General features: G+C 47.1%; 6 protein-coding genes across 15 annotated transcripts in view; 3 read left to right on the top strand and 3 right to left on the bottom strand.

The window, feature by feature from the left end:
- Pnpla1 (patatin like domain 1, omega-hydroxyceramide transacylase) overlaps positions 1–14982 on the top strand; it is an 18897-nt gene extending 3915 nt beyond the window's left edge. Inside the window, exons 2-8 of the mRNA XM_090355319.1 lie at positions 5928–6160; positions 7430–7495; positions 7793–8002; positions 9026–9086; positions 11941–12513; positions 14264–14351; positions 14853–14982. Of these exons, the coding sequence (XP_090211445.1) occupies positions 5928–6160; positions 7430–7495; positions 7793–8002; positions 9026–9086; positions 11941–12513; positions 14264–14351; positions 14853–14982 (1361 nt within the window). The remainder of the gene's footprint in view (positions 1–5927; positions 6161–7429; positions 7496–7792; positions 8003–9025; positions 9087–11940; positions 12514–14263; positions 14352–14852) is intronic.
- Positions 14983–22128: 7146 nt separating this feature from the next.
- On the bottom strand, positions 22129–36743 carry Bnip5 (BCL2 interacting protein 5). The gene is made up of 11 exons (XM_090355222.1): positions 36143–36743; positions 35025–35144; positions 31581–31642; positions 31124–31364; positions 30420–30551; positions 28601–28662; positions 28154–28394; positions 27311–27442; positions 26544–26608; positions 24779–25039; positions 22129–22517 (listed from the first exon to the last, which is right to left on the bottom strand). Exons 1-11 carry the CDS (start codon positions 36741–36743, stop codon positions 22479–22481), a joined length of 1956 nt encoding a protein of 651 aa, XP_090211348.1. The 3' UTR covers positions 22129–22478.
- A 12306-nt stretch (positions 36744–49049) lies between these two features.
- Pxt1 (peroxisomal testis enriched protein 1) lies at positions 49050–54438 on the bottom strand. Its single transcript, XM_090355791.1, has 3 exons — positions 54261–54438; positions 50504–50634; positions 49050–49158 (listed from the first exon to the last, which is right to left on the bottom strand). The coding sequence occupies exons 1-3, from the start codon at positions 54427–54429 to the stop codon at positions 49054–49056; spliced, it is 405 nt and encodes a 134-aa protein (XP_090211917.1). The 5' UTR covers positions 54430–54438; the 3' UTR covers positions 49050–49053.
- Positions 54439–56217: 1779 nt separating this feature from the next.
- On the top strand, positions 56218–70283 carry Kctd20 (potassium channel tetramerization domain containing 20). Of its 6 annotated transcripts, none has more exons than XM_090355780.1 (9): positions 56241–56313; positions 56739–56922; positions 61773–61956; positions 64505–64754; positions 65203–65305; positions 65577–65697; positions 67270–67467; positions 67918–68028; positions 69051–70283. In XM_090355780.1, exons 3-9 carry the CDS (start codon positions 61797–61799, stop codon positions 69341–69343), a joined length of 1236 nt encoding a protein of 411 aa, XP_090211906.1. In that variant the 5' UTR covers positions 56241–56313; positions 56739–56922; positions 61773–61796; the 3' UTR covers positions 69344–70283. The 6 variants fall into 6 exon arrangements, with proteins under 6 accessions (XP_090211910.1, XP_090211906.1, XP_090211907.1 ...); XM_090355779.1 differs by lacking the exon at positions 56241–56313 and adding an exon at positions 56555–56609; XM_090355784.1 differs by lacking the exon at positions 56739–56922 and having other exon boundaries at positions 56218–56313.
- A 3216-nt stretch (positions 70284–73499) lies between these two features.
- Positions 73500–111340, bottom strand: Stk38 (serine/threonine kinase 38). 5 transcript variants are annotated; one of them, XM_090355788.1, is made up of 14 exons: positions 111323–111340; positions 106328–106463; positions 99622–99673; positions 96768–96890; positions 95670–95753; positions 91783–91906; positions 88387–88541; positions 86294–86396; positions 85013–85074; positions 79492–79609; positions 78012–78135; positions 77522–77617; positions 75347–75441; positions 73500–74939 (listed from the first exon to the last, which is right to left on the bottom strand). In XM_090355788.1, the coding sequence occupies exons 2-14, from the start codon at positions 106456–106458 to the stop codon at positions 74809–74811; spliced, it is 1398 nt and encodes a 465-aa protein (XP_090211914.1). In that variant the 5' UTR covers positions 106459–106463; positions 111323–111340; the 3' UTR covers positions 73500–74808. The 5 variants fall into 5 exon arrangements, with proteins under 5 accessions (XP_090211914.1, XP_090211911.1, XP_090211913.1 ...); XM_090355785.1 differs by lacking the exon at positions 111323–111340 and adding an exon at positions 110881–111120; XM_090355787.1 differs by lacking the exon at positions 111323–111340 and adding an exon at positions 110881–111120 and having other exon boundaries at positions 106328–106460.
- A 15257-nt stretch (positions 111341–126597) lies between these two features.
- Srsf3 (serine and arginine rich splicing factor 3) lies at positions 126598–135862 on the top strand. Its single transcript, XM_090355778.1, has 6 exons — positions 126598–126735; positions 129147–129354; positions 132046–132180; positions 134318–134356; positions 134581–134667; positions 135042–135862. The coding sequence occupies exons 2-6, from the start codon at positions 129149–129151 to the stop codon at positions 135067–135069; spliced, it is 495 nt and encodes a 164-aa protein (XP_090211904.1). The 5' UTR covers positions 126598–126735; positions 129147–129148; the 3' UTR covers positions 135070–135862.
- Positions 135863–140086: the final 4224 nt, after the last annotated feature.

The raw sequence follows: 140086 nt of genomic DNA, 5'->3' as shown, positions 1-140086 counted from the left end.
TTTTCCCTCTCATCTTCACCCACAAGTTGTATAGTTCATTTGCAACAATTAGTAAGTACCATTTGATAGAAGTATTTCTGAGGGTCTTAGAGTTTCCATTGCTAGGAGGAGTGGGTTCTGTTTCCTTTAGATCTATCTATTTTTAAACAAAATTCTTAAACACATGGCTCATGTCTGACCCCCCACCCCATGGCCTGGGGTGTGCCCTGTCCTTCTACTCCCAGCTTGGCAGCTTCTGTCCTGAGGCTGCTCACTTTCGGTGGCAGGTTAGATGGCAGCAGGCCCACCTTCTGATGTGTGTGCCTACTCCTGCAATGGGGAGGACATGTGTCAAAGCACCTAACATGGGGCCTAGTTCTCATCAGAGATGCAGTCAACGTTCATTGATTCATCCATTCCCCTGAGGGGAGGTTGTCTCCATAATAATCTCCAATTTAGGCAGGAGTAAGCACAATACATTGGCACAATACAAATCTTTTTCTTAGCTCAGAATGGATATTTGCTAGACTTGAAACTCCATCTCTACTTAAAGTACTACTTGGCCTCTTTCTCTATATAGAGTCCATGGCAAGTCCTCCTTCCCTCTCTTTCTTCTTGTTGTCTTCCCTCCTTCCCCTTGTTCCCTCCTCTTTTTCCCTTCCTCCTCATCTCCTCTCCTCCCATCCTTCCTTTTTCCCTTCCTCTCTCCCTTTTTATCCTTCCCTCTTCCCTTCCCTCTTTCCCTCCCTCCTTTCCTCTTTGCAGAGATACAAAGATACATAGCCAGATTCAATTCTACTTTGGCTCCAAGGAACTTACTATCTATTGAAACTCAGAGGCAGCCACCCCATAGTTCTAATGCCAGAAAGTTCCAATGTGGCATTAGGACATTAAAGGCATAAGGTGAGCCAACACCTCAGTCATGAAAGGCCTCATGGAAGGCGGAGTGGAGGGCAAACAGGTCTGGCAGGATCCTTGGCTTCTGACTGAGAAAGCCACATCATGGCGACGCTGGCTGAACACCTCCAGGTGGCGAATAGTGCAGGGCAACTAACACTGGGCTTCAGACAGGCAGTTTTTGGCTGAGCAGAGGCATCTCTGCTGGGAGAGTCACGCCTGGGGACAGGGAGAAGCTGTCCTTGGGGAAGCCCTGGAGGGCTGCTGCTGAGTGTCTGCATGGAGCACGGGGGCTGGGTGACCTGCAAACCCAGTGTCTTTGGACCATGGACTGAAACTCACAGGAAGCAAAGATCTCTTCCTAGCCAGGCAGCCAGTGCTCACACTTGTAATCCTAGTTTCTCTGGAGGCTGAGATCATAGGAGGGTGGTTTGAAGCCAGCCCAGGAAGAATAATTTGTGAGATTTATCTCCGATTAATCACCAAAACCCCACAAGTAGAGCTGTGGCTCAAGTGGTAGAGTAACTAGCCTTGAGTAACAAAGCCAAGGGATAACACTGGAAACCAAAACTAAAACCCTGGGTTCAAGCCCCAATACTGACAATAGAAAAAAAAAAATGTTTCTCTTGTGGTCCTGTGAGGAGGGGCCTGGCTCCTCCCTCCTCTAGCTCATCCCTGTGCCCAGCTCATGTTCCCCCACCAAAAAACAGGCTCTTTGGCTGTTTTTCTTGTACTTCTCTGTACCTTTGCTGAGTTTCCCCTTTCCCAGAGGTGCCACCCCACCCCATTCCTCTCCATCCTCAAGGCTTAACCTTATCCTTGGGATCTCCTGCAACAAAATGGAATCCACTTAGGAAAGCATCCTAGTCAAGAAGCCCACCCACTGGCTTCTGAGAACAAACCCCACACTTTTCTCATGCTTGACTTGCCTCCTACCTGGTGGTCTTCAGGTGGTATCTAGTAGGGGGAGTATAGGGGGCTCAGATCAGAGCCTACCCCAGCATCCACGCTGTCTCTCCTTCCCTTCCTTCTGTTTCCACTTGGAAGAGTGGCCTCCCTTTTGCTCACTGGCCAGTGGAGGAGACGTAGGCCTTTTCCTCTCATGGTCTTATCCTTAAACATGCTTCAGAGGCACTCGAAGTCACACTCCCAGGGGACTCTCAGCCCAGGCTCAGGGGACTGACTCCAATAAACAGTTTCCTTTCTTTAATTCCCTCCTAACCTCATTAAGCAGGTACTATCATTGTAATAGCTTTACAAATGAGAAAACAGGGATTTGGAAAGACTAAATGTTTCTCCAGATTTATACAACAGAACCCAACTGGGGTTTGTCTAAATTTTCTGGGCTCTGCCTCCACTCAAATCATGGCCTCAGAACTGACATTGCAGATAACACAGCGGCTTTCTCACCAAACACTGCAGGCCAGGAAGTCATCTGAACACTGGCCAAAGAAGTGAGATCAAACAGCTTGACAAATTCCTATCTTAATATAAAAATGGGACAGAAATGAAGTCATTGCCTGGCGGTTGTACCATGTACAACCATGTTAGCTCACTAAAGGAGCAGGTATTATACATATTTCAGTATTTTCAATATTTTCCTTAAACAATCCTTTGTGCTTTCATGTTAAGGCGTGATGACTAGAGGCTCTAGAAAAGCTCTGAACGTGCTAGTTACACAACAGAAGCACCCAACTGGAAAGCGTGTGTGTGTGTGTGTGTGTGTGTGTGTGTGTGTGTGTGTGTGTGTGTGTAAATAAGTGTATGTGCATACCAGTACTGAAGTTGAACTCAGGACCTTATGCTCTTCCTTGCCTTTTTTTACTCAAGGCTAGAGCACTACCACTTGAACCACATCTCTACTTCTGGCTTCTGCTGATTAATTAGAGATAAAAGTGTCTTGGACGGGCCGGGAGTTTGGCCTAGTGGTAGAGTGCTTGCCTAGCATGCACAAAGACCCGGGTTTGACTCCTTGGTACCACATACATAGAAAAATCCAGAAGTGGTGCTGAGGCTCAAGTGGTAGAGTTCTAGCCTTGAGAAAAATCCAAGGACAGTGCTCAGACCCCAAGCTTAAGCCCAGGACTGGCAAAAAAAAAAAGTGTCTTGGATTTATCTACTTGGGTGGGCATCCAACCACAATCCTCCGATCTCGGCCTCCGGTGTAGCTAGGTATGTGGCTGGACAGGGCTTTTTATCTAGAGCATTAGAGAGAGCAGACTTTCAGGGTGTGGTCTGGGGGGCTTTTTTCCAAAGGTGGTGTGGATCAACTCTAAAGGGTCCAGGACCTACTTGGCTTTAACTCAGAATTGCCATGTGTTCCATTGTTTATATATTAGCTTTCCATTTCAGATTTTTTTTTTGCCAGTTCTGGGCTTGAGCTCAGGGCCTGAGCACTGTCCTTGGACTTTCAAGGTTAGAGCTCTACCACTTGAGCCTAGCACCACTTCTGGCTTTTTTCTAGGTATGTGGTACCGAGGAATCGAACCCAGGTATTCGTGCATGCTAGGCAAGCACTCTACCACTAGGCCAAACTCCCGGCCCGTGACACTAGCTTTAAGCCTGCTTTTAATCCTGTGCAGGGTGTGGAAATCAGTTAATGCATAAGCCAGGGTTGTGTTGGCTGTCACTGTGAGGATAAACAGATGACAGTTGGAAAGACTGGGCAAACCACTAATGTTACAATAATTAATAATCATAATAATTCAGGTGGAGATTCTGACCTGCCATTGAGGACCAGGCAGGAGTAGCAGACTTCCAGACTATGCTTGCATGGATCCTGAGAATTGTCAGAGCTTTCCTGGGAATGCTCTTCTCAACAGAGCCTCCCCAGGGCTGCCGGGGCTTCCCGGTACACTCTACAGGGGCTGCCTGCCTGCAGGGGAAGGCGGCAGGCAGGTGCCTCCAGTGATTGGTTGAGCTAGAAGTTGTTGCTAGGTTACCAGTCCATGGAGACTGGGGCCTCACAGCCCCATCCTCCCCTGCCGATCTAGCTTGCACTGCAGATATAATTTAGGCACTCCGGATCCCAGTGGCCTGGCTTGTCAGCCAAGTGTCCATCTTTTCTACGATTTCTCACTTCGTAGGAGGCTAGATGGTGGTGGGGGAGGGAAGCTTCTGTTTTTAACCCCTTCGTGTCACCTTACAGAGCTATGCCTCTTTCTGGGCCTCAGTGTCCTTGGACTTCTGGAGTTCATTTATTTATTCATTATTTATACTTGCATTTATGTATATTAAGTGTCTACTTGTGATCCAGCACTATATTGAATATTAGAAGTTAACAGGCAGAGAAAATGTTTGTCCTAGTAAAGGGAGTGAACACTACACATTGAACCAAATAATATGCATCAAATTTATCCTCTTCCTCCCCTCCAATGACCTCTCTCTCTCTCTCTCTCTCTCTCTCTCTCTCTCTCTCTCTCTCTCTCTCTCTCTCTCTCCTTTCCTCCCTCCCTCCCTCCCTCCCTCCCTCCCTCCCTCCCTCCCTCTCTCTCTCTGTCTCACGTCTTGGGGCTTGAACTCAGGGCCTGGGCCTTGTCCTTGAGCCTCTGTGCACAAGAACAGTGCTCTACCGCTTGAGCCACAGCTCCACTTCTGGCTTTTCTGGGTAGTTTATTGGCGATAAGAGTCTCATGGACTTTTCTTCCTGGGCTAGTTTCAAACTGAGATCCTCAGAACTCAGCCTCCTGAGTTGCTAGGATTACAGGTGTGAACCACTGGCACCCAGCTCCTTCAATGATTTTTCTAGCTCCCTTTCTCCCCACTAACTCACAGTCTCCCCCCAAGTTGGCAGGTGATAGGATGTGCTTCTACCAACTGATTCATGGGTACTCTCAGTCCTTGCCTTTACTTTGTTTTGTTTTGCAATCGTAGTAGATCCCACACGGTGTTAGGGTAGACTCAGGCTACCACTGCTCCTGAAAGCCATCACCAAAACTTCCTATAGGCCAGTTTGTGTATGTGTGTGTGTGGGGGGCTGCTTATTGGTCCCAGGGTTTGAACTCAGGGACTGGGCCCTGTCGCTGAGCTTTTCTGTGCTCAAGGCTAGCACTCTACCTCTTGAGCCACACTGCCACTTCAAGCTTTTTGGTGGTTACTTGGAGATAGTAGTTTCATAGGCTTTCCTGCCTGTACTGCTTTGAACATTACTCAAGCGGAGAAAGGGGCGGGGCTATGGCTCAAGCAGTAGAGTGCTTGCTTATTAAGTTCAAGACTCTGAGTTCCAACCCTAGACCACTCGTGCTACCTCCCCTCTCCCAGGGGGAAAAAACAGCTTACTCTGTCTATATACTGGGCAAAATCATTGGACCCTGGTTAACTTATTTTATCTGAGCCTCAATTTCCTGATCTGTAAAATGGTAGAATCCCCATTTCAGCATCTTGTTGTCAGATGAAACATGATGGAACTTCTTGCTTAGCTCTTAACCCCAACTTCACTGGTGGAGTCCTGGATACCAGGCAAAGGCCCCATGCATCACCCAGTAAAGACTCACACTGGTGGCTCACGCCTCTAATCCTTGCTATTCAGGAGGCTGAGATCTGAGGATCGTGGCTCAAAGCCAGTTTGGATAGGAAAGTCTGTGAGACTCTTATCTCCAATTAATTTCAGAAAAAAAAAAAAGCCAGAAGTAGTAGTGTGGTAGAGTGCTAGACTGGAACTGAAGAAGCACAGGGACAATACTTAGGCCCTGAGTTCAAACCCTACGACTAGAAAAACAACAACAACAACAGCAACAAGAAAACCACTGCATCTGTGTCTTCCCAGCCATCTCATCTAGGACCCCAAGAATGTGGTCTGAGGTGGGGTTCCCTGCAGCAGTAGGGAGTTAGGAACAGGGGGATCCAGTGTCCCTTCAGCCTCTGTTTGATTGTTTGGAGCAGGATTCTCATGCTCAGCTCTGCCCTGGCATAGCTGGGGATCTGTGGAGACCAAGCCTCCTTCCATGCTGGGCTTTGCTGGTGGCACAGTGGCAGCAGATGCTACGTGAAAACTGTGCTGCTCTCCCGATCCAGCACTGAGGCCACCCCGATCCTCTCTGCTCCTCCCGCAGACGAGTACCTCAGAGTCCTGAACGTGGGTCTGGCTGAGGTGAAGAAGTCCTTCCTGGGCCCTTTGTCCCCATCCTGCAAGATGGTCCAGACCATGCGACGGTTTCTGTACCAGGCGCTGCCCGAGGACTCCTACAAGGTCACCACCGGGAAGCTTCACGTGGGCCTCACCCGCCTGGAGGACGGAGAAAGCGTGGTGGTCTCGGAGTTCAGGTCCAAGGAAGAGCTCATTGAGGCAAGGGGTCCTAGCCACAGCCCCCGTGGGCCCTGCCTGCCCCACCCTCCTCCTCTTTTCTGCTTCTCTAGCCCCTCCAGCATCTCTCCGTGCCAGGCTTAGTGCTAGATGGGATAGCACAGACAGACCCCAAACCACCCAGCCTGGGCACAGTAGCCCCAGCCCCAGGCCTGCTTCTGCCCCTCTTCCGCCCAGCCTCTGGCCTAATGCCTGAGCTCCCAAGATCCCCACGGAGGAGTCGGGGCATGGGTGCCATGGCTCCCACAGGGCTTGCCAACCCAGGTCATAGTGTGTGCCTTCTTGAATTACGATGTGTGCGAGAAGAGTCAGAGAGAGGGCCCCGCTCGCCCTTCCCCTGTCCTCCACTGGCCCTAGATAGAAGATGGAATCACCCCCACTCACCCCCCCCCCGTGCCGTGCTAAGCTCACTGGTGTGAGTCACACACAAAGCTGGTGAAGCTGGGTAGCCATCCCTCATGTCCACCCTTCTCCCTTCCTGAGACCTCAGCTCCAGCCCTGGCACTTTCCCTTAGCTTTTTTGATCAAGTCTAATGCTCTACCACCTGAGCCACACCTCCACTTCCAGCTTTTTGCTGGTTAGTTGAAGATAAGAGTCGCATAGACTCTCCTGCCCAGGCTAGCTTCAAATTTGGATCCTTAGATCTCAGCCTCCTGAGTAGCTAGGATTACAGGTGTGAGCCCCCAATACCTGCCTCACAGCGGTGTCTTTGATACCCCATCCTCACATCTACCAGTCACACTGGCCATACACATTGTACCCAAAGCAGCAGACCTGGGCCTTGTACCTGCTAGACCGCCTTCTGGGGTCTCCCTCCTACTCCCCTTCCTGCTTCTCCAAACTCCTCCCCCTAACCCTCCCTTCCTTCACTGCCTCCTGCCCTGCACTTCTCTTTTGGGGCCACCATGCCCAGAGGGGCCTTCCTGGAGGCCTGTCATCTGTGTACTGTCCCCTGCTACCCCTCCTCATCCTTGAGTGTTCCCAGAGGTGCTTATGTCACCCCCTGATCCTAGGGCCTGGCCCAGGACAGACACAGATTCTGGTTTGTGGACTGCTGGTATCAGCAGTGGACCTGGGGCCACTCAGTCCTCCTCAAGCTGCCTGCAGTTGACATTGAGGCTCTGCCCACCAGGCCAGTGCCTCCCCATTGGGCCTAAAGAAGCTGAGAAGGAGAGGAAAGCAGCCTGCAGGGGAGCTCTCCCATCCCAGCCCCAGGGCCTACGCCATCTCTAGCCCCATTTTCTCCCCAGGCTCTGTACTGCAGCTGCTTTGTTCCTGTCTACTGTGGCCTTATACCCCCCACGTACCGTGGAGTGGTAAGTGTTGGGCTGGGACCCAGAAGCACTTGGGGGAATCCCTGGGCCAACATTAGGGGGATGGTCTCTTGCTTTATGCAGAGTGGGGGACCCCAAAGAACCCTGTGAACCCCATCCCAACACAACTAAGATGGCTGGGAGTCCACTTAGGACTCACTCAGTGACCTTAGTCACTCATCCGCAAGATCCTCCGTCTGTCCGTCCTAAAGCCTCTCCTGACCTGCTGTCCCTTGGAGCCAGAGCCTCTGTGTAGGGGATCCAGATCCCAGATAAGTGTTTCTCCCTTGGCTCCCCCAGAGGTACATCGATGGGGGCTTCACGAGTATGCAACCCTGCTCCTTCTGGACAGACTCCATCACCATCTCCACCTTCAGCGGGCAGCAGGACATCTGTCCCCGGGACTGCCCCGCCATCTTCCATGACTTCCGCCTGTGCAATTTCTCCTTCCAGTTCTCCCTGGAGAACATCACCCGAATGACGCATGCATTGTTCCCCCCAGACCTGGTGGTAAGAGGTCGGGGGGGGGGAGAAAGGGCAGAGCGCAGGGGCGCTGAGAGCCACCAAGGGCCACGCAGGCTCCATCTGTGCCTCCTCCCCTCAACCCGTCTTGGGTCACTTCCTCTTGGATGGACTCCTGGCCTTGCTGCTATCTTCTTATGTCTAGGGATGAGCACCTGTCCTCTCCCAGCCTCAGTTTCCCCATGTGTAACAGGATAAAGTGAGAACAGTTGTGGGAATGTCACCAGACACGTCCTTGCTGAGAGTCAGTGAGCCAAAGCACCTGCTTTATGCTGTGCAGACCCTTTGTTGTTGCTAGTCCTGGGGCTTGAACTCAGGGCCTGAGCACTGTCCTTGGGTTTTCCTCAAGGTTAGTGCTCTGCCCTATGAGTCACATCACCACTTTCAGCTTTCTCTATGTATGTGGTACCAAGGAATCAAACCTGGGTCTTTGTGAATGCTAGACAAGCACTCTACCACTAGGCCAAACTCCTGGCCCCCAAACCCTGTGTGTGTGTGTGTGTGTGTGTGTGTGTGTGTGTGTGTGTGCCAGTCCTGGGACTTGAACTCAGCCTGGGCACTGTCCAGCACTCTACCACTTGAGCCACAGTACCACTTCTGGCTTTTTCTGTGTATGTGGTACCAAGGAACTGAACCTTTGTGCATGCTAGACAAGCACTCTACCACTCTACCATCAAGCCACACTGCTGGGCCAAACCTTTTTTTTTTTTTTTTTTTTTTTCAGAAGAATGGGAAGGGAAGAGAAGGGAAGGGCAGGGCAGGGCCTGCAATGGAGGCTAGGCAGAAAAGCCCAGGATATTTCTGTAAGCCGTTCCAGTCATACAGCTAGTAAGTGATGGCAGTGGGACTTGAACTCACACTCAGACTCGGCTCTTGGAGGACCCCACTGGCAAGGCATCCCCAGGTTTCAGCAAGGAGTGAGGAATGGGATGCTGGACAGGTTAATGGAGTACGGAGAATGGCTGCAATGGGAAGGGCCAGCAGCCTTGCTTATTGTCTGGTGTCTCTCAGATCTTACAGGAGTACTACTACCGGGGCTACGATGATACTGTCCTGTACCTGAGGAGGCTCAGTAAGTACCCTGTGGACCACAAGGGAGAGGCAGCTGAAAAGCGGGTTAAGGACAGGAAGTAGAGGGCAGCCGCCCACATGGGGTGGCTGGAGAAATGGAAATGGGGAGCAAGTCTCAACAGACTGTATCTCCCCACAGAAAGCAGGCTTTGGGTTAATTCATGAGACTATGATTAGGGCATTTATAGACACATATTTATGAATTAAAAATAAAACTGTGGGACTGGAGTGTAGGAAAAGCACTTGCCTAGCAAATGAAATGTCCTGGGTTTGATCCCCCGTACCCCCACCCCCCAAAAAGGCAAAATAAATAGAAAAACTGTGTTCAGGTAAAATATAGCTCAAATTCTCCAGCAGAATTTTATATTTTACTTCACCTCTTCCCATTTATCCTTTTTGTAATAAAGCCATATTGTTCAAGTAGAATTAGATGTGAATTGTTTATTCTTGTGCAGGACTTTGAGTGACATGTCAATCAACAGGTCAGACTGGAGAGATTGTCCAGTGCTGATTTGGGAAGGTGGCCCCTTAGCTGGTTTTCCTCTAGGCTTTATATCCTGGTAGGTGGATAGAAGGGTGGTTCTAAGGTGCATATTGAACACTCCAGGGTGGCCATGCAAATGTTTTTGTTAAAGGAAACAATGTTCCTTAGAACATGGCTTCAGATAAAGAGAACTTGGTCTCCAAAATTTTTCACTCTAATACCACACGATCTCTTGTGCTGGTCTTTTGGCATTTTTATAATAGTTCCTCACTGTTGTGTAAAAAAATTTATCATGCCTTTGAGTTTCCAAATATCCCTTTCTATAAATGATGCCATGGTGACCTCTATGTGTATGTAGCTTTAAAAACTGCCATGGGGGAGGGGTGAGATTAAGGATGGAATGAGATTTTCTTCCTAAAATATGTTCTACTTTTGCTTTCTTGTCCCCCCCCACCCTGCTTTTTACAACTCCCTTTATCCTGCCTCTTGACTTTCTCCTGGATCCTTTCTTTCATCAAATAGCCCAGAGGGGAAAGATTGCAGAGAACGGCAGAGTAGGGTGAGCTAAGGGAAACAAGTAATCTGTATGCCCTCCCCCAATCCCAAAGCTGTGTGATCTTAGGAAGGTCATTTGCTCTCTCGGAATCTTGGTTTCATAATCTGGTGTTTTTGTTTTTTAAGTATATCATGGCTCCTAGCAGAACCCAGGGAGCCTTGCTCATTTGGTCAATCTCCTGGGCCTCAGTTTGGAGCCCTCCTGAAGCCCACCTTGGAGTTTCACTGTGAGGGTGACAGAAGGCAAACCGGGACAGCCAGGCACCTATTCAGACCCAGCATCCACCTGTCCTCAGGACATCCTGGCCCTGTCCCACAGCCTCCTTTCCATCATAGGTACCCAGGGGACAGCTGTGAAAACCCAGCCCAAATGTCCAAACTGCGGATAGGCTGATGGGCATGGGGCGCATGGAACCCCAGCATGGGAGGAACTGGCCAGGGCCTTAGAGAGTCCTCCCCTCTCTCCTCTGTGGCTGCGTGCTGAGCCTCAAATTTCAGAGCAGACTCATCCCCTTTCCCCCCAACAAAGGCCCAGCCCAGCCATCTCCACAGCCATCTCCCTCCTTTGGGAATGTTTTCCCTCATCCTCTAGAATCAAGTCTTGAGGTTGGGTGGGGTACATGACAAGATGGGCCCTCCGAAGTCCTCTGGGAGCCCTGTGCCCTCCCCACCCTTCTGCCCGCCCACAGAGGGGGGTGGGCAATTTCACAAGAGTGACTGGCAGCCTTAAACCCTGGGATGACGCAGGTGCTGGAATCTCAGGCGTCCACCTCAAGCCATTGGCAGCTGCTGGGGAAGGTGGGTGTTACAATGGCCCGAAGCTGTCCAAAGGCCGACTGGCCAACCCGAGCAGACCCAGCTCCAATTGCAGTCTCCGCATCCTGCATCCCCATCCCGAGTGCGTGTGCACACGGGCGGCGCATCCCCTCCCTCCATGCCCTCTCCCAAACCATGGAGCCGGTCCCAGCCCCAGAACAGGAGCTCCTGACCCTGGGAGCACGCTTGCTCCCAGTCCCCACCTCAGGATCTGAGAGCAGCCTGACTGCTGCTTCAGCCTGGGGATCATCTCCAGCAGGAAGCTGCACCCCGAAACGTGTCACTCGAGCCTCCTCCCTCAATCAGGTTCTGGCACCCTTGGCCTCCTCCCTCCCCAGGGCTCAAATCCACCACGCAACTGCTGCACCCAGGCCAGCTGCTCTGCGAACTCACCCCCTGCAGCAGCACTGCCCGAGGGAAAGGCACTGCTGGCTGGCACACCTGACCCCCACATCTTGCCACACATGTGGACGTGGGCGGGTGAGGCTGAGGCTCAGGGACACAGTGTCCGAAGTACCCACTTGGCACCAGGCATTCTCCCTCCTCCTTCCCTTTCACAATCTGATAAGTCTCTGTCTCTCTGTCTCTCTCTCTCTCTCTCTCTCTCTCTCTCTCTCTCTCTCTCTCTCTCTCTCTCTCTCTCTCTCACACACACACACACACACACACCCCTATTGAATCATCACTGAAATCAAGGCAGAAGTGGAGCTATGGCACAAGTGGTAGAGGACTAGCTTGAACAAAAGAAGCTCAAGGGCAGTGCCCAGAGTCCAGAGTCTGGAGTTCAAGCCCAAGGACTGGCAAATAGAAAGAAAGGAGAAAAAAGAAAGGAAGAAAAAGAAAAAAGGAAGGAAAAGAGAGGGAAGGAAGGAAGGAAGGAAGGAAGGAAGGAAGGAAGGAAGGAAGGAAGAAAGGAAGGAAGGAAGGAAGAGGGGCCACTTTTTGCAAGTGCCAAGGTTTGGTTATCATCACGTGTGACGTAGGCTGTTGCTTTTTCTAGATGCTGCTTACCTCAACTCTCCCTCCAAGAGAGTGCTCTTCCCCCGGGTGGAGGTGTACTGCCAGATAGAACTTGCCCTTGACCACAAGTGTCCTGAACACAATCAACCAAGCCCACAAGCACAGCAGGCCAGCCTGGGAGGATGCTCACAGCTTCCCACACAGGAGACCCCCAGTGGGGATGGAGACGCTGACCACTTACCTGGGTTCCCACCTGGGGAGATACCCACATCCACGTGTGAGCAGCCCACAGGATCACTGGCTTCACGCCCTGTCTTTTCATCCAAGCAGCCACCCCCGTCACCCCTGGCCTCATGTGACGTGCCACCTGCATCGCCCTCAGCACTGCACTTGCCACCCGCCCCCCCACCTGAGCTGTCACCTGCGTCACCTCCACAGCAGATACAGCCACCTGGACTTCTGCCCCAACCCCCACCCTCCCAAGGGTCCACGTCAGCCAGGCTGCCCCTGGGGCCCTCAGCTGTGAGGTCACCTCAACCAACACCCCAAGATTCTCCTTCAGCGTCACCAAACCAGCCACGTGTGGAGAAGGTGTGCCCAGAACAATGCCAAGGTACAGACCCTCTTGACTTGGTTTTATTACATTTGCTATCCTCTGAGAGTGGATGGTGGCCTTGGCCATTGGCTCTAGGGGCTCCGCTGAGTGAGTCCGGGCCACCATCAGGGGGCAGTGTAATAACCCCTGGTTCCTAGACATGGGGACAGCAGAAAGGCGTGGAGAGACACTGGGGATTGGATCCCTTTTCTACTCATTCATTTGCATTGCATTTCCAAGTGCATACAGATTGTCACCAAATACAGATACTTGAGAAGCACCAATGTAGCTACTGATGCTGGAAACACAAGAAAGCAGGTCCAGATGGGCACTGTTGGCTCATGTCTATAATCCTAGCTAGTCAGAAGACTGAGAGCTGAGGATTGCGGGTCAGCACTTCTGGTTTCAGCCTAGGCAGGAAAGTTTGTGAGACTGTCTCCAACTCACCATCAGAAAACAGGAAGTGGAGTTGTGGCTCAAAGTGGTAGAGCACTAGCCTTGAGGGAAAGAGCTCAGGACAACACCTAGGCTCCGAGTTCAAGCCCTCTCTCTCTCTCTCTCTCTCTCTCTCTCTCTCTCTCTCTCTCTCACACACACACACACACACACACACACACACACACACACACACACCACCACCACCACCAACAACAACAACAGACAAGAACATCCCCACACTTTGGACAGCAACCACACTCCCAGGAGACACTGAACAATATTGGGAGATATTTGTAGTTGCTATCTGGTGGGTGGAGGCCAGTGGGGCCGCTAAACTCTCCTGCCATGCACAGGCTCGTCCTCATGACATAGAGTGCGCTGTCTTTTCAGGACAGTGACTCTGGTTAAAGAACCCATATAGTCTACCAGGGAGACCCACCAGCAACATCTCTGGGCACCCATGGGAACTGGGCAGAGGAGACCCTTCTGGGAGTCAATGATGCCAATTGTTATTGATGGCTAGGGTGGTATTGGAGAAAGGGGGCATTGTGAAAAGTTCCAGAAAAATCCATAAGCAAAGAGATGCTTAAGCCCCACAGCAAATAGAATCAGGACAGCCAAGGACATCCAAGAAGTTTCTGATGGAAGAATTTAAGGTAAAAGAATCTAAATACATTTTATAGCACTTGCATTTACATATGCTAACTAATTCATAGCTAGTTATTATATTGCATAATCATATAATTAGGCGTTGATTATGTAACATAATAATTAGTCGTCATATGTACACATCCTATGCTTGTTAAAAGATGCAAAGACCTTGCTTCCCACTGGACAACAATGGCTTGTGCTTATAATCCTGGGACTCAGCAGCCTGAGATCCAGAGTTTTACATTTCGAAGCCGATCTGAATAGACAAATCTACTAGCCTCCATCTCTAATTAACCAGCAAAATGCTAAGCTGGAGGTGTAGCTCAAGAGGAAATGCATCAAGCAAGCAAGCAGATCAAGTAGGAGTCTCTGAGTTTCAGCCTTCGTACTGCCAAGAGGGAGAGAGGGAGACAGACAGAGGCAGAGACAGAAGGGCAGAGAGAGGACAATGGCTATAAAGCTATGGATATTCTCTGTTCTGAAAGGAAAGAAGCAGTGTTTCCTGCAGCCTCAGGTGGGAGCTGGGCCTCTGCAGAGCATGTTTCTGGAAGGTTCCCCCAATTTATGCTCACAGAAGTCAGCTCCGCTCTGGGCTTAACCCTGAGAAGCTGCCCCAGGCTTCTTTACAGCCATTACGAGTACCTCCCCCCATCTTCCTGGACCTTCCTTCTGGCTGCAGGGTCTCCAGCTTCTTCACATCCAAAATGTCAGGGTGCCACCCCGCCTCCAGCCCTGAGGAAGGATACAGGCAGCAAGCTTCACGCCAGGTAAGCTTCTCCCTCTCTCCCTCCCTCCTTCCCTCCTTCCACACATAATTTCACCTATGACATTTTTTTTGCCAGTCCTGGGGCTTGAACTCAGGGCCTGAGCACTGTCCTTGGGCTTTCTCAAGGATAGCGCTCTACCACAGCACCACTTCTGGCTTTTCTATGTATGTGGTGCTGAGGAATCGAACCTGGATCACCAAGCATGCTAGTCAAGCACTCTACCACTAGGCCAAACTCCCAGCCCCTTATGACATATTGTTTTTGGTCAGAGTTGGTGTACATTTAATCATTTTGACCTTAGACCATTGGATTTAACACCATTCTGTGCTGTGCTCACATGACTTAAACCCGCCCTGCATTCACATGGCTGTGACCCGGCTGGGCCTGGCGCTCCTGGGGTGGGTGTCCCCTGAGAGTCAGTGGGGGGCTCGCTGGTGCGCAGGCCTGGGTGCCTGGCCTGGGGCTCATGCGCCCCCCACAAACCATGGTCTCTGTGTCCAGGCCGAGCGCTGCCGCAGACGCCAACTGGGTGAAGAAAGTGTTCCAGAAGAGCAAGCAGAAGACCAGCGGCTCCCAGAAATGCTTCCCCCGCCACCCCCGGGCCCCCAAACCAGCCAGCAAAGCGCAGTGAGCATGATTCCCTGGGCCTAAGTCCCCCAGGGGGAGCCGGGACCTGCCTGTCCTCTGGAACAGTCCAAGAAGTATGGGAGAGTGGGGAGGTGGGGGAAAGGCACCAGGCCTTGGTGACAGCCCCTGCTCTGCCAGCCTCACCAGGGGCATTTCCTCAGGACACACAGTGGCTCTGATCTGCCAGGGGCGGGGGTACCACCGAGAATGTCGTACGATTACTACAGAAGAGCAGCCTTGGTTCATGCCTGCAATTCTAACTTTTCAAGAGACAGAACTAGAAGGGTGGTGGTTGAAGCCAGCCCCGGCAGGAGCTCCTCTTATTTCCAATAAACCACTCAGGAAAAGGTGGAAATGGTGCTGTGCCTCAAGTGACAGAGCACTAGCCTTGAGCAAAAGAAGGTCAGAACCAGCGCCCCAGCCCCCACTTCAGGCCCTGGGACTGGCAAAAAAATAAGTAACAGCAGATTTTTGGTTTTTTTTTTAATTTTTAAACGTTCCTCTATCTTTTGCCTGGACTAGCTCAGATATGAGCCTCCTACCTGGTCTCCGGAGTAGCAGGGACCACAGGGGTGAACTTCCATGCCCAGCCCATTATCTCTACTGCAGCTCAACATCTGTGCCTTAAAGAAACATGATCCATTTGTTTGTTGTTATAAACCTGATTGTCTGCAGGATAAGTAACTGTATTGCTTTCTCTGGTCTTTAAAACAGCCTACACCACGGCACAGGGTGTATTCTTCAGGGAGAAGCACAAAGGCCATATAAAGTAGTGTTATTGACATGAACTCCAAGAAATGGAAACAAGAGGGTTTTTTTTTCTTCTTCTTCCTTGCTCTTTTTGTCTTGTTTGTTCATTGGGAAGGTAAGAGAGGTGCACAGAAATGAAAGGACAAGGGATGAAGAAAAGTAGCAATAGTACTCCCTAGATACTATGTTGAAAATGAATGAAATTATGGATGGAGATGGGAGGGAAAACCAGGGAGAGAGGGGAAAGGTGACTTTGTCCAAATCACCTTTATAATAACAACTTGAAAAGTTTAAATACTTTTTTTTAATTTTAGAAAATAAACAAGAAAGGCTGGGAATGTGGCTTATTGATAAAGGGCTTGCCTAGCCTTCAGGGTTCAATTCCCGAGTACCACATAAACAGAAAAAGCCAGAAGTGGCACTTCTGTGGCTCAAGTAGTAGAGTGCCAGCCTAGAGCTAGCTCAGGTACAATGCCAAGGCCAAGTTCAAGCCCCATGACAATAACAAGAATAATAAAAGTAAAAGGAGGGCAATAATAAAATAGACACCGTTAAAAAAAAGCATACATTCATTGTAAAAAAAAAAAACAAAACTCCAAGTTTAGAAATAGAAAGTAAAAAAACACCAGAAACCCCTCCAGCTAGATGTTAATATTTTGGCAAACACTGAAGTTTTTTATTTTTCTGCTATTTTTCCTGTCCTGGGCCCAGGCCCTATCATGTGTTTTTTGGGCCAAAGGACAGCACTTAGGCCCAGAGTTCAAGCCCCAGGACTGGCCAAAAAAAAAAATATATATATATATATATGTGTGTGTGTGTGTGTGTGTGTGTGTGTGTGTGTGTGTGTGTGTGTGTGAAAGCTGGAAGTAGAACTGTGGTTCAAGTGATTAAGTACTAGTCTTTTTTTTTTTTTTTTTTTTGGCCAGTCCTGGGGCATGAACTCAGGGCCTGGGCACTGTTTTGGAGTTTTCTCAAGGCTACAGCTCTACCACATGAGCCAAAGCACCACTTCTGGCTTTTTCTGTGTACATTGCATTGAGGAACGAACCCAGGTCTTTGTGCATGCTAGGCAAGCACTCTATCACCAGGCCACACTCCTGGCCCCTACTTCCAACTTTTTTTTTTTTTTTAATTCTTTCTTTTTTATTTATTTATTTATTTTATTTATTTTGCCAGTCCTGGGCTTGAGCTCAGGGCCTGAGCACTGTCCTTGGACTTTCTCAAGGCTAGAGCTCTACCACTTGAGCCTCAGCACCACTTCCAGCTTTTTTCTATGTATGTGGTACCGAGGAATTGAACCCGGGTCTTCATGCATGCTAGGCAAGCACTTTAACCACTAGGCCAAACTCCCGGCCCCATACTTCCAACTTTTTGTGGTTCACTAAATATAAGAGTATCATGGAATTTCCTAGCCAGGCTGGTTTTAAACCATGGTCCTCAGATCTCAGCCTCCTGAATAGCTACGATTGTAGGCATGAGTCCATAAATTTTTCCAATTCAGTGTTTCTAACCTTCTGCTCAATGTCTTCATGACCACAGCAGGCACACTTCTGGTTGTATCTTTCTAGAATGGTCTTTCTAGAAGCCTGTGCTTCTTTTTTCTTTTTTCTTTTTCTTTCTTTCTTTGTGTGTGTGTGTGTGTGTGTGTGTGTGTGTGTGTGTGTGTGTGTGTGTGTGTGTGTGATGGAGCATGAACTCTGGGCCTGGGTATTGTCCATGAGCTCTTCAGCTCAAGGCTACCACCCTACCTTTGACTCAGCCCCACTTCCCATTTTCTAGAGGTTAATTGGAGATAAGAGTCTCAGGTCCTTTTGTGCCCGGGCTGGCTTTGAACCTTGATCCTCAGATCTCAGCCTCCTGAGTAGCTAGGATTACAGGCATAAGCCACCGTGTCCAGCCGGAGAGTTTCTATGCATGTTGTAACACCGTCCCCCACTCCCACCAAGGAATGAAGGAGACCCCAGAACACCGCCTCTCGTTGCCACACAGTCTGAAACTGAACAAATTCTACAGAAACAAAACTCCCCGGTCACTCTTTGTTTGTCTCTCGTACCCAGGTCAGCTCCCCGGCCCTGTGACTGCCCGCTCCTCTCTACTTCTGAGACGGTCTGGGTCACCTACAGGCCGCATCCCTGCCGGATCCAGGAATACAGCTGCCGGGAGGTGGAATCCTCAGGGTTCCCTGAGGCCAGCCTGTTGTGACCCTGGGTCTGCCATCAGGCTTCACTGCTACCCCCACTTCCTCCTCCCTGGTGACAGTCATGGCCACGGCAGGCCCTTATGGACCAAGAAAACAGGTGGAAAATGGGTATTGTGATCTCTTAGAACTAGGCTCATGACTGCCCTGCACAGTAGCCCATGGAGGCTTTCTTAGGTGTCTCAATGGCCTGGCCCTTTCTCCCTACTATATTCATTTTTCTTCGATAGTGGAGATGGAAGTCAGGCCTCATGTTTTAGGCAAGAGCTGGCTTTGCCTAAGACCCCCTCTCAGACCTTGATCCTCCTTCCTCTGCCTTCCAAGTAGCTGGGACTGCAGCCTTGTACTTCCACCTGGGGTAGCACCATACACTGAAGTTCCGTAAACCAAATAATCGTTCGGATCCCCTTTTATCACTTCCCGGAATAGAATTCCATTTTCCAAAGAGCAAAGGACCCTGGAATAATAAAGTGATTCCCCTCCATCTAGCTTTTGATTCAAACTCAGATTTCCAATTTCCTTAAGTCTGATAGGCAATTATGGGGTCTTCATCTTGTTCAGGGATGTCCAGAGGGCAAGGACAGAAGGGAATTAAGGGAGCCCTAGATGGGGGAAGGGTGGGAAAACGTGGCCATGTCCTTCTCCTAGGAAACTGTGGCCCTAGAGAAAAGCCTGGAATGGCAGTGGGAGAGAAGCTGAGGGCAACCAGCCCAGCCTCGATTCTCCACCCTCGGCTCTCCTCCGTGGAGTGTGCAGAGGCCTGCTTCCCCTAGTTCAGTGTCTCCTTGGTGGAACAGCTTTGACCTCTCTGCTGTCCCCCCTGCCCTTCCGCTACCCTGCTCGGGACAGACAGATGGACAGATGGACATTCCTGCAGGCAGCCTGGGCCAGGGGCTCCCAACTCCACTCAGGATCCAGTCCTCAGGGAGATCCAGGGTCCAGAAGGACAGAACCATGTTTCCTGTCATGTCTGGAGACCAGGTGTTTTTATTTGGTTGCTAATTCTCCAAGTGGGCTAAAGCACCCTCAGATTCCCTGGGCCCCACTACACCCGAGACTCCCCATGACTCTCTGATGGCGGGGGCCTGGGCATGCTATGAGGAGGCACTGGAGCCTGGCTGTGCTGAACTTCTCAAGTCTTGATGTAGAGACTGGGAGACCCTATAGCCCAACCCTAGCACTCCTGGGGGGGGGGGCTCTGCCTGGTGTCCCCTGAGAAAGACAACTTTACCCCCAGTGTGTCTACCCTACATCACTCCAGAGAGGGGACTGCCCTAGTCAGATCCAGCATGGAAGCCCAGCCACTGGGCACCTAGCTGGCCCAGATGCCCACAGGCTCCAGACACATTTGCTTAACAAATCCCAAAACAGCCAGAACCGCAGGTGGTGGACAGCTGGGAGCGTGGACCCAGGTGTGTCCACGGGTACAAACCCATATGGGTCACGGGAGCCTGCATTTCACAGTCTTTTCAGGGAACAACCAAAAACAAAGTGCTTCTGAGAGGCTTGAGACCACACAAGGGCCTGAGTTCTCTAGCCCAGGTCCACACAGGGCCTGGGGAAGGCTGGCCCCCAAGCTGCTGTCTGCGCCAGCGAGGCACAGCCTGGATGCTCCTAGAAGCATCCTGTGGCCCCTGACCCACAGGGAAAGTAGATTTGGCATTACCCAGGACTCTGGAAGACGTCCTCCCTGCGCATGCAGTGAGAATGAACTTAGCAAAGTTCAGCGGCTTCCCTCGGCCCACGTTCTAGCGTGCACGCCTCCCAGGATCCATAAATCCTACTGCAAATTCCCCTGCACTTCTGTTCATTTCCCTGTTCTGATGTAACTAAGACCTTGTTTTTTAATTAGCCCTAGGGTTGTCAGATAAAACATAAGACATCTTGTTAATTGCTGATTGCAGATAAACACTGAACGATTATTTTGGTAGAAGTATGTCCCTCATATTTACAATAATTTCTCTGAAATTTACATTCAGCTGGGAAAGCTTTCATTTTATTTGGTCTCCCAAATTTGTTCCTTGCCCTCCTCCCCCGTTCTCTCTTTATTAGGGCTTGAACTCATGGCCTGTTGTTTGCTTGGCTTGGTTTGTTTTGCTGGAGCTCTACCAAATCTTGAAGCATGTCTTCAATCCAGAGTGTCTTCTTTACTTGGGGCTTGAACTCATAGCCTGGGTGCTGTCATTCCGTTTTGTGCTCAGGCTGTGCCCTACCACTTTGAGCCACAACTCCACTTCTGGTTTTCTGCTGGTTAACTGGAGATAAGAGTCTCATGGACTTGCTCTGCCCAGGCTATCTTTGAACCATGATTTTCAGATCTCAGCCTCTTGAGGATTACAGGTGGGAGCGTCTGGCACCAGACTTTGCCATCTTTTAATACTGTCTCAAGATCTCCCATGCACTCAGTGCTCCCCAAAAGTGTCGACGGGGTAAGATGAGGGGCTTCCTCTATGCAGCATCTGCCAGTGCCCTACCCCTACATTCCTTGTGCCCCTGGGACCCATTGGGTCTGAGCACCTGAGTGCAGAAACCATGTTTTTCATACCCGGTATCTAGCAGGTTGTCAATTGGTTAAACAGGCAACACTAATGGGGCTGGAACACCAAAAATAGGAGGTGGAAGAACCTGGTTCTGTCTATAGCTGGCTCTGTGACTATGAACAGGGCAGACACCCCTACATCCCCCTCTCCAAGCCTCAGTTTCCCCCTCTGTGAGCTGAAGTGGTAATGCTGACTCCTTCTCTCCTGGTAGCGTGTAATCAAGTCAGGGCATGGAAATGTGGTTTGAAGAGTTTATTCAAAGCTGGACAAGGAAGCCTCTGATGCCTTTCCACAGAGACCACACTTTTCTGTACCCAAAGTGTGGTAATTTTATCCTGGTGCACCAGAATGTAGGAATGAGAAGTCACAGTGGATCGGAGCAATAATCCCAGATACTTGGGGAATAGACAAGTCTCTGCCCAAGCAAAAGCTGAGACTGTATCTCAACACACAAGCCAAGTATGGTGGTTGACAGCTGTCATTCCAGTTACTGGGGAGGTTCTAGTAGGAGAATCTTCATGTGAGGTTAGGCAAAAATGCAAGACCCGTGTTGGAAGTTTGGCCTAGTGATAGAGTGCTTGCCTAGCATGCAGAAAGACCTGGGTTCGATTCCTAGCAAGACCCTAGCTGGCTCAAGTGGCAGAGCATTTGTCTAACAAATGCATGACTCTAAGTTTAAACCCAGAGAAATCTGGATTTTCCCCTGACATACCAGGAATTGCTATGACTCCTTAACAGTCACAGAATTGTAGACGTTAGATCTGGAGGACAAATCTCTTCTCTCTCAGAGCATCACCTTCCTGGGGGTGGCAGAACTAAGATCCAGGCCTCCTGACACCTAGCTTGGGACCCTCAACAAGTTGTCACCTGCAGAACAGACATGTGGGAAAGGTGGTGAGAAATCCCCAGGCAGAGACAGAAAAGCAGCAGGTGAGGAAGACAGGCATGTCTCACCTCCATTGGAATAAACCACACCACGGCTCTCTGTATGTTGATTTCTTTATTTGCTTAAATAACAGTACAAAAAAAAATGAGACTCAGATGCCAGCATCAGAAACTCATCCTAAATACTCTCGCAACCTAAGAAGTGTCACTACAAATAAAAACTACGTACAAAAGACTCTGGCCCTGTCCATGCTGCATTCCCCGAATGCTACTAGAAATAGATCCGTAGACAGCTCACGGCCCCAGCTTCTCAGAAGTAGCAAGAAAAACCTCATGACCTTCAGACTCTGGGACGCTGAACTTCCTGAACCTCAAGTGTGGGCCCAGCCCCCACTAGGTGCCCAGAGTGCCACATCCACAAGAATTAGTCATCCGCCCTGTCGGCTACACAGGGCTGGAAGCAGATGGATGGGAGGTAAATCGCCCATCTGACTCAAGCTCTGGAAGTGACTGAGTCAGGTGCTCACACCCGCAGTCCCAGCTACTCAGGAGGCTGAGATCTGAAGGTCGCAGTTCAGCCTGAACAGAAAAAAATCCAATTAAATAAACCAGCAGAAAAGAAGTCAAAAGTGGAGATGTGGCTCAAGAGGTAGCATGAGAGCTTTGAGCAAAACAGCCAAGCAAAAGCTCAAGGGCCAGAAATGCCAGTGCGTGTGCGTGGGCACAAAGACACACACACACGCACACACACACATTACTTCCACAATGAAGTCTCATTTTGAGCAAATGGCTGGTAAAATGTCAGGAGTGTTTTGTGGGACAGCTGAGTGGCAGGTCTGTGCAGGCAGGGTGGCACACAAACTGTGCCCAGGTAGACGGGTCCCCGGCCACCACCCACAGCTGCCTCCCTAGCATGGAGGCATAGGTCCAGCTTATAAAAAGTGACAAGTCTGTCCAGCTTGTAGATGTGTGGCTTCAGCCTCAATGCGGGCCTCGGTGCTGTCCAATCCATCCCCAGGCCTGTTTGGGAAGCACAGGGCTGGGATGTCACGGGATCTCGTGCAGGCTCCTGGTCAAAGCTGCCAATCACTGCCTCATTCAAGGGAACTTGAACACAAGACACAGCTTTCAGTCTGGACTTGGAAAGCTCTCCAGATTGGTAATATTCTGGGAAGAGAAGGATGAGACAAGGATGAGCCCACTGATTTGTGCCACCCGCTCCACCAAAAAGCAAGTTGTTCACCGCCCATCAACGCCCCAGCACCAGCTACAGGTCCTCCATCCTTCCTCAGGTCTTGCTGGTCAAAGCCAGCACCCACTGAGGCTTGACTTAGGCCTGGACACCGATTCCTTAGTTTTGTTTTGTTTTTGCTCAAAGCTGGTGCTCTACCACTGGAGCCACAGCTCCTCTTCAAGCTTTCAGTGGTTAATAGGAAAGAAGAGTCTCACAGATGTCCTTGAAACTGCCATTCTCGGATCTTAGACTCCTGAGTAGTTAGGATTACAGGCTCAGGCTCATACTATCTTTTGCAAAGATCTCGGATCACTCCTTAAGTGATTACTTGCACCACAGGACAAACAAGGTTCATGTCCCCAAGCTTTGGAAAAGGACAGGTTAAGAAAAGAGCACTAAGGTCCTGTATAATTCCCAACAGCCAGATATGCCAGGGTTAAGCAAAGTGCAGTCAGCCAGCTCTCTGGAGATGTCTCCAGAAGCTTCCAGAAGTCATTCCTGAAGAGCGAGGCAGAAGTGTTCTAAGAGATGAGGACATGGCAGGAAGGCCTAGTCCTAGGGCAGCTCCTACAGGCAGAAATTCTGCAGCTATTTCCCAACACCAACAGCCAGAACATCCGTTTTTAAGCTTGTTTTTAGTCACACTAAAGATCTAGGCTGGACATAAAGTATGTTATCTTAAGTGGATTTTGAGAAAGAATGGGGGAGGCTGGTTCACCACAGTCCCCCTAAAAACAAGAAACTCAGAATAAAAAAAAAATCAGTCAGGTGCTGTGGCTGAAATCTATGTTAGGTATTAGGGAGGCAGAGTTCTAAAGATCACACACTTCAATGCCAGTCCAGGGCAAAAGAAAAAGAAAAAGTTTTCAAGACTGCATCTTGACTAGTGACACTTGTGGCAGTCTCCGTCCATGGCGGAAGCACAATGGCTGGGCCCAGTGCCCTTCCAGAAACTCATAAAAGCTAATAGGAGGATCACTGTCCAGGCTAGCCTGGACATAACGGTGAGACCCTACCTCACAAATCATGAAATGTGCCAGGGGCGGTGGCTATGATCCTAGCTACTCAGGAGGCTGAGATCTGAGGGTCGTGGTTCAACGCCAGCCTGGGTACTAAAGTCCATGAGACTCTTATCCCCAATTAATCACTAGAAAACCAGCAATGGTGCTGGGGCTCCAGGACAGGGTGGTAGCCTTGAGCTGAAGAGCTCAGGGACAGCACCCAGGCCTAGAGTTCAAGTCCCATGATGGACAAAAAAAATCATGAAACACAAAAAGGGGTTGGTGGAGTGGCTTGAGTGGTACAGCACCCATGTAGCAATATGAATCTAAGTTCAAAGCCCAAAACCACTACATAAATAATTTTTTAAAAAATCCTCAGTGGGGTGGAGGCGGAGGGAGGGAAATGGGGACCAAGACAAGTGAAAGGGTATCAATGTATGTGAATTAATGCACCTTCTATCTGGCAAATATCATGTAACCCTTCTATTAATTATAATAAAAAAATACGAAAAAAAATCCTCAGTAGCAAGCTTTATTCTAGTGAGAACTTCTCAACAACCCAGTAGTACAGAGACTCCTCCTTTCAGCCATCCCGCCCCTTGTGAAGGACAGTCCTCCTACATTTATCCTTTACATTTTATGACAGTGTAGAGTTGGGAGGGAAGAGGCTGGGAACATGGCTTAGTGGTAGAGTCCTTGCCTGGCATCATAAAGCCCTTGGTTCAATTCTTCAGGACCACATAAACAGAAAAGGCCTAAAGTGGCACTGTGGCTCAAGTGGTAGAATGCTAGCCCTGGGCAAAAGAGGCTCAGACCCTGAATTCAAGCCCCAGGACTGGTTAAAAAAAAAACAAAAACAAAAACAAAAAAAAAACGGGAGGGAAGTTAAGCTGCTGAGCCCTTGAACTTTCTTGAGTGAAATGTGTGTTCGCCTAGTCAGTGTCCATACAGACATCAGAGTGTGCAGATGAACCTAAGACTGGAGACCAGAGCTGAAGAAAGAACATGCTGGAGCATAGAGGAGACTCAGTACAATGTCGCCGCCGTTTAGAACTGTCCCCGAAGGCCTCAGGGAAGAGGTGGTGGCATTTGTACCTAACCCTGGCAGTTCAGATTGAGCAGAGGGTGGGAAAATATGCCCCCGGCCTGTGGCCCCTCCTCTGGGTGAGGTTGCCCTTCCCTGTCCTTCTCACCTGCGAGGCCTTCCTGGCCGGGAACTGGGCGTAGCTCTGTCCACTGCAGTGGCCCCTGGAGCCCATGAGGCTGCAGATGGAGCGGCTCTGGTGACTGGCCAGCTGATTCATCAAGTCAAAAGCAAAGGGGGAGGACACGGCCAGGCTGCTGACCCCCGCTGCGGAGCGGCCTTGCTGGCTCTGCAGGGTAGCCACTAGCTTCCTGAGGGAGGTGTCTGAGAACTCGTGGAAAAAGCTCTTAAAGCTGGGGTGGCGCCGGATCTGGAAGCAGGAATGTAGGCAGGTCATTCCCCCCGCCCTGCCCTGTACAGCCAGGAGGGCAGCTTGAGACCAGGGACGGAGCGCCCTACCTGCCACCGCCCAGAACCCAGGGTGCCAAGCCCAGCTCTGAGCGTCTGAGAGGAAGAACAGGACTACACATGGCTCACGATTCTAGAGTGAGTGCTCTGAGGGCCAACAAAATGCAGGTGAAATCCCCTCCCCAGGACTGTGGCAAGAGTGCTCAGCCTCAGGCTCCTCCACCCCAGCCCCCTGCCCAGGCAGACCCAGAGACAGGAACTTGATACAAGTGGTTGATGGTGAGCCATCCCAGAAACATGGAACTGAGGACCAGATGGGAAAACAGCCACCTAGGTGACTCCTGAGGCTTGGATGCCGCCGGGGGAGGGGCTGGGGTCCTCAGCACAGACACTGGGGTCTCCCATCAGAAACTGGTGGAGGCTGCTATTAAGTAAGTGCTGATTTTGCTTGGTTAATTTTGCTATGGTTTCTGAAGCAAAAGATGTAGATTCTGGTGACTGGGGGTGGAATGGGGGTGAAGAGATGTACTGATACCCCCTCTTCCCATAGGACCTGTCCTGTGTATGTCTGTCTAGGGAGACTGGCTTTTGTTTGTTTTTGTTTCTAGGAGCAGAGGACATCCACACACTGAAAGAACTAGAACCTAGCTGGGTGCCCATGGCCCATGCCTGTAATCCTAGTTACTCAGGAGGCTGAGAGCTGAGGATTGAGGTTCAAAGCCAGCCCGGGCACAAAAGACTGTGAAACTCTTATGTCCAATTAACCACCAGAAAACTGGAAGTGGTGCTGTGGCTCAAGTGGTAGAGCATTAGCCTTGAGCTGAAGAACTCAGGGATAGCAACCAAGCCCAGAGTTCAAGCCCCACAGCTTGACAAAAAAAAAAAAAAACCAACTAGAACATGGCATGGTCATGCATTCCTGTAATCCTAGCTACTTTGGAGGCAGTTGTAGGAGGATTAGTCAGGCAAGAGCTGGAAATCCCTATCTGGGGAAAAAAAAATAAGACTAAAGCAAAAGAGCTGGGGCTTGGGTTCAAGGGATAGACTATCTGCCCGGCAAATGTGAGGCCCTGAGGTCAAAGTGCAGTAGTGGCCAACAAAACAACTAGAGACCCAGCTGCTGACCACAGGCTCTAAGGGACTGGAGCTCCAGGCAATGGGGTCCAGGCAGCTTCCAGGCACTGGGATGTGAGCTGAGCTACAAATGAAGGATTCCAACAGTTCAAAGGCCTCAGCTGGTGGAGAAGCTTCACAAGCACTGAGCTAGTTTCAACTCTTGCCTTATCTCTGGCATGCCTGGCTTTTGTTGCATAAGCATAAGTTTGAGCGAGTAGGTAATTATGCTTCATTTTGCAAAAGAGGTCCCACAGGTTAAGGGGCAAAGAGGTGGGGACCTGGACTTAATCCTGGCGTGGGAGGGGGTAAATGAGACCTGGGTGGGCCCCGGAGGACTGAGCGGAGCTCACCTGCTTCCCGAGCTCGCCGTCCACCTCCTGGAGAAGTGCCACCAGCTTGCAGATGAGCAGCTCCTCTGAGGAAAGGAAGAGAGATAAGAAGCAGCACACAGGGTGATATCAGCCCCCCTTAACAGAATGTCCCAACAGCGCATGCGCCAATCACAACCCAGCAGAGTGGGAGAGAGCGTTATTTGGGATGACTGTAATAGTCGGGTCCACATTGGGCATCTGATGAGACACAGAGGCCTCCCTGGGTCAACAATGGAGGCTTGGACCCAGAGCAGTTAGCCAGAAGGCAAGGGGGACACAAGTCACAGCCACAGGTACCAGCACAGGTGAGGGGCCCGCCTGTGTGCAATGGGCATTGCCAGGTGTGGGCAGTTTGAAATTACACCATTGGGTTCTACAGATGCTACAAACTGGGGCTTCCGCCCCCTGTCCCAAGCCAGTTTGCTAACAGGCCACTGATGATGAGGGCAGATCAAGCTAGGATTTTACAGGACTGTTCCAGCAAACCAGTATGGGAGTCCAGGCAAGCTCTTACAGAATGCCCAGGTGTCCTCTGCCGGAGCGAAGCTCTCTGCTCCAGCTCTGCCTGGCAGTCTCAGTCTAATGGGGAAGCTCATGCCCCTGCGCTGCCTGCCCCCCTCCTCACTCCCAGAGTATCTGCAGTTGCCTTTCAACTTCCTCTAGGGCTGCTGGCTCCTTAGCCTGTGGCATCATGCAGAAGAAAGGCACCAGGAAGAAGTGCCAGGGAAGGGAAGGAGGGTACTAACTAGGATCCCATGTGCCCTCCAGCTGAGGTCCCTGGTCCGGCATGCGGCGTCTGGCCTGGGAGGGGGCTTCGGATACCCTAGGTGGTCTGGCTTCTGTGGCCCAGGTATCTGGAAACTGCAGGCCTTCTGCATCTGTGAACAAGAGAACTGATTGTTCTAGATCTGATTCTGGAGCTCCTAGCCCTGCCCCTCCTCAGAAGGGTAACAGAGCTCTTCACCCTCCGCCTCCTCCCACTGTGGTGTGGAGCAGTTAGAAAGCAAAAGACCAAGGGAGCCACTTCCCTGTGGCTGCATTGGAGAGGTTGGGCCAAGTCACTGGTCTGAGCGTCAGAGGCCCTGGCCATCCCAGGTCTGGGCCTCACAGGCTGTGTATGGGGAAATAATTCCTGTGACAGTGACATACAGCAGGCACTACATAAATGTCAGGATCATCAACTACCGCCACCACACGTCCTCACTCCTCAGTGCTGGAAAGCAACAGTGGCTCTTCTCCCACCCTGTCCAGAGCAGCAAGCCAGAGGTGACTTGAGGCGGCCTTGGCAGGGTGCCAGTAGCTCACACCTACAATCCTAACTACTCAGGAAGCTGAAATCTGAGGAGCGAGGTTTGGTTCAAAGCCAGCCCAAGAGGGAAAAGTCTATGAGATTCTTATTTCCAATGAACCACCAACAAACCAGAGCTGTGGTTCAAGTGCTAGAGCACCAGCCTTGAACAGAAAAGATCAAGGACAGTGCACAGGCTCTGAGTTTAGGCCTCAGTACTGGGAAAACATAAATAACTAAAACCAAGGTGACCGGAGAGGGAGCCTGTGTTACCATGGCAACCGGGAGCCAGCCTGCTCACCTGTGCTACTGGAGATGGAGGGCCGGTGGCCCCCAACACACACAGGCAGGAAGCTAGGCTTCTTGGGCCGCCGGGCCTCAGGGCTGGCTGTATCAGCTTCACCCCCTCTCTTGGGCTCCTTGGACCCATGCTTTTTATGAGAAAAGACTCTGCGGAGGCTGGACTTCTTCTCTTGGGTCTTCTTCCTGCTGACTGGGGCCAGGTTTTCTACAGCCAACTCTGCCTCTAGGACTTGAGGTTGCTGGAGGGGAGAAGAGAGAAACTGAGTCAAGATCTCTGACTTTGAGGAAGCGGCAGGTGGGCTAGAAGGCAGAACCTGGCAGGAGTTGGCCTTGGGCCTGGGAATGGGTGTGGTTTGAGAGGAATGGGGGCTTGGGAAAGAGGGGGGCTGGGATACTGTGGGGGCCCCAAGAGAGGGACAGGGTCCCCTGGGAATGCCTTCCTCACCTGCTCTCCCTCCAGCTCCTCGGCATCTTGCAGCAGGGCAAGGATCTTCTGCACGAATTCTCCTACGAAAGATCACAGTGTGAGCCAGACGCCCACTGGTGGCACATGCCGGTAATGCCAGCTACTGAGATCTGAAGATCCCAGTTCAAAGCGGCCCCAGCTGGAAAAGTCTGTGAGCCTCTCATCTCCAGCTAACCACAAAATAAAAGCTAGAAGTAGAGCACTAGCCTTGAGCAAAAATGTTCAGGGATAGTGCCCAGATCCTGAGTTCAAGCTCTAGGACTGGCACATGCATGCACACATGCACACTCACACACACACACACACACACACACACACACAGATCACATTGTTTAGGGAAGTTGTATGGCCAGGTGGCTCACCTGATCATAACTTCACCCACTCCCCTCCTCTTCTATGTAGTCTGAGGGCACAGTTAGCTTTGGGGGTTCACTGTTTATCCTCTCACCAATGTCCCCCACCCCCAATAAGGGGCTGATCTTCTCCCTCTGAATCAGCCTCATCTCTGTAGAATAGCAACTGTCCCAATTTCCCTGAGGGGCACATTTTCTAATTTAAAAGCAAGGAAGTGTAGTCTAGTCACCTAGCATGCACGATTCCTCAGTACCACATACTCAGAAAAAGATGGAAGTAGGGGCTGGGAGTTTGGCCTAGTGGTTAAAGTGCTTGCCTAGCATGCACAAAGACCCAGGTTTGATTCCTCAGTACCACATACATGGAAAAAAACCGGAAGTGGTGCTGAGGCTCAAGTGGTAGAGCTCTAGCCTTGAGAAAGTCCAAGGACAGTGCTCAGGCCCTGAGCCCAAGCCCAGGACTGGAAAAAAAAAAGAAAGAAAAGAAAAGAAAAGAAAAAGCTGGTAGTAGCGCTGTGGCTCAAACAGCAGGGCACTAGCCTTAAACAAAAAGTGTCCAAGGACAGTAGTTCAAGACCCAGGACTGGAAAAAAAAAAAAAAAGGAAGAAAGCAGGGCCAGAAGCGTGGCCTAGCAGTATAGTGCTTGCCTAGCATGCACAAAGCCCTGGGTTCCAGTCCTTGGTACGACATACACAGAAAAAGCTGGAAGTGGTACTGTGACTTAAGGGTAAAGTGCTAGCCCCGAGAAAGCCCAAGGACAATGCCCAGGCTCTGAGTTCAAGCCCACGACTAGGGGAAAAAAGGGCAAATCTGGGGCAAAAGCAGAGATTTTAGAAAGGATTTTTCAGATGTGCAAAACTGTGATTCGAAGTCTATACCTGGCTCTGTCAACAATACTAATAGTGGCATCCGTTCCATTTGTGGACCTTCTCTCCTCTTCCCACAAGTCCCTCCCCAGCACCTCTATTTCTGCTTCCTGCTGCGCCCCCCACCCCCAAGAAGAACAGCAAAAGGTGCTGACCTACAACTTGGTTAGTTCATGTTAAGCCAGCCTCTCTGCCCTACTGCCTGGAAGGCCTTAGTTGTTTTAGTACCTCCAACAGCCCTAGGAAGAGGGGGTTATGAGGGCCCCCAACTTGCAGATGAGGAAACTGAGGCCAGTCCAGTGACAAAATGATTTGCCTGTGTTCATACAAGCTCAGACTAAACACCCAAGCCCTACAGAGCACCTGTCTCCTGAGCCCTCACCACAGGCAACGTCCCCACCCCCCCACTACACCATTAGGTAGGTCTGCCTCACTGGGGCTCAGACAGGGGAGGCCATCCCCACTCCACCCCGAGCTGCCTTCAGCTCCCAGAGAGGGGTCTGGACATGCCATCTCTCCCTGACTCTCCTTACAGAAGAGAAGACAAGGCAGAGGACCCAGAAAGGCGGGGTACTGACTGGACTCGGAGGCTCTGTCCAGCGACGGCTCCTCCCCAGCTCCCAGGTGCTTGCCTTGGCAGGGAAGGTCAGAGGAGCTTGGGCTCTCAACAGCCACACTCAGGGCCTCGCAGACTTCAGGTGCCTCTGAGTCTGGGGAGCAGAATGGAAGGGTGGGAGTGTTAGGTGGGCCCAGTGGCTTGCACAGACCTCACAGTGGACACTAGGACTGTGTGCCCCCCACGGAAGGGGTCTGCCCACTGCTGAGCTGCTGTCAGCAGCCTGGCCTGGCTTCCCCATAGCTTCTTTCCTCTCTCCTCGGCTCTCTCCTCTCCCCAGGACCCCCATCCATCCACCATGTTGGCTTGAGCCACAGGATGACTAGCAGATGCCATCTTCACACCGTGGGCACCATCACCTTGTTCACAGCCTTCCCGAACACTCTACCCTCTGAAGTGGAGGCTGCAGACAGGAGGATGGCTGGAGAGCTCAGCGCAATCCCAGTCAAGAGCGCAGGTGATAGTGCGTGTGGCATGAGTGACACGGGTGACAGCACATGTGGCTGTGACATGCTGGTATTCCTTGACCCTCCCCAGGGTTGGGATTGGCCTCTGGGAGGGAGCTGGGCCTAACTGGGGTTCTCATGCTTGGCTCTGAGCTATCTGGGGGTTGCCATGGCAACAAGGGGGGGCAACCTCCAGCTGGAGCCCACTCTGTGCACTCACCAGGGCTGCTGGAGGAAGAGGGGTGGTGGCCCCCAATACACAGGGGCAGGAAGGTGGGCCTTCTGGGGGGCCGGGCTTCAGGGTGAACGGCATCAGCAGTGCCCATTCTCTTTGGTACCTCAGAGCCAGGCTTCTTAAGAGAAAAGGATTTCTTGACGCTGGCCTTTTTATCTTGAGGTTTCTTCCTGAGGGCCGGTGCTGGGTTTTGTGGAGCCAGCCCTTGCTGAGGGACTTGTGCTTGCTGTGGGGAGAAGAGAGAAACTGAGTCAGGCCTCTCTTGAGGCAAGGGAAGGAGTGGCCCAGGTGAGTGGAACCCCAAGTCCTGAGACTAGGAGGAAGCTGGGGAGGGGACTGTGAGGGGGGAGCCGGGATTGGAAGGACAGGGGGGTCCAACAAGGAGAGACCCCTGGACTGCCAGTGGGGGAGGGGAGGGACTTCCCCGCCCCTTGCTCCTCACCTCATCATACTGGTCTCCCACTTCCTTGAGAAACTCCACAATCCTCCAGATGACTGCGTCTTCTGTAAGAGAGCACCATGTCTGTCACCCCTAAACATGCAGAGAGCCCGGCGTCACCCCTAAATTCACAGGGCTCCCGCCTTCATCTCTAAACACACAGCACACCGGCCGTCACCCCTAAACATATACAGTACTCTTGCCTGCCACTCCTACACACACAGCATTTTCTAACCCTGTCCCCAACCTCTCTCTCAGACCAACCTGAGTAATTAACGTATACGTGTGTGTGTGTGTGTGTGTGTGTGTGTGTGTGTGTGTACGTGCACCAATCCTGGGGCTTGAACTTAGAGCCTGAGCACAGTCTCTCAGCTTTTTCATTCAAGTCTACTTGCACTTCTGGCTTTTGGGTGGTTAATTGGAGATGAGAGGAGTCTAATGGACTTTCTACCCAGGCTGGCTTTGAACCATGATGCTTACATTTCAGCCTCCTGAACAGCTAGGACTACAGGTATGAGCCACCAGTGCCTGACCCAATCAGGGCCTTCCATATCAAATGAGAGCCCCAAACACCTCAGGGCCATAGCGGGAGACTAACCCCATCTCAGAGAGGGTAGTAAGATGGCCAGAGGATTCAGAGCCAAAGCATGACTCTGGATGTAAGCGTCTGCTCAATGTGTGGACATCCACTTGGGCTTCAGGGAGCAGCGGGGCTTCGGGTGGCCTCTCAACCCTCTTGGGCCTTCCTTCCTTCCCCTGTGAAATGCAGGCCCTCTCTTCCCTTCCCAGGCTGCAGGACCATGGGGTGAGAGAAGGAGCTTGGAAACCCTGAGAGCTAATGCTGCTTCCAACCTGCAGAATTCCAGGGAGAAGACATGGAGGAGTCCTGGCTCCACTGAGGAGGACGGGGAAGACTGTCAGCAGCCTGCAACACAGCTGCCACACTGACGCCTCCATCACAAACAACAGGAACGGTTTCTCTATACCCAGTCAACCTTATTCAAGGGCACTGTGCCCCGCCCGTCTGCTAGCTGTTAGCTAGATGCAAATATGACTCCTTGGCCCCGCCTGGCTGCTGCTTCTCACCGACCCCCCATCCCCCGCCTGGCAAACCCTGTTTAAAACGTGTTCTTGACGCCATCGCAGGTGAGTAAACAATTAGCTGTAAAGTCTCAATAATCTACCAAAACACCTAACTAAATGCCTTTCTATTACATGCGTACTTCCCTTCTCGCCTAGCTTTTAAAGTCTGGCCATCCTTCTTAAGGGAATTGGAAGAATGGAGAATTATTATTATTAATTTATTAGGTGTAACAGTGGTGCTATGGCTGTGTAGGAAGCTGTGCTTAGGGTCATGCGTTTAAGAGTTTAGAAAGGAAGCATCACTTCATCCTAAAATGGTTCTGCAACAAAACTAAACGTGTGGGCCGGGAGTTTGGCCTAGTGGTTAAAGTGCTTGCCTAGCATGAGCGAAGACCCGGGTTCGATTCCTTGGTACCACATACATACAAAAAAGCTGGAAGTGGTGCTGAGGCTCAAGTGGTAGAGCTCTAGCCTTGAGAAAGTCCAAGGACAGTGCTCAGGCCCTGAGCTCAAGCCCAGGACTGGAAAAAAAACAACAACAAAAAAAACTAAACGTGTGAAGAAACTGGCAGTTACATATTGGGTGTAATTAGCCAGTTCTGGTGGTTCAAGCCTGTAATCTGACTTAGTCAGGAGGCTGAGAGCTGAGGAATGTGACTCAAAGCCAGCCCATGTAGTTTATGAGATGTATGTCTCCAATTAACCAGAAGTGAAGGTATGATCCAAGTAGCAGAGCACCAACTTTAGGTCAAAAAGCAAAGTCAAAGCCAGGCGCGGTGGCTCTCACCTGTAATCCTTGTTACTCAGGAGGCTGAGAGCTGAGGATCAAATTTAAAAGCCAACCGAGGCACAGGCACAAAAGGACCTGAGATTCTTATCTCCAATTAACCTCTAGAAAATGGGAAGTGGGGCTTGGCTCAAGGGTAGGGTGGTAGCCTTGAGCTGAAGAGCTCAGGGAAAGCATCCAGGCCAAGTTCAAGCCCCATGACCCACAAAAAAAAAAATAGCTAAGTCAAACTGGGTACAGTGGCTCAGGCCTGTAATCCTAGCTACTCAGGAGGCTGAGATCTGAGGATCATGGTTCAAAGCCAACCCAGGCAGAAAAGTCCCCATGAGACTCTTATCTACAATTAACCATTCAAAAACTAAAAGTGGCACTGTGGCTCAAACTATAGAGTGCTAGCCTTGATCATAAAGAAGCTCAGGGACAGCGTCTAGGCCCTGAGTTCAAGCCTTACAACTGACAAATAAATAATGAATAAATAAATAAATAGCAAGCTAAGCCAGAGCACAAGTCCCTAAGTTCAAGCCTATATAAGCACACAGAAGCACACACATATACACGTGCGTGCACACACACACACACACACACACACACACAAATTGTGTGTTTTCTATCCTTTCCTGTCTTCTCTATATATTTTTCTTTTTCTATTTTGCTGAATGAATTCAGGGCCTCTTTTATGCTAGCCAAACTCTTTTCCACTGAGTTCACACTCACATTTACTCTTTACTCATGTGTATGTATGAACACACACACATACATACATATACATATGTATACTAAGTCTTGAACTCAGGGCCTCTTGTTTGCTCACAGTTGGTATTCTGCCTTTTGAGCTTTTTGCTGGTTATTTGAAGAGGGAGACTCTCAGGTTGGCTTTGAACTCTGGTCCTCTAGAGTTTATATGTATATTTGCCAGTCCTGGGGCTTGAACTCAGGGCCTGAGCACTGTCCTTGGGCCTCCACCCCTTGAGCTGGCTTTTTTTTTTCTATGTATGTGGTACCGAGGAATCGAATCCAGGTCTTCGTGCATACTAGGCAAGCACTCTACCACTAGGTCAAATTCTCGACCCCTATATATTTATTTATTTATTTATTTATTTATTTGTTTGTTTGTTTGTTTGTTTGTTTTGCCAGTCCTGGGCTTGACCTCAGGGCCTGAGCACTGTCCTTGGACTTTCTCAAGGCTAGAGCTCTACCACTGGAGCCTCAGCACCACTTCCAGCTTTTTTCTATGTATGTGGTACCGAGGAATTGAACCTGGGTCTTCATGCATGCTAGGCAAGCACTTTAACCACTAGGCCAAACTCCCAGCCCTATATATTTATTTTTTAACAAAATAAATCTTGAAAGCCTAAAACCAAAATCCCATTACCACAAACACCTAAGACCAGGAACATTTGCCAGCACAGTCTCGGGTTCCCATCTGTGGCCAGGAGCCAAGAAACAGGTATGAAGGCGCAGTCCCTGGGTTCTCAGAACCACCCTCCATGCTCTCAGAGATGGCACTGTGCAAGCACTCTCATTTGGTGACAGCCACATGGTGGCAGACAGAAAGGAGCCTGAGGATTGGGACTCACGGTCAGGCTTTTTGGGTTCTTCCTCCGGCAGGGGGCCTGCGGCACAGGGAGAAATGTCCAGGGGCTCAGCACTGCATCCTTCAGCAGGCAGGGGCTGGCAGCCACCAGACTCTTGAGCACCTGGAACACAGCAGGTTGCTGTCAGTGGTTCTCCTGCGACTTTGTCACCCATGAGAAAACAGCAGCAAACCCACAACTCAACAGGCCTGCTGCCACGCTCCCCACACCCAGCCAACCATCACACACATGCCAAGATTTCCATTGCAAAGGTGCTGCTAGAGTCAGGCACCCCATTACCTGGATCTTCCTGGACTCTCGTCCTGTCCTGCACCCTGTCTAACCACAGTGAATTTTCGGGGGGGAGGGCTGTCCATTATGGAGTTTGAACTCAGGGCCTAAGCATTGTCCCTCAGTTCTTTCACTCAAGGCTAGCATTCTACCACTTTGAGCCACAGCTCCACTTTCAGGTTTCTGATGATTAATTGAAGATAAGAGTCTCATAGACTTTTCCTTCCCAGCCTGACTTTGAACCATGAGACTCAGATCTCAGCCTCCCGAGTAGCTAGGATGACAGGTGTGAGCCACCAGCGCCTGGCACCACAGTGGATTCTAAGCCTCCAGGAAAGAAGGCTTTTAATCTGAGACCCCAAAGATGGCCTGAGAAGGACCTCAGAGCCAAAGGCTACAGGGGACAGTCACTTGCACAAACCCATACTGCAGGTTTAGGCCCGAAGCAGCCAAGTCTAGAACCAAGTCTAGGACTAGCATTTCAGCAGCCATTTATGGGCTCACCAGAGGGACGGAAGGGCTTCCTCCTCTCACCCCTTCCCCACCAGTCCTCACCAGGCCCCTCAGATTTAATGGCATGTGACAATGCAAATGTTGGGCCCAGCTACCCCTTGCCACAGTCCCTGTTTTATCTCCATGCATGGATTTAAAAAAAATAATAATAATTAATAATAATAAAATGGAGGTTCCCAGAGGAAAGTCCCCAGCCCTAGACCACACAGGCCAGGGACAGCGGAGTCTGGAATGGCTTGATCTCCAGTGCTCTGCCACAGCTGAGGGGCTGTTGCCTTGGGCAGTGGGATCTATTAGGAACAGTTCAGTCTGCTCACCCCTGCAAGCCAGGCCTGGGTCAGCAGCCCCCACAGGTACCCAAGCCTCTTGGCCTCTGGCCTTCTGGTTTGGGGCCTCGAGGGTTTCTTCAGTATCATGTTTCCTGTGCTTCTTGCGGTTGGCTTTCTTGTCAGGGGCTTTCTTTCTGAGGGCTGGATCCTCTGCAGCCTCTAGGGGCTCAGTGGGCTCCTCCTTCCATTTTGACTTCCTAGTGCTCTTTTCTTTGGGTTCCTCAGGGCCTGTCTTGAGGGGGAAGAAGTTCAGAACCATCTTCAGCCACCCCTGCTGGGCCCGCCGCTGGGACTTGTCCTTCTTGGCATCTTCTGGAGACCCTTGCTCCCTGGGGATGAACTGTGGGTTCCCATCCAGAGCCGGGGCTGCAGCTTCAGTGCCTTGAGCCTCTGTAGACGGAGCCGGGCTCTGAGAACATCCGGCCACATCGCTGGCCACTCGGCGAAGCACCCTCTGGCTGGGAGTGGTGCGCAGGGAAAGGCACTGGCAGGTCCTGGCCTCCGAGTCCCTCCGGGGGGCCTGTGACCTGTCCAGAGACCCAGCTCGCCTAGCTGCCAGGGACTTCCTCGGACCCCTCCGGTTCTCCATTGGGCTATAACCAAAACAGACAGCTCCCTTAGGAAGGCTGGGGGGGGGGGGGAACAAGCCTGGCTCACTACCACGACCTGGATTCACCCCCGCTCTTGTGTGAATAACTGTTGCCTCCCAGGACACCTGCCCCAGGCTACCACGGTGCCTCAACAGCCCCAAAGAAACTGAGTGTCATCATCCCCATTTTCCACGGGAGAAACTGAGGTGGTCCTCATGGCTGGTTGGAGGTGGGGGAACAGAGGACAACCATAGCTTCCTAGAGAAATTAAGTCTAGGGCCGGGAGTTTGGCCTAGTGGTAGAGTGCTTGCCTAGCATGCACGGAGACCCCGGCTCGATTCCTTGGTACCACATACATAGAAAAGCTGGCAGTGGTGCTGTGGCTCAGGTGGTAGAGCACTGATCCTGAGCAATGCCCAAGGACAGTGCTCAGGTCCTGAGTTCAAGCCTCAGGACTGGCAAAAAAAAAAGAAAAGAAAAGAAATTAAGTCTAGCCCTCACCTTCATTTAATCCACTGAAATGACCTTAACTTTTATTTTTAATGTTTTGGGCCAATCCTGAGGCTTGAACTCAGGGGCTGGGCACGGTCCCTGGGCTTCTTCTCTCCAAGGCTAGCACTTTACCACTTGAGCCACAGCACCACTTCTGGCTTTTTTGAGTAGTTTATTGAAGATAAGACTGACAGCTTTTCCTAGCTGGGCTGCCTTCAAACCACAACCCTCAGATCTCACAACCTGAGTAGCTAGATGACAGGCATGAGCCACGGGCGCCTGGCTAAGACTTTCTCTTTCTCCTTCCTCTTCCCCTAGTTGTGTGTGCAGGGTCACACTCACATACAGCCTTCACCATGGGGGAATTCCGCCGGGGCAGATCAGTAACTAGGAGAACATACTGGGCCCGCCTTCCTGGCATGGAAACCTCCTGCTCATCAGCATGTCTATCACCTTCAAAGGCCATATCTGAGCGAAGTCCAAAGAAGGCCAGAGCCTGCCAGGTGACAATCCCAGGACTTCTATGACCTAACAGACCCGTGACGCATTTAACAACAAAAACAAAGCAAGGCCAACCTGGAGCAGGAAGTTCACCTATTTTTTCCAAACACATGGCTATGTTTGATGAATTTTCTAAACACTGACCTCATCTCTGTTGGGTTTCTACAGGGCTATGAGCAACATACAGCTTCTGAGAAAGAGGAGCTGTGCCCTCCTCCACCCTGTCTAACCCGCACAGGGCATTGGGCCTCAATCCACCTGCCACCCACCCCTGAAGCAGCTCCGAGGACAGTGTGTGTAGCACACGCGTGTAAACCCAGTACACACCTACAGACACACAACACACTCAAGAAAAAAAATCCAGTATTTTCTGGGTCTAGCCTGCTGTTTGCAATCTGCCCTGGTTACCTTGAAGCCCCACCAGGGAGGACTCCCCAATACCACCCCGCCTGGCCAGAGAAACCCCAGTGTTTGTGGGACAGAAACAGCACACACAGAGGTGAACCAACCAGCTACTTCATGCTGACAGAGAGCCACCCCCGACTGTGACCTGTTGGGTCATGGGCCCACAGTTACCCTGTGGGGGACGCCTGCACCCTTAGAAAAGGTTGAGGCCGCAGGGTGGGCCTCACAGACCTGTGCTGGAAGCCAGTTGGGGAGGAGGAGAGGGTCAGGGTCACCACCACCATTAGTTCTGCTCATGAGTCCCCCGAAGGGGCTAACCATAAGGCCCAAGCACAGTGCCCCTGCCCTGGAACCCCTAGGATGACAGAACCCCATTGTAGCACCCCCACTTGAAGGGGCTCCCAGGGAGCCCTCCCCCCCAGGCTTGTCCCAGTCGGCACCTGCTGTCCCTGTGCTAGTGATCATTCTCAACATCCTCTTTGGGTTTTTTTTTGGGGGGGGGGTCTTACAGAGGCTCCTGTAGTCCCTCCTGGTGGCAGGAGAGCCGCCATGTTGGATAAGCCATAGCCTGTATGGGGACCTTCAGGGAAGAACGCTGCTCAAGTGTGGGGACCACACTTGAGAGAAGGCCCCTCGCCCCACGTGCCCTCTCTGCTCTGCCTATCCACCGGATTGCCCAGGCCTGTGGGTGCACCTCCAGGGTGCCCACCTGGACACCCTGCCTGGCTGCCACCCAGCTGGTCATCGTTCACTTCATGATGCGTGTGGATGGACAAGACCTGCGCCAGGACTCAGCATCGGGGCCCCCTCTGCCTCGGGTGTCAGGACCTCTGAGCAGCCTAATGGCTCATAGGGAGTGTGGGCCACCCCTCAGCCCCCAGGAAAGCAGTGAGGCCTGGTCAGCAGCAGGCTGCACCTCCGTGCTCCCAGAGGGCGGGAAATTGCCATTGTTTTCTATTTGGTTGAAGGGATTGTAGATTGGCTAGCTTTGTTTTGTGAGGCAGTCTATGTACCCTAAGCTAGCCTTGAACTCTGGATCCTCCTGCTTCAGCTCCCCCAGTGCTGGCATTACAAGCGTGTGTCACCCTACCCGGTGATCTTTTCAGGATCATTTGACACCCCGAAGAAGGAACTGCCCACTGGTGAGGCACTGTGGAGCAGGCCGTGGGGATGTGACCCCCAACATTTGAGAACCCTAAACATGATCACTGCTCACTTCCCCCCTAACCAAGAGCTGTGTCTCCCCACTGTGTTCTCCATCCAAGACCAGGTTCTATCTTTTATGAAGTCTATTTCTCAACCTAGCCAATGGAACCATGAGAGGGGCTCCCGGAGATGAAATTTCCTTGCTTAAGATGGCAGCTAATAATAACAGGATCGGGACTTAGGGTCAGACCCTAAGTCCTCCCTTCAGGCCTGGTGGTCGTCGCCTCCCCTAATGCTCCAGCCCTGGAAGGAGAGGGGAGGGAGGATCACACCAACCTTGGCCCACGGAAGTCGCTCCTGTCCCAGTTCACCTTGACTCTGATCCCCAGATCACGGTATGCTCGCTGCAGGCCGGAAGCGGGAGCTTGTGAGGGTCTTGTGCCCCCTTCCTGGAAGAGGTGCTCCTAGCCCTGCTGGCAGGTGTGCTCACGCCTTGGGCGTTTATAGCATATCTGCCAGGCCTGAGCTCACCAGCAGCCAATCCAGAGCATCAAAGGCCAGGCACCTGCTCAGCTGTCACCGCCCCTCCTAGGGCAGCTCCCCACTGCTGCTCCAAGGACTCCAGGGAGGGGGAGGGAAGAGTTTCAGCCAGCAACTTCCTTATTGAACTCAGATCCCAAGGAGAAAGCAATGCTCAGAAAACAAGAGTGTGGACTTGAAAACAAGCCTTTAGGAGAAACATGGGGTGAGGGGGAAGGGCGGTCTTAGCACCCCTCCCTCTGCTCCTTCTGGTGACCCCTGAGTTGGAAGATAGAATGGAAGGTCATTGATGGAATACATGTTTCTGGACCTGTAAAAAAAAAAGGTAAATTTGGAAGCTGTTTCCAGATCTTCCTGTTCCTAAGCAGAACCACAGTGAATCTTGAGAGAAAAGCTCTTAGAGGTCTTATAAAGCCAGATTTTTAAGCAGGGCACCAGAGGCTCACATTTGTAATCCTAGCTACTCAGGAGGCTGAGACCTGAGGATTGTAGGTTGAAGCTAACTGGTTCAGGAAAGGCTGTGAGACTCTTATCTCCAATTAACCATCAAAAACTAGAGGTGGAAGGAAGTGGGGCTGTGGCTCAAGGGATAGGGTGGCAGCCTTGAGCTGAAGAGCTCAGGGACAGCGCCCAGACCCAGAGTTCAAGACCCATGACTGACCAAAAAACAAACAAATGGCTCAAATGGTAGAGCACTAACCAGCCTTGAGCAAAAGAGCTCAGGGACAGCGCCCAGACTCCTGAGTTCAAGCTCCATGACTGGCAAAACAATTTTTTAACTAAACAAAATAAGATTTAAAAAAAATAGAAGGGCTAAGTGCAGCATTTTACACTTATACTCCCAGCAAAGCAGAGGGCAGGAGGATTATGCTATGAACTCAGTCCTGAAAACAATAAAGCTGGGCCTGATGATGCATGTCTTCTATTCCATCTAAGCTGAGGCATAGATAAGAGGATCGCTGTCGAAGACCAACCCCCAGGAAAAATGATGAGATGCTATTGGAAGGGGCTAGATTTGTAATTCAAATGGTAAAGTGTCGACTTAGCAAGTACAAGGCACCAAGTTCAAAACCCAGGAAAGAAGGGAGTGGGGGGAGAAGGAAAAAGGAAGGAATGGAGGGAGGGAAAAAAGGGAGGGAAGAGTACCACATTTCTAATGTCTTCCTGCTGTGTACTCCTGATGCCTGGCTCTGGAGGAGGCCTCCATAAAGGTCCGATTTTTCATTATTGCTAGCAGACTTAATAATGCTTCTTTTATTCTTTTTTTTTTTTTTTGCCAGTCCTGGGCTTGGGCTTAGGGCCTGAGCACTGTCCCTGGATTTTCTCAAGGCTAGAGCTCTACCACTTGAGCCACAGCACCACTTCTGGCTTTTTTCTATGTATGTGGTACCAAGGAATCGAACCCAGGTCTTCGTGCATGCTAGGCAAGCACTTTAACCACTAGGCCAAACTCCCGGCCATGCTTCTTTTGTTCTGCCAACAAACAGGTTTGGGATCCAGCTACATGCCAGACATGTCTCACTGTTGAATTTTGAGAATTTATTAATCTAAAAAGGTGATCCAGACTTTAAACAATGGTTAAATCCTATTCCCTGGCTTTCATTTATTTAGTGAACAGGGACTGTCTTAAGCACGTCCTCCAGGCCCACGAGCTCTGGGCTGGGGCAGGGGCAGCTGGCAGCACACTTGGCTCATCCCTGGTGCAGTCCACACAAAGACATAGAAAATCCCAGAGCAGGTGGAGGGGGATGGGGTCCTGTACAGGCGCCAGGCTGCACCGTGACCAGCCATACCTTGTTCTAGTCTCACAGCAGAGGCCATATTGGGGCTGATACATCTGTACCTCTGTTGTTAGGGCTCCAGAGGGGGAGACTCAGCTGTGTCCTGGAGGTCTTTCCAAGACATCTTGGGCCCTGGACTGAAAAGCAGACTGTGGTGGCTTGCTGACCTGGAGGCCAAGGCTGGGCAGAAAAGTCTATGAGACTTTATCTTCAAATAACCATCAAAAAGCCAGAAATGAAGTGATTCAAGTGGTAGAGGCTTGAGAAAAATAGATAAGGGACAAGGTGGCTCACACCTGTAATCCTAGCTACTCAGGAAGCTGAGATCTGAGGATCAAGGTTCAAAGCTAGCCTAAGCACAAAAGAACCTCTCAGGTTCTTATCTCCAATTAATCACTAGAAAATGGGAAGTGAGGCCTGGCTTAAGAGTAGAGAGGCAGCCTTGAGCTGAAGAGCTCAGGGACAGCGCCCTGGACAAGTTCAAGCTCCAGTACTAGCATAAAAATAAAGAAAAAAGACCAAGAACCCCTTGTTTTAAAAGTATGAAGAACTTCAGGATAGTCAGGAAATGCCATAAATGAAGAGCAAAGATGCTTCCAAGTTCTAGTCCTGGGCATCAGGCCAGGAAGGGGACTCTGCCGGGGACATTCCAGCCATGTGCTGGGGGCGGGGTGGAAGGGGAGAGAGAAGGAGGGAGAGAGGCTGAGAGAGCATATTTTGTTTTATTAAGTATAGTTTATTAAGTATAATATGCTGGGGCCTAAGGTGGCCTTGGCAACAGATGAAGTAGGCTAATGATTAAAGACTGCTCTCACCAGCAGTTCCAAGGAACAAAGCTAAGAAGACATTTCCCAGGGGAAATCCTGTCTCAATCCTGCTTCCCAGAAATCCGTCCCCATCCTGACAAAGGGCTTTACATTTAGAAATGGGCAATGTCTTCAGAGTCAAGAACAAATCAGTCCACACTTTCCGTCCAGAGCCACACCCTTTATCTAGAATCCACCGGTTCAGGGTCCAGCCCAGCCTCCCAGCTTCCTAGAAATAATTCGTCCTCTCTCTCCTCCAGGAGCTGGACCTAAAGGACTGTGATCTCACTCTTGTTCAAGGCCTTGTCAGAAGCCAGGACTACAGCCCTGTCTTGAAGATCATTTCTGAATATCTTTTTGGTTGCTGCATAAAGAGAATTTAGATAATCTGTCCGAAGTGTTTAATGAGTCTCGATTGCAGTCTTGGTTCCCTTTCCTCCTGGTTGGGCCTATCCCTCCAGTGGTCTCCTGTGGCTACCAGAATCTTCTGTCTCCAGTTGTGGGTCCTGATTGTACAGGCATGGATGGAAAAGCCTGGCTTTGACTCTGGGCAGAGCAACTCTGCTACTCACCACCAGAGGGCGTGCTGATCTTGTAATAACAACCACCATTTCTTCTTTTGTCTTTTTTTTCTTGGGGGGGAAGAGGGGTGAGGGTAGGGTGGAGGTCATGAGGCTTGAATTCTGGCCTGGGCTCTGTCCTTGAGCTCTTCAGCTCAAGGCTACCACCCTACCCTTGAGCTGCAGCCCCACTTCCTGTTTTCTAGAGGTTAATTGGAAATAAGAGTCTCTAGGCTTTCTATTGCCTGAGCTGGCTTTGAACCTTGATTCTCAGATTTCAGCCTCCTGAGTAGCTAGGATTACAGGCATGGGCCACTGCACCTGTAATCCTTTGCAAAATGCTCACCTTACATCTGACCCTGGGCTAAGAGCTACTACATATATTATTTATCTTCATAAGCCTTTAGGATTCTGTTTATAAAGTATAGATGGCTACGTAACAGATCAGGAAATTGAGGCTCGAAAAGATGTAAAATATTGAAGTCATGTCAGCCAGGTATGGTGGCACATGCCTGTAATACTAGCACTTAGAAGGCTGAGGCATGAGGGGGATGAGTCGGAGACCAGCCTGGACTATATAATGGAAACACACCAAATCCATACCAGTCAATTACCCAGGACACTTCTGAACCTCAGTTTTACCAACCGTACAAGAGAATAAACGCTATTGTATCAGGCACTTCGAAACTGCTCTTGCTAAAAAGCAAAACCTTCTCTGGTGAGGCCCATGCAGTAACTACAAGCAAGTGATTCAATGACGAAGTGCTTGTGTAAAAACAAGCGCTACCTCACCCACCCACCCTCTGCAAGGCTGAAGGAGACGTCAGCCATTCCTGAGAGCCTCGCGCACATCCCCACGTTGAGACCATTCCTCCAGAGGAAGTGGTCCCATGCAAACTAGATGGGCCCCTCAGGCAGCAAGGACTTCTGTAGGCCACCTTGCAGAACTGAAAAAGTGTTCAACCTACCCAGAGACGGACCAAGACTTCTCCCAAGACCTCCACTCCTGCTCTGATTCTTCCTTTAGCTAAACCTAAAGCTCAGGGCAGGATTCCCAAGGACAGATGTAGGGGTCAGGAAATGCTTTTGTCTATTCTTCCCACATTTGAGTAAATCTCTGTGCCCTTTACCACTACCATTCTTTGTGTACATGCGCATGCATGCGTGTGCGCATGTGTGTGTATGTGCACGTGCACGTGCACGCATACACACACGTACACATGCACACGTGTGCTGGAACCCGGACTTGGGGACTGGCACTGAATTCCTTTGCTCAGGCACTCATAGCACTCTACCAGTGAGCCACAGCTCCACTTCTGGTTCATTGGGAAGAGACTCATGGGCTTTTCCTGCCCAGGCTGGCTTTGAACCTCAATTCTCAGATCTTAGCCTTTTGAGGAGCTAGAATTACCAGTGTGACCTACCACCACCCCGCAGTACTGGTCTTATTTTTATTCTGTGTGGGTCGTGGGGCTTTAACTCAGGGCCCGGACCTTTTCCCTGAGTGTTTTTGTTCAAGACTAGTGCTCTACTACTTGAACCACAGCAAGTGACTTTTCAGTAGTTTGTTGGATATAAGAGTCTAACAAATATTTCTGACTGGGTTGGCTTTGAACTGAACTCTTGAGTAGCTAGGATTTTAGGCATGAGCTGCTGGCGACTGGCTGCTACTGGTCTTTTTATGTCCAAGTCTGTTGGGATTCCCAGATCTGGGAGAAACACTAGAGGCAATAGCGACCACACGTGGGGACACAGGATCTTCAGGAGGACATTCTTGAGGGACCAGGCATTCACACAGAGGTCATGAGAGCTGATGATCTGCACAGAGGACAGAGAACCTTTGTGCATGGAGAAATCCAGTGTTCACAGATGGGGATATACAGCCTTCATACGTACGGGCATAGAAGGTTCATACATGGCAATCTACACCTTCACACATGATCCTGGTGGGTTGGATTTGCTCACATCCAGCCCCACTTCTGTCAAGGACGCCTTTCTCTGCCTCAGAGGCTGGAGAGTCTATTTCCCAGACTCCTTTGCAGCTAAAGTTTCAGATCTGACCCAAGGTTTGTGACTAAGCAAGGGCAGGAAGAAGTGGAATGTTTGCACACACTGCTGGCTGCTATTCATGTTGAGGCTTCTGTGGCTCCGTGCTGTCTGCATCACAGCCAGGGTGAGGTGTCCCAGCTCCCTCCTGAGGCCCCACCTGGAAGTCCCTCTGTCAACCCCCAACTAAAATTGCCTGGAACATTTTCTATTTCCTGAAGCTGAGCCAACTCACAAACATACTTTATCTCCACAGAGCCACAGAGATAAGAGAAAGGAAAGCTCAGATACCAGACATGCCTGATCCTCCTGCGTCATGCTTGGTATGGTTTTCTGAGCATTTGAATCACAGGCCTGGACTTTATAAACAATCTGGAAAGAACCAAAGGAATGAAGGAAAAATCACTCTTATTCTACAGAATCAGTTAAAGAGGGCAAGAAACATGAATGACACCATGAATGACACCAGGCAGGCACTCCAATGCAGAATTACCAGCTCATGGCACCCTGTCAGGATCTCACCTCGCCTCCCTGCTCCTCTGCCATCTGCTCTGGGCAAAGAACACAGCCACACACACATCATCCAGTATAGGGGTAAATTCATGGTCAGTTTCTGCTGGAGAAATTCCAGAGAGGGGGCTGGGAATGTGGCTTAGTGGTAGAGTGCTTGCCTAGCCTACATGAAACTCTGAGTTTGATTCCTCAGTACCACAGATAAAGCTGGTAGTGCTGTGGCTCAACTGGTAGAGTGTTAACCTTCAGCAAAAGAAGCTCAGGGAACTCAGACCCTGAGTTCAAACCCCAGGACAATGAAAGTGATCAAGCAGAGCTGACAGGGTCCCTTGATGCTCTCCCATCAGAGGAAGCAGGTATGGATCAGGAGCCTGCAGATGGCTCACTTGGTGCTAAGAAAGAGGCTTCGCGCCCCCTGCTGGACCTGGTCTTAAACTTCAGGCCTCTCCTTGGTGAGAATTCCAGGCCTGACTTTCCAGAATCTCAGCTCTCCCCACCTTCTCCCAACCACTCAAAGATCAAGAGACCCAAGGCTCCCAGGTTTTAGACCTCACCCCTCCAAAAGGAAGTGAGAAAGGGGTCAGAAAGTACGATGATTAAGGCTGGGAGTTTGGCCTAGTGGTAGAGTGCTTGCCTAGCATGCACGAAGACCCAGATTCAATTCCTTGGTACCACGTACATAGAAAAAGCCAGAAGTGGTGCTGTGGCCCAAGTAGTAGCACTCTAGCCTTGAGAAAGCCTGAAGACAGTGCTCAGGACCTGAGTTCAAGCCCCAGGACTGGCAAATAAAATAAATAAAGTTGGGCATGGTGGCTTGTACCTGTAATCCTAGCTACTCAGGTGGCAGAAATCTGAGGATTGTGGTTTAAACCCAGCCCACGCACTAAAGTCCATGAAACTCATCTCCAATTAATCACCAGAAAACCAGAAGTGGCTCTGTGGCTCAAGGGGTAGGATGGTAGCTTTGAGCTGAAGAGCTCAGGGACAATGCCCAAGCTCAGAGTTCAAATCCCATGACCGACAAAAAAATAAATATTTAAATAAATAGAAACCATGAGGATTCTCAGAAGAGACACTCCCCACTGTAGAATTTAATATATGAAATTGTGATTAAAACATTTTTTTAAAGCAGCAGATTCTGGTTTCAGAACACCCCACTTCAAACCTCTTCATCTGCTAGGCACAGCTGGCTCATGCCTGCAATCCTAGCTACTCAGGAGGCTGAGATCTAGAGTCATGGTTTGAAGCCAGCCTGGGCAAGAAAGTCTGTGAAACTCTTATCTCCAATAAACTGCTCAGAAAAAGACAGAAGTGGCACTGTGGCTCACATGATAAAGCAGACTCTGAGTTTAAGCCACAGGACTGGCAAAAAAAGAGAGAGAGAGAGAGAGAGAGAGAGAGAGAGAGAGAGAGAGAGAGAGAGAGAGAGAGAGAGAGAGAGAGAGAGAGAAAACACAAAATATGAACTCTTCCTTTCTTTTAACAAAGCATGGATTCTTAAAGTGGGGGGGCCAAGGGAGGAAGCAAAGAAAGGCTGGGGGTGGTTTCAAACAAATGTTCCAAAAAGGCCCAGATGGAAAAGGCTTGGTTGGCTCTGCTGGCAGGCAGCAGAAAGTTTAAGGGGTGGAACCTGAGACAGAAGAGATCAGGGAAGATGAGACAGCCCCAGTACCAGTGCCTGTGAATGCATGCATGCTTGCACACATGCACGCACGCGCGCACACACACACACACACACACACACATGCACACATGCACATGCATGGCCTAGGTTGGTGTCAGAGGTTGGAGAGGACAGGTGTTGAGAAGGGGGTTTACCAGTGACAAGTATGTATACTTTCTCACAGAAAATATAAAATGGTTGCTTCTATACTAAATGTGTTTGGCATTCCCTATACCATTTGCATAACATTTGCATTGTAGCAGGAAATGTAAATATACAGGGTTGTGTGCATGGGTTTATGCAAATGCCACTTATTTTACATGAGCATTGAACACACCCACAGTTTCCTATCCACAGGGGGTCCTCTTAGATACCAAGGGATAAGAGCCCAGTTGCACTGTAAGCCAGAGGTGGTGGCTCATACCTGTAACCCTAGCTACTCAGGAGGCAGAGACCAGGTAGACTGAGGTTCCAGGCAGCTTGGGGAATAGATCCTGATAGCCCTCCCCACCCCACGCCCATCTCAATGTGTGGTGGTGCTGTCAATCTATCATCCCAAACGCACAGGAAGGATACACAGGATCAAGGTCTAGGCCAGCCCTGGCAAAAGCGCCAAGACCCTACTGCAATAACTAAAGCACTAAAGGGGCCAAGGGTGGGGCTCAAGTGGCAGAGAATCTGTCAAGCAAGTATGAAGACTTCTGAATCCCAGTACTACCACCTAAAAGTTTCACTGTAAATTTTTTTTGCCAGTCCTGGGGCTTGAACTTAGGGCCTGGGCACTGTCCTTGGGCTTTCTCAAGGCTAGTGTTCTACCACTTGAGCCACAGCACCATTTCCAGCTTTTCCTGTGTATGTAGTACTGAGGAATCGAACCCCAGGGCTTTGTGTATGCTAGGCATGCACTCTACCACTAGGCCACACTCCCAGCCCCTGTAAATCTTCTTATAGTGTTATAATTTTTGAACTATGTGAATGAATACCAATTCACAGATTTTCTTTCATGTAAAGCATGTGTCAAGGTTTGTTCCTTGCCAGCTAGCCATGACTACATGACAGGCCTAACAAAAAAGATAGGAAAAGTTTCCTAAGTAGGAAAAGGAAGTGTAATGTTGACAAATTCAGGAGTCAGCGTAAGTAGGCTAAGTGCAATTCCCCCCCTCACAAAAGAAATATCCACAAGTGTTTCATGCTCAGCAACACAACAGTATTTTATCTTTTAAATGAGTTTTTCAAATAACATGTTTCCTATGGAAAACTCAAGATGCACACAAGAACTTGGAATAACAGTAAACTTTCTTAATTCTTACAATTCCTTTCACAGGGTAGGGGAGTGACAGGAGTCAGTTTAAAAAAATAATAAATGAACAGGAAACGCTGAAGGTGAAGGAGAGGCAGAAAAACACACCCAGAAAGGGCTTGGGACAGCCAACAGGGGGTGTCCACAGGCCTTGTGTTGGACTGGAACATTACATGGGGGCCCCTCTGATTTTCTAGGGAGGGGAGGAGCAAGGACACGTGTAGGAAGACGGCCCTGGCCCTGCAGATTTGGGCACAGGTAACAAGCGTGGGCCTGCGGAGAGGCCCAGAAGAAAGCTCCTGGTTCTAGAACATAGTGTGATTCCAGGAAGGAAAGACTCCAGGTTCCTGCCACAGATGATTTTTGTGGGCCCAAGGCCTCCCATGTCTGGATTATTCTCCACATCTCTCAGCTACTTGCTCTGGACAAACAACCCATGAGTCTGTAGTTCAACAAAGCCGCACAGATGACCAGGAGGGGAAGAGAAGGAGGGGAGCTGTGTTCCTCACTTCTGGGCGTGGGTCTCACAATGCAGGAGGAAAACAGAACTTTCCTTTTATAGCAAATGGTTGTTCCAGAAAAAGCGGAGCATCACCTGAACCCTTCTATAGACAAGTAAGACCACATGAGCCAGTGCCTCTCCACCTTCCCGCTGAAGATCCTGTTGGAAAAAGAGAGGTTGGCTGGGTGCTGGTAGCTCACACCTGTAATTCTAGTTGCTAAGGAGGGTAAGATCTGTGGACTACTGTTTGGAGCCAGACCAGACTCCCCCCCCAAAAAAAATCGGAGACTTTTTTTTTTTGCCAGTCCTGGGCTTGAGCTCAGGGCCTGAGCACTGTCCTTGGACTTTCTCAAGGCTAGAACTCTACCACTTGAGCCTCAGCACCACTTCCGGCTTTTTCTATATATGTGGTACGGAGGAATCGAACCCCGGTCTTCGTGCATGCTAGGGAAGCACTTTAACCACTAGGCCAAACTCCCGGCCCCAAAAATCGGAGACTTTTATCTCCAACTAACTTTAAAAAATGGAGAAATTCAGAATTACAAATGTAACATACTAACAAAGGAGTCAATCCAGGCTGCAGGGAAGCAATTTAAGAAAGGGAGGCTATGGGGCCGGGAGTTTGGCCTAGTGGTAGAGTGCTTGCCTAGTATGCACGAAGACCCAGGTTTGATTCCTCGGTACCACATATGTAGAAAAAAGCCAGAAATGGTGCTGAGGCTCAAATGGTAGAGCTCTAACCTTGAGAAAGTCCAAGGACAGTGCTCAGGCCCTGAGCTTAATCCCAGAACTGGCAAAAAAAAAAGGGGGGCCGGGAGTTTGGCCTAGTGGTAGAGTGCTTGCCTAGCATGCACGAAGACCCGGGTTCAATTCCTTGGAACTACATACTTAGGAAAAAAAAAAAGCCGGAAGTGGTGCTGAGGCTCAAGTGGTAGAGCTCTAGCCTTGAGAAAAATCCAAGGACAGTGCTCAGGTCCTGAGCTTAAGCCCAGGACTGGCAAAAAAAAAAGAAAGGGAGGCCAGGCCCCTAGGCACTGATGGTTCTTGCAGGGCTGAGAAGCGCCTTTTCTCTGCTTCTTGTGGTTTCCCAGAACACTTCTCCATCATTTCATGGGTGTAAGCAAGTCCGCCTTGGTCCGAGATCACAGGGAGGGAACAGGAGGAATGGAGGCAGAACCGCAGATGCACAGCAGCCCTGGTGGCTGCCAGCAGGGCTCTTCTGCAGGTGTCTCCACCATGACTTCTGGGCCACGGGTCACTTCTCTCAGCCTTTCACTACTGACGCCACACACAGCCTCTTGGCTGTTTTCCCAATATGCTGACCCTCCCCAGGTTGTCTGCTGCCCCTGCCCAACTCTTGGTTTTCCTCACTCACCTTCTTGGTGAGTCCTTCCCTAAGCGCCTCCACGGACAGAAGCCCCTGATAGCCTCCCCTTCCTCTGATTCTTTCTCCCAGTTCACCGCAGTGAACTCTGCACTTCCGCGGAGGAACCAGAAGTCTCACCTCTCGGACCATCCTGTGGTGGATGCTGTCCCCAATGTGCCTCAGCTGCATGGCAAACTTCCGGATCGTTTCCTCCTGGGAACTGTTCTGGCCTGGGCTGTTTTCCTTGGGCTGAGACAGTGGATTGTGATCTGCAGTGATTAAAAAAAAAAAAAAAGATTTCTTTAGGGCGGGAGGTGGGGAGTACAGTGGTAGACAGGTAATCCCTGGCTTTTGGGAGGTAGAGATAGGAGGATTGGAGTCCAAGGCCAGTCCAGGGAAAAGCAAAAAACCCAACCTGAAAAATAAACTATGGCTCCAGTGGTACAGCAGGAGGCCTAGAATTCAAACCCCAGTGTCACCAAAACAGTACACTAATGTATGCAAGTTGTTCTAAACAAACTGAAACGTTTCCAGTAATTAAATCAAAGTGTTGTGTGCTTTAATTTTTCAACTTAAATTTTCAAATCAATTTTTTCAAATTAAAATGAAAGAGAATGCAAAACTCAGTTCCTCAGTACCAATGGCCACCTTTCAAGGACTTGGTATGTGGGTAGCAGTTGGTTCATTGAACATGCTCAACCAGATATTTGCAGTTTTTCCAAAATCGATTTTCCAAATAAATATTTTTATCTACGGTCCTTGAATGAGGCCTCCAAACTTTGTTTCTAGCAATTACTGAGTGTTCTGAAGCCACACCGTGTGCAAACTTTGTGGTGGGTGTTTTAGAGAACTGACTCTAAAGAATAATGCCAAAGAATCTCCAATCTAGCTTCTTAGGAGACTGAGATCTGAGGATTGAGGTTCAAAGCTAGCCAAGACAGACAAATCTAAGAGACTCTTATTTCCAATTAATTGCAAAAATGCCAACGTAGAGGGGTCGCTCAAGTGGTAGAACACCAGACTAAGGCATCAGCAAGAGTACAAGGTCCTCACCTCAGGTCAAGCCCTTGAGTCAAGTAGAACAACAATAAAAAGAATTCCTAGTGCTTCAGAGACATTAAGAAAGAAATCAATTTGAGCTAAACTACACGCAATAGCTTTTAAATTAAGCAAATTTCATATGGGACCTGTTTCAGTACAAATGCAGCTGATCCTAGCTACTAAGGAAACTGAAATCTGAAGATCACAGTTCAAAGGCAGCTGGAGCACAAAAGGCCGTGAGACTTATCTCCAATTAACCACCACCAGAAAACTGGAAGTGGCACAGTGGCTCAAATGGTAAAGCTGAAGGAACTCAGGGACAATCTCCAGGCCCAGAGTTCAAGCCCCACGAAAGATGACAATAAATAAATAAAATCTGTATACAGTTAGGTAGGGGAACAATCCAAGAAGATGATTATCTGAATTGAGACCAAAAGGACGAGATGATGGCTCAGAATTAGCCAGATGATAGGTGGGCTAGGGGACAGTCTATGGGAGCAGTAAACAGACATGGTGGAAGGGCCAAGGTCACAAACCCATCCATTTTGCCTGAACCTAGGGGAAACCCTGAGAAATGGGTGGCTTAAGTGGTGAAATAAATTATCTTGTGATCAAAACTACAACCCTAGCTCCAATCTTTTTTCCATTTTCTATGTTTTCTTCAAACCAGGACCCTCCGTAAAAAAAAAAATGCATTCATGAGATCCTCACCTCAAACCATTTTAAAATAACCATTTTGAAATAACATCCTAATGTTAGGTTAGCACCTTCCCAGGGTTATGTGCCAACCTTAGGGGAAAAAAATAAGAATTCAAAACCAAAAACAAAACAAAAATAAATACATTTAGGGCTGGAGGCCTGATTCCATAGTAGAGCACAGGGCCATGAGTTCAAGTCCCAGTACTGGCCCAAAAGAGTTAAACAGGAAATGTGTCTTTTGAGAGTTGTTAGGATAGGTATTATGGGGGGTAGGCAGGGTAAACCCCCAGGCCCCTTCCGAGGGGGAAACTGCGCTTCGTGCCCCGTCCTTAGTCCCGGCTTCCTTTCCGTCTCACTCCCCGCGTCCCCCAAGACTTGCCAATTGCCCTGGCTTCCTGCAATCCTCTGCGGCCGTCCCCAGGCCCCTGCCCATCTGCCCGGCTCTTCTTGGAAAAAGTCGTTTTACATTCCCGTACAGAAATGTGTGGGGACTGCTCTGTCCTGCCGGACACCTGTTTGTATGTGCACATTTTACCCAAAGTAGCAAAGGTTAATCTCAGCGCCGGCCGTCGAGTGGCTCGCGATCGCCGGCGACCCAGACTCCGTCAGGGCCACTCAGCCAGAAGGTGAACCTCAATAATCGGCCTGCTGAGGGCACGCCCTTAAGGGCTTTCGGAAGGTTTCCCGCCGGAGATCCGCCTGCGTCCTCCGAGCGACTCTCGGCACCTTGGCGAGGTGCGAGACCGGCTCCCCGAGCCTCCAACCCAGGCCGTTGGGGGGAATCTAGGGCGCGCGCAGGCGATGGGGGCGTGGCGGCCCCGTGGGCCGCAGTGGCCAATAGGAGGCTCGCTCGGCCGAGTGGGTGGGCGTGGCGGTCACGTGGCGAGCAGATGACCAATGGGAGGTTTGCGCGCGGATCGGCGCCTCCAGCGGCCGGGTGCTGTGGGCCGTGCCCCGTGCACGCTGGCGCGGCATCCGCGCGGTCCGCGGTCCGGGCCGGGTGTTACTCCGGACTGAGTTGCGCTGTCTTTGAGGCTCTGGACCCCATCTGTGCATACAGCTCCTGATTGCCTTCTAATGTCCCCCTGAAACGCGCGCACCCTGCAAGCCCTCCGGACTACAATTCCAGCGCGAGTGCAGTTGGTGTAAGATGCACGCGTGGAGACTCGCAGGCACGAGACCGGCCGGCGGGGTGGCTTGTTGGCTGTTACTCTGTAACGACAGGGAGCAGCTCAGCCGATTCTTCGCCCTGCCTCTGCTCTCCCCGTGAAAGGCGAGCATTTTAGGTAAACGGAAGACGACCGGCGGCCTCGCCAGCAGGCTCGGGACTGGGTCGCATTGCCACAGATGGGACTTCCAATCGGCGAGGTGGCTCACGCCTGTCATCCTAGCTCAGCTGAGAGCTGAGCACCGCGGTTCAAAGTCAGCCCGGGCAGGAAAAGCCATGACACTTATCTCCAGAAAAACAACAACAAAAAGTGGGGCTGTGGCTCCAAGCGGTAGAGCTCAGGGACAGCGCCCAGGCCCCCACTGCGTCCAGAGAGGGAGGGAGCCAGCTGGGACGAAAGGCGCACACGACTGAGGATCTACCTCGTGAGCCACGCTTCCGCTGCCTTCTTTTTGCTGGTTAACTGCCTGCCCCCAACTGGCTTCGAACAGAGAACCTCGAATCTCATTCTCCTGAGTAGCTAGGAATATAGACTCTTCTGGCCACGTTCTTTTTAGGATAGGGTCTTTCCTCCTGTACAGGCACCTACTTTTTTAGGGTTCTTATCACAGCTGGGATCACAGGCATGTGCCACTATGTACAGCTTCCCTTCTAAAGCCACCTGGCATCAGGATTCTCCCCATCTCAGCTCCCAGGTGACGTGGGGTGACAGGTGCACCACACTGCACCCAGCTGTGGATTGAGAAGGCTCTCTGGAATTTTCTGCTAGGGCTAGTCTGGTATGGCTGTCCATGCCTATCAGCTTCTATTCTACAATTACTGACCAGTTACTACTACTGGTTGGCCAGTTTTAAATTCATCACTAATGACAAGTGATAGATTTATCACTAATTGTCAGATAATATACTTAATGCCTATTTTTTTGCCATCAATACCAAAAAAAAATACATGCTATGTAAAATAGGCTATTTGATGCTAATATCTTACCTGAGTTCCTGGACATGGCTGCGTGTGGCTGAGAGCTGACAAGTTGAGTCATGTAAGCCTTCTGAAAACTATATTTCACCCACAGTGATTTGCAACAATTTGTTACTTTGAGAGGCAGATTCAAAACATCTTTAGGTTCGTAAACAGTGTCATTGTGTTTTTCCTTCATGTGTTTTCCCTGTTGGAAAAAAAATATTTTTAAGAAAATGTCCCCAGTGTATCTATAAATGTTTGGTAGAGTCAGACAAAAAGAGTGACACTTTTTGACACCAATGGGGGGTGGGAGGGGTCCTTTCCCTGCAGCAGGAGGCAGAGGTTAAGCATTGTTAAGACACTGTTAAATATGGTTAAATCACTGCTGATGTTAAAGATAAGCAGTTGGTGTAAATACCTCTTTTAATATTTATTTTTCCTTTAAACAAGCTGGCAGGGCTATGGTAATTTGACTCCCTAAGTGACAGCTATTAGACCCTCCCCTGAAACTCTAAATTCCTGAGTGAAGGACTGTCAGGCAATCAGCCAGACTGTCCCCATGCCAGCCCAGCTGCTTTAAACACCTAACTAAACACCTTAAGGGATCATGGGGCGTGGCCTAGCAGTAGAGTGCTTGACTAGCATCCATGAAGCTCTGGGTTCGATTTCTGGGTACCACATACACAGAAAAAAGCCAAAAGTGGCGCTGTGGCTCAAGTGGTAGAGTGCCAGCCTTGAAAAAGTTCAAGGACAGTGCTCAGGCCCTGAGTTCAAGCCCCAGGATTGGAAAAACAAAACACCTTGAGGAAGCCACCCAGTGGCTTGCTTGCTCAGGTTCTGAAAAGTACTGCTAAAAGTATTTCAAACAGATTACAAAAGGTTCTGTGTCAGTGTAAGTAAGCTTCAGTGATCTCTATGACCCTGAAGCCATTCCTATCCAGTCCCAAAGGAAAGCACTTCCCCTGGAGGCACATCAAAAGGCCCCAGTCTGGTGCAGACAGTTCTTCATTTGCATGAAGGACTGCTTTAATTGGTGCAAATTCAGTCTTTTATTTGTTGGTACTGGGATTTCAAATTAGGGCTTTCTGCTTCCTATTTGCTTGAGAGACGGTGCAGTGATGGGAACAGACTCAGAGTTTAAAGGTCTCCTGTGATTGGTGCAAACACAATCCCTCTTTGCCACAACCCCTTTCAGACATTCCTCAGATCTCAGACTCCTGAATAGCTAGGACCACTGGCTAGTTCTTGGCTAGGAACTAGCTTTTAGGTTTAATCCCCACCCTTCTTGCTACCTGGGGCTTGAACTCAGGGTCTGGGCACTGTCCCTGGCCTTTTGCTCAAAGCTAGCACTCTACTACTTGAGCCACAGCACCAATTCAGCTTTTCCGCCTAATTGGTACTGAGGAATGGAACCCACGGCTTCATGCATGTTTCAGGCAAGCTCTGTATCACTAAGCCACATTCCCAGCCCCCCTCTTTATAGGATACGGACAGATTTTTTTTTTTACTTGAAGTATTTTACATATAAACCAACCGGTTTTTCAATAATTTGCTTCCAGTGGATTTGAAATTTGTAGCAGATAGTTTCATGAAACTTAAAATTTGAGAAAAGTTTTTTTTTTAATTCCTTTTGGTCCCAACGCAATCTGAGAAGGGAGGTGGGGACTCTACATGTTCCAGGAAACCCCAGCTGCCCTGGGCCTGCGCGAGCTTCTTCACAATTCCGTCGGATTTTCCATCTCAGCGCCTCAATAATTGAACGAAGGCTCCCGCAGTGCGGAAACCTAGCCACCAAGGCCCGCAAGGGAGGAGGCGGGGCCTGCGGAGGCGTCCTGGGAGGGGCGGAGCCTGCGTTCACCCCGGCCGGCGAGGGGCGGGGCCCGCGGACGCCTGGGCGGGAGGCGGCGGGGCGGGAGGCGGCGGGGCGGGGTCTCCCGGGCGGCCTTCCCGGCGTGCCCCGCGCGGACGGGGGCGGAGGGGGGGACGTGCAGCGGCGGGTGACTCAGCCGCGTGGCTGGGCGGGGGGAGCGCGCCGCTGCGGCTCGGCGGGGTCCGGGCGGATTCCGGCCGGAGGGCGACGGTGAGTGGCGGGCGCGGGCGCGGCCGCGCCGGGCTTGGGTCGGGGCGGCTCCCCGCGGGCGGGAGGCCGGCGGCGCGCGTCGGGAGCGGCGGAGCTGGTCGGGCTCGCGCCCGGCCCGGGCCCCGCACCCCGCGGAGGCTCCGAGGACCGCCTTCCGCGGCGCTTCCCGGTAATAAAAACTTGTCGGCAGTCGTTCAGCGGAGTGGTCGATGGCGTCGGTTCCTGCGGTGGCGAGGCACCGCTTCTGTCCCCCGAACCCTGACTTGGCTGTAAGATTCCGGTGAACAGCCCGCGGGGTAAGCAGGGTTTTGATCCAAGGACTCGCTCAGCCAGCTTGTGACCCAGCACTTTTCCGGGCTCTTCTCCCCTTTGGCTGTAGCTGTCACCTGGGAACTGAGTCCGGGTCTTGTCTTCGTGGTCCTCAGAACACCTCGGGATAACTATCCATCTTGAGGGCGAATCCTGGGCCAGACGGGACCTCCACCCAGAACCACAAAAGGCCACAGCGCCGCGGCCCTGCCTTCTCGGGCACCAGGCAGCTCCTCACGGAAGCAGCGGGACCCCAGCAGGGGTCCTAGGGGATAGGTGACCGCGGGCCCTGCCTTGTAGGTGAGGGACTCACCGGACTGACCTGGGCTGGGAATTTTTTCAGCCTGCCCCGTTTCCTTGTCTTCATTGGCTTGCTCCTTTTCCCCCACCCTTTCCCTGAGCAGACAGGAGCCAAGAAGCTCTAAGGAGCTCTGACTCCCAGAAGATGGTGTTAAGACAAATAGTGCTTTCTTGAACTCTTGACATCAGGAAGGAAATGATTTTCATATATATCCTGTTATTGCAGAAACATGCCCTTGCATAGGATTGAGCTCTCCTTCCTCTCTTGGAGCTGTTTGCAGGGTCATCAGTGCCCAAGCAATACCATTAGGCCAGGTCTCCGGAGTCCCGACTTGCTCAGTCTTTCTCCTCTGTAGGTGCCCGGCAGCCAGTGCCTTTGAAGCCCACGGCCTTGAACACCCAGGTTCTTGGTATGTACTCATACCAACAACACCAGGCCAGCTGGACATCAATTTGGCCATCCTATTTTGGACATGCCTATTTTATGCAAAACACTGTAGCAGATTGCTTATCAGCTACAGCAGATAGGGCCCCGAGTCATAGTACTCTCATCACAGAATTGAGAGCTGGATAACTTGACTTCTGTTTTTTTAGTGCTCCTGCATACAGACAATGTTGAGAGTGAAGTTAGGTCCTGGTCATTGGCATCTTTTTTTGATGTCTGGTTTTTCTTACAAGTCAGTCTTTTTCTGTTGAGTCCCAAAATACTGTGGGTTTCCTTCTATCCCTCCAAGCTTCCTGAGTTTTATGTTTTCCACCCCTTGGCTAATTGGAATGGAATGTTTAGAGCCAAGCATTGTGGCTCTACCCTGGTTGAGTTGATATTTTACTGGAAATTGAAATGCCAAGCCGGGATCCAGGGGCTCACACCCGTAATCCTAACAACTCAGGAGGCTGAGATCTGAGAATTACAGTTTGAAGCCAGCCTGGGCAGGAAAGTGTATTTACAATGAACCACCAAAAAGCCAGAAGTGGAGTTGTAGGTCACACACACACACACACAGTGTTAGGAAAGTTGTTCGAATACTGAGTGATTCAAGTTGGGTGACTCAGGGCATGGAACGGAATGTGAGGCCGCTTAGAGTAGAAGGAACCCTGTTACAAATGTATCTAGTGCAGTGCTCTCATCTTTCAGATAAGGAACCTGAGAGATGAGATGGCAGAATGAGGACTCCTGGCCTCTAGTCTGCTGTTCCTTCCCACTAAATTGTCCCAAGAAAAATACTTCCGAAATGAAAGAAGGCCAGAGATGTTAAAAGGAAGTAAAGATGGAGAGACTTCCATAGGCGAAAAAAGGCCAGTGTTACCTTACCTGGAGAGTGAAAGAGAATAACTTGCAATCTAACTCTGATCACCAAAGAGGGATTGAAGGAGGTCTTGAAGCCTGAGAGATAGTAAAAGGATAAACAAGCCATGGAGGTCTTGTAAATCCTAAGAGAGATTATGAACTTGGAACTTTGTTTTTGTTTAAAAGACAGACAAATCTCAAAGATTTCATTTCTAGAGATTGTGTGCTTGAGCTGTTGTCCTGACCCAAATTATTGGGTATCTGATAGAAATAAGACTGAGATAACTTCTAATATGGTTTAATATACTCTTCTTAACGCTATGGGAAATGAGATTATTGTAGAGATCATTAATACAGTAGAAAGGACATTTGATGAAAGGAGAGCTTGTCTTCTGCCTGGAATCCCCACATTAGACATAGTTAGGGGGTTCTGTGTAGTCACAAAGTAGTAGAACAAGAGTAAGTGAGGGCTTAGTGTACATCAGATATCAGACACTATGCTAAATGATTTTATGTCGCTGTCCCATTTCATTACTTCCATTTTAACACAGAGATCAAGTCTACTCGAAGATAAACTAAGGAAACAGCCGAGCCTATGTTGAAATTTAAGCACACCTGACTACAAAGCCATTATTTGTGTGTGTAGATATGTGCTCGGGTGTGTGCATGCCTGTGCCTCCTGGGGCTTGAACTCGCCTGAGTGCTATCCTTGAGGTTTTGTTGGTTTTTGTTTTTTTGCCAGTCCTGGGCTGGGCCTGAACACTGTCCTTGGACTTTTTTTTCAAGGCTAGAGCTCTACCACTTCTTCCACTTGAGCCTCAGCACCACTTCCAGCTTTTTTCTATGTATGTGGTACTGAAGAATCGAACCTGGGTCTTTGTTCATGCTAGGCGAGCACTCTACCATTAGGCCAAACTCCCAGCCCCGGTCTTGTCCTTGAGCTTTTTTATTTAAGGCTAAAGCTCTAGCACTGCCCACAGCTCCACTTTGGTGGTTAACTGGATGAGTCTTAAGGACTTTTTTTTTTTGTCTCAGGTAGCTTCTAATTATGATCCTTAAATCTTAGCCTCCTGAATAGCCAGGATTATAAGCATGAGATGCCAGGGCCAAGAGTAGATACTTGTGACTTCTTTGTGTGTGTGTGTGTGTGTGTGTGTGTGTGTTTCCCTCCTTAGATGCTTGCCTTCAACCCCTTCTTTGTTTTGTGTCTTTTTGATGCCAGTACTGGGGCTAGAACTCAGACCTAAGTAGCCTTTTCACTGAGGAGTAGTGTTCTCTCACTTGAGCTACAGGTCCACTTCTAACTTTCTGATGGTAAACTGGAGATAAAGAGTCTCATGGACTTTTCTGCCCAGAGTAGCTTTGAACCCCAGTCCTTAGATCTTTGACTCCTGAGTAGCTAGGATTATAGGTGTAGCCACTAGCGCTCCCACCCATGAGTTTTAATGTTGAGTTAATTTCATGTTAGGTCCATAGGGCTGTTCCAACAAATTTTAAGTTGTTAGGAAATGCTGGTGCTTTAGTTCTTTTTTTATTGTTGCCAGTCCTGGGGCTTAAACTCGAGGCCTGGGCATTGTCTCTGGGTTTCCACTTTTGACTTTTTTTTCTTCTATTTTTGTGGTGCTGAGGAACCAAACCCAGGGCTTTATGGATGCTAGGCAAACACTCTACCACTAAACCATATTCCTAGCCCACTTATTAATTCTTAAATACTACAATGGATTTGAATAGTTATGTAGATCCAGATCATCTTTCCAATGTTTTAAAATCATCCTTTTTTTAAAAAAAATATCAGGGCTTTCTAGTAATTAGATATTAAATAAACATCCCTTGATTACCAAAACAGGGATTCTTACAGCAGTTTTGTCAGCCGTTAGGATGCGTGAGAAGGTCGAGGTCAGGAACATGGGATCTACCCTGGTCCTGTTACTTTGTTCCATGGAGAGATGTGGGGACAAGAATGAAATTTGCATTTCATTTGCTATATAAATGTAGTCCCATTACTAACATTACAGAGGAAAGTTACCGTGAATTATTGTGATTACCAGAAGTTCATCTTGCTTAGAGTAACCAGTAGTGAGTTACAGCTTTGCATATCCCAGCTCTGTCTCAGTCTGTTGTGAAGGAACGTCAGCTTTAATTTTTGCATCTTTATTATGGTATTACTGTGCCTGGCTGCCAAAATGAATGAGCACCATTTGTGCCTGCCCGGGGAAGTGTGGCTATCTCGTTCTGGCAGGTAGAAGTTAGGGGCACGGGCAGGTGTGGTTTCCCTGCTACCACACTGGGTGCCTCCCTTTATGAACTTATTTCCTCAGTCACCTGCACGCCTGATGCATCTGCTAAGCATATTTCTTCATCTAGATTGAAAAATGTCAGACTCCCTCATTTGAAAATACATTGTTTTCCATTTCAGCCTCTAAATTTTTTCTCAAACTGTCACAAGAAGTATTTTAACATTCCAGTGATTTCAACATTTTCCAGAGGCATTCATTCCCTGTATTTAAAGATACATTTTCCTTTTTCCACATTCTAAAAGTATGCTCAACAACGTGACACTTAAAAAATATAATCGGGCGGGGTTTGGGGGCTGGGAGTTTGGCCTAGTAGTAGAGTGCTTGCCTAGCATGCACAAATACCTGGGTTCGATTCCTCAGTACCACATACACAGGAAAAACGCTGGGAATGGTGCTGAGGCTCAAGTGGTAGAGCTCTAGCCTTGAGAAAGTCCACGGACAATGCTCAGGCCCTGAGCTCAAGCTCAGGACTGGCAAAAAAAAATAAATAAATAATAATAATATATATATATAATATATAATCCTATATATAATATATATATAATCCTACAATTAAGGAGGAACAATATTTCCCATTTCACGGGACCATATCTGCAGACAGCTGCAAAGCATGGGGTCTACCACCAGAAACCATGTGGAGATGTGTAGTACAAGCCCAGTGGGTCCAGCAAAGCAGCCTGCAGCCAGCTGAACGTTCTGCCTGGTTTGGGAAGACCTTGTATGTAGCATTCATCCTGTGAGCCTTGCATCGGGGTTGGGGCTCCTTGGGGAAAGATGATGTGGTCCACCTGATAGCCAGTACTAGAAGGGGCAAAGGAGAGATGAGGGAACAGTACAGTCAAGGCTTGCTTTGTTCCCTAGTGCTGGGGACTCAACCCGGGACCTTGAACTTGCTAGACAGGTACCCCGCCTTTGAGCCACACCCCTAGCTCCCCCTTTTGCTTGTCTTTTCTCTCATATTTTTGGTGCTTGTTGCAAGGCTGATTTTTTGGAAACAGGTTTTTTTTTAAGCAACTGGACTCTGCCGCCCTTTGTGTTTAGGTGTGTAAACATACTCCATTATTATCTGCAGTCACTGTGTAGGTCACATGCAAATCATGATTTACAGAGCCTCAAGCTTCCCTACTCCTCCCTCTCAGCATAGTCACTGCAGGGTTCCCATGCTGCCTTCTCCTGAGAATGAGAACTCGCCACCCTCTGGTGTGGCCTTTGCTTGGTGGTGGACTGTTGGGGAGTTCTAAATCCTGTGCCTTCCTGTCTTTCAGGGCTGTGCAAGCCAGCGGTTGAGGATGAGCGCTCACCAGGGCAGTAATGGAGACAGGTTAGCGGGGCTGGAGTCCGCCTGCCCAGTGGACGACACCCTAACTACAGCTCAGGAGAAACCAACAGCCAGCCTGGCCCCCGCCAGTCTTCACCACCTTGCCTATCCCCTGGGCCCCCGGAATGATGGTCAGTGACTAGCTTTTTTTTCACTTAGGGTGTTTAACTCTTGAAGATCAAGTCTGCCTAGAAGGCATCAGCATTAGTTATTATTGTTATTATTGTTGTTTTATTATAAAGGTGATGTACAAAGGAGTTGTGGTTATATAATTTAGGTAAAGAGTACATTTCTTTTTGAACAACATTGCCACTTGGCACCATTTTTGGGGGGGGGGGTGTGTGTGTCGGTATGTTGATTGTGGGGTTTGAACTTTGGGCCTGGGCCCTGTCCCTGAGCTCTTCAGCTTAAGGCTACCACCCTACTCCTTGAGTCACAGCGCTGGTAGTTAATTAAAGGTAAGAGTCTCATGGACTTTAGTGCCCGGGCTGGCTGTGAACTGTGATTCTCAGATCTCAGCCTCTTGAGTAGCTAGGATTACAGGTGTGAGCCACTGTGTCCTGCTAGGCACCATTGTTCTTTTTTGTGTGTGTGGGTCATGGGGCTTGAACTTGGCTTGGGCACTGTCCCTGAGCTCTTCAGCTCAAGGCTACTACCCTACCTTTGAGCCAAGCCCCACTTCCCATTTTCTAGAGGTTAATTGGAGATAAGAGTCTCAGGTCCTTTTGTGCTGGGGCTAGCTTTGAACCTGGATCCTTAGATCTCAGCCTCCCTGAGTAGCTAGGATTACAAGCGTGAGCCACTGTGCCAGCAATGTCCTTAATCTAAATATATTGCCAGTGGGTTAGCTCAAATGTCACTGTACTGTCAAGCTGACCACAGAAAACTTCACTTCCTCAACTGGTCTGGCACCCTTTGCTTGGCAATTATGGTGTAAGACAGCAGCCCCAGATTTGCAGTCAGGGGGCTGACTCCATTCCAGCCCTGCTGCTTACCACAGCCGTGGAGGAGATCTTAGTTTCAGCACTGGTGGCATGGCTCAAGCAGTACAGTACTAGCCCTGAGTGTAAGTGCTGAGAGGTGAGGCCCGGAGGTCAAGCTGGGTACCAGCACATACATAAAGAAAAGATCTAAGTTCTGCTGCCTGTGCATGTGCATGCACATGCACGTGCTTAAACTCAGGCTGCTCTCCCTTAGCTTTTTTGCTTAAGACTTATACTTCACCACTTGAGTTACACCTCCACTTCCAGCTTTTAGGAGATAAGAGTTGCATGGGCTTGCTGTTCTGGCTGGCTTTGAATCACTATCCTCAGCTCTCAGCCTCCCGAGTAACTAGGATTATAGGACTAAGCCACTGGTCCTTAGCTGAGTCCACTTTTTCCTGCTGTAGAAGGCAGAGTTATTAGCCTTCCTTCCTGGCAAGGTTGGTAGACTGACTCAGTGGTGTAAAAGCTTCTGGTAAAATGTCGTGCTCCTTTTAACACGATTATTAATTAACCTTAACTTTCACAAAGTTAATACATGAATCACAGGAAGCAGGAGAATGCAGAAGTTGTGAGCAACACCATCCAGAATCACAAGGTTTGGTTGCACACTAAACCCTGTGTGCTTCTATGCAACACTGCATGGTGTGTGATTATTCCTGTGTAAAACACATCGGGCTTTTCACACATTCTCAGTAGTCACCAACACAGATTCTATAAGCTATGCAAGGATCCAATAGCCACAAATATACTACATAAAACTCAGTCTCTCTAGGGGAAAAAAAAATCTGATATTGCCTTTTTTAGGGATAAAAATGTCCTATAAAACAAAAGAGGGCAACACACCGCTATGATGAAGACACATCGCCTTAGTGCTCAGCTGAAAATGAGACAAAGCAAAAGAGGACACGATGACAGCATTGTGAAGGGAAATTGTTTTCAGATGACTTGAGCATTCCCTTTGTACAACCAAAAGACGGACAGACACCAGCAGCTATTGTACATGTGTGCATGCACAGGCACACCTGCATGGTTTACACCTGCACTCGTCTCATACATATGTCTCCTCTGGCACTAAACTAATGAACAAGTCCTGACACTCATTTCCAACATGTATCTTTTCTGTCGGTTACAGCCAACAGTTACAAGTTCGTTTATAATGATTTTACGTGGTGCGATAGATCTGGGGTGGCAACTGTGGCCAGATGGGGTGCTGCCTGATTTGCCAAGTCAGATTTGATGTGTTCCCAGTTCTTGTCCTGCACTGACAGCAAACTGCAAAGTCTACAGCACTCACCTGGCCGGGAGCAGTCCTGTTCACCACTCCGTTGATGTTGAAGTCAAGCATTCAAAGGAATTGCACTAGTAGCTCAGGCAGCTGCTCCATCTTTAACAAAGCACTTCTAAGGTTCCCGGCCAGCCCGAGTCTTGGAGGGCAGTGACCTTGGAACTTGGAGGGACTGGCAGGGAACTGCTGGGTCTCCCTATAATCCCTATAGTGTGGCATTTCTGCTCGTTTTCATCCCATGGAAGCATAGAGGCTGGCTGAGTCTCTAGTTGGGGTTAGTTTCCAGTGGCTTGCTGTGGCAGCAGATTTTGTCTGTGGTGAGCCCCTGGACATCTGGACTTGGTGCCTTTCATGTATGTTGAAGAAGACATGCTCCGAGTCACATGGCGTGCTTGTGTGATCTTGCAGACCTTGCCCTTGACTTCACCCTGCAGTCCTCGAGCCTCCCGTTTGCCCACGTGATGCCTGAGGACATCAAAGGCTCCTGCTTCCCAGGTGGGAGCAAGCGGAGCCACGAGCCCTTCGCTGCTGTGGACAGGCTTGGCACCGGTAACTCTTATGCCCAGGCACCAGAGAAGGTGACCCTTTTGGTGGATGGCACCCGTTTTGTGGTGAACCCGCAGATTTTCACTGCTCATCCGGACACCATGCTTGGAAGGTAACAGCGGGCACTTGCTTCCAAGTTTGCTGTTACAAACACAAATCCTGGCTGCTCAGCTTGCATGGCTGTGACGTGAAAGCATGGGACGGGGTCTCCTCTCTCTGTCCCTGACTTGGGAGCTTAGTAAGAGTGAGAGCAGCTGCTGCTGAGATCCAGATGCTAAGTGGCGGTGCCGCCTGCCACCTTTTGTGCTGTGCCTGAAAGGCCATTGGGGATGGCACAGGGTACCTCTGGGGGCATGAACAGACAGGGCAGGGTAGGAAGGGGGGGCACAGGCTACCCCTCGGTTACCTGGGCACCAGTGTTGGAGGAGTGCAGGGAAGGCCAGCAGAGAGCAGCCTTCCCTGAGATGTGGCGGTTCCTGCACTGCTCAGGCCTCCAGCTGTGGGCTGGGGTAAAAAGGGCAAAGCGACATGAGTACAGTCTGCTGCCTGGTGTCTTTCAGGATGTTTGGACCAGGAAGAGAATATAACTTCACGCGGCCCAACGAGAAGGGCGAGTACGAGATTGCAGACGGGATCAGCGCCACTGTGTTCCGCACGGTGTTGGTGTGTACAGCTTTACCTCTTTTCCTGCGCATGTGCGGTGACCTGTGTGCCCTTCAAAATTCCACCAGCGGCGTTACTGACTCTGGTGTCTAGATCCCTTTTATTTCTGTCCTTGCCACGTGAGCTCAGTCAGTCGTCAGGTTCTTATCTGGGGGTGATTATGATTGCAGGCAGTAACTCATCACTTGAGCAGATCCGGAATGAGCTGGCTGAAGATGCTGTGTCCATTGTGTTCTTGGCTGAATTAGCATTTTTCCCAATCTATTTGCAGGATTACTATAAAACTGGCATTATCAACTGTCCAGATGGCATCTCTATCCCAGACCTCAGAGACACGTGCGACTATCTGTGCATTAACTTTGACTTCAACACCATCCGGTGTCAGGATCTCAGTAAGTAGGGAGCAGCTGCTTCTCCCAGGGGCACCCCAAGACTGCGGTCACTTATCACGAGCAGCACTGAAAGTCTACTTCCTCTGCCTAGTTGGAATAATTTTAAAACTTATTGTAAAAGTATCAGCACATGTGCCACAGGCTTTTTTGTTTGTTTTTGGTTTTTTGCCAGTCCTGGGGCTTGTACTCAGGGCTTGAGCATCGTCCCTCAGTGTCACAACCTGTGACGACCTGGGGATAATATAATAACAGACATCAGACTGTGGAATTGAGGTTTGGGGCACCAGGGCTCTGAAGTCTTCCTCCAGCTTTAGGTGTCCTGAGTCCATTTTACAAGGTATTTATTACAAAGGGTATCAGGGTGTCCGTGCAGAAAAACTCAGGTCACAGTAACCTTGGAAGTCACAAACGTCAATCATGTGGTATACTCAAGTGATAACCTTTTTTAAGAAGCAGGTACAAGCAGCAGGCGACTTACAGTTAACAAAGATTTCGGGCTGTCCCTAAGTTCCCAGTGAGTTTGGTGTGGAATTAGCCTACACCTGGATTGGCATCTGAGATCCTTCAAGCCAGGAATGACTGAGCATTTCAGGAGACTCTCAGTGTTCTGAGAGTTCAGGGAGGAGGCATTCCATCCGCCTGATCCTTCCAGGTCTCACAGCTTGGCTTCTGAAGACTCACACCTGAGCTGCTTTTGCTGAAGGCTGGCACCCTACCACTTGAGCCACAGCACCACTTTCAGCTGTTTCTGTTTGTGTGGTACTGAGGGCCTTGTTCATGCTAGGCCATCTCATATATTGCCAGACTGCCTTTGAACTCCTGAATCTCCTGCTTAAGTTCCTAAATGGTAGGATTATAGGCATTTGCCACCATGTCCAGCTCCTTACTATTATTTTTCTCAATGTTATTAACTTAGTGCTTTAAAAGATGTGGAATCGCTCAAACCTATAACATAATAAGTGCCAATGCCTTATGCTTATAATCCTAGCTACTGAGGCTGAGATCCGAGGGTCAAGGTTCAAAGCCAGCCTGGGCTGACAAATCTTAGCAGCCCTAAAAAAATAAAAACCTGAAACAGCTTAGCCCTGAGAGATCGGTGCAGGCATCGTGTAGCAAGGGAGACAGGCTGCCATGCAAAGCTCGAATCACTAAATCCAGTGTGAGAACGCAAACTGTCCATGACACTGCGCTGTGCCCCTGCCCTGACCTGGGCTGCCAGGCTCACTGCATTTCCCTGCAGTGCACACGGAGGCCTGTCGACATGGACGTCTCCACGGGGTGTAGTACACACCTAGAGAAAGCCCTGGAATCTCCAGGACATGTCATGGTGATGCTGTAAAGTGGCACCTCTCCTGTGGAGTTGATGTTTATGGTCTGACACTGAGTGTGTAAAAAAACCTCAGCTGATGATTAGACTTGATGAAGCCAGAATGTGGCAGGACAAGAACCCAGGTCAGCTTCCGGTGACCTCAAGCAGGTCAGACCCTCCCTGCCTGGGTGCGCATCGCTGCTGCCGGCCGCAAGCCTGTCTTGCCACACCCTGACACACGCGCTCGGCTGCGTTCTCCCCAGGTGCTCTGCTGCACGAGCTGTCCAACGACGGGGCCCACAAGCAGTTTGACCACTACCTCGAGGAGCTGATTGTGCCCATCATGGTGGGCTGTGCCAAGAAAGGGGAGCGGGAGTGCCACATCGTGGTGCTCACTGACGAGGACTCTGTGGACTGGGACGAAGACCATCCCCCTCCCATGGGAGAAGAGTATTCTCAAAGTAAGACACAGATGCTGATAGCAAAAGAAAACCACTGCCCAGAGTGGCAGTGAGATCGTAGAACAAACACAGATGCCTAGTGTGTGACAAGCTTATAAATGCCTGTCTACTATTTCCTCAGTTTTTTGGTTTTGGGGTTTTGTTTTGCCAGTCCTGGGCTTGAACTCAGGGCCTGTGCACTGTCCTTGGACTTTCTCAAGGCCTAGAGCTCTACTTCTTGAGCCACAGCAGTACTTCTGGCTTTTTCTATGTATGTGGTACCGAGGAATTGAACCCGGGTCTTCGTGCACGGTAGGCAAGCACTCTACCACTAGGCCAAACTCCAACCCCTTCACATTTAATCTATGATCCACACAGATTCTTTTGCTGTCAGTGGTTAATATACCTTTGATCTCCTTTTACAGTTTCCTCTGTGACTAACCCCAGGTTCTGTCTTTGGTTTTGTTTCAGTTCTTTATAGCTCCAAGCTCTACAGGTTCTTCAAGTATATTGAGAATCGAGATGTTGCTAAAACAGTATTAAAAGAACGGGGCCTGAAAAACATTCGCATTGGGATTGAAGGTAAAAGGGGAAAACCTCCCAGTGTGTCCACAGGTGGCACGCTTGGGCAAGGACAGATACAGCCACAAAATCCCAGCTTCCAGAGAGCTATAGGCACACAAGAAAACTACCACTCTGCTCCCGGTGAAGTGTCCCTATCCTTGGGTTTTCTTTCCTCTTCTTTCCATCTCACTTTTTTGAAATGCTTTACAGAAGCTGAAATGAATGGTACATGACAGGCACTGGAACAGGTCAGGTTGCAGAGCACCGGCTTCTGTCCTCAGCACCAGGTGGGAGGATGGCGCCGCCAGAAGCTGCAGGAAATTTCTGTGGTCTGCAAGAGTTCTGAAAAAGGCAGCTCGGACTCAAATTCTCAATGATTCTATTTGAGGACTAGTGAGATCTCTGCCTTAAGTGCTTTGTGCAGTGTCCCATGAGTACTTGACTCCCGTGGGTCTCTGGCCACTGTACTCTGCTGCTTGCACACACCTGTGCACACAATTCCTCACACCCTGTTAGAGGAAATACTTGAGATTAGCCTCCCTTCTCAGAGAACAGTGCCCTTTCCAGAGCAGCCTGTCAGACACCAGGGAGCTTGGCCCCTGCCTGCCTGCCTGCCTGCCTGCCAGTGGTGCCAGCCCAGGTAGCTGCTCCAGTTAGGAATTCTCCCATTTCTACAAGACAGCCTTTGAGTATTTGGGAAGCCTTCCCCTTCTTCACACAAACATTCCTTTACACAGACTGTTTCCTGTTCTGCCCTCTGGACAAGATTAAGTGAATGGAGTAGCCATGTCATGGCAGCATTGTTCTAAAGTAAAGGCTTTTGAGATTCCCATTCCATCAAAAGGGAGAGTTGGCCTTATTTCCCTTAGATCAGTTCCTCCTTAGGACCAAGTTCCACCAACCTGGAGCAGAGTCCCTTTCCACAACAGTCACCTCCCACACGGCTCCCTGCTGTCCTTGGATTTGGGAGAGGGAGAAAACATCGATGCCAGAGCAAGCTCTTGCTGGAATGCTGAGGACGGCCGTTTCCTCTCCTCCAGGTTACCCTACCTGTAAAGAGAAAATTAAGAGACGCCCTGGGGGCCGGTCTGAAGTTATCTACAATTACGTGCAGCGTCCCTTCATCCAGATGTCGTGGGAAAAGGAAGAAGGGAAGAGTCGCCATGTGGATTTCCAGTGTGTCCGGAGCAAATCCCTCACTAACTTGGTAGTTGCTGGAGAGGGAGTCCTAGAGGACCAGGAGCGATTAATGCACCACCCACCCCAGGTGGATGAACTTGACCGGCTAAACGCTCCCCTTGCTCAGATGGCTTCTAACGACGCTCAGGATTAGGACCCATGGGGTCCCGTGGCCACCAGAGCTCCAGGCTGAGTTACCTGGCCAGGATTCCCCATCCTCCCCGTGGTCCTCTCGCCCTGAGTCCTTCCCCAGTGGCCAACACGTGTCCTGTTCAGTAAGTCTGTGCCTCCCGCAGGGGATAAAGCAGCTTGCTGGTAACTGGGCTGCCAGCTTTACAGCAGTCCTGGTGACTTGGAAATTTGGGGTTTGGTGCTGTTCACTGAGTGTCTGTGGAACTCACAAGCAGAAAAGAAGTCTCTCATTGCCTCACATTTAGCAAAGCCATCCTAGTCCTTTAGACTCTGTATGTTTTGTTTTGTTTAATATCAGGCAAATCACTTTGTAGCAAAGGGACCAAACTTAAAGGGAGACAACGGCTGTCTTCAAAAGGCAGCACTAGGGGAGCTGCTGCTCTCAGCAGGTGGAGGAAAGGCCCTTTGTGCGCCTCCACGCCTAGGAAGAGCCAGGCACTCAAGGTCAGAATGTCCACCTGATGGTTCATTTGGAAGGAAACTTGAAACTCAAGTGGAAGAGCCTCTCCTCTCCTCCCAGGCCATGTGGTCCTTTTTCTTTTCCCCCCCTTTTTAAATTTTTAGCTTTTTTTTTCTTTTCTTTTTTGCAGAGCTGAGGACCAAACTCAGGGCCTTGTACTTGCTAGCAAGTGCTCTTCCACTGAGCTGAGTCCCAACCCCAAGCCGTTTGGGTTCTCTTGGCTGGGACTCAGGTGTGACTCGGAGTTCCTCACCCCCAGGACAGTGCCTGCCTCAGGCATGGCCCAGAAACCTAAGAAACTGGCTTAAAGTTTTTGAGATGAGGACAGAAACCTCAAAGGTGCTCGAATCTTAAGAAGATTAGAGCTCCAGGATGCGGGTACTGGGGATGAAGCTGGGTACATAGCACCACCTCGCAGGCTCCATCCCAGGCCCACATGGAGTTTTCTGGGGCTAACAGAGTGTCGTACACAGGGTTAGGCGAATGATACTGTCCTCTCCAAAGAGGGTGGGTTGAAGGAACAAAAGGCTTTATCTATCAGCTGTTGCAGCGGATGGTGCCTGACAAGCCAAGTCACTTCTGACCCAAGCATCCTCTGACATTTCCTCATTAGCAGCAGGGTTAACTTCAGAGTCCAGAGCTCCACAGAAGTGTTTTGGGATTGATCCTTTCCTTTTATGGTGGAAACCGACCCTCAGTCATCATCCCCGGATGTTTACTCATCACAGGTTGTGAGCAGTTTCAAATTCCTTAAGGAAAGAAAATGACATACTATGATTGTGCGTGTGTGTGTGTGTGTGTGTGTGTGTGTGTGTGTGTGGCTTTTTTGCCTTTTTTTTCCCCCTGGTGCTAAGGATGGAACCCACAGCCTTGTGCATGCTAGGCGAGCTCCCTACCTACCCCTGAATAAATTCCATTCCCATAAGACACTGGAGGGCTTCTGCTTTCTGACTGTCCTAGTCAGGCCCTCTTTAATAAAGGCAGATGCTGCTCTTACCAGGCTTGAATAACAAGGTGTGTGTTCCTGCTGTGGTACCCCACCCTCCTCCCAGGTGCTGGCCAGCCACACCTCAGTGAGCAGTTGGGAGCAAGCCCTGTTGCACAGGACACCACCACAGCAGGGACCTGCAAATGTCGAAGCTGGTGGGATTAAACTTTCCCTCCAAACCTTATTTTCCTGATAACTTGTTTGTGTCAATTTGTAAGGCTTGTGGCCAGGGTTAAGGTTAGGGTCGTGGCTATTTGCAGCCAGAAATGGACAGTTCTGTGAAACTAATTGGCTCATGTTTGGGATCCAGTTTGGCCTCAACCTTTCCAGCCCCACATTCATACCCACTAACAGTTGACTGGCCAGGTCATTAATTGCTTCCCCTGCTCTCATCTGGACTTCACTACAAAGGAAACCTCAGTTACCTCTGATAGCTTCTCCGGTCATAGTGTGCGTAGTAACATGGAAACACATCCCGAGTTAATCTTGTAAGACAAGTGTAGCTTAGGTAAAAAGACGCAGAAGCATGGCATATAGCTAACTCTTCTCTGTAACAGTCATTGAACCATTCCTTTTAAAAATAAGGTCTTTTCCCAAAAAAAAACTAATATGCTTCTGGCCCCCCCTCATGGGATTTAGGTAAGTGGAAGTCTGCAGACTGATCTGTGAAAGTCGGTGAGTGGTGGTGACTAAAGATCTGGGCTACGCATTCCTTCTGGAGAGGCTTCTGTGCTCGTAGACCCAGCCTGGTTGTCATTTGCTAGGTCTCCTCAGCCATGTGTGACATTTCCCCAGTGTCAGGGATGGGTGGTCCTCCCCTCCAGAGTCAGTTATTGGCCACATAGTCAAGAGGATTCCTCCTTAATAAAAAGGTGGAACTTTAAAGTGCCTGTTTTGTAGTAAGCCAGGCTGTTAGTGCAGAGACGTTTGTAGGCATGTTATTTTATCCAGAGAATCTTGGAGCATATCTGGCCAAGATGAACCTGAACATTTGGAACCAAGTTTGGCTGGGAAACATTTGCTATTGAGTTGGTGAGAGAAGGGAACACATTAGTCCCCTTAGATCACCTGATGTGCTCTCCGGGGTAGAAGGTATGGAAGAGATGACAGCAGAGCTGCCCAGCATGCAGCAGCCAGAGCTCCCAAGCCAAGCCTGGTACAGTGGTACCAGGTCTGGGAAGATGGTGAAGAGCCCAGATGGATGTGCTTATGAGAGCGTCCCACAGGGCCTGTCGTTAACCCATAATTAGAGCCCAGACTCAGACTGTCATCTAGAATGATACAGAGCATCCGTGGTTAGTGCATTCAATGCCACCTCTTGCCATCTTTTTGAACTCAATGATGGACTTTGCCAGTGAGCTCAGAAGCCTGTTGCCTTCACAGGCCATGGAGCCATGTTGTGTTCTGCTTGGGATCACCTGCAGGATAATTTTACTTTCTCCTAAAAGCAAAATGCTTGTAGGTTTCACCTCATTTTGTATTTACTTTTAAGATTGTACTTGTTTACCTACCAGTGTTTATGAAATTCCATATTTGGGATGCTTTTTCTATATAATAAAATGTTACCATTTGTTTCTGTGGTATTTCTTAGCAGAAATGGGATCACAAAACTGACTAGCTGTAGCTCTCACTGCCCAGAACCTGGACTTTCCTCAGGGAGACGGCCCTCACCTGCTCTTTCTAAAGCGCTAAAGGTATTCCCAGATGTGCTTTCTATGCAAACGATTTTGACAAAAACCATTAGTGATCAATGGGCTGTCTCCCATTACATCATTCTAGTGAATTTTGAAATTGGTATTTTACTATTACTTGAACGTTTATTTTTGTTGGTATGAGGGCTTGAACTCTACCACTTGAGCTCCATTCCTAGTTTGTTTTTTATTTCTGGTTAGTTGGAGCTAAGAATCTCATGGGTAGCTGGGTGCTGGTGGCTCACACCTGTAATCCCAGCTACCCAGGAGGTTGAGATGTGAGGATTGCAGTTCAAAGCCAGCCTGGGTACAAAAGTACCAGAGACTCTTATCTCCAATTAACCTCTAGATCACGGAAGTGGGGCTTGGCTCAAGGGTAGGGTAGTAGCCTTGAGCTAAAGAGCTCAGAGACAGTTCTCAGGCCCAGAGTTCAAGCCTCATGACACACAAAAAAATAAAGACGAAGGTGTAGTGTTTTGCTCTTTTGGAGAGGATTAAGTCACAAGCACGCTGACACATTTGCCTTAACCACATCACAGATTTCTACTGCTGTTTTCACAGTTTATTCAGAGGTTTTAACAGTTAAAATGTGGTCATTTACCCTAACACAAACCATCCCCTGCCACCCCACTAGCACTACTCCCTTGAGTGTTCCCTGCGCTCTCCACTCATACCACAGCCCCTAGCTAATGACAGAAAAGAGACTAGACAAACCTCATTTACTTCCTCCTCACTAACAGGCTACGAATACAAGAGCGAGGGGCTGACATCCCCATCCAGATTAGGACCGTTTCACTGTGACTGGCCTTGCTTTCCTTTCTGAGTGGCTGAGCCAGGACAAGCTGCTCTTCACAGCCTCAGCTCTCAGGGGTGGCGTGGCCAGGATGCTCTGGGACAGGCAGAGTTACCATGAAGAACGAACGCATTCATATGGAACCCTCTACGTTTCTGACACAGCGAAAGTCCTCTAATGGTGGCTGTGGCTGTGGCAGAGAAGGCACTTGGTGTGAAAATTCAGTTTCTCATGAAAGAACACCACAGCAGAGGCCAGGACAGCTCGAGCTGCAGGCAACTTTTTTGGGTGGGACAAGGATCCCTCAGGGAGGCATCAGCCAAGGGGAAATTTGTCCTCATGATTCCAAGGCAAAATGGCTACGCGGAGTTGGAAGAGGAGAAGTACCAAGAGAGAAGACAAACATGGCTGCACCAGAGTCAAGAGGCACCGGCTGTGTCCTTTCTGCCTTAAGCGGTGAGTCCACCACCATTACCCAGGAGGCTCCCGGCCATGTCCCCAGGAATACACAGTTCCTGCTGGCAGCACTGTCAGACACTGCTGGTCGGTGACATCCATTCTGGGTTGTTTTTTGTTTTTGTTTTTTGTTTTTTTGCCAGTCCTGGGCTTGAGCTCAGGGCCTGGGCACTATCCTTGGACTCTCTCAAGACCAGAGCTCTACCACTTGAGCCTCAGCACCACTTCCAGCTTTTTTCTATGTATGTGGTACCGAGGAATCGAACCTGGGTCTTCGTGCATGCTAGGGAAGCACTCAACCACTAGGCCAAACTCCCGGCCCTATCCTGGGATCTTTTGATGCACCACACAGGGGAAGTGAGGGCTTCCGCACAGTCCACAATCCCTGGCAGTGCCAGTGGCTTTGAAGGCATTCAAAGAGCAACAGTGCACCAGCAACACCCAGAAGAGTGGGAAGGAAGAGCTAAATCCATGGGCCCTAGTACCATGAGTGAAGGATGTGGAAAGCCACTCGTGGAGGCAGCGGGGCAGGAAGAGGCTCCCGTCGCCACCCTCAGGCCGGAGACCATGCTGGCTGCTGACACTATGGCTGTTGCTGTATTCCTGCAGTGCCATGGGACTTTTAGCTATACGGAAGAAAGAAATACACAATGGGCTTGGCGGGAGCATGGAGGGTCCGTGGGAGCACCACGGCAGAGGAATTGGCACACATTACGATCTGTAATGCTAGATGATGGCTGCTTCCATCCATTCTGATGAACTGTGGAAGTTCAAATCCTTTTGCAAATACCTATCAGACTGGCTCATGATGCCGCTAAAGAAGCTGTTTATGGCCGATGGAGTAGAGACGGTCCTTTGTTTTATCAGCTTTCAGGTGCATTATGGGAGGAAATCAACACTTTATCACATTTCAGGATACTTTGTTGACACATTGACGGGCTCCGTCAGCAGCTTAGAAGCTCTTTCCAAGGGTGAGAGAGGAAAGCCACCAGTGACGCTGGCCAAGCGACTGCTCTGTCTCGGATCCCACCACTACACCCTACTTCGCTGCTTTCATGTAGGATGGAATGGCCCCCCGGGCAGTCAGGCCCTCAAAGCGCTTGTACGTGTAATTGATGAAGACCCAGTCTTTGTTCTTGTAGTCAGTCTCGGGGTGATTACTGGTGGCCACTGGGGAAGAAATAGATGTGAGAATGATTCACTGCCCTTGGCCAGCAGGCTGCTCAGGACGGCGCCGAGGACACATGTGTCCCTCTGGAAAAGGCTCCGTGCACTCTGTAGATTCTCTGTCTGTGTGAGGTTACTTGAGCCTCATATTCATTTCTGCACAAATGCATCAAAAGTTTTCTTTTCCCCTAAACATCGTTTAGGTGTACCCTGCATGCCTAGCTCAAGCATCTGGACATCTGCATCTCACCACTACCTGGCACAGGCACTGGAAATACATTTCCAGACAGCCAGAAGGACTGTTGTTCCTATCCACATTCAACCCCGATTTGTACACACCCCAAAATTGCAAGCGGGGTGGGAAATAATTAGACTAGGAGGAGGCTGCTGAGGCAGTGCTAGTAAATTACCTGTAGGCTTAAGAATATCAGACTCTGGAAACTCATCGAAGTTTGAGGTATCATCAATGCTTTTGATTTCAATAGATATTGCAGCAGGTCTCTCTCTGCCAAGAACAGACATGCCAACGATTACTTGGTTATTATTCAGATGGATGGTGCTCATAAGTCACTGTCACTGGCAGGCAGCGTTTATTTGCTCTTCAGAGCTTATGAATGCTGGCCAATCAAGCATTCATAATAAAATAAGTTATGTCACCCACAAAAAATAAATTATGAAATAAATAAAATACAATAAAAATATTCATTCATAGCTTGAAAGGCAGGAATGAGGGGAAATTGCATGATGATATCAGTGGCTTGCCCCTTATCCTAAAGGAGGAAACAGCACTCCTCATGCACAGCTCTGCCTTTCTTTCACTGGAGGCACCAACCAGCAGAGTGGTTAAAATATATGGCGAAAAGGAGGTGAAAGTGAAAATAAGATTCTGGGCATAGTAGCTCACGCCTATAGTCCCAGGCTAAGAAAGGAAGATCCTGATGGTAAAGCCTGGATTACATAATGAGACCCTTTCAGAGGAAGAAAAAAACTTCACAAGGATACAAATCAGAATATAGTTACAATATAAAATGACAGGGCTGGAGGCATGGCTCAAAAGTAGTAGAGTGCCAGCTGTGAGAAAGCCTGCTGAGTGAACATGAGGCCCTGAGTTCAAGTCCCAGTACAGGAAAAAAAAATGACAACTTCATCATCTTTGCTTTAGCAAACAATAAATGCTGATTTAAAAGGTTTAAAACACGAATTCAACATAGGAGTATCATAGATATGAAGCCGGCCAGAACTGCAGTGAGAACTTGTCTAAAAAAAAAAAAAACAGGGCCGGGAGTTTGGCCTAGTGGTAGAGTGCTTGCCTAGCATGCACAAAGACCCGGGTTCGATTCCTTGGTACCACATACTTAGAAAAAGCTAGAAGTGGTGCTGAGGCTCAAGTGGTAGAGTTCCATCCTTGAGAGAAAAAAAAAAATCCAAGGACAGTGCTCAGGCCCTGAGCTTATGCCCAGGACTAGCAAAAAAAAAAAAAAAACTGGGGCCGGGAATTTGGCCTAGTGGTAGAGTGTGTGTCTAGCATGCACGAAGACCCGGGTTCGATTCCTCAGTACCACATGCATAGAAAAAAGCCGGAAGTGGTGCTGAGGCTCAAATGGTAGAGCTCTAGCCTTGAGAAAGATCAAGGACAGTGCTCAGGCCCTGAGCTCAAGCCCAGGACTGGTAAAAACAAAAAAACAAAAACTGGGCCAGGAGCTGTTGGCTCACGTCTGTATTCCCAGCTCCTCAGGAGGCAGAGATTTGAGGATTGTGCTTCAAAGCCAGCCCAGTACTTCCTGAGACTTATCTGTAAGTAACCACTAGAAAACCAGAAGTGGCTTGTGGCTCAAAGTAGTAGAGCGTTAGCCTTGAGTTGAAGAGCTCAGGAACAGCACCCAGACGCAGAGTTCAAGCCCTACAACCGACAAGAAAAAGAAAAAGAAAAAAGAAACAGAACTGGGTGCTGAATGCTGGGTAGTGCAGGCCTGTAATCCTAGCTACTCAGGAGGCTAAGACCTAAGCACTGCAGTACAATTCCAGCCTGAACAGGAAAGTCAATGACTCTTAAAAGCCAGAAGGGGATCTTTGGCTCAACTGGGAGAGCACTAGCTTTGAGCAAAAATGCTAAGTGACAGCACCAAGGCTGAGTTCAGAGCCCTACAAAAAAAAAGAAAGAAAAGAAAAAGAAAAGTACCCTACCCCAACCTCCCTTAACAAGCTCTTCCATCTTTCTCTTGTCACTGTCTACAGCACACCCCTCCTCGTACTCACTGCCCTTTATCTCCCAGTAATGTCCTCCAACTGTGGGCAGCCCCACTAGTGGCCCCCCACACTGGAGGATAGAAAGAACATGGACACAATGCTTTCCCAACGTTCCCTTGCCATGGAACCCCAAGTTCACATGGCTCAGTAGACAGCTGTGGACTCAGTACATCCATGGCACAGAGCTGAGACTAAGCCCAGCTTCAACCTTCATTCACCATGAATGAAAACACAGAAAAGACCCTAAAATATCCCTGAAGCTCTCTTTCCGCCTCAGCATGCCCATCATTGTCTGTCTTTCCAAATCAGTGTTAAGCAAACTAGTGACACGGGTATACCTGATATGTTCCCAGTCAACACCTTCGAAAAAAGAATTACTTTTGATTTCCTCAACTCCCGGGGCTCCAATTCTATGTTCCCATTCACAGCAGAATCTGGAAAAGACAGATGCCTTTCAGCATATCTCAGTTTCTTTGAAAAAAAGAAAGGAAGAGTATCTGTCTCTTCTATCAAGAGAGGAATGGAAAGAAGCAAGGGGCAGACCCAGAAGACGGTGTTTTGTTTTTGCTTGTTTTTTGCCAGTCCCAGGACTTAAGCTCAGGGCCTGAGCACTGCCCCTGGGCTTTCTCAAGACTAGAGCTCTGCCACCTGAGCCACAGCTCCACTTCCGACATTTTCTACATAGGTGGTACTGAGGAATCAAACCCAGGTCTTCATGCACGCTAAGCAAGCACTAAGCAAAACTCTCGGCCCTTTTTTCTTCTCTTTTCTTTAAAAAGAGGAATCATTCATGTCAAAAAGTCTGAACAGGTGGAAAAATGCTGATACCTCAAAATGAGATCCTTGGCTTTCTCAGAGATGGGAACTTCTGGAGGAAAAGTTAAAGTTTCTTTCCAGTTCATCACCTTCTTATATGTCTCTTGTGGGGTCTCAGAACAGAAAGGAGGGTAGCCTGGAATAAAGAGGAACTTGGGAGCACATGGAGCTCAGCATGGTTGAGTCAACATAGTGGCCACTCGATAGGTCTGCTCTCTGAGACACAGACAAGACTTCCCACTCACCCCGGCATGCACCTAAGCATGTAAACTTGCAAACCCTCATTGAGACTGTGCCTCTAGTACCAACCAGCTAACAGCTGGAGCTGGGAAGCCAGGAGGTCATATACAGAGCTGCAGGTGTGGAGATTACCTTGCCAAAGACAGAATGAAACATACATTCAAGGAATGACTATTCCAGGAATGCCCTTCCATGAGGCAAGTGCCAAACAAGCTGAATTAGAAAACAGCATAGAGCTAGGTGCTGGTGGCTCATGCCTGTAATCCTATTCAGGAGACTGAGATCGGAGAATCTCAGTTTGAAGCCAGCTCAAGCAGGACAGTCAGTGAAACTCTCATCTCCAATTACCTACCCAGAAGGAGCTGGAACTGGCACTGTGGCTCAAGTGGGGGCCTTGAGCAAAAAAGCTCATGAACAATGCCAGGCCCTGAGTTCAAGCTCCAGAACTGGTACCAAAAAAAAAAAAGGAAGAAAAAAAAGCGAGAGAGAGAGAGAGAGAGAGAGAGAGAGAGAGAGAGAGAGAGAGAGAGAGAGGAAGAAGAAGCAGCAGCAGCAGCAGCAGCAGCAGCAGCAGCAGCGGCAGCAGCAGCGGCAGCAGAAGCGGCAGCAGAAGTGGCAGAGGCAGCAGCTTGGGTTCTGAAGATGACTGGCATACTTTATAAGAACAGGCAAGAGGAGAAACACATAACCTACCCCCACCTACCCTCTGCACAGGGTACATCTACGACAGGCATCCATGCAATGTTCCTGAAGATAGCACAGCCAGACCACTCCATACCCAGTCATCCACACACATTCATTCCTAGTGCTCAATGGCACAGGCCAGCACACTGGTGTGTCCCGTAAATACAGAGACACTCTTCCAACAGGAGGGAGACAGGTCAGATGCTTTCATACCATGAAAGCTTTGAGAGAGGAAGGGAGCAGCAAGTTACAAGGTAAGAGTGAAGCAGTTCTCAGAGCTCTGCAAATAGTGAATAAATACCAGTGACTAAAAGCTGGAGATGGAGATGATGAAAGCATAGAACCCAGAAATAAAGCAAATGATCAACAAACAACCAAGGCCTCCAGGAAGTACGCGAACATAGCAAGATTCATTTGACTAAGTCGCCTATCTAGGTAGGCCTCACTTGGAAAGACAAGGAGGGGAAGGAAGAACCTACTAGCTCCCTCCCATCTTGCTCAGCCTAGAATCAATGTAACAGTCGCCAGTGGAGGCACAAAGGGGGTCCTTTGGGGACACGCAACTTACCAATGAGCATCTCATACATGATCACACCAAGGGACCACCAATCACAGAGCTTGTTGTACCCGGTCTGCATGAACACTTCAGGAGCAATGTAGTCAGGAGTGCCTACTGTGGAGAAGGCCTGAAACACGTACCACGTATCAGAGAGGCACAGCCAGGCAGTCACTCACAGTTCTATTCCAAAGACAAAAGGCCACAATACCACCAGAAGCTACCTCCAAATATAGAACAGTCACCCAGTAGCTGGATGTAAGCTGGATTTGTGAGGGCCCGCGCCACAATGAACAATAAAGTCAAAGACCCTTCCTAAAGATACCTACATCCCATCAGCAACTGCCCTACTTTATAGAGCTCCCATTAAGTATCAGACTCTGTGCTGCTTAATATGCGAGTTCATCGTGACAAGAATGAATATAAGGAAGACCCTACTAAGCAACACTTGCAGAGAAACCTTACATCCAAAATGAAATTGTCCAAGGCCTCAAAACTAGGCATGGCAGTTCTGTTCTTTCATTATCCTTTTTTTTTCTTTCTTTCTTTCCTCCTCCTCCTCCTCCTCCTTTTTTTTTTTTGCCAGTCTTGGGGTTCGAACTCACTAGGCCCTGTTTTGGGGCTTTCTCAAAGCCAGAGCTCTATCTACTACATGAACCACAGCACCACTTCTGACTTTTTTTGTGTATGTGGTACCAAGGACTAGAACCCAGGGCTTCATGCATGCTAGGCAAGCACTCTCTACCACTAGGCCATGCTCTCAGCCTTCCTGCCTCTTCTTTAATTCAAGAAAATCATAAAGGAAGCCTTAGTATCAAAAGTTAAAGCTATATCCTGTATGTCAAATGTTTCTAAATGCCAATACTTTATACAATGGTTTATAAATGTCTATTTTATACAATCATTTCTGTATAAACTATTAGAGAAATATTTTATTTTCCTTTTTTTTTTTTTGCCAGTCCCGGGCTTGAGCTCAGGGCCTGAGCACTGTCCTTGGACTTTCTCAAGGCTAAGCTCTACCACTTGGGCCTCAGCACCACTTCCGGCTTTTCTTTTCTATGTATGTGGTACCGAGGAATCAAACCCGGGTCTTCGTGTATGCTAAGCAAGCATTCTACCACTAGCCAAACTCCTGGCCTAGAGGAATATTTTCTAAATAACTGTATTCTACTCTAATATACCAAGTTTAAAAATACTGCAACTATACTCAAAGTTTGCCAAAGTGTTTAACATTCAAGGATTTCCCAAGTAAAAGGCTCTAGCCTGAGAGATTTAAAGATTACTTAACCTTTAAAGTAAAAAAATTACAGCTGTGTTGTCTTTTTAAGTATTTATTATGAAATACTACAAATATACAAAAAGAAAACCATGGACAATGTAATATACATGAACCATATTAGAGGTGAATCATCTGTCATTTATCTCAATCATTTGTGTGATTTTTTTTGGTGCCGGGCTTGGGCACTGTCCCTGAACTTCAGTGCTCGAAGCCGATGTTCTACCACTTGAACCACTGTCCCACTTTTGATTTTTTGGTGAGTAACTGGAGATACACAACTCACAGCTTTTCTGCCTGTGCTGGCTTTTCACTGTGGTCTTCAGATCTCAGACTCCTGAGTAGATAGGCTATCAGGCCTAAGCCTCCAGCGCCTGTCCATTTGTCTTTTTTAAAAGACATAAAACTACTTTAACGTCCTTCCTGAAAGCTGAAAGCTGCAGTGTTGTCTTTGTGAGAAATGCTCATAAAGCATTTCTACATAAAGGGCTTCTTCAAATTACATTGCATTGTATTTAATGTTAAAACTTGCTTTTTTTCTTCAACATTATGGCTTTGAGGTTTACTCCTGTTGCACCTGTTCACACATTTCTCTGGCATATTTTTTCTGTGTTGTACAAATAAATCACACTTATTCTCCTCAATGGACATCATGTTGCTTCAAACATCTCAGTATGATAGCACCCAGAAAACACCGTGCCCTGGGCGAGAATGTGGCTGCGCACCAGAGAAACTTATGATGTGTCATATGACACTTTAAATGTGTCGTACTAGTGCACAATGCTGTGCTCAGGTCAGGAGGCTCCGAGATACCTCCCAACCTACTGCCACAGTGCTGCTGCTTATGGAAATTAGCCCAAGGAGGCTAAGCCTGGAGTCCTCAACTCACCCTCACTTGGGGTTTGATTTTTTAAATGAGATGTATTCAATTTTCATTTCTCTTATTCTTTTTCAGTTTCTTTGCTCACTAATTTTTTTTAGTTGTGTTCTTTATTCTCAATTGTTTCGTAGGAATTCTTTATGAATTCAAAGTGCTTATTATCCTTATTAATTGTGCCAACATCTGGTCTGAGACTTACTATTCTGATGGTTTTGCATGTGAAATACTTGCCACATACCAAAAGTATCAAATTACAAGCATATGCATGATCAATCATGTGGCCTAACAATGAAATGAATACCCATGAGTTTAACTGACGAGCCAAATACCAGCAGCATCAGACCTCAGCCCCCACCAGCATGCTGCACTGGTGTTCATCAAAAACCCTGCTTTTCAAAAGAAGTTCCACTTTGCCTCACAACTGTCTAAATGAGACTGTAATGTCATTTTTGTGCAGACTTTCCCGTGAATGTTTTTTCTAAACTGGTCCATGCTGTCACACATGTAGCAAAACCCTCCATTCCAGGATGGGGCTGTCTGAAGGGATGAGCCCTTCTCCATCCTACTGGGCCCGCCTGGGGTCCTCAGAGCTCATGCCTAGCAGCAGACTTGCACCTCTCAGTACCTTCGGCCTACTCTTTCTCATTTATTTCTTTTGATATGCAGGGATTTTTTTTCCCCTTTAGATTAGTAAAATATATCAAAACTTTCCTTGATGATTTGTACTGATTTTTGTCAAAAAACAAAAAGAAAGAAAGCCTGCCTGCCTTATATTTTTATCTAAAAGTTTTTTCATTTTATTTCTCATGTTCAATTTACTTTTATAAACACTGTAAAATACAGAATCCAGTTTTTCCATGCAGCTACTCGTGTTATTTATTTACTTTTGTCTGTCCTGGGGCTTGAATTCCAGGCCTGGGTGCTGTGCCTGAGCTTTTTGCTCAAGACCAGTACTCTACCACTTGAGCCACAGCACCACTTTCATCTTTTTGGTGGTTTATTGGCGATAAGAGTCTCCCAGTATTTCTTACCCAGGCTGGCTTTGAACCATGATCCTCAGATCCCAGCCTCTTGAATAGCTAGGATTATAGGCGTGCACCCAGTTCATACAATTTTTTTAATATTACAAATATTAAATGATATAAATGTCCTGACAATTTTTAATCTTGGAAGTCTAAAACAAGAATTGGCCCTATCTAAGAGCACAAGTATTTTCATTATGTTATTAATAAGAAACTAGAGATACCCTTTACTTTAGAGACGTTTTTCTAGCAACAGTAAATATTAAATCTTATTTTGCTTTATCAAAGATTATAAAAACCATACATACCACTTTGGAAGTGCAGCTTATCACACTCCCAGTCCAATTCGTGCCACATGGAGCCTGTCCAATCTAAGAGCCTCCCCTTCTCAAACCTGTGCGCATTATCTACATTAGGGTACCTGCCAACTCCAACTTCTTAAATCTGTGCCTTTTTCTTCTTTTGTTGTCTGAGCATTTATGGTGCCAAGGAGCGCTATCACAGAAATCTAGAAGCACTCTATCAGACAGCCATTTCAACCACGTGTTCAAACTTTAGGACTTAACTTCAGTTTTAGGGTAAATAAAGCAACTTCAGTCTCTACTTTGTCATGTCTGTAAGTTCTATCCTAAGAATAAAACTGGGAGCCGGGAGAATGGTCCAGTGGTAGTCTGCTTCCCTAGCACGCACGAAGCCCTGGGTTTGATTCCTTGATATCACATACACGGAAAAAGTGAGAAGTGGCACTGTGGCTCAAAGGTAGAGGGCTAACCTGGAGAAAGCCCAAGAATAGTGTCCAGGCCCTGAATTCAAGCCCTAGGACTGGCATAGATAGATAGATAGATGGATAGATGGATAGATGGATGGATGGATGGATGGATGGATGGATGGATGGATGAATGAATGAATCTGACATAGATTCGTATGATACCTAGATGGAATCTGTATGCATGACCTCTTCTATTCAGGAACTCTGAGCTGACTCATATTTACTACCCATCAGGCCTAAGGTTAACCCAGGGCCATACCACAAGTTAGAATATTACAATATGATTTAAGTAGCCAAGGTATGAAGCTAAAGCTCTACTTTTTTCAGCGAGGATGGAAAGTATTAGGCTGGGTAAGCAGTACATATTATGCTCAACTTAGACTATTACATTTGTGCTAAGCATTAACCAGTGTCCTTCTTCAGCTTGGTACTAGCTGAGTGGGACTGCTTACAAAGCTCAAAGGAGCCAGATTACATTATTATTATTATATTATTACTATTATTATAAATTCACACCTATAATCCTAGCTACTCAGTAGGCTGAGATCTGAGGAAGCAGTCAAAGTCAGCCCAGCACTAAAGAACTAGAAACTCTTATCTCCAATTAGCTTCTAGAAATTGGGAAGTAGGGCTATAGCTCAAGGGGTAGTGTGGTAGCCTTGAGCTGAAGAACTTAGGAACAACGCCCAGGCCCAGAGTTCAAGCCCCATGACCCACAAAAAATAAACAAACAGGCCAGGAGTTTGGCCTAGTGGTTAAAGTGCTTGCCTAGCATGCATGAAGACCCGGGTTCAATTCCTCGGTACCACATACATAGAAAAAAAGCTGGAAGTGGTGCTGAGGCTCAAGTGGTAGAGCTCTAGCCTTGAGAAAGTCCAAGGACAGTGCTCAGGCCCTGAGCTCAAGCCCAGGCCTGGCAAAAAAGAAAAAGAAAAAAAATAAACAAACAAATAAATAAGGTTAAAGGAACATGGCTAGTTAACACCTGGAAAATTAAGGCTTTGTTTTCTTCAAATTGCAAAACCAGGTAATATGAAGATGAGCATAATTTTTAATTTCTTAGTTCTACTGTGAATAGAATAAGGATGTGAGAACCTTAATCACACCATGGGGGCAAAATGTTTATTCTTATTTTCAAAAAGTTTTCAAAATGACACTTAATTGCAATTATGAAACTATATAATGGCGTTACAGAAACATATAATGATCCCAGGAGAAGGGTCAAGGCAGAGATGTATATTTAGCTTCATCTTGAAAGCAACATAAAAGAGAGGTCATAAGCCTTAAAAGATCAAAATAATGTCATTCACTGAAACTATCACAATTACAGAGAAATTATTTTGATACCAATTTAATTACATCAATAAAATTTAGTCATTAAAAGAACTAAGTTTTTTTTTTTTCCTATGTCACAATCAGAAAGCCTAGAATTACCTACCTTCTTTCAAAAGGTACCAACAACCTAATGAAAGTCCTGCAAGGCAAGGGCTGTGCTGCAACATTTATCATCAAATGAAAATGTTGTGCATTTAAAAACTTATTCATACCTGGAGTGTAGTGTTTTAGAAGCCACATATATAACTTACCAGCTGACGTCTGTTTCTTTTCCATGTTTCTGCTTTCCTTTTAGAATTCATGTTCTGGAAAGCTAAGGCAGAAAAATTCTAGTCAAAGTTCACAACTTCGGAAGGCTCTGTACAAGTCCCAGGAGATGCTAGATCTTGCTTTCCTGGCATATTCCAGAAGTCTTTAAGACCAAACCAGGCACTACTGCATCAACTATAAGCCACACAGAGAAGTGGGGAGGAGCTTTTCACACAGATTAGGCAGCCGGAGGGGACACAGAAGCTCAGCAGAATCCCAGGGAACTTCAGCTTCTCCAGACTACCATCAAACTTCTAAGAGTAACAACTGGACCTCTGAATTAGGATACATTATTTGACAGGCTTATATGGTGACCTGTAATCTTATTAAAGTCTTCAATAATTCAACTGGGCTCAAGTCGAAGTTAGCCCTTGTAATGATTAATATCCTTCCATCATCTCAGAAAGAAGCACTAGAAGGCCAGGAGTTTGGCCTAGTGGTAGAGTGCTTGCCTAGCATGCACGAAGACCTGGGTTTGATTCCTTGGTACCACAAACATAGAAAAGAGCCAGAAGTGGTGCTGAGGCTCAAGTGGTACAGCTCTAGCCTTGAGAAAGTCCAAGGACAGTGCTCAAGCCCTGAGCTCAAGCCCAGGACTGGCAAAAAAAAAAAAAAAAAGAAAGAAAGAAGGACTAGAAGCTAGGCGCCAGTGGCTCACACCAGCTACTCAGGAGGCTGAGCTCTGAGAATCATGGTTCAAGGCAAGTCCATGAGACTCTTATCTCCAATTAACCACCAGAAAAAAAAACCAGAGGTGGCACTGTGGCTCAAGTGGTAGAGGCACTAGCCTTGAGCTAAAGAGGTCAGGGACAGCATTCAGGCCCAGAGTTCAAACCCCATGACTGAATCCATTCCCCTTCCCTCCCCCTAGCCCCCGCCCTGCCAAAAAGAAAGGAAGGAAGGAAGGAAGAAGCACTAGATAAACCTAGGTCCCAGGACTGTCCTCTACTATTCTGCTTGTCTAACACATAGCCATGCCCAGTAAAGTTCTCAACAAAGCTCTTCGTTACACCTGCATTAGCACATCTGAGCCGACACATCTTGTCTCACAGGCAAACATGGAAAAAGTATTTTTTTTCTTCTAGGAACTCATGTTGTGAGAATTTCCTCTCTGTTCCAATGGTTTAGCTGCCAGAAAACATCTCTTCTACATCCTTAAGGAACAAACAATGCCCCCACCCCCGGCCCCCGCCCCAACATCCACACACATCAGTAGCACTTACTGAAATCACTGGGGAGGCTGTGATTCAGATTCCTATAAAATTCTGTTCTATGTGCTTTTTTTAGACCTGTGCAAAGGCCAAAGTCAGAAAGTTTCACATGGCCCTGCAGGAAAAAAATGACAGGTAAAGATAAGTGATGACCATTCTTGGGTATAAGGCATAATATTAGCTTTTCACTCCCAGTATCCATTACATCTTTATAGCCATAGCACACGGCTTTGCCCCCCTTTACTAATGTGGAATACATATAATAAATTTTTTAAAGAACACTCCTACTATACTAACAAAATGATTTTCACTTTTTTCTTGCTTGTCCAATTTTTTTTGTGGGGGTCATGGGGCTTGAACTCTAGTCCCTGAGCTCTTCAGCTCAAGGCTACTACCCCACCCCTGAGCCACAGCCCTACTTCCCGTTTTCTAGTGATTAATTGAAGATAAGTGTCTCTTGTTCTTTAGTGCCTGGGCTGGCTTTGAACCTCAATCCTCCAATCTCAGGATCCTGAGTAGCTAGGAATACAGGTATGAGCCACCAGGAGAGGCTACTTTTTTTTTTTTTCATTTGTTTGTTGTGAGCAAGACCTGTGTAGCTCATGTTGGCCTGGAATTTATAACTCTCCTTCCTCAGCACCCAGAGTTCTGGGATTACAGGATGTGTGCCACTCTGCCTGGCCAGATGTCCACTCCCCCCCCCCACCCTCCCAGTCCTGGGCTTAAGCTCAGGGCCTGAGCACTGTCCTTGGATTTTTCTCAAGGCTAGAGCTTTACCAGTTGAGCCTCAGCACCAATTATGGCTTTTTCTAAGTATGTGGTACCAAAGAATCGAACCCGGGTCTTCATGCATGCTAGGCAAGCGCTCTACCACTAGGCCAAATTCCCGGCCCCATAGATGTACACTTTTAAATATAAATATAGTTGAAGGCTGGAGATATGGCTTAATAACACAAGATCCAGCACCAAAAATAAAATTAACAATTGAACACTCAACTGTCTAAAGAAAACTTTACTACTTTCTATTATTATTATTATTATTTTTTGCCAGTCCCGGGGCTTGAACTCAGGACCTGAACATTATCCTTGGGCTTTCTCAAAGCTAGAGCTCTACCACTTGAGCCACAGCACCACTACAGCCTTTTCTGTGTCTGTGGTACAAAGGAATCAAAAATGGCCTCATGCATGCTAGTTAAGCACTCTACCACTAGGCTACACTCCCGGCCCCTGGCCCCTTTACTTCTATAGAGCTCAAAAGTGGTAGAATACTAGCCTTGAACACAAAAACTCAGGGACGATGCCCAGACCATGTGTTGAAACACCACCAAAAAAAAAAAAAAAAAAAAAGAGGGACAGGAATGTGGCATAGTGGTAGGATGTTTGCCTCATATGCATGAAAGCCCTGGGTTCAATTCCTCCCAGGACTGCCAAGAAAAAAAGAGAGGGGGGGGCTCAATCAGGTTACAGAATCATAAGCCTTCAGAGACAAGAAGTGACGGCAAACTTACCTGTATAAAAGAAAGAAAACCAGCTGGGCACGGTGGCTCACGCCTATAATCCTAGCTAATCGAAAGGCTGAGATCTGAGGATCAAGGTTCAAAGCCAGCCCTGGAACAAAAGGACCTGAGAGTCTTACCTCCAGTTAACCTCTAGAAAATGGAAGTGAGGCTTGGCTCAAGGGTACTGTGGTAGGCTTGAGCTGAAGAGCTCAGGGACAGCAACCATGCCAAATTCAAGCCCCATGACCCACAAAAAAAAATAAATAAAAATAGAAGTAGGGCCGGGAGTTTGGCCTAGTGGTTAAAGTGCTTGCCTAGCATGCATAAAGACCCGGGTTCGATTCCTCCGTACCACATACATAGACAAAAGCCAGAAGTGGTGCTGAGGCTCAAGTGGTAGAGCTCTAGCCTTGAGAAAGTCCAAGGACAGTGTTCAGGCCCTGAGCTCAAGCCCAGGACTGGCAAAAAAAAAAAAAAAAAAAAATAGAAATATATTCTTTACACACACCCCTCCCCCATGTCACTGTCACAGTGTGTAGGTCAGGTCTTACAGTAAGGCTGCTTTGGTCAGCAAACACAGTATTCACAATTCTAATCGTCCCTTACCTTACTGTCCAAGAGAAGGTTGTCTGGTTTGATGTCTCTGTGGATGAATCCAAGTTGGTGAATAGAGTCTATGGCTAATACTGTTTCTGCTATATAAAACTGAGTCTCCTCTTCGGTCAGAGTATCCTTTTTCATCAACAAGGTCATCATGTCTCCTGAGAGCAAAAAGATACAAAGCCACCACCGTCCATGCATACACACACACACACATACATACACACGCACACAAGCACACACCACACACACACACACACACACACACACACACACACATACACACACACACACACACACACACACAAATACAAGTTAAGTTCCACAATGCAGGCATGTCTTTTCTATATGTCACCCTAAGACAACTAATCAGAACTTTGCTGTGTTTCAGAGACCGACTGCTACTATGAGGGAAAATGGCAAGTAATAATTCTAATACTTAAAGAGTAAAACAATCACAGCCATAAAGGAAAAAAAAAATTTATGATTAAGCTGAGTGATGCTAACCAATGTGTTTTGATTTCCATTTTACTCTTAAGAAAAAGGGGTAACTTCTCCCCTGTTTAATTTCTCTGTAAGTATATTTGCTTATGATAATTTTGGGGACTAGGAGGGAAAACACCTATTTTACTTTTTTACTTTATCTGCAAACTTCAATATACCCGGAAGTAAATGGCACTTCCACACTGGTTAAACTGTTACTATTATAAAAACTTTAATGCCAAGCTAGGCACTAATGGCTCATGTCTATAATCCTAGCTACTTAGGAGGCTGGGATCTGCAGGTGAAGGTTCAAAGCCAGACCACATTTCAGCAAAGCACTGATGAACAGAGGCAGCAGATGTCTCTGGTGGATGGCTAACAACTGCCTGGCACAATGCTGACTCAAATGTACCTTTCGGCATGAGAAGAGGTTTGCCCAACACCTTACTATAGGTATTTGCATATATGAGAGTACCCTTTATTACCTTTTAAAACCTTCTTTAGCAGTTAAATGATAACTTCTTTAGTTTTCTGCACTATTTCTACTTAATATCAACAATATATCAAAAAAAAGATTCAGATTCTAAAACAGACAAAAGCAGAGAAAATACATATAAGTAGTTTAAAATTAAGAAAAATAGAAAGCTTCAGTTCAAACCTCGCATAAAACCATTTTTGTTAGAAAACAGAAAAAGAAAGCCTCTAATTTTAACAAAGCATCACACTGCTTTAAGAACTTCATTCAAACATTTTTATATTTTTGAGTAACAGTGGATATTCTTCCTATAGGCAAAAATTAAGCATATGCAAATGCTCTTCTTAGCAAAGATTTGAAAACTGTGAGTCCACATCAGCCTGGCAGCAAGCACTGCGGAGGCATCAGGGGCAAGGCAACAAGCAACCTAAGGCCACTGTGTGGCCTTCACTCACAGCCCAGGAAAGGCAGCCAGTGGCCTCACCTGTGCTAGGCAGCACAGATGATGAGAAGCTCAGGCCAGCTGGTCTTTGGCTCTGCAGGTCAGCTGCATCAAGTACGAAAAGCAGGGTCAAGGGAACATGAGAAGCAACAAAGATGGTACAGGAGAGAGCTAAGACCCATGCTGAGGAGCAGGTGGCTGTGGCAGCTCTTGCTCCTGTTTAAGAAATAGCATCTAGGGCAGGGGAGTTTGGCTTAGTGGTAGAGTGCCTGCCTAGCATGCACAAAGGCCCGGGTTCAATTCCTCGGTATCACATACATAGAAAAAAAAAGCTGGAAGTGGTGCTGTGGTTCAAGTGGTAGGGCTCCAGCCTTGAGAAAGGTCCAAGGACAGTGTTCAGGCCCTGAGTTCAAGCCCCAGGACTGGCCAAAAAAAAAAAGGGAAAGAAAGAAATAGCATCTAGTCAGGCACGGTGGCTCACACCTATAATCCTAGCTACTCAGGAGGCTGAGATCTGAGGATCACAGTTCAAAAGCCAGCCCCAGCACTAATGTCTGTGACACTTTTATCTCCAATTAACCACTAGAAATGAGAAGTGGCGCTGTGCTCAAGGGTTAGGGCATAGCTCAGGGACAGCGCCCAAGTCCCCAACCAACAAAAAAATAAAACAAAACAAAACAAAAACTGGAGCTGGAGTTGTGGCTCATGTGGTAAAGCACTAGCCTTGAGCATAAAATCTCAGGGACCATGCCCAGGACCAGTTCAAGCTCCAGGATAAACAGAAATAAATAAAAATTGCTGAAGACACTGGATCTAAACTAAGGGTCATCACAAGACTGGCATATCACAATTGTACTTGTTTTGCTAAGAACCTAACAGGAAAAAAAAAAAAGCTGTCTTCTTTCACTACCATCTATTTGCTTACAGCCCATCAGCTATCTAGGAAACAGACTGTTTGTAGCATGATGGTGTGTTCTGTCCTGAATTAACTTTGGAGCCACTCAGGAGATGTTCCTGCTAAGGAATGTAAAACTTGAACTCTCAGAAATGGAATTTTTTTTTTTTGGTCAGTTGTGGGGCTTAAACTCTGGGCCTGGGTGCTGTCCCTGAGCTCTTCAGTTCAAGGCTACTGCCCTACCCCTTGAGCCACAGCGCCATTGCCACTTCTGGTCTTTTTCTAGTGGTTAATTGGAGACAAAGAGGCTCACAGTCTTTAGTGCCCAGGCTGGCTTTGAAGCATGATCCTCAGATCTCAGCTTCCTGAGTAGCTAGGATTACAGGCATGCGCTACCCTGCCCGGCTTTGGAACTGATTCTTGATACTAACAGATAATAAGAATGTCACTTCTTATTAATGAACTATAGAAAGAGAAACTAAAATGTTGGAGCAAGGAGTGTTATTTTGTCACATTTGTCACTTGTGTGTCTATTTTTTTTTTGGGGGGGGGGTCAGTCATGGGACTTGAACTCTGGGCCTGAGCCCTGTCCCTGAGCTCTTAGCTCAAGACTACTGCCCTACCCCTTGAGCCACCGTACCCATTCTGGTTTTCTGGTGGTTAACTGGAGGTAAGAGTCTCACAGACTTCAGTGCCCAGCCTGACTTTGAACCTCCATCCTCAGATCTCAGCCTCCTGAGTAGCTAGGATTACAGGCCTGAGCCACCGCTCCCAGCACTGAGGTAGAGTATCTACTATACAAAATTCTCAGTAACAGGAAAGTGAACAAGCTCCCTAGTTTGTTCCTGCACATTTTAAAAGGAAAAAGAAAAAACAATGTCCATCTGAAACAATGAGCATGAAAAGGTTACAAAGATTACAGAAAACCACCTAGCACAAGACAGGTTATTGACCTCCTTTATAGACCTAAAAACAAAACAAAACAAAACAAAATACAGAAAAGCAATTTTGTAAACACAATGAAAAGCAGAAGTAAAGGTTAATTGTTGGTATGAGATAGACCACAGAAGAAAAAGGAAAAATGACCTTTCATTGTTAAGTAATTACCTCCAGGCAGGAACTCCATGATTAGGTAGAGGTTTAGCTTATCCTGAAAACTATAGAACATTTTCACAACCCACAAACTGTCTGCCTCCACTAGAATGTCACGCTCCGCACGAATGTGGCCAACCTGGAGGTATATGCATTTGATTAATGACAAACGTTGCTCTGCTTGATACACTGTATATTGTTTAAACAATTTAAAGTCTGTTTGAGGATTTGTGATGATGCACAAGATCAGCTCAGGCACACCTACTACCTCAACTAACACTTGGAAAGTATTCCACGATGAAAAATTGAGTGATGAATGGGTTTAAAGCAAACTGAAACTATAACAAGGATTTAAATTAAACAAGTGATAAGTTAAAATTACCACTCTTCTGAATCATTTTTATTCTAACAATTTTCTTAAGCGCCCAAAGTAACACTACAAGTAACATCTACCTTGTGTCTACAATGTTGTCAAGGCCAGAGGTGTGTGAGTGTGTGTGCCTGTGTTGTTGCTGATGACAGTACTAGGGGATGAAGCCCTGGGCTCGTGCCTGCTTGGCAAGTGCTCCACCACTGAGCCCAATCCTTAGCCTGCAAGGACATCTCAGAGGCTCAACCTGGAGGACAATGTTAGAATGCTATGACATCACAGCAGTTACCTCACTGCTAGGCACACAGTAAACTATGTGCACTAACATACCAATCGATGACCTCTCCAGCCCTATACTTCTACTGAACTATCAAGCTAAAGAGACTAGGTTTTAAGAGGTTTGGTAGAATTGCTTCAGAATATCAAATGTACCTTTTTTTTGGTCTTTCCTGGGGCTTGAGCTCAGGGCCTGAGCACTGTACTTGGGCTTTCCTCAAGGCTAATGCTCTACCACTTGAGCCACAGCACTATTTGACTTTTCTCTGTATGCGGTAATGAGGAATGGAATCCAGGTCTTTGTGCATGCTAGACAAGCACTGTACTGCTAGGCCAAACTTCCAGCATCAAATGTACTTTTTAAAAATATAATAACCAAAACGTCTGACAGCATTACTCAATATGATCATGAATCTGTACTGTAAACATCTTAACTTTTTCCTAACATTAAACAAGCTTCTTCCGCATGTCTGACCAGGGAGGATCTATGGCAGAGACTTACTAACTGGCCCTGGATGCGATCAAACCTAGGGAACTGAGCCCCTCAACTTAACAATTAAATCATTATACTTCAAATGCTAATTTTAATACATATGTCTTTTATTTCAAAAAAATTTTGGAAACTGATTTTTTGTTGCTGTCGTTCTTCAGTCCTGGGACTTGAACCTTGAACTTCTTTTGCTCAAAGCTAGCAATCAACCACTTAAGCCACTTCTAGTTTTTGTTTATGTGGTACTGAGGACTCCAACCCAGGGCTTCATTCATGCTAGGCAAGCACTCTACCACTAAGTCACATTCCCTGCCCATGGAAATTGATTCTGAATGATAATAAATATTTGATATTTTTGATAAATATTTTGATAAATATTTTTACCGATAATACTTGGATCATCTGTCACCATGCTGGGTATCTGGCACATGCTATGTGAAATCAGTATTTCTGAAGATACTAACTTGTACTTCATATTATGGTTTTCTTCTGAGTACTACTGATACAAGTTTGAGCCTTGTTTAAAATGGTGTGTTCTTTTTTTTTTTTTTTTCAGTGCGAGGGCTTGAATTCAGGATCTGAGCACTGTCTTTGGGCTTTCCAAGGCTAGAGCAATACCACTTGAGCCACAACATCATTTCCAGCTTTTTCTATGTATGTGGTACCGAGGAATCAAACCAAGGTCTTCATGCATGCTAGGCAAGCACTCTTACTATCAGGCCAAACTCCTAGCCCATTTAGTTAAAATGATTTTATTTATATATATATATATATATATATATATATGTTATAAAAGTAAAACTTGAGAGCCAGGCGTGGTGGCTCACGCCTGTAATCCTACTCAGGAAGCTGAGATCTGAGGATCATGGTTCAAAGCCAGCCCGGGCAATGCAAAGCCCCAAGACTCTTATCTTCACTCAAAAACAGGACATGGGGCTATGGCTCAAGGGTAGGGCAGAGTTCAAGCCCCATGAGCCCCCCGTCCCCCCCAAAAAAGTAAAACTTGTAAAATACAAAGGTGTTGAAAAATCAAAATGTAACTTGATGTTTTCCTTGACATAAAAGTGGCACTTTTCAAGCTGGGCGAGGTGGCTCACATTTGTAATCCTAGCTACTCAGGAGGCTGAGATCTGAGGATCATGGTTCAAAGCAGCCAGGCACTAAAGACAGTGAGACTCTTCTCTCCAATTAATCACTGGAAAGCAGGAAATGAGGCTATGGCTCAAGGGATAGGGAGATAACCTTGAGCTGAAGAGCTTAGGGACAGCGCTCAGGAGCAGAGTTCGAGCCCTATGATCCCCACACACAAACAAAAAAAAAGTGGCACTTTTGGTGCCCTATATACCACCCTGACATAAATCTCAAAAGTGGGTATGGTTAATGTTAGTTTAAACTATAGTATCTGATTTACTGACTGAGCATGCGTTAACTCACCACTAAAATTCAAGGGAAACATAAAAATTAAAGAGAAAAAAACTTTCAAATGTTCAGATGGCACTTAAATGAAGGCAAAAGACTCCATGGGTTTATATCCCAAGGTAGTAGACAGGCCTGGATATGGGCTAATCTTCATCCTTACCTTTGGGCCCCATAGGGTATTTTCCTGTCACAAGTCCTGCTCTTTGCGCTGTCACTATGGATAGTTTACAGGACATCTGCATTTAGGACCCACTGCAAACCAGCTAAATTAAACCAGATTTATAGCAAGTCTGAGTTCAGACTTTTCAAAAATGAAACTGTACAATATTTCAATCTTACTTGATTTGCATAAAAGTACTTATACAGCACACAGATAGGGTATAGGTTTCATAAAGTGTTATGTGTATATTGTTTTGTTTTGTAGGGATGGAGAGGAAGTTAAGGATGTAATCCAAAACTTCAAACAATGCTAGGGCAAACACTCAGTAAGGACTAAGTTGACTTCATGATAAGCAAACTACATCCCAAATCTCCAAGTGTTCTTAAGCATTAAAGGAGAATCTGCATTACTCAGCCATTTACACTGTTTTCCAAATCCATTCAGAAATTGGGAGGTTGAGAATTGGCACTGTGGCTCAAGGGGTAGGGCAGTAGCCTTGAGCTGAAGAGCTCAGGGACAGCACCCAGGCTGTCCCATGATCGCCAAAAAAGAAAGAAAGAAAGAAAGAAAGAAAGAAAGAAAGAAAGAAAGAAAGAAAGAAAGAAAGAAAGAAAGAAAGAAAGAAAGAAAGAAAGAAGAAAGAAAGAAAGAAAAAAAGAAAGAAAAAAAGAAAGAAAAAAAGAAAGGAAGAAAGAAAGAGGTTGGGAGGTTGATCTGTCAAGTAATGACGAGCAATCCCGAAGATTCAGCTTGGGTTTAGCTACATAGAATGAAGCCTATTGAGACACATTTTGCGTTATAAATACCAAATTCTAATTCCTAGTTTTCAATTCCAAGGGTGTGTGTGTGTGTGTGTGTGTGTGTGTGTGTGTGTGTGTGTGTGTGTGTACAAACACAGTATGACTGTGAAGAGGTTTTTATGAGAAAGACACCTCAGAATCAACAAGGAGACTCATAGCAACTGTTTCTCTAATAGGCTTCAACCTGTACATAACCATAGGCATCATTCGTACTTGTAAGTATGTAACTACCTCTTTGTAAAGGGAAAATGTAGTATTATATATAAAGCTATATGTGACAGAGCTTAAGAAAACTAACACAATACACATTTGATCAAGTTAAAGAACAGTTCTAGCAGCTCCTACGTTGAGCTGACTTACAGCACTTCAGCGTGTGCTGTTCATTACCTGCTCTTTTTCGAGCATGTCTGCTTTACGAAGGATTTTCATTGCATACACATGCCCTGTATCTTTCTTCTGAACAAGCCGCACCTGAAGACAGAAAAGAACTGCCAAGTCAGAAGTTCACAGTGGGGCTGGGAATGTGGCTTAGTGGTTGAGTGCTTGCCTAGCATGCCTGAAGCCCTAAGTTCAATTCCTCAGTGCCACATAAACAGAAAAGTCCAGAAGGGATGCTGTGGTTCAAGTGGTAGAGCCCTAGTCTTGAGAAAAGTCCAGGGACAGTGCTCAGGCCCTGAGCCCAAGCCCAGGACTGGCAAAAAAACAAAAACAAACAAACAAAAAAAAACCCTCAAGGACTGCACCCAGGCACATTTAATCCACGGGAATGGAACAACAACAAAAAAGATAATCTATTAAGAAAAGTGATTCGTATTCTATAAGCCAAAGGAACTTTGTTGACAAGTTCACCCTCCCCTTTTGTCCTGAGATAGTATGTGTACTTTTTCCAGCATCATCCTCCCTATCTTTTCTAATCAAGTCCTGTGAGCATTCTTCTTTGAACAGGAAATGTTTTTGTTGTTGTTGTAGTTGTTTTGCCAGTCCTGGGCTTGAGCTCAGGGCCTGGGCACTGTGCTTGGGCTTTCTCAAGACTAGAGCTCTACCATTTGAGCCACAGCACCACTTCCGGCCTTTTCTATGTATGTGGTATCGAGGAATCAAGCCCAGGTCTTTTTGCATGCTAGACAAACACTCTACCACTAGGCCAAACTCCCAGCAGGGATTCTGAAAAACTGTAGCTTCCATATATTACTCAAAAGTCCCTGGGAAGGGGTTTCTAATAATGCAATTGGTGTTCCTTCCATACAAAGATAATGTAACTACTGTAGCAGTCGCTTGTATACTTGGGGTGTTTTCCAATGAACAAAAATGACCTCACATGGACTGGCCCCCTTTCCCAACAGACTGTTGTTGTGATCGAGCCCAGAATACCTGGGGCAAAGGCTAGAGTATAGTTCAGTCAGAGAGCAATCATGAGCTCAGGTTATTTTAGAAATTCTTAAATTCTGTGGTATTTTGTACTTGACATATAGGTGTGCTTTTTACCTCACCAAATGCTCCTCTCCCTATGACTTTTAAGGATTCAAAATCTTCTAATCCAAGTCGTGTTCTCTTCAAACGAAGAAACTCTGTTTCCTTTCGAGCATGTGCTGATCTCCTCAGTCGCTTCTAATATTAAATAAAGGGAAGGAAAGACAAGTTGAAACTCTGAAACTACAACAAAATCACCTCTGTCTTATCCAGCTAGAAAGCAGGGCTGCACTAGACAAGGCACAATCTTATATAAGATAGCCTCTGGCCTCAAGAAATCCCTTTTCCCTCCCTGGGTCTTGAGATACTAGGAGCAATGACCACTTCCTCTGAAAACCTGACGGTTCTACTTTAAGCGGCCCCTTGATTTCTAGTCAACTAGGTTAAAAAAAAAAAAAAAATCAGGGGCTGGGAGTTTGGCCTAGTGGTAGAGTGCTTGCCTGGCATGCATGAAGACCCGGGTTCAATTCCTTGGTACCACATACACAGAAAAAAAGCTGGAAGTGGTGCTGTGGCTCAGGGTAGAGCTCCAGCCTTGAGGAAAGCCCAAGGACAGTGCTCAGGCCCTGAGCTCAAGCCTAGGACTGGCAAAAAAAAAACAAAAAACAGTATTTTTTAAAAATCTTTTTATACTGCAAAAAAGCATTATTTGCATTTCCTTCTAGACTTTGACAGGATACTAGAACTTGTTGCTAATTTCTAAATGTATTGGATAGTACTGCCAGAGTCCTGGGTCTGTGATTCATTATTTCTAAAGGCATTCCCAGCACTATTTAGTTACTTGCATATTTGGCAGGACTGGGGTTTGAACTAAAATCCTCACAATTGTTAGGCAGGCATTTGTACCACTTGAGTCACACTCTCAATGTGGAGATAATCCATTTTTTTTTGGGGGGGGGTGTTGGTCATGGGGTTTGAAATCTGGGCCTAGGCACAGTCCCCGAGTTCTTCAGCTCAAGGCTACCACCCTATCCCTTGAGCCACAGCACCACTTCTGGTGGTGCTCATGGTCTTTAGTGCTGGTACTGGCTTTGAACTGAAATCCCCAGACCTCAGCCTCCTGAGTAGCTAGGACGGCAGGCATGAGCTACTGCACCCAGTTCTTTTTTTTTTTTTGGTCAGTTGTGGGGCTTGAACTCTGGGCCTGGGCACTGTCCCTGAGCTCTTCAGCTCAAGGCTATTGCTCTACCACTTGCACCACAATGCCATTTCTGGTTTTCTGTTGGTTAACTGGAGATAAGGGACTTTCCTGCCCGGACTAGCTTTGAACTACGATTCTCAGATCTCAGCCTCCTGAGTAGCTAGGATTACAGGCTTGAGCCACAGGCTCCTGGATGATACTCCATTCTAAACTGTTTTCTCCCATCACATCTGAGGACAGTGGACAGAGGGTTGATTTGAGATAAGTACTCTATTTCCATGTTCATGTCTTATTTCCATGAACACTTTTCAGTGAGCTCTAAAAATCTGCTATGCTTACTTTGCTCTCCTAAATTTCAATTTGGGGGCTGGGAATGTGACTTAGTGGGAGAGTGCTTGCCTAGCATGCATAAAGCTTGGTTCAATTCCTCAGTACCACATACACAGAAAAAGCTGGAAGTGGCACAAGTAGTGGAGTGCTGGCCTTGAGCAAAAGAAGCTCAGGGAACAGTGCCCAGGTCCTGACTTCAAGCCTCAGGACTGGAAAAAAAACATACATACACATATAAATATATAAATATTTTAATTTGACTGGACCCTAATAGCTCATACCTATAATCCTACTCAGAAGACTGAGTCAGGAAAGTCTGTGACACTTATCACCAATTAACTACCAAAAAACTAGAAGAGGAGCTGTGACTCAAGTGGTAGAATGCTAGCCTTGAACAAAAAAGATAAGGGACAGTGACCAAACCGAGTTCAAGCATCAGGACCAGCACAAGTAATAATAGTTTGCTATCAATAATTTCGCCTTTTTTCTCCTCTTCCCCCTTTCCTTCTTCCTCTCCCTTTCTTCCTTCCCCTCTCCTTTTCTCCCTCCCCCCCATCCCTCCACCTCTTTTGCCAATCCTGGGACTTAAACTCAGGGCCTTGGTACTATGTCTGAACTTTTGTGCTCAAAGTTAGCACTTTACCATTTGAGCCACAGCTCTATTGCTGGCTTTCTGGTAGTCAACTGAAGAGAGACTTTCCTGCCTGGGCTGGCTCTGAACCAATTTCCCCCAGAACTCATCTCTTAAATAGCTAGGATTACAGATGTGAGCCACCAGTGCCTAGCTATCTTTTCTTTCTTTAACCACACTAGGGTTTGAATGTAGGCCTTGAATGTGCTCAACAGGCAGTCTACCCTCCAAGCCAAACCTCCTTTCACTTTTTATCTTAGTTACCTTTGAGGTGAGGTCTCGCTATTATGCTTGTTCTAGATTGGATCACCATTCTTTTTATGCTTCCATACAGCTGTGATGACAGGCACATGCCACCTCCCTGCTACTCTACTTCTGCAGCCCACTATTCTAAGATTTCTAGTGAGCAGTGACAAACCCAGGTACTGGTTGAGGGGTAAGAGTCTCATAAATGTTTTGCCTCAAATCAGGATCCTCCTAAACTCTACCTCCCAAGTAGCGGCTAGAATTACAGGCATGGGCCACTTACACCCAGCTGATTTCATCCTTTCCTTTTCTTGGAATTCTATATCTAATTACTAACCATGCCTAGACAAGTATTCCTCACCTAGATACTCAATAATTAGCTTTTCCCTCAGTGTCAATAAATTCAGAAGTATGCTATCCCTCAAGTTCTTCTATGACCCCAAATCCTTGGACCCCAATGTTAACTTAGTGCTACAACCTTTCGCTCTGGTCAGAAAAATATAATTGCCAATATTAATTACCTCTTCGTCTTTTAGGCCTTCTTCTTCCATCACTTTCTCTAACTTCTTTTGCCTAAAACAGCAAAGATACAGGAAATAACATTTAAATAACTGATAATTCTATTCATACATACTGGTTTGGGGAAAAATAACAAAATCAGTTAAATATAAAATGTCTAATTATGCCAGGAACTGGTGGCTCATGTCTGTATTCCTAGTTACTCCAGAGGCTAAGATCTGAGCATCATGGTTCAAAGCCAACCAGATCACAAAAGTCCGTGAGACTCTTATCTTCAATTAACCACCAGAAAACTGGAAGTGGCATTGTAGTTCAAGTGGTAGAGCGCTAGCCTTGAGCTGAAGAGCTCAGGGACAGTGCCCGAACCCAGAGTTCAAGCCTGACAAACAACAAAAAATAATAAAATAAAATGTTTAATTAAAAGAAAATAATCAGATTATGATAAGTGAAGGTTCCTATCCTTGTTACATCTACATTTCCAGGATTGTAGAAGATGTTAATACAACAAAGACTCTTGTTGCAAAACCAAATCTCCCTGCAGTGGCTCATGCCTGTAATCCTTCAGGCTGAGATCTGAGGATCAAGGTTTAAAGCTAGCCCAGGCACTAAAGTCCCTGAGACTCTTATCTCCAATTAACCCCTAGAAAATGAGAAGTGAGGCTTGGCCCAGGGGTAGGGTGGTAGCCTGGAGCTGAAGAGCTCAGGAACAGCATAGCATCCAAGCCCAGTTCAAGCCCCTTGACCCATTAAAAAAAAAAACAAAAACAAAAAACCCTCCCCTTCCCTCCTCCCTCTAGTTTCCCTCTCCCTGTCATTTCCTTCTTATAAACCAAAACTAGCTAGTATGTGGTAACTTCTCATGTCACAGTGTTTCTCTCCCTCTCTCCCTCCCCACCCCCCTCTCTCAATTCTACTTCCTTTATTTTCACACCTCCGCTTCACCATACCACAAGCAAAGAGTGATAGCCAACAAAGGAAAAGAAACTTTGGGGGAGGGGAGAAGTAAATGATCACAAAAGGCAATTGGTATGAAGGTCAAAATAGAGGTAGAGTGCTCACCTAGCATGCACAAAGACTTGGTTTGAGTCCTCAGTACCACATACTCAGAAAAAGCTGGAAAGGGTGCTGTGGTTCAAGCGGCAGGGTGCTAGCCCTGAGCAAAAAGTGTCCAAGGACAGGGCTGGAAGTTTGGCCTACTGGTAGAATGATTGCCTGGCATGCACGAAGACCCGGGTTTGACTCCTCGGTACCACATACATAGAAAAAGCTGAAACTGGTACTGTGGCTCAAGTGGTAGAACTCTGGCCTTGAGAAAGCCCAAGGACAGTGCTCAGGCCCTGTGTTCAAGGTCCCGCACATGCAAAAAAAAAAAATTAGAACTCAAAGCTGGGAAGAGTGTCTAGCATGAATAAAGCCCTGGGTCCTTAGTACCACATAAGAAAAGGCCAGAAGTGATGCCATGGCTCAAGTGGTAGAATGTTAGCCTTGAACAAAAGAAACTCAGGGACAGGGCTGGGGGTTTGGCCTAGTGGTAGAGTGCTTGCTAAGCATTAAGACCTGGGTTCGATTCCTCGGTACCAAATATACAGAAAAAAGCCAGAAGAGGTGCTGAGGCTCAAGTGTTGAGCTCTTGAGAAATTCCAAGGACAGTGCTCAGTCCCTGAGCTCTAGCCCAGGACTGACCAAAAAAAAAAAAGAATGAAGAAAGAAAGAAACTCAGGGACAGTGTCAGAGACCCTAGGACCAGGACCAAATGGTTCATGTGTGTGTGTAGACAGACACAGACAGACAGAGACACAGACACACACACACACACACAGCAGCCTATAAAAGTCCAAACTAACCAGCAAAAAGTCTGGCTGGAGGTATGTTTCAACTGGTAGAGCATCAGCAGATCAAACTAAGGAAGCACCAGGGCTAAGTTCAAACCATAGAACCAACAGAGAAAAGGGAAATTTTAAGGCTCCAAGTCTAGGCAGCAGAGCCAAATTTCAAAGCAACCTAAGCTAACTGTAAGACCCTGCCTCCAAAACACTTAAAGGAGAGAAGGTAGGAGAAAGGGCAGCAGGAAACTGCATCTAAGAAAATTTTCTTTTTCACACTGAGAGGTTAAGGCCTCCTATCAATTGATCTTCATTCTCATACTATTTTTTTTTTCCTGGTCCTAAGTCTTGAACTTAGGGCTGGGCCCTGTCCCTGAACTTCTTTGGCTCAAGGCTAGCACTCTACCACTTGAGCCACAGAGCCACTTTTGGCTTCTGCTGAGTAGTTTATCGGAGATAAGACTTTCACATACTTCTTGCCGGGGCTGGCTTCAAAAGCGATCCTCAGACCTCAGCTCTCTGAGTAGTAGGATTACAGGCATGAACCACCAGTATCTGGTTTCATACTGATTTAATAAAGTTAAAAGAACCAAGTAGGGGCCGGGAGTTTGGCCTAGTGGTAGAGTGCTTGCCTAGCATGCACGAGGACCCGGGTTCGATTCCTCGGTACCACATACATAGAAAAAAGCCGGAAGTGGTGCTGAGGCTCAAGTGGTAGAGCTCTAGCCTTGAGAAAGTCCAAGGACAGAGCTCAGGCCCTGAGCTCAAGCCCAGGACTGGCAAAAAAAAAAAAAAGAACCAAGTAAAACTTTCTTACAATCTAGTCTACAACTACATTTACTCAGCATATTAAAGAAAGCACACCCTCTGTACATCACTTTGACAATAAATTTAAGAAAGAAAGAGAGAGAGAGAGAGAGAGAGAAAGAGAGAGAGAGAAAGAGAGAGAGAGAGAGAAAGAGAGAGCGCGAGAGCGCAAGCACGCACAGCCTAGCTATGCTTTCTACATCTACATGGGTCCTAGTCTCCCTACTTTTTTTCACCCAACTACCAGCCTAGGCAGAAGTCATGAGATTCTTATCTCCAATTAACCACTAAATTAAAGAGAAAGAGAGAGAAACCTATAACTCAAATGGTAGAGTGTTCCCTTGAGGAAAAAAAGCTCAGAGACATTGCTCAGGCCCTGAGTTCAAGTCCCAGGACTGGCACATACAGAGAAAGAAGCAGCACAAGGACTGGAATCGTATCATCACTTAACAGCATTCCTGATAAGCAGACAATATGATCAGGACAGGGAAGAAGCAAGAGCTTGCAGTCATGCACAAAGCACTTCAAACACCACAAGTTTGCTATAACTCTGAAGAGTCAGCAAAGGGATGATGTAATTAGATTTCTGTCCTAGAATGCTAACCAGCAGAATGTGGATCTGATGGACTGACATGCAGAAAAACAACTGAAAAGTCCTGAGGCAAACAGAAAGCTATCATATAATTCAGATGTACAATATAGACATGGTGTCAGGGACGGAAAACTACAATGAAGTGATGGCATCTATTGCAAAGAAGATCAACTGGCAGTTAAGGCAAAAGTCTAGAATTTCCTGTCTGGGGAACAGTGTATCACCACCGAAATATAAAATAGAAGAACAGAAGAAAATAAGTTTCAGGGCTGGGAGTTTGGCCTAGTGGTAGAGTACTTGCCTAGCATGCACAAAGATCCGGGCTCGATTCCTCAGTACCACATACATAGAAAAAAGCTGGAAGTGGTGCTAAGCCTCAAGTGGTAGAGCTCTAGCATTGAGAAAGTCCAAGGACAGTGCCCAGGCCCTGAGCTCAAGCCCAGGACTGGCAAAAAAAAACAAACAAACAAAAAACAACGAATATTTATTACAGTAACAGTACTTAGTCAAAATGAGAGTTAAGCCTGGCACTGGTGACTCACTAGGATCTAAGGGTCCTTGTCTGAAGCCAGTCCAGGCAGGAATGTCAGAAAGACTATTCTCTCCGTTTAACCACTAAACAGCCAGAAGTAAAACTGTGGCTTAGGTGATAAAGCACCAGCCTTGAAGAAGTGGTAAAGTGGTGTTGTGACTCAAAGTGGTAGAATGCTAGCCTTGAGCTGAAGAGCTCAGGGATAGTACCCAGGCCCAGAGTTCAAGTCCATAACTGACAAAAACAAAAACAAAGCAAAACTACAGGATCAATAAATATAAATTTATGTCTAAACTCATAGAAAATGAAAAGATCCTGATGGAAAAAAAACACTTCTACACCTACACAGGTCCTAATCTCCCTACTTGTTTTCATCCAACTCCCAGAATATTCTGAGATACACATCTATGTGCACACACAAGAGGGAAGACTGCATGTTTATAGTTCCAGCCATATAAACTAATATCCCTTAGTGGTTAGATAGTTAAGAAGAGTTAAAGCATAACACAAAAACTATGGTCAATTCCTTTTGTGTATCAAGTATCAAATATCTGGCTGTGTATGTATTTTAATGAACACACCAGACCATGCTACTAGTCTAATACATTATCTACTGTGTCACAGAACTCCTCTGTTTTAAATCTCATTACAAACTTGGTTTTCCACAGCTTGATTACAAAGGTAATTTAAATGGTTTCAGTAGGACACCTTGAGAGTATAATGATCAAAACTAACTCCTGAAACACAATTATGTTATTTTATTAGAGGAAGTATCCAGAAAAAAATCTTGTCATAACAATCTATCATGATTCATTAAGAGTAGATCCATAAAGATCTTAGGAACACCAAAACTAGCCAGCCCTGGTAACTTATCCATCTCTAATCCTATCTGGGAGGCTCTAAGATCTGAGGATCACAGTTCAAAGCCAGCCTGGGAAGGAAACTCTATGAGACTCATACCAACTGACCACCAGAAAACTGGAAGTAATACTGTAGCTCAAAGTGGTAGAGTGATAGCCTTGAACAAAAAAAGAGTGCAGGGGGGCCTAGTGGTAGAGTGCTTGCCTAGCATGCGTGAAGACCCAGGTCCAATTCCTTGGTACCACAAACAGAAAAAAGCCCAAAGTGGTGCTGTGGCTCAAGTGGTAGACCCACTTGAGGTGGGGGGAGGTAGGTGAGGAGGGGGAGGAGGGGAAAAAAGGGGAGGAGGAAGAGGAGGGAAAGGAAGGGGAGGAAGGAGAGGAAAAAAAAGAAGAAAAAGACGATGACCACCTGTTGAGCCAGGTGTCAGTGGCTCATCCCTGTAACCCTAGCTACTCAGGAGGCTGAGATTTGAGAATCACAGTTCAAAGCCAGCTTCAGCAAGAAAATCCATGAAACTGCAATTAACCAGAAAATTGGAAATAGTACTGTAGTTTAAAGTGGTAAGAGTTCTAACCTTAAGCGAAAAAGTTCAGGCTATGAATTCAAGCCCAACAACTGATCAATCAATCAATCAATATAAAACATGTTGAAACTGTTTTAGGAAGCAAGGAAGAAGAATGACAAAAGGGGTGAGACTAGTTGGAATATATTATAAACACACATGGAAAAGTCATGATGAAATCCTAATACTTATTAAGTTTTAAAATACATAACCAGAAAAAAACCTGGCTGGAGGTATGGCTTAAGTCAAACAAACCAAGAAAGTACAAGGCCCTAAATTGAAACCCCAGTTGGAGGAGTAGAACCAAAAAAAAAAAAAAATCTTCCAAAAGTGATTTATATAATTCCAATTATAATTCCTCAGCAGGTTGTTCTGTGGAAACTGACAAAATGCATCTAAACATTCATATGGAAATGGAAAGAACCTATTATCTTTGGGTAGAAAAATATACACAGTTGGTAGACAACCTTATTTCAAACTCTACTACCGCTAAAGGCAGTGGCTACTGTTTATAATCCTAATCAGAAAGCAGAAAGGACTGACGTTTGAAGCCAACCGAGACCAAACGAGCAAAAAGTTAGCAAGAAACGAAACAAAGAATATCTTTCCAGACATGGTAGCTCATGCCTGTAATCCTAGCTACTCAGGAGGCTGAGATCTGAAGGTCATGGTTCAAAGCCAGCAGGGGCACCAAAGTCCAAGAGACTCTTATCTCCAATTAAGCACCAGAAAAACTGGAAGTGGCACTGTGGGTCAAGGGGTGAGGCAGCAGCCTTGAGCTGAAGACCTTAGGGACAGCACCCAGGCACAGAGTTCAAGTCCCAACTGACCAAAAAAAAAAAAAAAAAAGAAAGAAAGAAAGAAAAAGAATATCTTACTACAAGTTAGAGTACAATGAGAACAGTGTGATATTGTCACTAGGACAGATTAATTAATGGAGAGTCCAAAAACAGATTCATATTTACATAGTTACTTGATTTCTAAGGAAATCACCAAAGCAATCTAGTAGTGCTAAAGTAACTGGACTTGTCAGGCACCAGTATCACATGCCTATAATCCTAGCTACTAAGGAAACTGAGATCTGAGGATCCCAGTTCCAAGCCAGCCCAGGCAGGAAAGTCTGTGAGACTCTTATATCCAATTAATCACAGAAAAAGCTAGAAGTGGTGGTGTGGCTCAAGTGGTAGAGTGCCAACCTTGAACAAAAAGGAGCTTAGAGACAGTACTCAAGACCAGAGTTTGAGCTCCAGGACTGGTAAAAAATAAATAAAATAACTGGACGTAACAATGAAACAGTTAAATCTCACACACACCCCCACCTAATAAAACACATTTACTAATTCAAGATGGATCACTAAACTAAATGCATTCTACAAAGATAGGCTAATATTCTGGTCTTCTTTCAACAATGTGTGTTTTACGATGTTAGACAAAAAAGCCACAAAGTGCTGGAACTACTACTCAGCGCTTTACCACTGAGTAACATACCCAACCTATTGATACACATTTCTTTCAAACAGCTATTTACCTCATTTCTCGTTCTTCATGTTGAGCGATAAGATTGCTGTAAAAATTCTCCAATGTCACTTTGGTCATTGTCACTCTTTCTTTTGTGTGGTTACTCATGGATGAGCATGGTGTAGAGCCTGTCATGGCCATGGCTTCTAGAAACAGAGAAGATGATTTAGTTTTGGAGGTAAACATAAATAATAGGTAACAAAATCCAAACAAGCAGAACAATCAGAGTAAGTACACATTAACACCTTGTAACTCAGAAATCCCACCCTTACATATTCTAGTCTTTATTTCATAGGATCTAGGATGCACATAGGATATGTATTTCACAAAATATGTTCAGTGTGTAATCATTTGTTATAGGATGCTGTACTAATTCAATAAGGAAATAAATAAGTAGTAGTAGCATATTAAGAAATATTGTGTAACAAGAGAGGTACTGGTGGCTCATATCTGTAATCCTAGCTTCTAAGAAGGCTGAGATCTTTTTTTTTTTTTTGGCCAGTCGTGCGGCTTGAACTCTGGGCCTGGGCGCGGCCCCTGAACTCCAGCTCAAGGCTACTACCCTACCCCTGGGCCTGGGGGTTTTCCCTGAGCTCTTCAGCTCAAGGCTACCACTTGAGCCACAGTGCCACTTCCAGTTTTCTAGTGGTGAATTGGAGATAGAGAGTCTTATGGTCTTTAGTGCCTGGGCTGGCTTTGAACCACGATCCTCAGATCTCAGCCTCCTGATCAGCTTGGATTACAGATGTGAGCAACTGCACCCAGCTAGAAGGCTGAGATCTGTAGATCATATCTTAGAGCCACCCAGGAAGAAAAGTCCCTGGGACTATGATCTCTAACCACCAAAAGGGTGGTAGCAGAGCTGTGGCTCAAGTGGTACAGTGTTTAGGTTGTCCAGACAGCTCAGGGACAGTGCCCAGACACAGAAAAAGCTAGACATGGTGACATGGCCCAAATGGTAGAACACTAGCCTTGAAAAAGCTAAGGATAGTGCCCAGGCCCTAAATTTAAGCTCCAGGGCTGGCAAAAGATTAAAAAAAAAAAATTGGTTTATGTAGCTTGGGTGTGGTTCCTTATTTGTCATCCTGTACCCTCTCCACCCACAATGAAAACCACATGTACTCTAAGTGTGTTTGGTGAAGAAAAACTTAAAACCAGATATAAAAAAAGAAGTCTAAGTGAGAGCTGTGTGCTCTTCCCCTCCCTTAAGATCTCTGGAAGCTCTTCATATACATGTTACATTTTAACAACAAACTATTTCAACAGAAAAATACAATGAGAGTACTTAACTCTGAAGCAAACAATACCTTCAATATAATTAACAATTCATCTTAAATTCAGCAACTTCAGATTTTTAGTTGTAGATGGTGCTGGTGGCTCATGTCTGTAATCCTAACTAATCAGGAGGCTGAGGTCTGAGGATCTCAGTTTGAAGCCAGCCCAGACAGAAGTCTCTCTTTTTTTTTTTTTTTGCCAGTCCTGGGGTTTGAACTCAGGACCTGAGCACTGTCCTTGAGCACTTCCAGCTTTTTCTGTGTATGTGGTACCAAGGAATCGAACCCAAGGCTTCATGCATGCTAAGCAAGCACTCTACTAGGCCACACTCTCGAACTCCTGTGAGATTCTTATCTTCAATAAACTACTCAGAAAAAGCTGGAAGTGGTGCTGTGGCTCAAATGATAGAGTGCTAGCTTTGAGTAAAAAGAAGCTCAGGGTCAGGACCCAGCCTTAAGTTCAAGCCTCAGGGCTGGCAAACAAAAACAAAACAAAACAAAATGATTTTCAGTTGTCAACAAAGCCAAAAGAACAAACAGCATGGGCCAGGAGTTTGGTCTGGTGATAGGGTGCTATCATAGCATGCACAAAGACCAGGTTCAATTCCTCGATACCACATACATAGAAAGCTGGAAGTGGTGCTGTGGCTCAGGTGGTAGAGTTCTAGCCTTGAGAAAGCCCAAGGACTGGCAAAAACAAAACAAAACAAAAAAACAGCACTTTGACAATTGGGAAAAGTTTTAACTTGAGCTGAGGATACAGCTCAGTAGGAATGCTTATCCAACAAGCACAAGATGACCCCCCCCTAAAAAAATGGATTCATTGCCATTACTTCCTAAACTTTTGAAACAAAAGATTAACGGGTACTATGTACACTCAAAGATGCTCCTATTAGATTAACACATTAGATTAACAGCAGAATGATTTTCATCTTACACAAGCAACATTTAATGTAATATTAAAGCCTGCCGTGTCCTTCCTTCTAACCTTTCACCAAGCCCTTTCCTACAACACTGAAGAAAGGTTTAGTCTAACTCTAATAACCTTTAATCCAAAAACAATTAGCATTTCCTAATAGCAATTCATACGTTTACTGGATCAACCAAGTAGTTTTTATGACAGGGCTTTCTGTAAATCAACACAGGTCACAGGAATTCTTGTTCAATTTGTTTCATTTTTCCTACAACTCTGTTAAGCAGCTATAATAGGTGGTTGAGAAATTCTTCAAAGTTAAAAAAGATTAGCCAAAGGATATGATCCTACAAAAACATGAGAAGGGGTATCAATGTGTGAGAAGTAATGCATCTGCAATCTGGCAAATATAACTGTAACCCCTTTATACATTACAATTTTAAAAAAAGGATATGATCCTCTTAAAAGCCAAGGATGATCCCCGACACTACCTCAAAAGCAGTTTTTACACCTGTAAGAGAGTCCTCAGAAAAAGTTTTAAAATGCAAGGAGTGCAAAGGGAGTTGGAAACTCTCTCCAGTAAAACAACTAAGATGATTTATGTTTTCAAATTCCAAGACAAAAAATAAACTTCATACAGGACTCATTAAAAAAAAAAAAGCCAAGGATGAGAACTTCAAAGTTAAAAAGAGGCAAAAGAAAAACCACAGTTCAATTCAGTGTAGATAGTTCACTGAGTTTACAAAGAAACTGTTATCTCTATAAATACTTTTGCTGTCACTAATACTTTATTTCTTTGTGACTAACAACCCATTACCTCTCATCTGGACACTTCATCTTAGGACAAAACTGTTCCTCAAGAATCACAGTCTGGGGCTGGGAGTTTGGCCTAGTGGTTAACGTGCTTGCCTAGCATGCACGAAGACCCGGGTTCAATTCCTTGGTACCACATACATAGAAAAAAGCCGGAAGTGGTGCTGAGGCTCAAGTGGTAGAGCTCTAGCCTTGAGAAAGTCCAAGGACAGTGCTCAGGCCCTGAGCTCAAGCCCAGGACTGGCAAAAAAAAAAAAAAAAAGAATCACAGTCTGCCTGACTGTGACCCTAGCTACTCAAGGAAGCAGAGATCTGAGGACTGAGGTTCAAAACCAGACTAAGCAGTAAAGTCCATGAGGCTCTTTATCTCCAATCAACTATCAAAAGGCCACAAATGGAGCTGTGGCTCAAGTGGTAAGAGTGTTAGCTTGGGGGGGGGAAGAACCGACTCAGGGGCAGAGCCCAGGCCCTGAGTTCAAGCCCAAGGACCCAGGTCTAATCTTTCCTTCTGAACAGTGAACCACTGAAAAGCAAACACCATGAGCAGGGTGTGGTGGCACATGCTGTAATCTCAACACTCTCAGGAGATTGAGGCATAAGACCAGAAAGGGGGAAAGAGAATGAGTGAGTGACAGAGGGGGGGAGGGAGCATATGGTTCTATATTTGTCTTCATTCTTCCCCCAATTCAGGAACTGTAAACCCTCTATAAAAGGAGAGAAAAAGATTTGACTGGAGGACTGGAAGAATGGCTCAAGTGATGGAGCACCTGCTTATAGACAGGTTGGGAAAACAAAAACAAAAACACTGTTTTTATTTGGGGGGGGGGGGCTGGGAGTTTGGCCTAGTGGTAGAGGGCTTGCCTGGGTTTGATTCCTCGGTATCACATACATAGAAAAGCCAGAAGTGGTGCTGTGGCTCAGGTGGTAGAGCTCTAGCCTTGAGAAAGCCCAAGGGCAGTGCTCAGGCCCTGAGTTCAAGCCCCAAGGCTGGCCAAAAAAAAAAAAATCTGTTTTTTTGATGTGCGCCAGGGAGGGCTGTCTGGGGTGAGGGGAGAACCTGGTCTCAGGATGAAGACGTCTGATACACTGACTCACTGGGTGCCAGCCGGGGTGGGCGGCGCGCGAGGAAAGGACGAAAGGACCAAAGGACAACAGTCCCCCCACCTCGCGTCTGGGTCGCCTCCCGCTGTGCCCACCGGTCGCCCCGGGTGACGCCCATTTCCCCGACTCTCGGCCGGTCCGGCCCCCCTCCTCCGGCGGGGAGTGGCGGCTACGTGCCCCTCGGCGGGCAGGGGAAGCCCGGGATCCTCGAACGGCGGGCGAGGCGCAGGCTGCCGGGCACCCCGCCCCGACTCGGACGCCGGGCCACGGGGCGGGGGGGCGACCTAGGAGGGCGGCGGCGGAGAGAAGAGGGGAGCGGGGCGCCCCCCGCGGCCCGGGACGAGGAGCCTCGGCGGACGGAGGCGGGGAGCAGGTGAGAAAGGACAGGCGCGCGAGCCGCGGGAAGAGGAGCCGAGGCGCGCGCCCGGGAAGGGACGGGGCGGCGGCGGCGGCGGCACTCACCCGAGCCCAGGGCGAGCCTCGGCCCGCAGCCCTCTCGACGAGCGGGCGAAGATCCAGCGGCAGCCGCCGGCCCGCCGGAGAGCCGAGGGGAGGCCGTGCGAGGGGGCTCTGAGGTCGGGGCCTGAGGAGCCGTTGTCAGCGGGGACAACAGGAAGCGTCCCAACTGCCGGAAAAGACGGCGGCGCGGAGGGGCCAAGACACCCCTGGGCAGTGCAGAGGGGCTGCCGTGGCGGCGGCCCCAACCCAGACTTGCGCGCGCATGCGCGACTCGCGGCGGAGGCCTGCAGAGCTGCGCGTGCGCGGCCCCGCCCGGCCTAGCTTCACCCCAGTACCCCGTTTGCACAAAGGGTGAGGCCAGACTAATGCGATCTGGGACGATCTGGAGGTGGGCTGGGCGGGACTTGACCGGGCTGGGGAAGTTCCTCTTTTTTGTTTTATTTACTTTGAAACAATTACCGAGTCGCTAGAAGTTGCACAATGAGGACTGAGAAGTTCCGTATACCAGGCACCCGAGCTTCCCTCCACACCTTCCATAAGACACATGATCACAACCCGGAAATTGACATTGGCACGGCACAATGAACTAAACTAATACAATTAGCTGTATGACAGGCCTCTGTGGGACTTAGCCACTCTGGCGGACACTCGGGAGCGGGTGTGTGCATTTGTAGTTCAAGGAAATGTAATCACTTCACAGCCTTCTCTCCCCTCCTCCCCTTCCTGGATTTCCAAATTATTGGTTGCACAATAGGTCTGCTGAACTCTTGGCCCCACCTACTTTCTTTAAAATTAGGATTTCATTTGCTTTACCTGAGATCAGAGAGCTTTCCGATTTGGGAGATGGCAGCCAGAGAGAAGGTCCCATTGTGCACTGGAGAACCTGCCTCTCCTCTTCCCCCTCATGCCGTTTATGCTACTGAAATTTGAATTTACAGCCTTGCCCTTGCTAGCAAAGTCCCCAGCCTATTTGACTTTATTTTTTGGATAAGATCTCTTTATTTTGCTCAGTGCCATCTTGGCACCCTGATCCTGCTAACTGTGCTCCATCGCAGCTGGACTCACAGGGTCCACCTAGAACACCTCACTTGTTACTAGAGATGGGATCCCAATAACCTTTTAGCCTTTGAATTTTTTCACTCTCTACCTTTGAAGTAGCTGGGATTACAGGCCGGTGCCACCACTCTCGGCAGAATCTGATCTTCAACTATTTCTTACTCTGTTAAAGCTTTAGATACTGAGAACTGAGCTGAGAGCCCTTACGTGAAAAATACCAGGTTCTAGAATGCACAAGGAACAATCCTAGCCAGCCTTTAGAGAGCCATGTAGAGAGCCAGAATGTTCTCCTTACCCTTCATTACTAGGAACATAGTGACTGCTAAGTGTTTCAATGCATCTTTAGCTCCTAAACTGTCGTGAGACCATAGGACTTGGTTTTCTCCTTTAAGGACAGAGTCCCGGCTTTGTTTGTTTCGTAGGCTGAAAAAAGATGGGTTTTCCTTGACTGGAGTCATCTTGGCAGCCTCGCTTGTTTTTCTCTAGTATCAGAGAAAAATCACTACAGCCAGGTGCTGGTGGATCACACCTATAATCCTGTCTACTCTGAAGGCTGAGATCTGAGGATTAAAGTTTAAAGCCAGCCTAAGCAGGAAAGTCTCTTCAATTACCCTCCAGAAAACAGGAAAGCCACTATGACTCAAAGTGGTGGAGTGCTAGCCTTGAACAAAAGAGCTCAGTGAGGGGCCAAGAACATAGCCTAGTGGTAGAGTGCTTGCCTAGCAGGCAGGAAGCTCTAAGTTCTATTCCTCAGTACCACATACTCAGAAAAAGCCAGAAGTGGCACTGTGGCTCAAGTGGCAGAGCACTAGCCTTGAGCAAAAGTGTCCAAGGACAGTGCAGGCCCTGAGTTCATGTCCAAGGATAGGGGGGAAAAAAAGGAGAGAGCAAGCTCAGGGACAGCACCTAGGCCCTGAGTTCAAAGCCCACAGCCAATGACAATAAAGAAATAAAATTTTTTAAGGGAGGGAAGGAAGGGAAGGAAGGAGGTTGGGAAAGAAAAGTCACTTCCACTCAGCCCAGAGCCAGAGCTCCCCCCTCCCAAACCTCCTCTTAATATCTCCCTCCACAATCATTTAACAACAGTCCTAGACGTTTGCATAGTGCTTTACAGTTTACAAACAACGTTCACCATGTAATCTACTGATCTTCACAGCACTTTGGCAAATCGTATCAGATGAGGTTTTACAGATAAACTAGCACTCAGAGCAACGAAGTGACAAGCTTGGATTCTCACAGCATAGAGGCCCAAAGCCAAGAAGGAAACCCTGATTGCTGACTGCAAATCTAGTCTTCTTCCTCCTCTTTCTCTCTCCTTTCTTTCCTTCCTTTCTGTACCATTCTAGGGCTTGGACTCTGTGGTAGAGACCATTTAAGTGACTGCCCCACTTGGAGATAAGTGTCTTACTGACCTTTCTGCATTTGATCATCAGGTCTCTGCCTCCTTGAGTAGCTGAGATAACAGCTGGAATGAGGTCCTGGGGCATCATTGTCTCAAGTTACAAGCTCCATACTGCATCCCCAGCCCTGTCCTTCTTTTTTTTTTTTTTTTTTTTTTTTTCTTTTTGTCAGTCCTGGGCTTGAGCTCAGGGCCTGAGCACTGTCCTTGGACTTTCTCAAGGCTAGAGCTCTACCACTTGAGCCTCAGCACCACTTCCGGCTTTTTTTCTATGTATGTGGTACCGAGGAATCGAACCCGGGTCTTCCTGCATGCTAAGCAAGCACTCTACCAACCCTTCCCTTCTTGAATCCATTCCTTATTCTAAAGAAAGCACCTGCTTCTTCCTACCTGGCTGGTCAATGATTGCCGCAGCCTGCTCTCGTCCAGAGCCACAGCACTAATAAAGACCAGCATTTTACTCAACTATGTAGGCCCCACCCAATGGGAGAAATGGCACCAGCTGACTCTGAATATTTCAGACATAAGAGGACAGGAAAGGTGCGCCATGCATGTGAAATTTAACATACACATAAAACCCATATATTAGTTGGTAAAAAATGAGTCTAGAATTGGAGGTATGACTTGTTGGTACAGGACTTATGTCCATTTGAAACCCTGAATTTGATCCCCAACACCACAAAAATTAAAATTATTTATAAAAATTTTCTAGTCCCAGGGCCGGGAGTTTGGCCTAGTGGTTAAAGTGCTTGCCTAGCATGCATGAAGACCCAGGTTCGATTCCTCAGTACCACACACATAGAAAAAAGCCGGAAGTGGAGCTGAGGCTCAAGTGATAGAGCTCTAGCCTTGAGAAAGTCCAAGGACAGTGCTCAGGCCATGAGCTCAAGCCCACGACTGGCAAAAAAACAACAACAACAACAAAAAAAAAAAAAAAAAAAATTTTCTAGTCCCAGCTGGGCACAGTGGCTCATGCCTGTAATCCTAGCTACTCAGGAGGCTGAGATCTGAGGATCAAGTTTCAAAGCCAGCCCCAGCACAAAAAGGACCTGAGATTCTTATCTCTAATTAACCTCTAGAAAATGGGAAGTGGGGCTTGGCTCAGGGTAGGTCTGTAGCCTTGAGCTGAAGAGCTCAGGGATAACTCCCAGGCCCAGGGGTAGGGAGCTGAAGAGCACCCAGGCCAAGTTCAAGCTCTATGACCCACAAAAAAAAAGAAAGAAAAAGAAAATTCTAGTCCCAAACAAATCCCCAGGGGAGGGAGCTTATGTAAATGCCATGGAGTAGCATGGAACTTGAACACATATCTAGTGGAAAAGATAAAGAAAAATAATGCAAGGCACCAGTGGCTCATGCAGATCTGAGGACATGGTTTAAAGCTAGCCCTGGCAGCAAAGTCCATGAGACTCATCTCAAATTAACCACCAGAAAACTGGAGGCAGTGCTGTGGCTCAATAGAGCACTAGCCTTGAGCTGAAGAGCTCAGGGACAGCACCCAGGCCCAGAGTTCAAGCCCCATGAATATATATATATATATATATATATATATATATATATACACATATATATGTAAGTATATCAGAACCAGGCACAGTGGCTCACGCCTGTAATCCTAGCTTCCCACAATACTGAGATCTGAGAATCTCAGTTCAAAGGCAGCACAGGCACTAAAGAAGGAGAGACTCTATCTCCAATTAAACACCAGAAAATTGCAAATGGGGCTGTGGCTCCAGGGGTAGGGCGGTAGCCTTGAGCTGAAAAGCTCAGGGACAATGACCAGGCCTAGAGTTCAAACCCCATAACCCCCCCACACACAAAAAGTATTTGTTTGCCCTGGTCCTGTCCTTATAACTAATCTTTTGATAGCACTAAGAGTTGTGAACTCAGACCTAATGCTTTTTTTTGTCAATTGTGGAGCTTGGACTCTGGGCCTTGGCACTGTCTTTGAGCTTTTCAGCTCATGGTTACCACCCTACCCCTGGAGCCACAGCACCACTTCCAGTTTTCTAGTGGTTAATTGGAGATAAGAATCTCATGGTCTTTAGTGCTCAGGCTGGCTTTGAACTGAGATTCTCAGATCTCAGCCTCTTGAGTAGCCAGGATTACAGGCATGAGCCAGGGAGTCCAGCTCAGACCTAATGCTTGCTAGCTAAGTCCTCTATTTCTTGGGCCACACATCTAGCCCCACCAAGTAACATTTGGGGAGGATACTTTCCAAACTACTTTTTTGGGGGGTGGGGGTAGAACCCAAGGCCTCAGGCATGTTAAGCACAAACTCTACCACTGAGCTACATTGCCTCTCACTCCGTACTCTTTCTTTCATTGACAGCACTGGGATTTTTGTTTTTTGCTTTTGGTCAGGTGTAGGCTTTGAAGTCAGGTCCTGGGCACTGTCCTTAGGCTTTCTCGAGGCTAGCGTTCTCCCACTTGAGCCACAGCACCACTTGTGGCTTTTTCTTTGTATGTGGGCTTCATGCGTGCTAGGCAATCACTCTACCACAAGGTCACGTTCCTGGCCTAGGTTGTCTTCTTAGGATAGAACTCTTTCTGGAGAAACATTAGCTTTTGCTATCAAGGTCTCTGTGAGGCACCAGGAGTTCGCCCCTGTAATTCTACCTATTTAAGAGGATGAGATCTGAGGATTATGGTTGAAATTCAGTCCTGGCAGGAAAATCCACAAGACTCTTGTCTCCTATTAACCACCAAAAAAAGCTGCAAGTAGAGCTGTGGATCAAGTGATAGAATGTCAGCCTTAAGCAAACAAAGCTAAGAGAAGGTTCCCTGGCCATGAATTCAAGTCCCAGTACTGCTACAAAACTTCAAAATAGTGATAAAGTAAGTTTTTCCAAGTGGCTTTTTTTTGTCAGTCCTGGGACTTGAACTCAGGTTCTGAGCATTGTCCTTGGGCTTTCTCAAGACTAGAGCTCTACCACTTGAGCCACAGCACCACTTCTGGCTTTTTCTGTGTATGTGGTAATGAGGAATCAAACCTGGATCTTCATGCATTTGAGGCAAGCACTCTTACCACTAGGCCCAATTCCTGGGCCCCCCCAAATGGCTTTGTGTGTTGTGATGAATCAGATTTTCTAGGAAAAAGGGTAATAATTAATCATCATCATCATAATGTCAGCCAGGTGCCAGTAGCTCTTATCTGTAAACTAAGGATTTTAGTTCAAAGCCAGTCTAGGCAGAAAAGCCCATGAGACTGTTATCTCCAGTTAATCACAGAAAAAGCCAGAAGTGGAGCTGTGGCTCAAATAGTAGAGCACTAACCTTGAGCAAAAGGAACTCAGGGACAGCATCCTGGACCAGAGTTCAAGCCCCAAGACCAGAAAATAAAACTCTCCAAATTAATGGAGGATGTGAAAGATGGTAAGACTGGCTACAATCCAAGTAACATGTCAGCTAGAAAGGAGAGACATGAGCCTCTGTAGCTATGGAAAAGTAGGGAAGAAAGAAAACTCTAAATTCTGAACAGAAAGAGCGATAAAAAGGAGTTCCCTAAAGCAACTAAAGGCCTGAATCACCAGCACCTTCCCCCTACCCCTCCACAAAATGGCACTATTTTTCGGGCAGTATTGCTCTTGAAAGTCTGTTTTTATAAAAAGGTCTCTGCTGGGAGTTAGAGCCCCCTGCTGCCTGCTATCCTGCTCTGCCTCTTCAGGCTAAGTTTGGGTTTTTTGTTTTCTCTTTTGAAAGTCAGAGTTGCTTGGCTGGTTTTGTCAGTGGTGATCTTAAATTTAAGCACTCCAGGGCGTGGCTTGCAGATGCCAGTATTTCATGCTTTAAGAAAATCCAGTACACAAATAATATTTTCAAAGCAAATTACAGAGTGGCTGTTTGCCATCAAATGAACCGAGCAAAATATTTCACTTAAGCATTTTTTTTTTAAAAAAAAGAAGATGCATTTATAGGGGCCAGGAGTGTAGCTTAGTGGTAGAGTGTTCATCTAGCATGCACAAATCCCTGGGTTCGATTCCCTGGAACCACATACACAGAAAAAGCCAGAAGTGACACTGTGGCTCAAGTGGCAGAGTGCTAGCCTTGAGCAAAAAGTGTCCAAGGACAGTGCCCAGGCCCTGAGTTCAAGCCCCCAGACTGGCAAAAATAAATAAATAAATAACTATGCATTTATGGACCAGGAGCATAGCCTAGTGGTAGAGTGCTTACCTAGCATGCATGAAGCCCTGAGTTCAGTTCCTCAGCACCACTACTCAGAAAAAAGCCAGGAGTGGTACTGTGGCTCAAGTGGCAGAGTGCTTAGCTTTGAGCAAACAGTGTCCAAGGACAGTGCCTAGGCCTTGAGCTCAAGCCCCAGGACCGGCAAAATAAATAAATAATAAAATGAATGGGTGGAAAATTTCCCCCCACCTTGTAAGAGGCACCAGGAGAACTGCAAAATTTTACTTATAGATTCAGCCTCCTTCCTACACATCCTTCTTCCACATCCTGCTTTGATTGTTCTTCACAAGGTCATTGCCAGTGTTGTCCTCTGGATTATTTAAATCCAATGCACAAGTCTGGCTGTCTGAGTGTGTGTGGTCACTGACCCTTCTCCTTGAAGTACTGTTTCTTTGCCTTCTTCCTGTAAGTATTATGCCAATGGTTTAGGATGGCTTATCAGGAAATTGCCAACTCAGGAACTGGATTTTTCTTTCTACCTTCACAAACACCTAGTTATCTTTAATTTACCCTTTAGGACTCAACCCAGAGCACACTTCACTGTCCCCCAAGGCTGGTCTACATTGCTTCCTGTGCCTTGCCAGAGCCATAATTATCACATATTGCAATTAGATGTGCTAGGTCAATCCACATCCCCAGAGTTCTGCCCTGAGTTGTACTTAATTTCTAGAGCCTTCTGTTGTAGCAAGACACAGGGGAGAATGCCTTTCTGCAACTCAGTGTCATGTATTCTGCCAGCCAGGCCTAAGTGGGCTGAATGCTCCCAGTGGCCAGTCTAAAGTGATCAAAGCCAAGCCCAGCAAAATCTCTCTCTCTCTGTCTCTGTGTCTCTGTCTGTCTGTCTGTCTCTCTGTGGCACTGGGGATTGAACTCAGGGTCTCATATTTGCATAGCAAATACTCTCTGTTGGGCCATGCTGATATAGCACATGAGATCGGGCTTCAGATTATCTCTGATATTCTCCATCTTTGGTTTTGTTTTGTTCTTTATGACTTTATTGTTAATAAGGTGGTATGCAGAGGGGTTACCATTTCACAATTCAGGTAATATATATGCTTTCTTTGGACAATGTCACCTTTCCTTTGTTGCCCCCCCCCCTCCATCTCTGCTGTCTTTGTTGTTGGCAGCTCTGCTTTCTAATTGTCACCATAATGTTCTCTGGGGAGACAGCTTGAAGAAGCCAAAATAATTGGACTCCAGGGAGAGCTGTGACTTCTCTGTACTGACAAATAGTTGTGTTTTTTTTTGTTATTTTCTACATCAAGGTCAAATTGCTAAACCCTAGGGGTTTTTTTATTGTTGTTGGTTGTTTGTAGGGCTTGAACTCTGGACTTGGGCGCTGTCTCTGAGCTCTTCAGCTCAAGGCTAACACTCTACCTACTCTACTCTAGTGTTTGGCTAAATACTTCTTAAAAAGAGGCTTGTGGCAGGGACTGGTGGTTCATGCCTGTAAACGTAGCTACTCAGGAGGTTGAGATCTAAGGATCATGGTTCAAAGCCAGCCCTTCAAGAAAGTCTGTGTCAATATTATCTCTGATTAACCACCAGAAAACCAGAAGTGGTACTGTGGCTCAAAATGGTAGAGGGCTATCATTGATCAAAAAGCTCCAAGCCAAAAAGTAAAAAAGGATTCAAGAGATTCATTTGTTACAATGCTGATTACTACCAACAACCACTGTGTATTAATGGGCTTTGATGAACTCTTCTTCTCTTCTGTTCAGGTTTTGGAGCTTGAACTCAGGGCCTGAGCGCTGTCTCTAAGCTTCTTTTGCTCAAGGCTGGTGCTTTACCAGAGCCACTTCTGGCTTATTGTCTCACTTTGAATTTCAATCCTCAGATGGAAGCCTCCTGTGTAGCTGAGATTAAAGGCAGGTACCACCAACCCTTGGCCACTTCCAGTTTCTTAGGTGCTTAATTGGACCTCATGAATAAATCTCATGGGGGCTAGGGATGTGGCTTAATGGTTAGACTGCTTGCCTAGGATGCATGAGGCCCTGGGTTTGATTCCTTGGTATCACATAAGCAAAAATAAAAATTTCAGAAAAGGGAAGGGGGCCGGGAGCATAGCCTAGTGGTAGAGTGTTTGTCTAGCATGCACAAAGCCCTGGGTTTGATTCCTTGGTACCACATACACAGAAAAAGCCAGAAATGGTGCTGTGAGTCAAATGGCGGAGTGCTAGCCTTAAGCAAAATATGTCCAAGGACAGTGCCCAGGCCCTGAGTTTAAGCCCTAGGACTGGCACACACACAAAAAAATTTTTTAAAGTCCCATGGACTTTCCTGCCTAGATTGGCTTCCAGAGGCATCCTCAGATCTTAGCCTGCTGAGTAGCTAAAATTACAGGCATGAGCCACTGGTACCTGTCTTTCAGGTACCATACTTACTTGGCTTTTTTGTTCAAGATTGGCATTCTACCACTTGGGCCACACCTCTACTTCCAGCTTTTTGCTGATTCGGTATTGAGATGGGAATCTCATGGGTTTGTCTGTCCAGTCTTATTTCAAACCATGATCCTCATATCTCAGCTTCCGGAGTAGCTACAGATGTATGTGAACCACAGGCCAGTGTCTCTCAGGCTGTTCTGTTGTTTTTTCCAGGACCTGCTGGTTCCAGCTGGTAGCTGACACCTGTGGCCCAGCAGGTCATTACCATGAACACACAGACAAGAATGTAAAAGGGTATCAGAGATCAAGGGACTAGAAACCAGAGGTAGATGAGCTGCTGATATGCAACTCAGTCTCTAGGTAAGAGGTAGCAGCTGTTAAAATGACTACTTCTCTGTTTGTTGATAGATAACAAATTCCTGAAACCCAGCCCAGTACAAGGCCTACCTCCAGTCATTCCCCAACTTGGGAGCAAAATTCTGCCTCATGCTGGGCTCAGTGGCTCATGCCAGTAATCCTAGCTACTCAGGAACCTGAGATCTGAGGATCAAGGTTCAAAGTCAGCCCTGGAACAAAAGTACCTGAGACTCTTATCTCCAATTCACCACTAGAAAATAGGATATGGGGCTTGGCTCAAGGGTAGGGCAGTGACCTTGAGCTGAAGAGCTCAGGGACACCACCCAGGACCAGGAATAGGGTGCTAGCCTTGAGTTAAAGAGGTCAGGGACAGTGCCGAGTTCAAGCTCCATGACCCACAAAAAAAAAAAAAATCCTGTCTCATATGTCTCATACATTATGCATAAGCATATGCATGCTGCATTCTGCCAGCTGTGTTTGTCCTGGGCCTGGGTTTCCTTTGCTAGGGAGATTGGTGTCAATCTAGGAGCCCAGGAGGGCAGAAAGGCAGTTCTACTAAATAGGATGAAGACAAATGTGTTTCAAAATTCAGAATTAAACACACTAAAAACTGACATGCTGCCGGGCACCAGTGGCTCACATCTGTAATCCTAACTACTCAGGAGGCTGAGATCTGAGGATCAAGGTTCAAAACCAGCTCTGGCACAAAAGTACCTAAGACTCATCTCCAATTAACCTCTAGAAATAGGAAGTGGGGCTTGGCTCAAGGGTAGTGTGGTAGCCTTGAGCTGAAGAGCTCAGGGACAGTGTCCAGGCCCAGTTCAAGCCCCATCACCCTCCCCCCCCCCACACACACACAGAAAAAAACCTGACATGCTGCTCTGTCTCCTTCAGTTGCTTCTGGTAGTTGTTTTGAGAGCAAGCTATTTCCCTGTATTGGTGATTTCCCGAGCCAGCTTGGCTATTGAAAACATTTCACACACACACACACACACAGCCCAACTCTGTTCCACCAAGCCTCTGCTTCTATTCTGGATCATTTTCCAGGCCTCATAGGTTTAAAGACCAAATAAGGTAAGGGGTTCAGCTCAGCAAGCAGGCTGGTACTAAACTTAGCAGTTCAGGCCCAGTAAGGGGGAAGAAGGTGGAGTTGACATTCAAGAACAAAAACAAAACAAAAAAAATCTCACAAGGCTCCAGAAGTGAGTTGCTTGCCTATAGCTCAACCCCACTACTCTCCCCATCTGTCTGTCCAGTGAATTGTCCTTAGGGTTTCTGCAGAGACCCCAAAGATGATCAGTTTGTAAATATCCCTCTGGAGACTCCTCCAGTCTCCAGGGTCAGGCTAGATTTTTGCCTAGTGGTAGAATTCTTGCCTAGGGTACATGAAAACTTGGGTTTGATTCCTCAGTACCACATACACAGAAAAATCCAGAAATGGTGCTGTGGCTCAAGTGGTAGAGCTCTAGTCTTGAGAAAGCCCAGGGACAGTGTTCAAATTCTGAATTCAAGCTCCAGGACAAAAAAAAAAAAAAGCTGGGTGGTCTTGGGACATTACTTACAATCTCAGAGTGTTGAGTGGCAGTGACAGGGAATTTTTGTTGTTTTGGTTTGGTTTTGGTGGTGACAGCACTGGGGATTGAACACAAGACCTTGTGCTTCTTACTAAGCCAGTGTTCTGCCATTTAAGCCATACCTCCAGCTAACAGTTATATTTTAAACACAAGAAAAAAATCACAGGGTGAAATCATTAGCATTTAGATGGGAATGGGTTTATCAGTAAGGAAGAAATACCCCCAAAGGCTTGGAAGCTTCGAGGCTGTGTAACTTCAAGGATATCAGACTAGTAGAAATTAGGTAATTAGCTGACCATGACTAGAAACTGGTGACCAATTTGTGTTTGTGTGCTGAGTCTTGAACTCAGGGCCTAGGCATTATTCTTGAGCATTTGTGCTTACGATTAATACTCTAACAGCTCCACTTTTAGCTTTTTGGTGATTAATGAAGCGATAAAAGTCTTGGACTTTCCAGCCTGGACTGCCTTTGATCAAAGATCTTCAGGTCTCAGCCTCATAAGTAGCTAGGGTTACAAGTGTGAGCCACTGGCACCTATCTACTCAATTTTTATTTTATTTTCAGTTCTGGAGCTTGAACTCAGGGCCTGGGCACTGTCCCCGAGCTGCTTTGCTCAAGACTACTACTTCTACCACTCTGATCTACACCTCTACTTCTGGCTTTTTTGGCACCTAATTGAAGAGTCCTGAAATTTCCTGCCCAGGAAGGCTCTGAAACATGATCCTCAACTCTCAGTCTCCTAGGTAGTTAGGATTATTAGCAGAGCCACCAATGCCCAATAATATAACCTTATTTGAAGAGTGACTCAGCCCTGTTTTGTTTTTTTTTTTTTGGTCGGTTGTGGGGCTTGAATTCTGGGACTGGGCACTGTCCCCGAGCTCTTCAGCTCAAGGCTCTTGCCCTATCCCTGGAGCCACAGCACTGCTTCCAGTTTTCTAGTACTTAATTAGAGATGAGTCTCACGGTCTTTAGTAATTGGGCTGCCTTTGAACCGAGATCCTCAGATCTTAGTCTCCTGAGTAGTTAGGATTACAGGCATGATCCACCTCACAGGGCTTTCACCCCTTTATTATTCTGTAAACTTTTTTTTTTTTTTTGCCAGTCCTGGGGCTTGAACTCAGGGCCTGAACACTGACCGTGGGCTTTCTCAAGGCTAGAGCTCTACCACTTGAGCCACTGCACTACTTCCGGCTTTTTCTATGTATGTGGTACTGAGGAAGGGAACTTGGCTGGGTCTCTGTGCATACTAGGTAGGTAAGCATTCTATCATTAGGCCAAACTCCCGGCCCTATTCTGGGTTTTGTTTTTGCCAGTCCTGGGCTTGAGCTCAGGGCCTAAGAACTGTCTCCTTGGACTTTCTCAAGGGTAGAGCTCTACCACTTGAGCCTCAGCACCACTTCTGGCTTTTTTCTATGTATGTGACACCAAGGAATCGAACCCAGGTGTCTTCATGCATGCTAGGCAAGTACCTTACCACTAGGCCAAACTCCCGGCCCTATTCTGTGCATTTTTATGTGGGCTGAGGGGATGAGGGGATGAGGTAAGATTGAGGAGCAGGCACAAGTGGTTCATCCCTATAATCCTATTCAGGAAGATGAGATTTGAGAATCACAAACTGAAGCCAAAGGGCAGACAAATCCTTAAGGTATAGTTCAAGTAGTAGAGTGCCCATTTGAGTTCAAGAGCAAAGACCCTGAGTTCAAGCTCCAGAACCCCCATTCACTCAAATTACATGAACATGAAATTGGAAAAGAATATTTAAAAAATGTTTTAGCCAGGTACTAGTGGTTCATGCTTGTTATCTTAGCTACTCAGGAGGCTGAGATCTGTGGATTGAGATTAGGAAACAGTACAGTCAGGCTGGGAACATGGCCTATCATTTTTTTTAGATGCTTTGAGGATTCTTGACTAGATATTAATACACAGCGGTTGTTGTTAGCAATCCGTATTGTAATAAATGAAATCTCTTGAATCCTGTTTGTTGGTGGTGGTGGTAGTGGTCTTGGAGCTTTCTGATCAAGGATAGCCCTCTATCACTTTGAGCCACAGTGCCACTTTTGATTTTCTGGTGGTTAACTGGATAAGATTGTCACAGACTTTCCTGCCTGGACTGGCTTTGAACCATGATCCTCAGATCTCAACCTCCTGAGTAGCTACAGTTACAGGCATGCGTCACCAGTGAGTGCTTGGCACAAGCCTGTTTTTAAGAAGGGTTTAGCAATTAGACTTTGAGGCAGAAAAAAAAACAAAACAAAACTATTTTTCAGTATAGAGAAGCTACAGCTCTCCCTGGAGTCCAATTATTTTGGCTTTTCCAAGCTGACTCCCCAGAGAGCACTATGGCAACAATTAGAAAGCAGAGCTGCCAACAATACTAGGCCTAGCATGCATGAAACCCCGAGTTTGATTCCTCTGTATCACATACACAGAAAAAGAGAAGTGGTGCTGTGGCTCAAGTGGTAGAGTGCTAGCCTTGAAAAGCTCAAGGATAGTGCCCAGGCCCTAGTTCAAACCCCAGGATTGGCCAAAGGACAAAAAAAGAAAAACCATACCATTTTTCTGAGTAGTTTATTGGAGACGAGTCTCACAGACTTTATTACACGAGCTGGATTTGAACCACAATCTTCAAATATCAGTCAGCAGCCCAGCCATGAGACTATCCCTAATAAAAACTACCAAAGACCAGGGAGTGAAGCTATGATTTAAGTGGAAGAGTGCTAGCCCTGCACAAACAAACAAACAAAAACCTCAGAGACAGTGCCTTAGGCCCTGAGTTCAAGCCCCAGGACTACTACACACACAAAAAAAAATGATCATATTTTTTTTACACCAAGTCTCCAAAACTTCCCAGCATATTTGTCTTTTTGTCTGGTACTAGGGATCACATGTTTTTAATTTTGGGCAGAAGTAGCTTACTAGGCAAGTATTCTGCCACTGAGCTTTGCTCTTGGTCTCATCTCTTTATGATGACCTCTGCCTTGGAGGCAACTGGGCAGGAGAGCGGGCCAACACAGCCCAAAGTCAGGCTCCAGAGCACAGAGCAGGTTAGGGGAGGCTGAGACTTTATTTAGGGCTTTGCTATCTTAATGCAGTGACCACTGAGTGCATGTGACTACTGTAGTCCTGATAGAATTTGCTTCGCTCAAGTGGTAGAGCTCTAACCTTGAGGAAAGCCCAAGCACAGTGCTCAGACCCTGAGTTCAGTCACCAAGACTGGCCAAAAAAAGAAGAAGAAGAAAAAAAGATGGCATCTGCAATTTTAACATAAAACAAATTCAAGCTCATATTCCAGCCCAGAAAAAAAAAATGAGATGAGACTTCCAAAGAAAACATCAGGAGAGATAAAATTTAAGTCAATAATAGCCTGAGCTGGGCACCTGTAGTTTATACCTATAATCTTATCTACTCAGGAGACAGATGTGGGGACCAAGATTCTAAGCCATCCCAGGCAAGAAAGTCCATGAGACTCTTTATCTCCAACGAACTACCAAAAAGTCTTAAGTGGAGCCATGGCTGAAATGGCAGAACACTAGCCTTGAGTAAAGAAGCTCTGGTCCTGAGTTCAAGCCCTAGGCGGGAAGACACACAAAATGGGCTGAACCTGGGCCGGGAGTTTGGCCTAGTGGTTGAGTGCTTGCCTAGCATGCATGAAGACCCGGGTTCGATTCCTCAGTACCACATACATAGAAAAAAGGCAGAAGTGGTGCTGAGGCTCAAGTGGTAGAGCTCTAGCCTTGAGAAAGTCCAAGGACAGTGCTCAGGCCCTGAGCTCAAGCCCAGGACTGGCAAAAAAAAAATGGGCTGAACCTATTTTTCAGTGAAGGGACAGTGAGTGGCCGAAAATACAGATTTTAACGAAATGTCTGGTCCTGAAGGATCTAGACTGGCAACAAAATTCGAGGGCAGGAGGCAGACTTCCTAACTAACCTAAATAATGTAGGGGAAAAAAAAAATGGAGTTGAAGAGATTCTTCTCCGAATGCAGCCAGGGCTTCTTCCCTGTTCCCAGGGAAGCGGCCAGGTTCACGGAGGCCTCGCCAAGGCGGAGCAGGGCTGGGTTGCAGGCTGGCCTTGCAGCAGCCGGCGGCCGCGTGGGGCGCGCAGCGAGTCCACTCCCGCCGTTCCTTTCCCAGGGCGGGAGATGGGGATCCACGGTTCCCAGGCCCGCTCGGCCGACCAGCCGCCGGGGGCGGGGTGGGGTGGGGAATGGCGGGAAATCGCTTAGACATGGGCAGACTGTTCCGGGACCCCGTCCGGTTCCAGCTGGCTCACAAGCAGCTCCGTGACCTTGGCGGGGGCCAGCGTCGGCCCCCTGGTAAACGTTCCGGCCTAACCGCCCTCTAGGGTGAAGTAATCAATGACTTCATCCGGATCCTCCCCGCGGTCGGCGGCTCTCGTCGGCACTAGGGAGTAAAGGCCTACGCCTAGACTGCAGCCTACGCCGACAGGGGTCGGGGGTGCAGGGGGTGGGAAGAGGACAGAGCTGGGGGGTAATGTGTGGAGGGTCGACCCAGAGGCACCAGCCGAGAAACCCGACCCCCGGGCCCAGCCCGGAGCACAGTCCCCAGTGCCCGGCCCCGGCCCTCAGGCGCCGAGCTCGCGGCCGCACACGACTCCGCCCACCTGACGGGGCCGCCGGAGCGCGCTCCCAGCAACCGCGGCTCTCGCAGCGTTTGTAGCCGCCTGACGTCACGAAATCTCCCGTCTCTCATTGGACGAGCTCGGCCAAGCACGTGACCTCCGGGATGCAGTATAAATAGGGGCGAGGGGGAAGGCGGTGGTCCGCCATTTCGTGGACGCCGGGGAAGTGGGTGCATCCGTGTGTGGTGGCTTAGCCAGAGAAGTTCGGGGAAAGCATTTTTAGGTGTGTGGGTTCGAGCCTCCGCGTTTCTACTCCACGATCTCGGTAAGCGACGAGTCACCGGAACAGGGAAAGCGGCGTTGAGCCAGTTTGGAGCCTCGGAGCCACGCTCCGCGGCGGCGGCGCCGGATGGAGACAAAGGCGCCGGCCGCCATTTTGTGACGTTCGGCGCGGGGCGGTGGCGGGGGGCTCCGGACCTTGCGGAGAAGGTTTCTGGGCCTTGGGGGCAGATATTTATTGCCCCCCCCTGGGGTGAGGGTGTCGGCGTGAAGGATTTCCCGAGGTTTGGGGTGCCGAGGGGGATCCGCAGCTGAAATTCACTGCAGGTCGCGGCCTTTCCGTTTTATGGCGCCTTTTTTCCCCCCCAGGGGGAGGGGGATTCCTCATTTGGGGGACACACGTTCTCGAGATTTTTTTCTCCAATGCCTAGTTGCTCATTAAGGCCGGATCTTGCAGTCTTTTGCTGAACGGACTCCGTACTTAATGTAAGCGTCGCTTTGGTTGTGGTGAAGTCTTCACCAAACGTTCCCGTTCGCGCAAGCGCATCTTCTTGGAAGTCGAGTTGCATGGCCGTGAGGGCGGCTTCCCACGCACAGGCCTGGAAGTGGGCGCGGAAGGGTTCGGTGAAAAATGACTTTTTCACCGAAAGGCTGGGTCTGCGCTGACGCCGCGGGCGCTGGGTGGGGTCGAGACGAATAGGATCTGTCTGGACTGGGTTGTTTTTTAAAGCTAGATTCAGTAGAGGGAAGAACCAAGCCGCTTTGCGTTTTGTGAACAAACGGATTGGATGTGTGACCCAAGTGACAGGATTAAGCAGGTTTTATCAGCACGTGGTCTCACGTATAGTCCTTTGACTTAATTTTGTGTAAACGATAGATTTGTTTGGGAGTGTACGTTTCGGTATTTTGAGATGGGGAGGTTTCCACTCTGTTCCTGATGACGTCTTTCAGCTCCCCATCCTTCGACCTCAGTTGCTCGAGTAGAGGATGGAGGTGGTTTACGGGTTTATGGAGGTGAGGTGTTGAATGCATCCTTGATGTGCAGCCTCTCCAAAACATTTTTCCCGAGGTTCCAGAAGTAGATGAAGGCCCACTTCACAACCCCTCCAAGTTCTCTTTAGCCTCTCCTCCCTCCACTCCTGTTTTCTGCATTTCCCTGTTGGACGAAAGTTTCTGGTTTTAGCTTAAGCATGTTTAAGAAGTATTTTTTCCCACTTGTAGCCTTTGAGTTATATTACTTTGGTTGGAGTATCACGTTTGTTTGGCTTACCAGTTTGCTAGGGGGAAAGCAGTGAAAAGTGCTACAATAATTTACTATTTTCTTGTGTGTGAGTTCTGGGGCTTGATCCTGGACATTGTCTGCTGAGCTTTTTGTGCCCAAGGCTAGTGTTCTACTACTACTACTACTACTACTACTACCACTTTGAGTCACACTGCCATTTCTACCTTTTTAGTGGTTCATTGGTCACACAGACTTTCCTGACTGGGATGACTTTGAACTGCCATCCTCAGATCTCAGCCTTTGCAGTAGCTAGGATTACAGACCTGAGCCACCCCAAGCATAGCTAGTTTATAGTTTACTACCTTCCTCCCTCAATCCCCCTTTACCTGGGAATCAAACCTAGGCCTTGGTGCTTATTAGGCAACTATGCCACTGAGCTGCACTCTTCCGGATCCTTCACGCTTGACTTCCTTGCTTGAGAAATTTTTACTGGATAAAAACCCTTTGATCTGTTTAATGATGTGGTGTTAGTGTTCCTTCTTGTAGAAAACAGATTCTGTCGTATTAAACATTTTATATAATTGGAAATTTTTTGGCCTTATTGAAGTGGGCTTTGTTTATTTGGAGAGTAAGAGAGGACAAAATCCCATTTGGTTACATTTAACTTGAAATTAAACTGATCTTCCTGTTTTTTTTTTTTGTTTGTTTTCTACTGGTTTCATTACTTATTTCTTTTTTTTTTTTTTTTGGGTGCCAGTTCTAGGGCTTGAACTCAGGCTCAAGGTGATGTCCCTAAGCTTTTCTTGTTCAAGGTTAGCATTCTACCACTGGAGCCACAGCTTCACTACGTGCTCTGGTAGTTTATTGGCAATGTGAATTTTAGTTTCACTGGCTTTCTTGCCATGCATAGCTTCAAACCTTGATCTTCAGATCTCCGCCTCCCAGGCGGGCTTACAAGAAGCTTGTTTCCTGTGGATTACAGTAACTTTTTAGATGCTTTGAGGATTAAATGAATCAACAGGTCCAAGTTCATCAGAGTACATCATGTAATAATTGAACTTTAATTCCTAAGAAAACTTATTGGAGGTTGCATAAAAATGCGTGTTTTCAGAGTACCTCTATAGTTGTTTTTATTTTAGCATTTTGTAATTGTTCCTTAGGATCTCTAGCTTTTAATAGTAGAACATTTGCATAAATTAATGTGTGGTTGTTTTTTTTTTGGTCTTTTGTTACAGAAATGCATCGTGATTCCTGTCCTTTGGACTGTAAGGTTTATGTAGGCAATCTCGGAAACAATGGCAACAAGACTGAATTGGAACGGGCTTTTGGCTATTACGGGCCACTCCGAAGTGTGTGGGTTGCTAGAAACCCTCCTGGCTTTGCTTTTGTTGAATTTGAGGATCCCCGAGATGCAGCTGATGCTGTTCGAGAACTAGATGGAAGGTAATTTAATTTGAACAACACTAATAGTAAATGTTTTTGTGGGGGGGGGGAGTTGTGAGGCTTGAACTCTGGGCCTGGGTTCAGGTCAAGACTACCACCCTGCCTCTGAGCCATATAGCCCCACTTCCCATTTTCTAGTCATTAATGGAGATAAGAGTCTCACAGTCTTTAGTGCTTGGCCTGGCTTTAAACCATGTAAGCAACGATCCTCAGATTTCAGCCTCCTGAGTAGGTAGGATCACAGACATGAGCTACCTGCTCAGATGGTTTTGCTTTCTTTTTTTTAAATAAAAATAATAAGTTTTAGGAAATGGAATTTTTTTTTGGCCAGTCCTGGGGCCTGAACTCCAGGCCTAGCACTACTATTGTGCTTTCTCAAGACTAGAGCCCTTCCACTTGAGCCACAGCTCCACTTCCAGCTTTTTCTATGTATGTGGTACTGAGGAATTGAACCCAGGTCTTCATGTATGCTAGCTAAGCAAGCACACTCTACCACTGGGACAAATTCCTGGCCACAGGAAATGGAATTTTCTTATAAACTATAAAAGTTGGCTCTTGGAAGGAAGTGGTGCTATGGCTTAATTGGTATAGCATTAGCTTTAAGCTAAAGAGCTAAGGGAGTGCACCTCTGCACATAGGCTGAGTTCAAGCTCTATGACCAACCTTTAAAAAGAAAAAGTTCTTTGTCTTATAGCTAGCTGATAGTATTGAATTCTTTTTTTTTTTTTTTTTTTTTGCCAGTCATGGGCTTGAGCTCAGGGTCTGAGCACTGTCCTTGGACTTTCTCAAGGTTAGAACTCTACCACTTGAGCCTCAGCACTATTTCTGGCTTTTTTCTGTGTATCTGGTACCAAGGAATTAAACCTGGGTATTCATGCATGCTAGGCAAGCACTCTACCACCAGGCCAAACTCCCAGCCCAGTATTGAATTCTTGATATCAAGAAAAGTGGTTAATCCTAAAAATCAAAACTAAACTTGTGCTTCAGAATTTATCTTGGAGCTGGGCTGGTGTTTCACACCTATAATTCGAACTACTCAAGAGGCTGAGTTCTGATGATTTTAGTTCAAACAGAGCTAGCCCAGGCAGAAAAGTCCATGAGACTCATCTTCAATAAACTGGAAGTGGCACTGGCTCAAGTGGTAGAGCGCTAGCCTTGAACACAAGCAGCTCAGGGACAGCACCCACGCCCAAAGTTGGAGCCTCAGGAATGGCCAACAAGAAGAAAAAACAATTTCTGCCTTAGAGAAAATCACAGTTCCTTAAATGATGAAATCCTTGGGCTGGGAATGTAGCTTAATTGTAGAGTGCTTGCCTAGCATGCATAAGCCCCTGGGTTCTATTCTTCAGTATCACATCAACAGAAAAGGCTGAAAGTAGTGCTGTGGCTCAAGTGGTAGAGTGCTATCCTTGAGCACAGAGAGGCTCAGGGATAGAGCGCAGGCCTGACTTCAAGCTCCAGGCCAAAAAAAAAAAAAAAATGAGACCTTTATGAACAAGAGGGTCTGAAAGTTGGCTTTAATGCTGTATAATAGGTTATTGGAGCTGGTCTTAAAAAGTAATCGAGCTGGGCATGGTGGCTCACGCCTGTAAACCTAGCTACTCCGGAGGCTGGGAGCTGAGGATCAAGCTTCAAAGCCAGAGCCAACCTGGACACCGAAGACTAAGACTCATGTCTCCAATTAATCACTAGAAAATGGGAAATGAGACTGTGGCTGAAGGGGTAGGGTGGTATCCCTGAGCTCTCTTCAGCTCAGGGACAGCACCCAGGCCCAGAGTTCAAGCCCCATGACCCACAAAAAAAGTATAATCCAAACAGCTTATAGAAACATTATAGGGGCATTGTGGAACTTGAATTTGGGCCCTGAACACTGTCCCTGAACTATTGGAGGTTTTGTTGTTCTTTGCTCTTTAAATTTATTTTTGGTGCCAGTCCCGAGACTGAACTCAGGGCCTGGGCATTATCCAGTAAGTGAAAAATGCTGGGGTATATTTCCAGAAAGTCATTGTCAGTTATTATTTTTGTAAATCCAGAGGTTCTTGATGCTTGAGTTAAAGCTAACAATTACACTGCAATTAACTGATTCTAACAAAATGGTATAATCAGAATGGGTTTCTTGTGAATTACTTTTAAAAATCCCAAATGACTTCTGTTTAGTTTGACATTGAGCTGGGGTCAGTATCAACCACTTTGTTAGCAAAAGGAAAGGGTAGTGGTGCTATAGCTCAAAGTAGTAGAGCCCTAGCATTGAGTGAACAAGTTCAGACAGCCCCCAGTCCCTGAGTTCAAGCCCTTTGTATGACCAATAAAAAAATTAGCCTGGCACTAGTACCTCACACCTGTAATCCTAGCTACTTGGGAGGCTGAGATTTGGGAATCATGGTTCAAAACTGGCCTAAGCTCTTATCTCCAGTTAACCACCAGAAAATCAGAAATGGCACTGTGGCTTTAAGTGGTTGAGTGGTAGCCTTGAGCTGAAGAAAAAAGAAATTAAATTTTGTGGGCACTGGTGGCTTGTTTCTCTAATCCTAGCTCCTCAGGAGACTTGAGATCAGAGGATTGTGATTTGAAGCCAACCTGGGCAGGAAAATCTTGAGACTGTCCAATTAACCACTAGAAAATTAGAGTTCTTTTTGTTTTAATGTACATCTCAAGAAGGCTATGTGAAGTTACTGTCTCTTGTTCCAATAGAACGCTGTGTGGCTGCCGTGTAAGGGTGGAGCTGTCCAATGGTGAGAAGAGAAGCCGAAACCGTGGCCCACCTCCCTCGTGGGGTCGTCGACCTCGAGATGATTACCGAAGGAGGAGTCCTCCGCCTCGTCGCAGGTACTTGAGACAGAGCATGTTTTAGAGGTATTGGTATAATGGAGTAGTTAGTAGGAGCAGGTATTTCTCCTAAAATTTGTTGGTGGGTTTGAAGGCTCGGATTTTCTACGAAACTGGCTGGGTGTAGTTTGGGGTATGTGAGTTGTGCTGAGTGTTGGCTTGTGTCTGTAGGCACTTTTCATGTTGGTAGTAACTTCTGTCTTGGATCTATCTTCTAGTTCATCTTCCAGTTGCATCTTTCTGATTCTTCCCTTATACTTCAGTTTAGGCTTTTTTCCATTTCTTGACTCCATAATGACAAACATTACATTCAACTCTAGCTCTTCACAAAAAAAAAAAATGTGTTTTCTACTAGCACAATTGTAATATTGACTAAACAGGCAGCTGTTTTAATGCTAAACTGGTAAAGTAGAAATCATTCTAAACTTGTCACTGACCAATAAAGGGGGTTAAAAAAGTAAACCCAGTCATCTGTTCTTGATTCCCACATATGAGAGAATTCGTTTTTGTTTTTGTTTTTTTAATAATTGAGAATGACATCATTCTTGGACCAGACAGTAATGTCTGGATGCTAACTCCTCATCTCCAACTGCCAAAATTGTTTCTGTAGGACTAAATTACCTCTTACAGGTGAGTGAGGTCCTTTTAGGAGATAGGAGTCCAAAATCTTGCCCCTTTTGCTATTTTGAAAAACAACACACTGTTGCCCATCATAATAAAGAGTATTTGTTAGCTAATAGATGGTTGTACTGATGGCTTGTTTTTCATTTTTTTTTGTGCTTTTTGGTCCATCTATTAATAAAAATGAACCCCGTTACAGAGTCACCATCATGTCTCTTCTCACCACCCTCTGAATCTGCATTAGCCAGTCAACTAGCCCTTTCAGCGTCATGTGACCAGCGCGCCCCATTCAGCTTGGCTGGTGTCGTTTCACATGACCCAGGCTGGCCAGTCGTCAGGTTGCACCGCCCTTTGGTTCCCGAGCATGCTGTTTTCTCTCAGCCTTCTCTCCAACCTTAACCAAATCGGCAGCAGCCACCTCGACCGCCCACACATTCCTGGCCAATCAGCTCAGCTGTTTATTTACCAAATGTCTTCACAACAACTACAGCAGCAGCCTTCGGCTAACAAAAAAGCAGGAAAAATCCACAACACCCCCTTCGCCAACCAACTAAATCCAACGCAACATCTGGCAAAACCTTTTCAGCAAATTCTTCCTGGCCGTCAGTCCGGCAGCCTCACCTCACCATTTCTAGCTTGTTGAAACCCAAAACTAGTAAGTTTTTCCTGCTTATACAGTTTACTGCTGGTTAAAATAAGGAGTAAGCGGCTTAAAGTAATTCTTTTCTGGATCAAAGGCTGGCTGTGCATAATTGAATGGTAACGTACATATATATTGCTTGAAAAACTTTTAAGGGTGATAGGGAACTCATAATGTAACTAGACCTTCAAGTGGAACTTATTGCATGTGTGAGATGCCAAACTAAAAAATTTAATCTCTAACAGATTTTAGCTTTTCTTCCTAGCAAAAATTGGTTGAATCCTATCACCTTTAAATGGTTTTACTAACAGTTTTCAATTTTTTTTTTTTGTATTTTGGGGGTAAAGTGTGGGCCAAGCTAAGGTGATTTGATAAGTCTAAACACACTCTTTAAATTTGACGATCACAGATGCAGTTCTAATGTAGCACTAAATGGCATCAGTATTTACACCTCCTGCGTTTTCACGAAATGACACTATCCACCTGGTACCTAAGTCTTGTTGGACTTAAAGGTTTGCATGGGTTCCAAATACTGGTTTATGGTACTGTTTTTGGAACTACTCGTGGGACTACATTTTGGTGTGGTGTTTGGGTAGTGGAGTTAGTTTGACATGAAGTTTTGCATTGGACAGATCTGCTGTGAAGCATTCTTTGTTAAAATGAATCCATGGTTGGAATATCTGCTTTTCACTTGAGCTTTTTGTTCCTTAATCCTTCTGTGCCTTTTTTTCTTTTCTTTTTTTTATTTTTGGACGATGAGTGCCAGTTCTTCCGGCACGTTCACTGGGCCCAACAGTGACATTGAAAAGTTGGGAAATGCCTCACGCCATAAATACTAGTTGACTGTTAGCCTAATTTTCATGTTTCTGCTTTTAGATCTCCAAGAAGGAGAAGCTTCTCTCGCAGCCGGAGCAGGTAAATTCACGTTTTTGAGTAGTATTCTCAGCTATGGCAGTGGGAGCCAATTTCCAAATGACTCCGTGATAGGAAAGAAAAAGACTCAGGAATTAACTAAGGTTAAATTATAGTATGAACCAGTGTTGAGTTTTCGAGGACTCAGCTGATATTTCTGCTAGATGTGCTTCTTCTAGGTATAGTTGCCATAACAATTGCCCTTAACATTCTTCTCCTTGGTTTAGGTCCCTTTCTAGAGATAGGAGGAGAGAGAGATCACTGTCTCGGGAGAGAAATCACAAGCCGTCGCGATCTTTCTCTAGGTCTCGTAGGTAAGAACTCTAATGGCTTGAGACACTTTAAAAATAAACATGTACTGGGGTTTTGGGGCACTTTAAAAATACACATGTAGTGGCCGGGAGTTTGGCCTAGTGGTAGGTGCTTGCCTAGCATGCATGAAGACCTGGGTTCGATTCTTCAGTAACACATACGTAGAAAAAATAGAGGTGGTGCTATGGCTCAAGTGGTGAAGCGCTAGCCTTGAGAAAACCCAAGGACAGTGCTCAGGCCCTGAGCTCAAGCCCAGGAGTGGCTCAAAAAAAAAAAAAGTACTTAGTCTTAATAAGCTATAACTTTGTTGTTAATGTCATTGAATTATCACGAAGGTGCAGATGTAAAAACTTACTTATATATTTTTCCTCCCTAGCCGATCTAGGTCAAATGAAAGGAAATAGAAGAACAGTTTGCAAGAGAAGTGGTGTACAGGAAATAACTTCAGTTGACAGGAGTATGTACAGAAAATTCAAGTTTTGTTTGAGACTTCATAAGCTTGGTGCATTTTTAAGATGTTTAGCTGTTCAAATTTGTTTGTCTTTTGGAACAGTGGCACAGCAATGTAATTCTCTATGGTTTGAAATGGATCATAGGAGGCATGTAATACCAAGAATTGTTACTTTACAATGTTCCCTTAAGCAAGATTCAATTTGCATTGAACTTTAGTCTTGCATAGGACTGAAATAAAAACCTAAATCTTGCCCAGCTAAAGTGTGATGTGCTAATGTTACAGAAGCAAAACTGCAGAAGTGGAACTAAGATGTACTGTTGCTCATAGCTGGGATACAATATGCAGCTGTAGGTGAATAAGCATTCTTTAAAAGCGGCCATGCCCACAGACAGAGCAACGGGTAAAGATAAAAGCTGCCCCATTAAACCAGATGAGAAGTTTTTCCAAATCCAGCTGGTCTTCACCCTGGGCAGAGGTTGCCTAATAACACCTGATGAGAAAGTTTACCTTTTAAGTGTCTTATGTGATTGCTGTCTATGAATAAATAGCTGTTTGTAACATTCTTTATTTGGAAATTTGAGGTTTCAAAAATACCAATGTCCTGCCAGTTTAAGGGTACATTGTAGAGCTGAACTTTTTTGAGTTACTGTGCAAGATTTTTTTTTTTCTCTCATGCTGTCATTTGTAATATGTTTTGTGAGAATTCCTTGGGATTAAAGTTTTGGTTACAAATTGTTGTTTAACTTGAAAGCCTGTTTTTCCTTACAAACTCAAATCTGTGAGCTTGGTACCAAGTCCAGGTATAACATTCCTATTGGAAGCCATACTTATATTTTCTTGTAAAGTGCTTTTGAATTAATAAAATATTAGCATAATTGTGTAATAGTTGAACCCACTGTTACCATTGTTCTGGTCCCATGGGAAGCAGTTGGTCACGTAGTTCTTTATAAGAAACACAACTGAGGCATTAGAGAGTAGTCAGTCTTCGGCATTAAGGGGACATTTTGGTTGTTACCTGAGTAATGTTACTCTTAGGAGTTGAGGTTGAAGCTAGTTCAGGTCCATGATCTTAAAGGAAGCAGCAGCTTGGTATATGGTAATCCAAAGTAGGTTTCCCATTTTTTTAAAAAAATGGCCTTTATCTTTAGCATGTCCACAGAGTTTTGAAGATTGTTTCCATTTCATAATTTGAGGTGTTGCATGGGAATTCCACGCATACATTATGATGTAATATTCACAATATGGTTCAAATGTAACTGCACAATTCATTATAGAGGCATGCAAAAACCTTCCTCTTCAAATTTGAAGCAGTTGTGATTTCACATTTTTTTGTGCAATTAGATTAAATCATAATGCAACAGTCTTCGTGGCTTAGTTTTCTTAAGTGTGCTCTTTAAAGGTAGTTTTGGCTTATGCTGTCCTGACTTGAAAAATGAAAGGTGGGTCATTGCACTGAGCTCAGTCTATAAGCTATTACTATGTAGGTCCGGTCCACGAGATAGGAAGAAATGGTACCTTTACAAATCTACATATACAAGATAGGTATTTTGTAACACACCCCTCTGGGCCCTTTCATATCCAGTACACTGCTGCTAAATGTACATTTACTTGAAACTTCCCTTTTGACAACATGGCTTGGGAATGTTAATATAAGGAAATTGGGGGCATTGACTAATACAGAAGTAATCAAACTGGAAGCTGACTGCTGACTTGGCCATCTTTTGAGTGGCTTTTAGTCACCTAGTTTGTTTTTTATTGGTCATGGGGCATTGTCCTTGAGCTGAGGAGCTAGTGCTCTGCTACTTGAGCCACAGTTTAATTGCAGCTGGGTCACAGACTTTCATGCCTGGGCTGGTTTTGAGCCCTGGTCCCCAGATTTCAGCTTCCTTAGTAGCTAGGATTACAGGTGAGCCACCAGTGCCTAGCTACTACCTAGTATGATATTTTAACTAGAAGCACTAGCACAATTATTTGGTCATGCAAGAAATAAGTTGAGTTTTTAGCCTGATAGGTGAAGCTCTCAGTTATTACCTCTGACTTACATATCTTAAATAAAATGTTGGAAAATGTCACCTAATCAAGAGAAGCGGTTTGCAGACACCCTTTACTTTGGCAGTGTCTTACAGATGTTGACGAGGGTCCACGTAAATAGCCTTTCCATTCTCCTGGACTGCTACCAGTAGTTAAAGTAGTTAATGGACATAAAAGACATCCTCTGGAAGATATGACTACTTTGTTGTTGATCCCAGGGCTTGAGCTTAGTATCTTTAAGGGTGTTTTTTGTTTTTTCCTGCCAGTCCCAGTCCTTGAATTCTGGGCCTGGGTTCTGTCCCTAAGCTTTTGGTGCAAGGCTAGCACACTACCCCTTGAACCACAGTACCACTTCCAGCTTTTTCTCATGGACTTTTCCTGTCTTGGCTCAATCTGAGCTGTAATCCTCATAGGGTAATCTGAGTAATACTACAGGCATGAGCCACCAATGCCCTTCCAGAACTGGCTTTGAACAACTCAAATCTGTCTTCTGAGTAGCGACTTGAGGTGTCAGCTACTGCTGCCCAGCCTCCCCCACCCCCAGCCTTGTGGCTCATTTGAATAGTTACTCATTGTAGGGGAGTTGCTCAGATTTTTATTTGTTGACAGCCCAAGATTTCAAAAGGAACATACCAGGGGATAAATTGCTTTCACTTCACTTTCAGTGGGAGTTGGGTAGAATAAAAATACTGTTTATTGAGTAGCAGATGTTACTTGAGTAAATCTCGATAAAAGCAATGAGGTCAGGGCTGGGAGTTTGGCCTAGTGGTAGAGTGCTTGCCTAGCATGCACAAAGACCCGGGTTCGATTCCTCAGTACCACATGCATAGAAAAAAAAAGCTAGAAGTGGTGCTGAGGCTCAAGTGGTAGAGCTCTAGCCTTACGAAAGTCCAAGGACAGTGCTCAGGCCCTGAGCTACAAGGCCAGGACTGGCAAAAATTAATAATAAGCAATGAGGTCTAGACAATGGCAGTCTTAAAAATTGAGAAGCCAGCTCAGGCAGTAGAGTGTGAGACTGCCTCTAAGTAACCACTAAAAAGCTGGAAGTGGTGCTGTGGCTCACTCAGATGGTAGAGTATTAATCCTGAGTTCATGCTTCAAAAAATTGAGTGCTCCTGGCACACGATAAAATCCTAAGATACAGAGACTTGGAATAGCCGCAGGGACAGGTGACACCAGTAGCTTATCTGGAAAGATTGTGTAGCTGGGCTCAGGTGGTTGGCTCTGGACGCTAGCATCTGAAGACTGGCTCAAAGCCAGCCCAGGCAGTAGCCTGGGACCTCTCCAATTGGCCAGCAAAAAGCTAGACGTGGAGTTATGGCTCATGTGGTAGAGTATCAGCCTTGAGCAAAAAGCGTGAGTCCTGTGTTCAGTCCTCAGTGCTGGCACACAGAATAGTTCATAAATGATTAAGTTCAAGTTTTGGCCTCTGTTGACATCCAGATTAGGATAACGGAGGTGTGGGACTTTGAGTGCACTTTGTAGGATTTGGAACCTGGCAAATAATCCTTAGTTGAATGTCATTTAAAGTGCTTAGTGCTAACAGCCAGCCAAAAAGTGAAATGAAGCAGATGGTGAGGGCTAGGGGAACCTTAAGGCAGGGGCTCCCTCCAGGAGTTTAGGCTGGCCCCAAATAAGATTCTTTTGCCTCCTAACACTGGGGTCAGGTAGACACATGTGATGACTTAAGCCAAAGAGGGTCCAGCAGCTGCACACCACATAGATAACTCCATTCCTTTCCTCAGATAATGCTGATTCTTAGTGGAGGTGGCTGGAAAGAAAGAAGTTCGCTCAGGACTGCTGCATGAGCCCGAACTGAAAAGAGAAGTAGGCAGACCTTGGCAAGGCTCTTTACTGTCCAAGGTTGCAGCCCAGTTGTGGTAAAGACCCACAGGGCTTGGGAGCTATAAACTGGAAGGAATCCACAGTCCAGTTCTAGCTATCTATGTGGGTTCACAGGGACTGCAGGGAACAGCTAAATTGCCGCAGTTTGGGTAATATTAAAACCTGGCAATGCTGGCTGGAATCCTGACTTCTCACAGCTTTGTGACTTTGGGTTATTTACATAATATCTAGGGTTTCATTTGTCTCCACAAGGAACTACTAACCCCATACTGTTAGCTTTCTGAGAATGTAGCAAATATATAGACTAGCTACTGCTCAACAACGGTTGGTCTTCCATATAGCTCAACTGGTATGCCACGAGCAATGGAGTAATGTCTTAAACTAGGTCTTCTAAAACTGGGTGCGGTGGTAAGTAGGGCTTGTATTCCTGGCCACTAGGCTGAGGCAGAATCACCTGAACCTGCCAGTTCAAGGCGAGCCTGGGCAGCGTAGCAAGGTAACCATCTTATCATTGAGAGTCTCTTGAACTTTTTTGTCCAGGCTTGACCTTAAGACCATCCTAATTAGGATTACAGACATGAGCCACTGTGCCCCATTTAAGGTTTTCCCCCTTCCAAGAGTCCTCTTAGCCACTGTGACTGTCTTAGCCTACTTTACATAGGTTAGGTTTTCCTCGAGTAGGAAACAAGTCCTGTCCCTGTGCCCTTATCCTGGTGTGCTTAACTTTGCTGGAAAGGCATCCCTGGTTAGGTCTCTGTAGAGTCTGTGGTGCTAAATAGGAGACTCCCAGAATTCCTGCCACCAGATGCTTTCCTTTCTCTTCTGCACATTCATATTACAGTGCTGGGGAGAGAAAAGGCATACTCCCAGAGGGAAGGAGAGGAAACTAAAGTATGGGCTGGTTGTCATAATCAGTGCTGACCTGGAAGCTTAGAGAGGGAGTGGTTTTCTGTCAGATTTGGGCTCTTGATTTGTAAAAAGAAAATGGTAGCCACGTGCCAGTGGCTCGTACTAGTAATCCTAGCTACTCAGGAGACTGAGATCTGAGGATCACAGTTCAAAGCCAACCCTGGCAGGAAAGTCTCCTGAGA

This window comes from Megascapheus bottae, chromosome 22 (genome assembly GCF_031878675.1).
Source record: "Megascapheus bottae isolate mThoBot1 chromosome 22, mThoBot2.hap1, whole genome shotgun sequence".
Lineage (NCBI taxonomy): Eukaryota > Metazoa > Chordata > Mammalia > Rodentia > Geomyidae > Megascapheus > Megascapheus bottae.
Note: the sequence above shows the minus strand (reverse complement) of the source record. Positions and strands in the feature narration are given on the sequence as shown.

Bases quoted from the DNA above. Each gene is read 5' to 3' on its own strand.
- Kctd20 (XM_090355784.1), top strand. From the start codon at position 61,797: ATGAGCGCTCACCAGGGCAGTAATGGAGACAGGTTAGCGGGGCTGGAG. The intron at 64,755-65,202 runs GTAACAGCGGGC...GGTGTCTTTCAG, and splicing joins CCGGACACCATGCTTGGAAG to GATGTTTGGACCAGGAAGAG. The intron at 68,029-69,050 runs GTAAAAGGGGAA...CCTCTCCTCCAG, and splicing joins CATTCGCATTGGGATTGAAG to GTTACCCTACCTGTAAAGAG.
- Pxt1 (XM_090355791.1), bottom strand. From the start codon at position 54,429: ATGAAGGAAAAACACAATGACACTGTTTACGAACCTAAAGATGTTTTG. The intron at 50,635-54,260 runs GTAAGATATTAG...TAATCACTGCAG, and splicing joins AGCCATGTCCAGGAACTCAG to ATCACAATCCACTGTCTCAG. The intron at 49,159-50,503 runs GTGAGACTTCTG...TTTTTCCAACAG, and splicing joins ACCACAGGATGGTCCGAGAG to GATCTTCAGCGGGAAGGTGG.
- Srsf3 (XM_090355778.1), top strand. From the start codon at position 129,149: ATGCATCGTGATTCCTGTCCTTTGGACTGTAAGGTTTATGTAGGCAAT. The intron at 129,355-132,045 runs GTAATTTAATTT...TTGTTCCAATAG, and splicing joins GTTCGAGAACTAGATGGAAG to AACGCTGTGTGGCTGCCGTG. The intron at 132,181-134,317 runs GTACTTGAGACA...TTCTGCTTTTAG, and splicing joins AGTCCTCCGCCTCGTCGCAG to ATCTCCAAGAAGGAGAAGCT.
- Bnip5 (XM_090355222.1), bottom strand. From the start codon at position 36,743: ATGGAGAACCGGAGGGGTCCGAGGAAGTCCCTGGCAGCTAGGCGAGCT. The intron at 27,443-28,153 runs GTGAGCAGGCTG...TCTTGTTCACAG, and splicing joins CTCCATCTCCAGTAGCACAG to ATGCAGAAGGCCTGCAGTTT. The intron at 25,040-26,543 runs GTGAGCTCCGCT...TCCTGCTTCCAG, and splicing joins ACGGCGAGCTCGGGAAGCAG to ATCCGGCGCCACCCCAGCTT.
- Stk38 (XM_090355788.1), bottom strand. From the start codon at position 106,458: ATGGCCATGACAGGCTCTACACCATGCTCATCCATGAGTAACCACACA. The intron at 85,075-86,293 runs GTAAGTGCTACT...TTTCTGCCTTAG, and splicing joins CAGCCTCCCCAGTGATTTCA to CTTTCCAGAACATGAATTCT. The intron at 74,940-75,346 runs GTAATTTACTAG...TTTCTTCCCCAG, and splicing joins TGATATTCTTAAGCCTACAG to TGGCCACCAGTAATCACCCC.